The sequence below is a fragment of the Cibotium barometz genome, chromosome 51 (assembly GCF_041138505.1).
Source record: "Cibotium barometz isolate CiBa-2024 chromosome 51, ASM4113850v1, whole genome shotgun sequence".
NCBI classification, from domain to species: domain Eukaryota; kingdom Viridiplantae; phylum Streptophyta; class Polypodiopsida; order Cyatheales; family Cibotiaceae; genus Cibotium; species Cibotium barometz.
In genome coordinates this window covers 6,303,315-6,447,493 of record NC_141096.1, presented here as the reverse complement: position 1 = coordinate 6,447,493, position 144,179 = coordinate 6,303,315, and the positions used below count along the sequence as shown (strand labels likewise).

The 144,179-nt window shown below is 42.6% G+C and overlaps 2 protein-coding genes across 2 annotated transcripts; one reads left to right on the top strand and one right to left on the bottom strand.

The window, feature by feature from the left end:
- The first annotated feature begins 10,307 nt into the window (after positions 1-10,307).
- Positions 10,308-14,835, top strand: LOC147609256 (pentatricopeptide repeat-containing protein At5g27110-like). The gene has a single exon (XM_086787715.1). It carries the CDS (start codon positions 10,578-10,580, stop codon positions 13,524-13,526), a length of 2,949 nt encoding a protein of 982 aa, XP_086643841.1. The 5' UTR covers positions 10,308-10,577; the 3' UTR covers positions 13,527-14,835.
- Positions 14,836-73,641: 58,806 nt separating this feature from the next.
- LOC147609255 (E3 ubiquitin-protein ligase UPL2-like) lies at positions 73,642-135,314 on the bottom strand. The gene is made up of 15 exons (XM_086787714.1): positions 134,805-135,314; positions 133,961-134,056; positions 133,676-133,882; positions 78,244-86,310; positions 77,820-78,161; positions 77,508-77,718; positions 77,130-77,413; positions 76,670-77,019; positions 75,460-76,594; positions 75,222-75,368; positions 75,050-75,130; positions 74,676-74,901; positions 74,456-74,595; positions 74,253-74,359; positions 73,642-74,169 (listed from the first exon to the last, which is right to left on the bottom strand). Exons 1-15 carry the CDS (start codon positions 134,838-134,840, stop codon positions 74,067-74,069), a joined length of 11,532 nt encoding a protein of 3,843 aa, XP_086643840.1. The 5' UTR covers positions 134,841-135,314; the 3' UTR covers positions 73,642-74,066.
- Positions 135,315-144,179: the final 8,865 nt, after the last annotated feature.

Sequence of the window (144,179 nt, the reverse complement as noted above, 5' to 3'; positions counted from 1 at the left end):
CAATTCCATTGTATTGAAACATGCCATAAAGACATGTATAGGCAAGAACCATTGAATTTTTATCCTTCTTGAAATCCTTCCAGGAGACATAGCTTTAAGAATATCATCTTTGATTTTGGATTTGAAGCTTGTTATGGTATTTGAATCAGGAACTTCCCATTCGAGTGACATTAATGTGGGAATAGGTATGTCATATAATTCTCCATGAACACCTTCTCTTGATGGAACCCTGTATTCTGCAAAATACACAAATATATCCACTGATTTGTAAAATGAAGGTGGTTTGTCTGTATACATTACATCTGCAATCCCCTTGTGAATTGCTTTGAATGTGCCACTTAAGCTCTCAACAGGCTGCCACTCCACAGCTGTTGATGGAAAGATAACTGAAATTAAACAAACAACAAATATATCAGAAGGAGAAATATTGTGTTGTATCAAATAGATAAAGTTTTGTTAAATTACAGTAAGAATGGAGAATTGGATGTTCATCCAAGTTCAACACCATGTCTTTGGCCATGTAGACATGTTGAACTTTTACAAGCCAGCCATTGTCGGTCACTTTGAAGGCAAGAATACGACCTTTCCAATGGGATTTCACTTCATTTCGCTTGGTTCTTTCCACCCTGTGGGGTGGGCACCTTTGCAAGAGGGAAGCATTGTTACCCAATCATTCACACAAAAAGACATGGGTTTCCAAACACCATCCTCTCTGGTGTTATGAAAATCACAAGAAGTTATATTATGAGAAGGACGACGTGAGGACGCCATAGAAGCTCACAGATGAGAGAAAAATAGCGAGTCTTTTGAAAATGCAAAGAAAGGAGAATAAGCCATATGCCAAAATGGAGGGAAGGTGGAAAAGGGAATGAGCCATACCAAAATGGAGGAAAGGTGGAAAGTAGACGTTTGAAAAAATTTGGTGATTTGTCATTAATAGCGTTGTTTTCAGAGCGTGAAAAGAGAAGATTTCGTATCTTCCTACTTGATTTTTTGAAATATAAAATGGACCAAGATGTCACTATTTTGGACCCAAACTTTAATGTTAGCCATCGTAAACGTCTAAATTAAGCCGTTTTAGCCGTTCGCCACTAAATTAAGCCGTTTTAGCCGTCTAAATTAAGCCGTTTTAGCCGTTCGCCACTAAAATAGAACCGATAAGAAGACATTTAGAGGAGACAAGAATGCCATACTTTTGTATACGTGTCAATTCACAATTGGACAATTTCTTAATCCTTAGATTAACAAACAACCCTTTTCTAGCCGTTTTTGGCCCTAATGGTATATTAAAAAACATACTAATTGATGTATTCTTTTATTCTCTTGAAGCATATTATATATCATCATACCCCTTGGTTTGCAAAGAAGTATGGTAGTTTATCAATATGATCTTATACCCAGGGAATGGAGAAAACACATTATCAAGCATGCTCCGGGTATTTCAATCATACAAGACATGGTGGAGCAGAAAAAGCTAACAATTTAGAGGAATTACATCAGTGGACATATAGGAAGCTTGTACACAAAGCCAAAAAGAAGCAGCAATTCAAAGCATCCGAAATTAATCAAGCAGTAAAACTTGTGAATAAAGAAAGAAAACAAGATATATGGAGTAGATCTAATGCAAGTATTAAGCATGCAGAATGGCGAGGAACAAAACAAAGAAATGGCAGATTTGGATACCCATAGATCCATGATTAACATTTCAAATTTAGAAATGATCATATGCAAAACTGTCATGACATTACACGAGAGAGAATATTATTACAAGAGATAAGAATATACTACTACTTCTTAACCTACTCACTAACATCCTCGGGTGCATGAAGCCTTGCCCTTTTTGAAGATGGCTCTGCAACATCCTGTAACTGTAAAATTGAAGGAACCCTCGGTTTTGTGAATCTAAAAAGCTCCCTTTTGCCATAATCACTTAGCATATTGGGATCTTTAATCCCACATGCCAATCCATAAGCAGTATAGGCTAAGTAATATTTACTCCTTAGTGCATAGAGTCCAGGGCCCTATCCAAAGATTCATAAAACGTTAACTGCTTCTCCAAAAGCATGACTTTGTCTGCATTCCACCTGATGGGATATGCCCCAAGGTATATAGATAATGTCTTGATTGCAAACAAAGGAAATTCTGCAATTTCTTTCGATAATTTTTTGTGGAATATTGTACCACTTGAAGTGATCTACTGAAATTACTGCCATGATTGTACCACTTAAAGTGATCTGCTGAAATTGCTGCTCTTTCTCCTCAAGATACGAATGAGTAGAAACGATCGTCTTTGATGGAAAAATTGAAATTAAACATGCATGAGATTTGGGGATGGCGGTGATGCTCTCAAACTTTATAAAGGAAGTCGAATAACTTTTCATTTGGGGTTTCTTTTGCCCAGCATCAGACTCAACCTCAATCCCGAAAGGTTCCATCTACAAGCCAGGAAATATGTCAAGACGACGAAAGTTTTGTGTAAGATAATAAAGGATTAGGCAAGATCAGTATAACACGATAAGCGTTGGAGAACTCTCACCGAGATCTCTAGTCACGCTGTAGTGATTTGATGAAATATTAATGAGAAAATGAAATTGCAAAGAAAAATGTGACAAAATCACTACAACACGATATGTGTGGGAGAATTCCCACCGAGCCCTCTCTTCACATTATAGTGATTTGATTCAATATTTCAAAGGCAATGATGATTGTAAGAAAAATCACTACAAGAACGACAGTAGGACAAATCACTATAACGCGATATGGGTGGTTCTCACTAAGTTCCCTCTTCGCGCTGTAGTAATTTGAACAAATATATTTATAAGAAACAAATCACTACAAGAACGACAGTAGGACAAATCACTATAACGCGATATGGGTGGTTCTCACTGAGTTCCCTCTTCGCGCTGTAGTAATTTGAACAAATATGTTTATAAGAAACAAATCAATTTCTTAAAAATCTAAACGCTGAAATCTTTGAAAAAGCAAAAAAAGAACGGCAGTAGGACTAATCACTATAACGCGATATGCTTGAGAGAGTTTGCACCGAGACCTCTTCTCGCGTTGTAGTGATTCCAAGAAATTTATGCAAGCAAATTACCATTGTAGGCAAAATCACTACAATGCAATATGGGTATGGTAGTTCTCACTGAGATCCCTCTTCATGTTGTAGTGATTTGATAAAATATTTGTGAGAAGTAAATTAAATTCTTAAAAATCTAAAAGCAGACATCTCTGATGAATATTTATAAAAAAATTATACAATTTCGGCCAAATTAAAACACGAAAATATTTGAAAACATACCGTGAAATTCACTGGGAGAGCAAGAAGCAACCAATGAAGTTGACTGTAGGAGAGCAAGAAGCAACGTGAAGGTCATGACTGCGAGAAAAATTGCACGAGATCAAGAAGCAACGAATAACTGACGGTCTGTAGTACACGTGGCGGACATGCATGATGGCAGACCACGTGTGCTCTGTGCACGTATGATGACACGTGTCAAAAATGGATTGATTGTAATCATCATGTATTTAATGTACAATCCCACGTTCTCCTTCGCACATGTTGACATGCTTTTTTGTACGTGTTGTACTTGTCCTCGGTACATGTGGTACTTGTCCTCGGTAAATGTCAACTGTCCTTGTCTTTTGCCCCCGTTTCGTTTTGCCTCCTTCAACTACGTGTATTTCTCTGCTGTGCTTCATCTACGCCATCTCTGATTTATCAAGCAAGCGTACATCACTTCAACATTTTTCCTGTGTGCTTCTTTGGTGAGTTATCAAGCAATCACTACTGGTCTTAAATGTTATATTCAATTATATATATCATGTTTTACCTACGTTCATTATATATTGGGTCAAACGAAAGGCAATGTGTGATAAATCACTATGACGTGAAGAATGAATTACAATTTTCTAATGTAACCATATCGCGTTATAGTGTTTTGGACACACTTTCTTGTCCTACACATTGTTCTATGTCGTGTATGTTATCTATGACTTATTTTCATGACTTACTTTGTGAAATGAAACGCTTTGTGCAAGAAATCAATACAACGCAAGAGGAGGGTATGACGATTAGGTTTGATGTGCCTATATCGCGTTGTAGTGATTTGAACATATTTTATCGTCATAGGTATTATTAGGTGTATTGTTCATGTATTATTTTGTCAAATGAAAGGGTATGTTTGAGAAATCACTACAACATGAGGAGTTGATGTAGATTTTTTTTTAATGTATCCATATCGTGTTGTAGTGATTTGAAGCTATTTCGTTATCCAAGTTAACTTTTTCAGTAGTTTTTGTATTATTTTGTGTTTTGAAGTGCTAAGCATGATAAATCACTACAACGCGAGGATTGTGTTGTGATTGTATCTGATATGCCCAAATTGCATTGTAGTGATTTGTTGCTATTTTATTGTCCTATGTATTTATTGAGAGACTTATCATGTAACATTATGACTACTTTCAGATGGTGCGTACGAAGAAGACCACAAGGCTCTCATCTACAGATGATCCTAAATTAGGTAAAGAAGCTAGTTTGGGAAAGAAAATGTATGCACTGTGCTCAATGGTGAGGAGACGCAGATACGACCAACATAGATTCGTCCTTCTTGAACTAAGGAAGGTGGAGAAACATATGCATTGCGCAGTTCCAAAGTTGCCATTCCAGCGCGTAGTCCGATCGACATGCGAAGATTTTGGCATTAATATGCGTTGGGACAGGCCTCTGCCCTAGGATGTTTGCAAGAGGCTAGAGAATACTGGCTTGTTGAGTTTTTCCAGGATAGCTACATCCTTGCTGCCTGCACATGCACACAAAATCACTGTGATGTCGAAAGACATGAACTCGCTTCGTTTGCTCAGGTTCAGATATGACAGTATGCTGGATCCCCTCCTACTTAGTGACAAGTGAATGAAAGGAATTTTGGAAATCCCTCCTTTGACGAAGAAAGTTAAGACCACAGAAGTGACAAAGGCTAGTCATTGTGACACAAGACTCAACGCAAGGCTCAATGCACAAAGGAATGGAGACCAAGCCAGGATGCAGGAGCTCCAAGAATTGTGGTTCAAGAAAGTGGCTATTCAGGAAATGCATAAGTTGAATGTTAGATCTTTGAGTTATTTTGTCCCCTTGTTTTACGTTAGACTTCCGGTGCGAGGCACCGCGTAATTTTTCCCTTTTGATGCGAAGGAGATTGATGTTTTATCTAATGTTTCAAGGGAGGTCAACGATAGAATTATCATAGCAGTTCTAAGGTTTGCTACGTCCTTGTCATCATCTTGATTGTAAAGTGGTTTGCTTGTCCAAAGTAACTAATATAATGTAATTTTCTTATGCAGCTTGATCAAATCTTCCATTCGATGTTCAAAATCATGTATATATTGTAGATTCCCTCCTTTCCTCGGCTTGACCTTAGAGACTCAAGTGTATGTGGATACTTGCATGGAGGAGATTTTTTTCCATTTTATAAAGATATAATAAGAAAAAAACAAGCTAGTACTTTAACTAGTCAACATATCATGATAATGTGGTTATTATGATAGGAAAATAAAATAAACAAAGAGATCTAATTGTGAATAAAAATACTAAAATAAAATATATAAAATAATTGATATATGAAAAACTATTTAATGAAAATATATAAAATAAAATATATAAAAAATATTTAATAGTAAAAATATATACCAAAATACTAAACTATGGAAGTCAAAAGGGAGGGAGACTCTCATTATTTTAGGGTAGATGAGAGAATAAAAGATAAAATAGTCTAAGGGAAAAAGTGATTTAGGTAGTAGGCTTTCTACACGGTGTGGGTAGAAATGTGAGGGCATAGGATTTACTTATGCATGGTGAAGTTGAAGCATATGTACAATGATGGTCCAAAAGTATTATGAAGAAAAATAATAATAATAATAATAAATAAAATATACTTAGGTTTTGTAATACACACACCTAATGAAGTATTTATATAATTAGAGAAAATAGAGACCCCCATATTTAGACTCTTATATGAAATGAAATATTTACACAAAGTGGGCCGTAATAATTTTATTTATTTTTGATAAGTAGCTAGCAAAAACTTTTTTTTAATAATATAAAAATATATAGAAGATATGGGTAAAGTCCCTAACGCACATACGCCCATTTACAGTGAAAAGGTATTTATGACAAAGAGTTTATGTGATTTTCCTTGGCCGAGGTAGCTCCCTGTGGTAATGTGGATAGTCGAAAAAACGGCTATCACTACTTAAGAATAAGGATAGAGACTTAGAGAAGTAAGAGCAAGACTCAACTGCACGATGGGAGAGTGTCCTACATTATGAGGGAAATTGACTTATATATAAGGCCATAAGTGTTTGGTGAGATAAGCACTGGTCAATCAAGCGCCCAAGGATCATAAGTGACCTATTTCTAATACAATGCTTAATCTCATAATACATACATGAAGACATTCTACCACATGCCCTTGGGGTGGGAAAGCACCATAATTATTCCATCAAGTTTTATAGGCACCCATCCAAGTTGTGAATATCTAAAAAAATGCAAAATCCAATATCATATCAATCTACACTCTCCAAAATTGATAGCTTTGATAAAGGGAACTTTGACTGTCTTGCATACTACATAACCAATAAACTAGTTAGAAGTCACAAAAACATCCCCGAGAGAGAGAGAGAGAGAGAGAGAGAGAGAGAGAATATACAATACAAAGACCATGACAGTCTTAAGCCAAATGTCTAGGAACCCAAAAGAAAAACTTCAAAAGTCATAATCTAATAAAGCTGCCCGGCATTTAATACATTCACCTTAGCTCAAGTCGAGTTGTTGGGCTTTGGTTTGGGTTTAGAGAAATCTTCAATGAGGGCATATTTTTGGGAGGGGATGAAACACAAGCATGAGTGAGAAAAGAAGGGAAAAAAGTTTTATTTATTATTACATAAATAGAGAGACATTACAATTTACCTTAGGGAAAAAATAGGTCCATAAAAACAGTGAGAATTGGAAATTCAAAATTAGTCTGACATCTTTCTATATATTATAGGGCTTCATTCTCTCTTTACACGTGGCACATTTTTTTGTGCCTTCAATGCCACTTACAACTTACAACGCCACTTACAACTTGCAGGAAGGGTCACGCTATTTCAAATTCAAACTCCAAGCCTGCTCATTTTCAGAGAGAGCCATTTGCCATCACCCCACGACGTGGACCGGGGCTGGCATTCTTTTAAGCCTTTTTTTTCTTTAATCTCAAAGCTTCTGTTGCCTACTTGATTTTCTCATTGCACAACTGAGCTGGAGATATTGCACCATGCGCTGGATGGTGGTGCAGGTGGGCCGTTTGGTGAGATTGCCATCACCCCACGACGTGGATTGGGGCTGGCATTCTTTTAAGCCTTTTTTTGCTTTAATCTCAGAGCTTCTGTTGCCTACTTGATTTTCTCATTGCGCAAGTTAAGTGGAGATATTGCACCATGCACTGGATGGTGGTGCAGGTGGTGGAGGTGAGGGGGACCGCGCCTGAGGTCTCAGTATATGGAATCAACTAGCGTTGGTTGTTGTCGCCATTGTGGGTCCAATCATCAACATAGCGGTTGAAGGAGGAGGAGCCTGCACACCTACTTCAGCCTTTCGTTGTCCCACGACATCCTCTTCCTCCTACTGCACGCCATCTTCAACGTCGGCACACTCTTCTCTCCAGGAGAGGAGGTAGAGGTCGGGGCGGGTGACGCTGAGTCTTCGACTTACCATTGCTAGATTTTTCAACAGGAGAGGGAAGAAAGTAGTACTATTTTTGTAGTGAGGGGGAGGGAGGGCTCCGACAGCAAACAAAGCAGAAGTAGAATGGGGAAATATATGAGGAAAGACAAGGGCGTCGGAAAGATGGAGATCTCGCAGGGCTCTCTTGGTGTGAGGACAAGAGCCAGAGCGCTTGGCCTGGAGAAGAAGAAGGCAAGCAAGTTCTCTCTTCACCACACCACCACTTCTAGTAGCAGGCAAAAAGCAACTGAAGGCTCCCAGGCCCTCCCTCTTGAAAGCCAGCCTTACTGCATGTAGTTGTGTAGCAGAAGGCTTGAGAAAATTGCTAGATACCAGATGCGAGAAAGAGAAATAAATGACTCAAGAGAAATAAAATGACTCCGCAGGAGATCACGACGTTGCCTAGGCTTCTGCCGCGAGAGATCTCCAATCTGCATGAGAACAAAAGCAGTAGCAAGCCTTCTTCTCCTTCTTCTTCACACATTTGATGAAGAATCATCCAGAATGAGGTGTCATAATAGCAATAGCAGTAGACAAGACTTCTCCCTCCTCACGTATGCTGCCGTTTTGCTACTAGCATCGATGCTTTAAGTCAAACAACATCCAAACTCCCCCCTCAATCTCAATCCTCTGTCAAAGGCTCTACCTTCTCTACACATGTCTCCTGCATGGCTTCTTCAACTCAATCCCTCAGCTATTTTGTAATTATAGTTCTTTTGATTGTGGGCTCTCATAATAGCAAGCACTCCTCCACATAGCTCAGGACGACAACGACCGCATGTAAAATCTCAAGTAATTATAGTTCTTTTGATTATGGGCTCTCATAATAGCGAGCACTCCTCCACATAGCTCAGGACGATAACGACCTCCTCTTGAAGAAAATCAAGAGTTGAATCAACAGGTAGGCCACTGATTGATATACATGCATGTGTCACGTGCCTCTTGCTGTGTATCTTTATTTCTCTTAGAAGGCATTGGTCGTCACTCACCATTGGGGATCAAAGAAAGATCCCATTTTGGAGAGAGTCCAACGATCACTGGACCTTCCAGAAAAGACAAGTGAAGGAGCATGTGAAATCTTAAGTAATTATAGTTCTTTTTATTGTGGATAGCGAGCACTCCTCCACATAGCTCAGGACGACAATAACCGCATGTGAAATCTCAAGTAATTATAGTTCTTTTGATTGTGGGCTCTCATAATAGCGAGCACTCCTCCACATAGCTCAGGACGATAACGACCTCCTCTTAAAGAAAATCAGGAGCTGAATCGACAAGTAGGCCACTGATTGATATACATGTGCAGGTGTAACGTGCCTCTTGATCTGTATCTTTCTTTCTCTTAGAAGGAATTGGTCGTAACCATTGGGGGATCAAAGAAAGATTATTCCAGTATGTGCACGTGAGCACACACGACAGAGAGGTCATGATGGTCATTGTTACACACACACTCTCTCTCTCTCTCTCATGGGCTTTATTTGCATTACGGCACAAGAGAAGGTGCTCTATGGTCATAGGTGGTTATAGTGCTGAAAGAAAAGTAGGGGAGAGAGCGGGTGCTACGCCAGCATAGTAGTAAGGCGCAGGCCATGTGGAAACAGGCTATGCAATTGGGACAGGAAGCTCTATAGAAAAGGAGATAGCCATTGTGGTGGTGGAGGGGCAATGCAAAAACAAAGAAGGGGATGTCATGGAGGTGAGCTCGGCAATAAGAAGAGGAAGGTGTTCGTAGTGATGGCATTGGCCATCATGGTGGAGCAACTCAGGGGGTTCTACAAGAAGGCGGATGACATGCCAGGACAAGGACAACCACCATCGCCCCCCTAGAGCAATGCTCTAACCTCCAAACATATTGTCTAGATCCACTGAGGATCCACGATCGCACGGCATGGTTGAAGCATGATAGAGCTGATAATCACACCAGGGACCCTTCAATTTTTTATTATTTTGTATTAAAAAATGCCCTCCCCAACGTTCAAATTCCCCCACCTCACAAACTTGGCCTGCAAATGCTAGCCCCTTCTTTATTTAATAAATCCATAGATCCTCCTCTTACACATCTATTTAAAACCTACCCATAGATATGTAGAGAGAGAGAGAGAGAGAGAGAGAGAGAGAGAGAGAGAAGACTTGGATGTATTTGTGTGTGTGTGTGTGTGTGTGTGTGTGTGTGACAAAGAGAGGGTAGGAGAGACATAGAGATAAAATGGGGTTACAACATTCATTCATATACTTACATCTATGTGGTGTGCCAATGTGTGTATAAAGCTTTGTGTGTGTGTGTGTGTGTGTATAGGTACAATTATGCTATGTTTGTACTTATGTATGTCTAGGGATAGATAGATATTGTTCATGTGCATAGGTAGTCTATGTGAGTACCATGTACACATGTATGTGCAAATAGAGACTCTTTACCCACTTATATATGCATTTACATAAGGATAAGTTAAATATGCATATACATGTATGTATACTTGATTGCTTTCGAAACATGGGTATATATGGATGTATATGTATATTATTATGTGTGTACATGTACATACATATGACTTACCAAAATGGTCTTCAAATTTAAGGTCTACTCTATGGTATCTAAACCTCTCGTAGTAGTACTCGAGACAGGTTGCAAATAATGTCTCTCGTACTAGTACTCGAGACAGGTTGCAAATAATGCAAGAAATGCAGAACATGACGCCTTTAGGCAGCCGCGACTAGGGAGAGAGGTAGAGAGCGGCGCTGAAGCTTCAGTTCTACTGGAACTCAAGCTTCAGCGCCGCCCAAAGCACATGGATTCTTCTCTCATCATCATCATCTAACCAGCATGCGTTTTCCATTACCTCAATGGAAGCTATGCAAAACACTGCTCAATTTTCCAGGTACATCACACTCTCACCCTCATCTAGGAATACCCCTTTTGCAGCAAAAGCTCTGGCTTTGCCATGCTTTTGCCAACTGTGGTGCACATTTTGAATCCATGGGACACATAAGCAAACTACGCACAGAAGTACAGTTCGACGAGACAATGCAGTCTGTCTGCCTTCATCACCATGGTGGGATGCCCCTGTCAAGTGATGCCATTTTTTACCTTCTACAAGGTTGTGCCAAGAAGAAAGACATAGCAGCTTGCAGGAAAATCCATGCCCTTATCATCAGCATTGGGTCTTTCTCATGGCCGCCTTTAATTGATTATCTTATCCATGTGTTTGCCTTATGTGGTGGTTTGCTAGATGCGAATCTTGTGTTTTCTGATGTTGAGAAGCCTAGTGTTTGTACATGGCATGCAATTATATCGGCCCTTGTCATCCTTGAAGAGAGTGCGATGGCTCTTACTTTGTATAATCAAATGTTAAAAGAGGGTTTGAAGCCCAGTAAATCCTTGTACTTTTGTGCCTTGAAAGCTTGCAGCAGCATTGGAGCTTTAAGACAGGGTAGATTGATACATGGCCAATTCGTTGCAAGTGGAATGGAATCAGGTGTAGTTATTGGAACCAATTTTCTTGATTTCTATGCTAAATGTGGGAGTCTCCAGGATGCACGGGACGTATTTGATAAAATGTCTACTAAGAATGTAGTGTCATGGGGTGCACTTATTGCAGGCTATGCCCAGCATGGGCATGGACTTCTTGCTCTTGAACTTTATGGGGAAATGCAGATCAAGGCCATTGTCCAAGATGATAGTGTGTTTTCATGCACTTTGAAAGCATGTGGCAGCATAAGAGCCATTGGGCATGGTCAGTTGATACATGACAAAGTTATAAGGAATGGCACTGAATCAAATGTAGTGTTGGGGAATACACTTATTGACATGTATGCAAAGTGTGGAAGCCTAGTTGACGCTCGCAAAGTGTTTGACACTTTGCCAAATCGAAGTGCAGTTTCATGGGGTGCAATGTTTACAGGATATGCTGCCCATGTGGATGGTTTTCTTGCCCTTGAACTATACATGCAAATGCAACAGGAAAGTGTAAAACCAACCAAGTTCATCTTTTCAAGCATATTGAAAGCATGTGGAAAGATGGGTTCTTTAAACCATGGAAGGCTTTTACATGATCATGTTATTAGAACTGGACATGAATCAGATTTAGTTGTTGGAAACAGCCTAATTGACATGTACGCTAAATGTGGAAGTCTAGGGGAGGCACATACACTGTTTGATATGTCTATTAACCAAGATGAGGTGTCTTGGGGGTCCATCATCTCAGGTTATGTCCAGGTTGATGGCAGTCTTACTGCTCTTGAACTTTTTGAGAGGATGCAACGAGAGGGGAGGACAACAAACAAAGTCACTTTCTCCTGTGCCTTACAAGCATGTGGGAGTATTGGGGCCTTTAAGGATGGCAGAGTGATACATAATCAGATCATTGTACGTGGACTCGAATCAGATGCCATTGTTGGCAGCACACTTGTTGACATGTATGCCAAATGTGGGAGCCTAGCAGAGGCATATAAGGTGTTTGAGGGTTTGCACCAGAAGACTTTGGCATCATGGGGTGCTCTGATTGATGGCTGCGCTGCTTACGAGATCCACGGACATCTTGCCCTTGAACTTTTTCTAAGGATGCAAGGAGAGTGTGTAAAACCAAACATTATTTTATACTCGTCTGCCTTAAAAGCATGTGTTAGTATGGGTGCCCTGGAGCAAGGCAGGGTTATACATAATGAGATAATTAGTAGTGGATTAGAAGTAGACGTGGTAGCCGGAAACATTCTTGTGGACATGTATACTAAAAGTGGTAGTATAGAGGGTGCACGCAAGGTTTTTGAAGAGTTGTCAAATCGAGATGTGGTGACATGGAATTCTTTGATTTTTGGTTATACCGAGCATGGGCATGATTCATGTGCTCTTGAGCTCTATGACGACATGCAAGAGGATGGCATAAAGCCAGACAGGGTAACATTTTTGTGCACTTTGAAAGCATGTGGTGGCATAGGATCTTTAGGACAGGGAAGATTGTTACATATCAGCAGTCTAAAGGGTGAAATTGAAGTAGACTTGTCCATAGGAAATGCCCTTATTGACATGTATTCTAGATGTGGGAGCATAGAGGATGCTGAGAGAGTGTTTGTAAATATGCCAATTCTAGATGTTGTTTCATGGGGTACAATGATTGCAGGGTATGCTCAGCATGGCAATTGCCATGCGATCGGGCAATACTTGGAAAATATGAGATACCAAGGCATAATGCCAGATGGTGGGATATTTAGCAGTGTTCTCGCTGCATGCCGCCAAGCAGGCCAAGTGGTAGAAGCACATCGGTTTTTCTTGTCCATGAGAGAGGATCATGGAATTATTCCAAGTATGGAGCACTTCAATTGCATGGCAGATCTCATAGCCCGTATGGGACATTTGTATGATGCAGAAAGGTTCCTCGAAAGCATGCCCATCCGAGCAGATGCTACCGGGTGGATGTCATTGCTTACTGCTTGTAGAATGTATGGCAACATTGAATTAGGAAGAAAATGTTTTGAGCGGGCTGTTTGGGTTGAACCTGACTGTGCTGCAGGGTATATGTTGATGTCAAACCTCTATGCTGATGCCCAGCAATGGGATGAGGTGGACAAGATACAAGAGTTGAAGCAAGGGTCCAGTGCATGGAAGAAGCCTGGGAAGGCCTCTCTTGAAGTCTTGAACAAGATGCATGAGTTCATTGTAGGAGACAAAGTCCATGAACAATCTGCTGAGATGGCTGCAAAGTTGGTTAGGCTAAAAAAGCAGATGGGGATTGATGGTTATGTTCCAACTGTGGACTTAATTCTGGAATCAATTTAGAGAGAGTAAAGGTAATGCAGTTAACATAAGCATATATCGCTCATCATTGCTTATATTAAATGTTGGAAGCCACAGCATGCTCTCACTATATACCAGATAATGCGAAAGGATGATTCTAAGTATCCCAATGTGTATACATATGTGGCACGTTCTAAAGGCTTGTGCAAAGCTGAAATATCTAGAAAGAGGCCTTGAAATACATTCTAAGGTTGCCAAAACAGGGTTGCTTGGGAAAAACCTTTTTGGTTGGCAACACCTTGGTTGATATGTATGCTAAATGTTATCTGCTAGCAAAAGCGTAGCAAGTGTTTGAGAGGCTTCCAACTCGAGATGTGGTCGTGGAAGACATGATGAGCATGGGTATTAGTGAGGAGGCAGTCCAGTGTTTTGAACAAATGCAACTTGAGGGTGTCTTTCTTGATGCTGTCACGTTTGTTAATAGACCTAGTTGGCACTACCTTGGTTGATATGTATGCTAAACGTGGCTATCTTGCAAAAGCACAAGTACTATTTTACAGGCTTCTAGTTCAAGATGCAGTCTCGGAGACAGCACGGATTGCAGGATACGTGGAGCATGTGCAGGGCGAGGAAGTGGTCATGCTTTGAGTAGATACAACTTCAGGGTGTCTTTTGGGATGCTATCATGTTTGCTTGCAGATTGAAAGCCTGTGGTAGCATAGGAGCCACAGACAAGGGCCAAGAAATATATATTGAGGTTGAAAGACAAGGGTTGTTGGAAAGAGACCTTGTTGTTGGTACTACCTAGGTTGATATGTATACTGAACATGGCTGGCTTGTGAAAGCAAGTGTTTCAAAGGGTTCTAGTTTGAGATGTAGTCTTGTGGAGGGCGCTAATCACAGAAATGCTGAACATGTGCATGGTGAGAAAGTGGTCAAGTGTTTTGAATAGATGCAACCAAGGGTGTCTCCCCAAATGCCGCCACATTTGTATGCAGCTTAAAAGCTTCTGGCAGAATAGGAGTCAAAAGACATTGGCTGAAAAATACACACTGATTGAAAGATAGGGGTTGTTGGACAGAGACCTTGTTGTAGGCAACACCTTGGTCGATATGTATGCTAAATGTAGCTCTCTTTTGCAAAAGCACAAACAAATTCTTGGCAGGCTTCTGGTTAGACATGTAGTCTCATGGATAATACTAATTGTAGGTATGCTGGTTAAGAGCATGGTGTGAGAAAGCAGTCAAGTTGTTACGCAGGCAGATATGAGGCAAAAAAGAGAATGTTGCCATGTGTCTTGCTAAAAATATTTCTCTAATAAAAAATTAGGGCAACCATTTGCCTCTTTGTCGATTCATGTTTCTCTCAGCGTTCATCTTGTTACGACCCTTACATATGGCAATACATGGGACGTGTACACACTGATGCACAGGATTTACACGCTAGTAATGTGTGGGACATGCGGGTGTTGCATGGGAAAACTAATGGCACCATACTATTGCACATCACCGCTTATAATAATAAGTGTGAACGGGCAACATTCATGGGTGACGGTTGTAGGCCAAACACCCAGTGATGTGTAGCAGCGGGGACACAAGGGGCACGTGAGTATGGTGTGTGACCGGTAAGGTACACACTAGACTCCCGGGGTCACTAGTATATATAATGGTTGGGTGGTTAAACATGGTATGCCAAACTAGGTTTTTTTAAGCTATTCTTGAGTTCTGCTGCTCTCACGTTTTTTACACGAGATTTGAGTCAAAGAGTTGGAGCTTCTTGCATGGAGGTCTGACATTTGGTATCAGAGCTTAGGGTTTTATTCTTGGCTATGGGGGAAGCCTAGCTACAAATTTGAGCTTGCCAGGTGTGTGCAGATTATAACTGCAACTGTCACCAATTGGCCGACCATTTGGTCCATCTTCAGTTTTTGCGTCTCGTTCACTTGAGGCCAGGCCGGTGTCTCATGTGAAGAGGCCAGTATTTTGCTGACATGGACGGGAGCTAGATTGGTGCCACCCGTGTGTTAGCAGGATGGTGTCGTATGGACGGGAGCCAGATTGGTGCCACCCGTATATGACCTGGACTGTGTTCGACCCATGGGATTGTCACGCCATGGAAGAGCCAGTATTCGTGCCGTGTTTTGCCTATGGGATTGTCACACCATAGGGAGACTCGCGCCTCGAACTGTGTCTTACCTATGGGACTGTCACTCCATAGGAAGACCAGGTTTTTATGTTTTACGTCGTGCCAGTTTTGTGCCGACAAATATTTTGTACTTGTTCCATGAACGGTGAAAAGATGCAGGGGGGAAGAGAGCTTGAGCTCTTGCAAGCACACACACACTCACAAAACCCTAATAGAGAACACACAAGGTGAGAGGTTGAATATCTTCTTCTTCTTCACTCAACACTCAACACACCATATACAAGATAAGAGTACTCATAATATGAAAGGTACTCAACCAATACATACACGGGTTCTCTATAGTGTGAACCCAACTAAATGAGCTGGCGCGATAACTATGCCAGTCTCTAGAATGGCTGTCACACAGCCTGTCATCCCACTGGCCGCATATCACCCAAGATCTCACCAACCATGCCAGTGGTGTAAGTGTGGGACCTATCTCCCAGGCGGGTCATCAGTGTCCACCGCCTCACTAGACGAGCTCGATATCTCAACACTCCCCCTCGAGCCCAACTCCATCTCATGTACACCAAACGAAACCCTGAATCTGCGGAGCTTCTCTGTACCCAATGCTTTGGTGCAGATGTCAGCTACTTGATCCTTTGTGCTGACATAAACAAGGTCAAGGTCTCCTGCCAAGACCTTCTCTCTGAGGAAATGGTAGTGGACCTCTATATGCTTCGTGCGAGCATGAAAGACTGGGTTCCTGGCCAACTATATACTGCTAATGTTGTCACAGAAAATGACAACTTGTCTATCCACTGATAGACCCAAATCTGCAAGTAGCTTTCTCAATCAAGCTACCTCACATGCTGCCATAGCAGCTCCTTTGTACTCGGCCTCTATACTGGATAGAGCAACCGTAGGCTGCTTCTTGCTGCTCCAAGTCACAACAGTACTCCCCAAAGAAAACATGAATCCACTGGTAGATCTTCTATCTGAGATACCACCAGCCCAATCAGCATCTGTGTGCCCATGTACACATATCTCTGTCCCAGTCTCATAGAATAGTCCACAATGCAAAGTAGACCTCTAGTATGCGTCTCACTGTATCCAAATGCGGTTTCCGTGGAACCTGCATGAACTGACTCACCAACCCAACAGCATAGCTCAAATCTGGTTTGGTGATTGTCATATAGATCAAGCTTTCTACTATGTGCCTATACATAGTAGGGTCCTCCAAGATCTCTCCTGAATGTGCACTCAACTTGCCATTCTGATCCAATGGCACGGAAATAGGCTTACAGCCTGTCATACCATACTTGGACAACATGTCCAAGCCATACTATCTCTGCAGTAATCCAATACCATGTGGTGACCTAATCACCTCAATGCCCAAGAAATATCTGAGCTCCCCCAGATCCTTCACTCAAATTTCTGTCTAAGCAAGATCTTTACATCAAAAATCTCTGCATCATGGTCTCCCATAATGATCAAGTCATCTACATAGATGACAACAAGCACAACCCCTCTATCACCATGTCTCACATACAGCGAAAAATCTGCATTGGCTACATGAAAGCCAATAGCGACAAGATATTCAGAAATCTTGTCAGACCATGCTCTTGGTGCTTGCTTTAAGCCATACAAGGCTTTCTTCAACCTGCAAACATGCTCGGGGTGACTCACATCCTCATAACCAGGTGGCTGCAACATATACACCTCTTCTTGCAAATCCCCATGCAAGAATGCATTCTTTACATCCATCTGATGTAAAGACCATTGCTTTGACACGCAGCCACTGCTATCACAACTCTCATTGTTGCCATCTTGGCAACTGGGCTGAAAGTTTCCTCATAATCAATGCCATATGTCTGCACATATCCTTTGGCTACCAATCTAGCCTTGTACCTGTTTATGCTTCCATCATTGTTATGTTTTACTTTGTACACCCACTTGCATCCAATGGCTTTCTTGCCTTCAGGCAATTGCACTAAATCTCAAGTCTCATTTCCATATAGTGCATCCATCTCCTCATCCATAGCTTTCTCCCAACACACATTTCCAACAGCCTCATCAATGCATGTGGGCTCTACAACCTGCACAACCTTTGCCATATATGCATAGTGATGTGCCACATAACCATCATATGTAAACCTCTACACAGGGTTTTTCACTCTGCCAAATCTTCGCAGCTTTTCATTCATGGCTTCCATAGCCTTCTTTACACTAGGTGTTCTCATAGCTGGGATCCCAAGCTCCTCATCAGGGCTCATATCTGAGCCACTAGACTCTCCATCAACATGAGAAAGCCCTGCAGAAATGTCAGGCATACCAAGGGGCTCAACCACTTTCTCTTTCCCTTTACGTGATGTACTAATCACATTTGCAGGACTAGTATTATGACGCAGCCTTCCACTCCATGGTCTATCAACAGACCCACTAGATGAGGACTCTCCTGGTCCACTTAAAGACTGTGATTGCTGACCTGCATTCTGTGCAACCACACTTACACTCACATCAACCCCAACAGCTTCTTTTCCAGCAGCATACCAGCTGCTCATCTCATCAAAGACAACATCCCTGCTTACCCTCAACTCACGTGTAGCAGGGTTATAACACCTGTATCCCTTTTTTTTTTTTTCCGAGAACACCTGTATCCCTTTTGCTCAAGAGAATATCCAATAAACACACATTTTTCAGCTTTTGGATCCAGCTTAGTTCTTAGCTCATCTGGCACATGCACATATGCAATGCATCCAAAGACTTTCAGATGAGACAAATCTGGTTTTCTGCCAGTAAACCTCTCCTCTGGAGTTACATCATGTATGGCTGCAGTTGGAGTCCTGTTCATGATGTATACTGCTATAGAAACAGCCTCAGCCCAATAGCTATGTGGCATATTTTTCTCTTCCATCAATGCTCGCGCAATCTCAGCAATGTGCCTATTTTTCCGCTCAGCAACTCCATTTTGCTGCGGAGTGTATCTGCATGTAAACTGTCTCTGAATACCATTCTTCTTCAAAAATTCAGAGAACTCATTAAAGAAATACTCTCCCCCTCCATCTGACCTTAGGCACTTTACATATTTCCCTGTTTGCTTTTCAACCAAAACTCTGAAATTCTGAAAGTGAGTGAACACCTCACTCTTCTCCTTCATGAAATATACCCACACTTTCCTTCTGTGGTCATCAATAAACGTCACATAATACCTGCAGCCTCCCATAGATATGGTCTTCGTAGGACCCCATACATCTGAATGCACAACATCTAGTACATTTCTGCTCACATATCTGTTACGTGGAAACACATGCTTTGTTTGCTTCCCAAATTGGCATGCTTCACATATTTTCTCCATACCTTCCACTTTAAATTTTGACAGCCCTGTCACAATTCCTTTAGTCTGCACATTCACATGTCCAATCCTTTTATGCCAAATGTCTGTGTCTGCAACAATTCCTGATCCATTTGTAAACATCGCAGCACTCATTTCAGGCATGTCTACATTCAATGTAAACATTCTGCCCACTCTGTTGCCTTTTGCAACCAACCTGCACTTGTCTTTAAAGTCTTCAACATAACAACCACCAGGGTTAAACCGAACCTGCAAACCTTGCTCAATCATCTGGCCAACTGAAACCAGATTCTTTGTTATGTTTGGAACGTGAAGTACATCTGCAAGGTACTTCACTTTGCCATCTTGCATAGACAATGGCACATCTCCAACATGGGAAATTGGATGAGCAGTGTCATCCCTTGTTTCCACAAAACCTGGTCTTTCCGAGTTTTTCATCTCCTTGAACCACTCCCCATGACTTGTCATGTGGTTCGAAGCACTTGAATCCACATACCACACATCATCTTTTTGTGCTGCTTCAACATTTTCAGACATGGCATTCACGACATGCTGCATAACAAACAACCTTTCATTATCTTCATTATTTCTGCTTGAGGATGTATAGTTGTTTTGCTGCACTTTCCCATTTTGCATGTCAGCCTGCTTCTTATAACATTCTGCCTGCACATGTCCAAGCTTACCACAATAATAGCATTCACATGCATCATTATACTGCCTTTGCCACTTTGACTCCCCCTGCCTCTGAATTTGCCTCTTCCACCTGTGTGTTGTTGTTGTTGTTGTTGTGAATTCTGGGACTGTTGTTGTTGTTGCTGCTGGCCATAATTTTGATTACCTGTTCGACCACCTCCTTGACCGCGTCCACGGCCTCCTCTACCTCGTCCTCTTCCTGAACTTGTGTAGAAGGCCTGTTGCTCCGAACTGTTTTTGGTTTGTGAAGACTGTTGGTCTTCACCCAAGCTCTTCTCGTCTATAATCAGCATAGACACCAAATCTGTAAAGTTGGGAATGTTTTCCCAAGTCTGAATAGACGTCTTGAACGCCTTGTATTGTGGCCCGAGACCACGTAGACAAACTTCCACCTTATCATCATCATCTACTGACACACCAATAGATGCAAGGGATTCCACAATACCCTTTATCTTCAGCGCATAGTCATTCACAGACATGCTCTTTTTCTCCACAGTATGAAGTTCATTCTTCAACTGTATCTTACGTGCCTTGGTATTTGTTTCATAGAGCTGTACCAAGGTGTCCCACGCCTCCTTGGGGGACTTGGCATCCTGAATGTGCCCAATCATGGTGTCCTGTATACTAATGGAGAGCCAATACATTACTTTCCTGGCTCCTTGGTTCCAGTCTTTAAACTCTTTCACATCTGCAGCAGTCGGGGTATCTCCGGTGCCTCTTCATGCTCACCTTCTATGTAGTCCCAATAGCCTTTTCCCATCAGGAAATTCGTCAACCTGAACCTCCAAGCATGGAAGTTATTCTTATCAAGCTTCTCAACCACAATCTGGGTTATCCCATCATTTGACATCTTGCCAAACACACAATTTTACCTGAAACAGCACTCTGGTTTTTTTTGCACAAACTGCTGTATTTTCTGCAGCGGTATTGTAGTACTCTCAAATGTCACAACCAGTGACTTCAATGTGCATACATACATCCAATGGCAACTGTTGACCTCTTTGCAGCACCCACAGTGACTGCACAGTCAATCTGTCTTCGTGCAGTTCTTAAAACAGAGTTCTGCAGAGAATCGATGACTTACCCGCAGTGCTCGAAATCGCCTGCTTTCTGAAAAACGGAGGTCCAGACGCGCCCGAAACGCGTTTTCGGCCCAGAAAATTTAGTCCGATAGGACAGTATAGTTGCCCTATAGCTTTGCTCCCGCGAAGAAAGCTCCTCAATCAGAGATCGTTTGCCGGTGCCTCCCGTAGAGCTCCCGGCAAGGGTGTAGTCACCAACACAAATAGGGAAGAGTAGTTGAAGCTCTTACCCTCGTACCGCTTCTTGTGGTTCTCTTGCTTGCAGCTCAGCCCTTAGCACGAACCAGGCTCTGATACCATGAAAAGATGCAGGGGGGAAGAGAGCTTGAGCTCTTGCAAGCATACACACACTCACAAAACCCTAATAGAGAACACACAAGGTGAGAGGCTGAATATCTTCTTCTTCTTCACTCAACACTCAACACACCATATACAAGATAAGAGTACTCATAATATGAAAGGTACTCAACCAATACATACACGGGTTCTCTATAGTGTGAACCCAACTAAATGAGCTGGCGCTATAACTATGCCAGTCTCTAGAATGGCTGTCACACAGCCTGTCATCCCACTGGCCGCATATCACCCAAGATCTCACCAACCATGCCAGTGGTGTAAGTATGGAACCTATCCCTCAGGCGGGTCATCAGTGTCCACCGCCTCACTAGACGAGCTCGATATCTCAACAAACGGGAGATATGTCCATGTTACTATTTGCACATGCACACATATTCTGCATGTTTGAAACTGTTTTCGCATGATATGTATTTTTGTGTTTGCCTGCTTGACGTGTTACTTACTGAGCGGGGACGCCTGCCAGTGAGTCGTGAAGTCTGTTCTGTATTCTGACGAGTTTTAGTGCATGTGAACAGGTGGTAAGTATATGGTACATGTTGTTTTAATATTTTCTTTCTAACCTTTTGTTTTATAAGGTTAAAGTGTTCACATTCATTTAAAAGTGGGCACCCCCTTTGGGCACCACAGACTACAGGCGGTTGTATTGGCCTAGACAGCTGCGCCAGCTTGTCATATGGGCGGCTGTTTACTTTGCACTACAGGCAGCTGCACCCGTTCTCTTTCTCAGCAGGCTGCATGAGCTCTCGATCAGGCGGCTGTATACACACAGGCTACACTACCCTGTTCTCTTGCAGGCAGACATGGGCCATCTTCAACAACTATTGCACTTCCTTTCAATAGGCGGTGTTTTCTTTCTCCAAGAGGCTACATCTTGGTATTCCACTCCAGTAGCTACACACACGAATACCTCGGGTATTGGTCTACAATCTGCAACCTTCAAGTAAGTGAATTTCAGATTTAAGTAAAAGTATTTTGTGCTAAATTCGATAAGGGATTCCCGACTCCCTATACGGCCACATCCGTTCGGTGCCGGGTTGTCCAAGCTCTATTGGAGAACCTCGGTCCAAAGGTGCTGAGACCGGGAGAGCCAGGCGTTAGTACGAGAGCGCCTGTTTGTGCGTGGTCTCGGAACATTAGTGAGGCGCTCTCCGCGGAGTCCAGTGAAAGCACAGGACCGTAGAGATTGGACCACGCTAGTGTGGTCGTTCTGCTTCGAGCATCTACATCGAATTTCGACGTCAAGCCTTTTTGTTTGGTACTGTTTTCATATGTACATGGACATCATCTGGTTCTTGGAACCCATGGAGCATTGTATTTATTAAATACTCCCAATAAATATATCATATATTGAGGGGGGGGTCGGCCCGTTCCGACCCAGTGCTGGTGTCCATCTTTCCATTTCATTTCATTTCAATTTCAAGTTGTTTTAAGTTGTCCATTTCAAATTTGTGGTTTTAAAGTTGTGCTATTAAGCGCGTGGGTGTCCAACGGAGTCTTTCCACTTGACGGGATCGGTTTCATTGGTATCAGAGCACGGTTGTTTCCCTCTTCTTAGTGGGGATACGAGCCTGTGTACTGGGCATCCCGCTTTTAGCAAACTTAAAACACAATGGACAGCCAAGGTACCCCTTTGGAAGTGCCTAATTCGAGGGGTCCATCTAGTGCCTCTCGTGGGTCTGATGCCCTGCGAGGAAGACACAAGCCCCTTGAAAGAGTTAATGAGTGAATCAAAGGGTCAACTTTCTCCAGGAAAGACAGTTATGCTTGAACAAGAGTCTGATGCTATGAGGGCTGAAATGGAACATATGAGAAAACTTTTGCAGGCTCAAGAGCAAGAGTTAAAGTTTTTGCATGAAGATCCCCATCTGCAAAGTGCTATGGAAGCCAGGAAGGCTAATGCAATGGTAGATGTAACTTTTGAATCAATGGCTCGAGAAGTGGGCAAGAAACCAAGGGAGTTGGCACTTGCCTACCTTCTCCGCAAAGGTGATATCAAAGAGGGGGATGACGGAGAGCTGAAATTCAGAAATCCACCTCGTTTGAAGCATGGAGATCCCGCATCTCAAAGGCTGAAATCTTTTATGCGAAAGGAAGAGGTGACAGTCACCTCTCGACATGCATCTTCTCCACAAGGCACTAAGCCTAACAGATATATGTATGCCAATGCTCATGGAGGGCATGAAAGTCACCTGCATGCAAGACATGTATCTCATGGTGACAGGTCTGCTTCCAGAAAAATTTTGCCTTCTGAATTGTTTCATGGAGAGACATTGCCATATGCAGGTAAGTCACATGCATCTGAGTTTCGAGTTCGTGGAGCACATGCCACCGTGCCCCATGAAACTTCTATGACGGCCCATGGAGCCCATGCAGATAGGGCTGCCCCGTTGGATAAGGGGAAAAGAAAAAGAGAAGACCATGAGCCTCATGCCAGAAAGCTCAAGGAATTCAAAGCAGGTGACAAATCTGTTAAATTTGATGTCTTTCATGGTGAACATGATGCTTCTAAAGTGTTAGCATTTGTGGCACAGTTCGACATTGCTTTTAGCGATGAGGACTTTACTGAAAAGTCAAAGGTACGCCATGCTAGCATGTTTTTGAAAGGGACTGCTGCTCATTGGTGGATCACTGAAAAGATCACCAAGGATCCCATCTCCACTTGGAAGGAATTCAAAGATAGATTCTATGCTCAGTTTTTGCCACCGAATGCGGAGCAAACTCTCACTCAAAAGTGGGACAGGTTGGAGCAAAGAGATAATGAAAGTGTGCAACAGTATGTTAACAAATTCTGGAAAGTGTTGCTGGAAGTGACTCCCTTTATGCAAATCACTGAGGATGACACTTTGCTCTTTGACGGGCTATGGCAAAACTATGGGCAAAGTAGCCTTCTCTCGCATAAAGCTACGGCATACTATTCTTTTGTTAAAAGAAAACTATGGAGTAGTGGTCTCTTCCTCCGAAAGACCATAGCAATCCAGCCTTCTCTTCTGAGAGATTAGATACGAATGAAGGGATATATACATCTCAAGGTCTAGAATTACCTTGAGGCTACTTGTTGCCTTCTTACAGTTTTCCTATGTAGAGACCCTAACAGAACCAGCAAATTATTTCAGTCATAGATTAAAACTCAGAATATAGTCATAAAGCCAGTCAAAAGAACCGAAAGGCATCGGGTCTACAAGCCATCATAATTAGAATAGGTGAAAACGTTTGTATATAGCCGCAAACACACCATCTTTAGAAACACGTTGCTTTTTCATATTTTTAGTATGCATGGACTCTAAATATGTAAAAGTAATCTAAATATGATCTCCTATCACCTAATTTAGACCGTGCCCCATGAAACTTCTATGACGGCCCATGGAGCCCATGCAGATAGGGCTGCCCCGTTGGATAAGGGGAAAAGAAAAAGAGAAGACCATGAGCCTCATGCCAGAAAGCTCAAGGAATTCAAAGCAGGTGACAAATCTGTTAAATTTGATGTCTTTCATGGTGAACATGATGCTTCTAAAGTGTTAGCATTTGTGGCACAGTTCGACATTGCTTTTAGCGATGAGGACTTTACTGAAAAGTCAAAGGTACGCCATGCTAGCATGTTTTTGAAAGGGACTGCTGCTCATTGGTGGATCACTGAAAAGATCACCAAGGATCCCATCTCCACTTGGAAGGAATTCAAAGATAGATTCTATGCTCAGTTTTTGCCACCGAATGCGGAGCAAACTCTCACTCAAAAGTGGGACAGGTTGGAGCAAAGAGATAATGAAAGTGTGCAATAGTATGTTAACAAATTCTGGAAAGTGTTGCTGGAAGTGACTCCCTTTATGCAAATCACTGAGGATGAAAGAAAGAGGAAGTTTCGTTCTGGACTACAACCAGCATATCAATCGGGCATTGAATTGCACCCAAAACATACGTTGCAACAACTCACAGCTTCTGCTCTTGCTACGGAGCAATTGGTGCTCAAGATTAAACAGGATCAAGGAGGTTCAAAGGGGAAGGACAAGGCTGTCCCAAATCAGCAAAAGGGTGGACAGCCACCTAAAAAGAACTTCCAGGAGTCCTACAAGGGTGATAAAGCTGAAAATAACACATCTAAAGATCAGGGCCCAAGGAAGAATAAATTCAGCTTAACCCCGGAGCAAAGAGAGCAATATGCCAAGGATGGAAAATGCTTTTCTTGTGGTAGTAAAGACCACATGTTTCGACAATGCTCAGATCGCAAACCAAAGCACGAGGACAAGCACACCAAAGCTAATGTACATGCAGTTCCTGATGTGCAAGGAAATACAGGTCATAATGCAAAAGAGCGAATGGTTTGCAAGGCTTGGGGGCAAATCAAGGATCAGCCCGCACTATTCATGTTTGATGACTGTGCAACTGACAACTTCATCTCTATGCAAATGGCAGCTGCATTGGGTATTGAGGTCGAGCATATGGGAACTCAGATTGAAGCCGAAGCTGCATTTATTGGTAAAGAGGTACAGGTTACCCCATTGATAGGGAAGTTGCGCATCCATATCCAGGGCTACCTTGATAATGAGCATTTCCTAGTTGCTCCACTGAATAAATGTGATGTATTGTTGGGCAAGCCGTGGCACCATAGGCTTGAGCCCCGCAAAGACTACAAGTCTAATATGATTTCTTTTATGCATAAAGGCCGCATGCATTTTATTGATGCTGGCAAAGAAGGGGATTCCATCCCACTTGTATCACACATCCAAATTAATAAAGCAATGAAAAAGAGTCTTTCAGCGTACTTGGTTTTTGTTCGTGATAGCCTTGTACCAAATCTTCAAACTATGGATGCTATGTCTAATGATAGGCTGAATTTTCTAAATGCATTCAACGACTATTTTGCTGACTCATTGCCTAGTGAATTACCTCCCCAAAGGCCCGAAGATCATCGCATAGATCTTGTGCCAGGTAGTTCTCCACCCAACAAACCCGCATACCGAGTGAGTGCTGCACAACAAGAAGAAATCATGAAGCAGGTAAACGAGCTTTTAGAGAAAGGTTTGGTTCAGCCCAGTTCCTCACCTTACTTTTGTGTGTGGACTATAGAGCTTTGAACAAGCTTACCATCAAGAACAGATTCCCAATTCCGCGTATTGATGATATCTTGGATAAGCTTGATGGTTCGGCTTGCTTTAGCAGACTTGATTTGAAGAGTGGTTATCACCAGATACGCGTGGTGCCACAAGATGTCCATAAGACTGCATTCAGGACAGCCTTCGGACTATATGAATTTTTGGTAATGCCTTTTGGTCTCACCAATGCTCCTGCTACGTTTAATCGTACGATGGATAGGATATTCCGATCCCATCGCAAGTTCACAGGAGTATTCTTTGATGATATCTTGGTTTTCTCCAAGAATGAGCAGGAACACAGAACTCATTTGCTCACAGTATTCGAAGAGTTGCGGAAGCATAAACTTTTCGTTAATGCCAAGAAAAGTGAGTTCTTCCTTTCAGAGATTCATTATTTGGGACACATTGTATCCAAAGATGGAGTAACAATGGATCCTACAAAGATAGAGACCATTCGCAATTGGCCCGAATTGCAAAACGTACATCAAGTACGTAGTTTTCTGGGATTATGTTCATATTACAGGCGTTTCATAAGGCATTTCCCCATGATTGCCACTCCTCTACATGATCTCACGAAGAAGAAAACTACTTTCAAATGGACTTCAAAGGAACAGGATGCTTTCTTGCAGCTTAAGCATCCTATTATATGTAGTCTAGTATTGATTGTTCCTGACTTGCACAAGTCATTCGTGGTTGAATGTGATGCTTGTGATGATTGCATAGGAGCTGTCCTAAATCAAGAAGGGCATGCAGTTGCATACGAGAGCCGTCGTTTGCATGATGCTGAGCTTCATATGGATATCTATGAGAAAGAGCTCTTGGCTGTAATTCACGTCTTAAAGATATGGAAACATTATCTTCTTGGGGCTGAATTTGTAGTCAAGTAGATCATCAAAGCTTGAGATACTTTTTATCTCAAACAAAGCTTTCAGAGAAGCAGATGAGAATGGCAAATTTTCTTTCCATGTTTCATTTTCAGATTGTGCATACTCCAGGAAAGAAAAATGTGGTGGCCGATGCACTATCCAGGAGGCCTTATGTAGCTGCAGTCTCAGTGGCCTCTCATGGCGACCTATCTGCTATGCGAGATTTGTATCATTTGGATGCTGATTTTTGCCATATATGGACTGATTTGATGGCTGGTCATTCACATGCCTCTTATGTTATCAACGAGGGTTATCTTATGAAGGATAATTGCCTATGTGTGGTGAAGGATTTGCATCCAAAGGTTATGGACGAATGTCACGCTCCACCTTATGCTGGTCATAGAGGTATTATGCCTACTACATGCATGATTCAGAGGTATTTCTTTTGGCCGAGCATGCGTAAAGACATTGAGGCTTATGTGCGTGCATGTATTACTTGCCGAAAGGTGAAATTTGATAGGCAAAAACCTCCAGGTTTGCTTCAGCCATTGCCTATTCCCTCGCAACCTTGGGAAAGTATTACTATGGATTTTATTATGGATTTGCCTAGATCCCAGCATGGAAATGATGCTATTTGGACTATTGTGGACAGGTTTAGCAAGCAAGCTCATTTCTTGCCCGTCAAGAAAACCATTAAAGCTGATCATATGGTAAAGCTTTTTCTTGCTAATATTTTCAAGCATCATGGTATGCCTAAATCCATTGTTGGGGATAGAGATCCCAGGACTACAAGCCTATTTTGGAGAGCTTTATTTGATAATATGGGTACTAAATTTGAGTTTTCATCAGCTTATCATCCCCAAACGGATGGCCAAAGTGAAGCTGCAAATTCAGCCGTCTTGGATTTATTGAAGTGTTATGTGGCAGATCAAAAGACTGCATGGGAGAAGTATCTTCCACTTGTTGAGTTTGCCTACAACAATACGATCCATGCTTCCACGGGAAAGGCTCCCTTTGAGATTATTTATGGCAGAGTGGTATTACCACCCATCCTTCGTACAAAGGATGAGATTTTTGCAGCTGATGAATATGTTCGTGACTTGGATGTTGCCTTTGGTCATGTGCAGACAGCCATTGCAAGATCTCAGGATAAGCATAAAATGGCTGCTGACAAGCATAGAAGGGACATGGAAGTTAAAGAAGGTGATTGGGTATTGCTGAAATTTGAGAAGGCTAGGCTTCGGAAGAGGCCAGGACGAGAAGGATCATATCCTAAGCTTTCTCCTCGCTATTATGGACCCTTCAAGGTGATTCAGAAGATCAATGAAGTGTCCTACAGGCTTGCTCTACCTAGTCATTGGAAGATTCACAATGCTTTTCATGTGAGTCTATTTCGGAAATATGTGGGGCCAGATCCTAGTGAGCCTGTCTCATCACAGAAGATCCGCCAGAGATTGAAGAGCTTGAGGAAATCCTCCAGCCAGAACAGATTGTTTTTCACAAGGAGAGAAAGCTACCTGCAGGAAAGCTTTCCAGGAGATACCTTGTGAAGTTTAGGAATTATTTGCCTATTGATGCCAAGTGGGTAAATGAGGATTATTTTGTTGATTACCCACAGTTGCTTTCTGCAGGCATATCTTGAGGCTTTTCAGTTGAGGTCAACTCTTTAGAAGCCCGGGGGGATGTCACCAATTGGCCGACCATTTGGTCCATCTCCAGTTTTTGCGTCTCGTTCACTTGAGGCCAGGCCGGTGTCTCATGTGAAGAGGCCAGTATTTTGCTGACATGGACGGGAGCCAGATTGGTGCCACCCGTGTGTTAGCAGGATGGTGTCGTATGGACGGGAGCCAGATTGGTGCCACCCGTGTATGACCTGGACTGTGTTCGACCCATGGGATTGTCACGCCATGGAAGAGCCAGTATTCGTGCCGTGTTTTGCCTATGGGACTGTCACACCATAGGGAGACTCGTGCCTGGAACTGTGTCTTACCTATGGGACTGTCACTCCATAGGAAGACCAAGTTTTTATGTTTTACGTCGTGCCAGTTTTGTGCCGACAAATATTTTGTACTTGTTCCATGAATGGGAGATATGTCCATGTTACTATTTGCACATGCACACATATGTTGCATGTTTGAAACTGTTTTCGCATGACATGTATTTTTGTGTTTGCCTGCTTGACGTGTTACTTACTGAGCGGGGATGCCTGCCAGTGAGTCGTGAAGTCTGTTCTGTATTCTGACGAGTTTTAGTGCATGTGAACAGGTGGTAAGTATATGGTACATGTTGTTTTAATATTTTCTTTCTAACCTTTTGTTTTATAAGGTTAAAGTGTTCACATTCATTTAAAAGTGGGCAACCCCTTTGGGCACCCACTTAGGGGCCAAGGTGGTGAGCCCCACTTAAGTGAGTGTGGGGGTGGGCATGGTCACCTACCCACACTACATGCAAGCATAGTGTAACTCAACCTTTAATTTTATAAAAAAAAACCTTCCCTTTCAAGCGTGGGCATGAAACCACTTCCAGCTTCTTTCATAAAAACAAAGACGGCGACCACCTCCTACGTTTGCTTTTCCCTGGCGGCTGGCTGCTCTACCGACTGCACACGCTTCAGGCTGCCCACCATCTACTGGCGGCTGCAAGCTCCTATCTTTTCAGCAAAGCTGCCCACCGTCTACCATTCCCAGGCTGCTGTGTATCAACGTATGCAGGCAGCGACTGTATAAGATTGCTGCGCTGCTGTTCACCCAGTCGCATATATGCTGTCCAGGCTGCGCTTCTGTACCATCTGTGGCGGCTGTACCCTCTACTCGTGGGCTGCCCACTATACAAGACAGCAGAACAGACTACAGGCGGTTGTATTGGCCTAGACAGCTGCGCCAGCTTGTCATATGGGCGGCTGTTTACTTTGCACTACAGGCGGCTGCACCCGTTCTCTTTCTCAGCAGGCTGCATGAGCTCTCTATCAGGTGGCTGCATACACACAGGCTACACTGCCCTGTTCTCTTGCAGGCAGACGTGGGCCATCTTCAACAACTATTGCACTTCCTTTCAATAGGCGGTGTTTTCTTTCTCCAAGAGGTTACATCTTGGTATTCCACTCCAGTAGCTACACACAAAATACCTCGGGTATTGGTCTACAATCTGCAACCTTCAAGTAAGTGAATTTCAGATTTAAGTAAAAGTATTTTGTGCTAAATTTGATAAGGGATTCTCGACTCCCTATACGGCCACACCCGTTCGGTGCCGGGTTGTCCAAGCTCTATTGGAGAACCTCGGTCCAAAGGTGCTGAGATCGGGAGAGCCAGGCGTTAGTACGAGAGCGCCTGTTTGTGCGTGGTCTCGGAACACCAGTGAGGCGCTCTCCGCGGAGTCCAGTGAAAGCATAGGACCGTAGAGATTGGACCACGCTAGTGTGGTCGTTCTGCTTCGAGCATCTACATCGAATTTCGACTTCAAGCCTACTTGTTTGGTACTGTTTTCATATGTACATGGACATCATCTGGTTCTTGAAACCCATGGAGCATTGTATTTATTAAATACTCCCAATAAATATATCATATATTGAGGGGGGAGGTCGGCCCGTTCCGACCCCAGTGCTGGTGTCCATCTTTCCATTTCATTTCATTTCAATTTCAAGTTGTTTTAAGTTGTCCATTTCAAATTTGTGGTTTTAAAGTTGTGCTATTAAGCGTGTGGATGTCCAACGGAGTCTTCCCACTTGACAGGATCGGTTTCAGCAACCATCCATCCGTTCGTCGTTTTTCCATCGACGTCGGGTTTTCGCTGTTGTCATTCCGTTGTGCTGTCGTTGTTCCATCAATGTTCGTTTGCCGTTTCGTTCGTTTTCATCAACGTTGCCGTCATTGCTACTGTTGTTGTTGTCAGTTGTCACATGTGCAGGTGTTGTGGCTAAGACAAGATATGTCAACTTTGTCACAAAGAGGATGAGACAGAGGCCCACTATGTATGTAGATGCCCAATATACTATGAGATTAGGAGGAGGTTCCACTGCCTCTTCCGAGATGGATTTGGGCCACTTTCCAAGATCATGGATTTCCCAAACTAGAGATGCTTGGGAATTTTCCTCCTGGAGATTCGCAGACAAAAGGAGTCCCTTTTGCGGCCTAGACCAGTGGTACCCGTCTCAGAGGACTAGTACAGAGACCTCTCACCGACTTCTTTCAAACCAGAGTGACACATGACCTTCAAGATGATGCAAGAGATCAACCGAGAGGAGTGACACTAGACAGAGCCACTGAGCTATGCAGAGCCCGGCGCCCTCAACCTCGTGGTCCCCACCCATGCCCACATCACTACAAGAGGATCAGAGCCATCACCTCCCACCACCACAGGACTTTCTCCCACCGGCCCAACTTTACTACATTGGGTGCCATATTGCAGTGTCCTTTGCGAGATATTTTAGGGTGATAGACACTTTTTGTTTTGGGATCAAATCTGACATTTCAACTCTTATTACTTTCTTTGATTTTTATTTTTAGTACCCATGATGATGTTGGACATGATGTAACCTTTTGGTCTCATAGGTCGTCATTTTGGCCTTTTGTAGACGTTAATACAACTCTCTCTCTCTCTCTCTCTCTCTCTCTCTCTCTCTCCATTTCTCAATGAATATGCCCCTTGATTCTTTTGGCCTGAGTAGTCACTTACCCAGACCATCTCTGCCATGTTTTCTAGATTGAGTGAAGGGAAAACGTAAGTAACTGGAGTGTTCAATCACAGGAACAAATCTTCATACCAAAAAGTAGAGCAAAACTGATGGATGATCACCATCACCACTTCGTCTAGGACCACCAATTGGTAGTGCCCAAGAAGAAGCGGTGTTACATCTACATGAATGAAGGCACCTCTTAGCTATGAGGTTCTTGTAAGCCTGCATATGAAATGGATGTATATACATCTCTCATCTGTACATTCATATGAGGCTTTTGCATATCTGTACATTCATATGGTTGCTTTCATCTTCATCTTTTAACTATAAGGTTCTCTCATAGACAAACATACATATGAGTAAAGGCATTTCCTAGAATTTATTGGGTTGGATCCCTTGCTAGATAGATGGTCTCTTTTCCTTAATTTCTTGGCAAATTAGTTCGATGCACTTTGGGATTCATCTACCATTCTCCAGCCATGAGAGTGGCTTTCGTGCACATAAAGTTGGATGATGGGTATGATGCAGGCACTCATTACCACATTGGCATCCATCATGATCCCAGCTTAGATATGGTATTTTTCGATCGTGTGCACACAGATTTGTTTTTTGTATTGGTAGTCCATTAGCCCTTTCCTTCATTACTGCTTCAACAAAGGGCCATACACATGAATTAAGGCATCCATGGCTCTTATGTTTTAGGTCATCTTTTCAATCAATGCTTAGGTATTACTTTGTGCCCAATATATCTATGGTGACAGCCAATCCGTGTTGAATATTGCAGTGACAGGTATTCTGACCAGATGAGTCCGGCAAGGAAGGAGCAGGGAATGGATTTTATGGAAAAGGAAGGTAAACCTTTTGAGCAAAGTGATGGAACTTCTCAGTCAGACTTCTTATATGAGAGTACTGACAATCTCTTCAGCAACTAAGACCAAGGGATCAAGCCTCATTGAAAGCAGTGATGAATACGTGGCCGGTCAATTAAGTGGGATTGATTCTGTTCTTGAAATGGTTGGTGCATACATGCACCAAGAGGAAAATTTATGTGGCTACTGGTGAAGTGGTTCCTAAAGTGGAAAGGGGGCTAGTGTTGGATTCAAAACTGGTAATGATGGAGATTCAGAAATAATCATTAGTAGGGAGTCTCAATGAAGTATACACCATAAATCATCCTGAGTTGGCTGATAGTAAATAGATTGATATGTCACATAGCAGCTCTACTGAGTTCAAGGATGAGGAGTCTAGGAACATTGAAAGGTGACAGAAAACTCTTGTGAAGTTGAGATCCAAGAATGAAGCCTGTTGTCACCGCATTGCATGTTTTGCCTCGACGAAACCCTAACCTAAACCTAACCCTATTTTTCAAGATTGTTCGAATGAAGATTTGTTCATGTCATTGTTGCGAAGAGCCGTTGAGAGGGGAACTATGTCTCTTACAGCATCAAATTCAAAGTGGTTTGAGAGATTTTTAGGATCATGACTTTTTCGCATAAAAAGTCAATAAAGTTACTTTTAAGTTGCTTTTTAAAAGTTCTTTTCAAAAGCAAAACTTGCTTTAAAGCAAGGGGGCTTCTAGGCTGGCAAGAGAGCAAGGTGCTATGAAGAGTGCCTTGGCTAGCAACTGGTAGGACATGCATCGTGGAACACATCCAAGGTAGACTTGCAAGAGAGCAAGGGCGCCATGAGAGGTGCCAGCGAGCGATTAAGAAGAGAATCGGTTCCTCTTGGGAAAAAGAAAAGAAAATTCACATGAACCAAATACACATGAAGACGCATAGTGAAGGCCTATGTTAGCATGTGTAGATCAGCCACCATGAGCATTCGAGTGGGTAAAAGTCAAAAAGCAGGGCTGTTTTGACCAAAAAGCTGCGTTTGATAGAGTCAAAAAGCATATCAAAGTGTATGGAAAGGTCGACTACGTCAGGGTAATGGTGTGCATGTGGTTTGGAACAACTTGGGGCATGAGGACATGCAAAGGTAGGCATATTTGACCAAGTCTAGGTTTGATCATGCTTTGCCCAGAGGGTTGACCAACATTTGACTCAATGGAAGGGTGTCCAAGGGTGGACCAATGTTGTGGGAAAGCATGGGTTGATTTTGGCTTGTTTTCAAAAGCAAAAAGTCTGCAAAAGTTGCTTTTTGTGCTTTCTTGGTTAGAAAAGTCGCTTTTTCTAATGAGAAGTGCTTTTGGCAACCTGTTGGAGGGCAAGATCAGAGCCTCTTGGAGGGGCAAATCACTCGCCAAAAAGTAGGATCGGAGAGACAACAAGAGGTGCTAAACAAGTGTGCTTATCAGCGTTTCCAGAGCAAATGAAATAGCCATGTGAGAAGGCAACTTCAGGGAGGCTTTAAAGGTTTGGTAGGTATCACCTTCAATGGGGGTCTGAGATTCGTGAGAAAGCTAAGTGGACAGTACACCAACATGGTCAAGTAGTTGTGGTTTTGACATAAGTGAAAAGTACGAGGTAAAGTTTCACGTCGATATTTCGTGAAGTACAGGAACTATTTACGTATGGTTTCGAAGTGGATGCAAGAGGGTGACTTAGCAAATTCACCTATGGTTTTGGAACTTTATCTTGATGCTTTTGGTTTGGAGACTACCATGGAAAGTGCTCACACAGGTTTAACAGAGTGTGGGTCAAGAGCTTTGCCTGATGCTCAAGAGGGAGTTCCTTTGCTTCCTTGTCACATACGCACTTAGATGGGATCTAGGAGTCGCTTGGTGATCTCTTTATGGTTCACCCGAGGTACTGAGGATTGTCAGTACATCTACTTGCGGGACTTCTATGATATGTGTACTAGTCACATGGTTTACAGTATCTTTTGACTTGGGTATGGTTGGAAAAAGATTGGGATGCTGATCTTTACCATATGGTTTTGGGTGTACTCATATTTGTGTATGGAAATGTTTATACATATGGAGCATCTTGCATGTATATGTGTGTGATGATACTGTTAATCATGGGTCCTGAGAGATGGCCATATTTTGGAGTAGTTGGGACATCACCTGGAGATAAGTATATTGCATGGAGTGGATGCTTGGTTTTTAATTACACTTGTTTTGTGTTTATCTTTCTTTGTGGTGTTCTATTTCAGGTTGGCAGAACTTGGATGCTCCAGTTGCACTATGGAGTGCAATCGAGGACGATTTTGTTCTTTCAAAAAGGGGGGTTAGGTCACCACAACGCATGTTTTGCCTCAGCCGAAATCGTAACCCTAATTTTCAAGATTGTTCGAATGAAGATCTGTTCACGTCATCGCGAAGAGCTCATTGTGAGAGGAGAAACTTTGTCTCTTATAGCATCTTCAAATTCAGAGTGGTTTGAGAGAATTTTAGGAGGATGCCTTTTTGCATAAAAAGTCAATAAAGTTGCTTTTCGGTTGCTTTTTAAAAGAAAAACTTTCTTTAAAGCAAGGGGATTCTAGGCCTATATAAGCAAGGGTATGTGGCATTGTTGGGACAAGCAAGGCTTGTAAGAGAGTAAGGGTGCTATGAAGAGTGCCTTGGCTAGCAAGTGGTAGGACATGGATTGCGGAACACATCCAAGGTAGACTTGCAACAGAGCAAGGATGCCATGAGAGGTGCCGGCTAGTGAGTCTCAATCCTTGAGTGTGTGCAAGGCCCTCAAGCATTTAGGTTGAAGGCTTTTGAAGACAAAGATCAAGGGTTAAGGCTTTAAGAAGGGCTCTTGATGAAGAAGACATGGTGTAAGGCTTGCTAAGCACTCATGTGGAAGACCTGGTGGTAAAACTACAAGGGATCCTATTGGTGGAGGATGCTACAAGTTGTACTTTGTACCCAGATTTAGCCTCTGTAGTGTCTTGTGTAGGAGCGCTCTAACTCCATCCCTTTCTCTCTCTCTTCAAGTTTCAATTATTTAAAGTTCTTATGTGTGGTGAAGTTATTGTTTACCGCCCATTAGTGGTATTGAAGGCTGTTGCACCTATGATGACATAAGGCATGAATTGAGTGAAAAGAATCCCATACAGGTGGTTTTTGATGATAGGTAAGTTGGGAAAGCCATACACTTGCTTACATAGGCCTAGAAGTTCCCTTACTTTAAAGCAAGTTTTGCTTTTAAAAAAGAACTTTTAAAAAGCAACGGAAAAACAACTTTATCGACTTTTTATGCTAAAAGTCGTCCTCCTAAAAATCTCTCAAACCATTTTGAATTTAAAGATGTTGTAAGAGACAAAGTTGCTCCTCTCAACAAGCTCTTGGTGATGAAGTGAACAGATCTTCATTCTGAAAATCTTGAAAATTAGGGTTAGGGTTTCTATCAAGGTAAAACATGCACTGTAGTGATATATGCCCTCTTGAAAGAATGCAATCGTCCTCGATTGTGCTTCATAGTGCAACCGGAATGTCCAAGTTCTACCAACCTAAAACAAAACACCACAAAGAAAGATAAATTCAAAACAAGTGTCATAAAAAACCAAGCATTCACTCCACTACAATATACATGTCTCCTCCAGGTGATGTCCCAATTGCTCCAAAATTTGGCTATCCCCCACAGGACCCATACTTAGCAGTATCATCACAAACAAATACATGCAAGATGCTCCACATGTACAAATATTTCCATACATGAGAATTTGCTGGTTTTTGATTATCCATGCCTACATTAAGCTATCAATTAATTACTCACTAATCACATCTTAATTATCATCTAATCTCTTTTTTAATGATGTTGATTCTAGCATTTGATCCACCATAGCTCATCACATTGCTGCAAATTTAATATGGTATCATAGCCTAGCTTAGAATCCATCAAATTTATGAGCCCATTATCTTGCTAATCACCTAGTTAATCAAGATTAGTAGATAATCAAGTTTTCACCTCTTTTCTTTAAGAGCTTCTGTACCCCCAGCTGGTGGAGGGACTTGATCTCCCTCCAGGCTTAACAATAGGCTTCAAGCCTTTAGCCACACATAGCCATAAGCTTTATGCTCCATCTCATCAACGCAATTCGTCAAACCGCCGAGTGCTGAAGCTGCAAATCGCGAATTTGCCAGCGTTAGTTTTCTGAAGAGAACTGCAGATCTACACTTACACAGAAGACATTGCTCTAATTCCTCTTGGCCCTAGGGGTTTTCAAGGGTGCTCTATAAGCTGGTGAAGATAGTTTTTTATTTCATCAAGTCTACAGTGAGATCCAAGCTCTCTATCAAATCTGTAGCTTAGGTGACTTTTGTAAAATAGAGATTAAGTATTCAATGTTTGGTCAAATCTTGTGTTTCTTGGCTTAATCCTCTACTAGACTAAGTGCTATTAATGGCCTTGAAAGGGGTTGAGCTCATTTGAACTCTAAGGCCCCAGATCTGGACTCCCCGCATACTCTGTTTTTTGCACACAAAACAGAGAATTATTTTGCTAAACACTAATCATTATATTTTGGTACAATTAAGGGTTCAAATTAACCATTGGGTATCTGATACAGATCCCTATAACTTCATATTGCAATTCGGAGATGGGTTGATACTCCAGCCATTCAGTACAAATTTGCTACCCTTGGTTTAATGAAATTTCTGGTGAATTTATGCTGATAAATCTGTTGTAATTATCACCTAAACACCCGATTGAGTTGTAATGATAAATCTGTTGTAATTATCACCTAAACACCCGATTGTTGATAAATCTGTAATTATCACCTAAACACTCGATTGTTGATAAATTTGTCATGATTATCACCTAAACACCCGATTGAGTTGTAAAAGGGTACACTGGACTAACTACCCATTGTGGTCCTATATGATGAGGCGTACTGCTTGCTAAAGGCCTTTGGAATGTGGTCAGTGGTAGTGAAACTCGTTTTGTTTCACAACTACCAGTGCAACCAAGTGTTGCAAGTACATCTGAAGTAGAATCTGATACAGATGTGGCTCCTCCAGATGCCCCACCAGTACCTCCCAATGCTGCTCAAACGAGATGGGATGGAAGAGATGCACAGGCACATGCATTGCTTGCACTTTCTGTGAAGCGAAGCATTATTCCTCATATTCGGTCATGTAAGACTTCAAAACAGGCATGGGATGCACTTGCTGCATTATACCAGGTGTGCAATGAAGCACATGTTGCATATCTACGCAAACAGTTGGAGTCTGAGCACATGAATGAGGGAGACTTAATGGATAGCTTCTTGACCAAGATCAAAGATTTTAAGGAGCAGCTTGCTAGTGTGGATGAGATATATCTTGATAGTACATTGGTGCCCACAGTTCTCAATGCATTGTCATATTCTTATCAGAGTTTTACCTCTACCCTTAGAATCATGATTAAGGGAAATCCAAATGCCCTTATATTTGATGAGCTGGTTTTAGTACTCTTACAAAAAGAGCAGTCTAGGCAAAACAGATCTAATATGTGAGTTGGTGACCAAGCTTTTGTTGCTACCAATCAGAAAGGCAAAGGTAAAGCTTCTTCGCATGGTGGCTATAAGCCAAAATCAGAATCCTCAAGTAACGATGCAGAGAAAGAAGGTGATAAGCCAAAAAAGAAGGCTAAGTGTCACTATTTCAGGAAACCAGGACACTACATACATGAGTGCAAGAAAAGGCTAGAGAAGGAGAAAAATAGCCAAATCTAAGGATTGGAAATTGCAACGGATGAACCAGCTAGGGATGGTTCCAGTGGCAGTGAGGCCTGAAATGAGAAGGGTAGAAGCGGTACCGATGAGAACCGTGTTGGAAAGAGTGCAACTGACAGAAGCTCAGGTGAATAATGCCACACCACAGGGGATAAAGGTAGCACCCACAGCTGTTACAGCTTCTGATGAAAGGCTTCAACAGGTGAGGCAAATGGTGGATTGTATGAAAAATCTGAGCTTGAAGATGATGGAGAACACAGGTGGTGGACGTGGCCGAGGTAGAGGCTATAATCAAGAAGGGGTTGAAGGTCAGACAGGCTATGGAAGTGGCCGTGGTTTTGGCAGGGGTAGACAGTTTATTCCTACATGCTAGAATTGTGGTGAACTTGGACATCTAAGTACAGATTGTGATAAGCCTCAGCGAATGGGGGGTGATATGTATCCCTTACCCTCTCAGATTCCCAATAGGGCAAATGATTATGGAATTGAAATTAAAGGTGAAGCAGGGACCAGTGGGTTGACAAATGAGGAGAAAGGTAAAACTAAGGTGATAGATGTGGTCACCCTTGAGAAGACGAAGGAAACAGAAGCTGATGTGATGCCTTTGGGAAAACGGATGTCGTAGGAAAGGGAAAGCAGGGATGCTGCAGTGCCTAGCAAGAAGAAAGGTAAAGTGAAAGAAGGAGGGGATGTGAAGGTCAAGCAGAAGCGGAAGTCTCGCAGGAAGTTTTAGGTAACTGATTTTCCCCTAGGGGTTGGGCAGGATAGCTACAATCTGTAGGAGGACATGGCTGGAAGGAAGGCTAATATTACTTTTGGGCAATTGATAGAGTTAGCTCCCAAATTGAAACGTCAGTGGAAAAGACTTGTGAATCCGAGAGAGAAGAAGGAGCCTGCCAAAGGGATAGTGACTGTTTTATCTGTTCAGGAGTTGCCTGATATATGTCCTGTGGTGAATGTTTGGTACAAAGGGAAGAATCTGGGAGAGGCATACATAGATGGTGGAGCACAAATTTGTGTAATCACATTGGCAGCTGTGGAGAGGCTTGGTCTTAATTTTACTGAAGCGTCTGGATTCCGTATTTGGCTAGCCAATCACCAGAAGGTCAAATGTTTAGGTATGATTAAAGAGTTAGAATTGCAGGCTTTTGATGTAAAGGTGCTTGTAGACTGTCATGTTATGCCGGCAGGAATGGGTGCATTCCCCATCATTTTGGGAAGACCATGGCTGAGAGCGGTGAAGGCTATTCAAGATTGGAGGAAAGGAGTCATTACTCTGTATGACAGGAGAGGGGATAAAAAGCAGTTTAATATGGATAACCAGAAGCCTGTTCGTGATGAAGAGGAAAGTGAAGCTGATTCGAGTGTTGATGATACGACCAGCAGCACTAGTGAAGGAACAGAAGACACTTCATCCAGTGAGGAGGATGCAGAGATGGGTGCCCTGGTTATTGATGAGGAAGTGCTTGGTGATGAGGTTGCCAAACAAGAAGAGGCCATACAGGAAGAATGCGAGGAGGTACAAGTGAATCATGAGCAAAGGTATGCATGTGATGTGAAAGAGTCTGCTTTAAAGTCTTTGAATGATGAACTTGTGTGGGATGAGTGGGATATAGAAAGTTTGCAGGATGATGAACCTGAGCTGGAGTTGGATGATCAGATGTGCATTAATGTTAAGAAAGCCATGAGTAGAATTGAGGCTATGAAGGAGGAGCAACACCAGCAGACTATGAATGATGTTGGTGCTATGGATGAGACTATGGATGTTGTAATAGATGAATTTCTTATTGGCCTTGATGAAGATGAGCATACAGGAACTGAGGTGGATTCTTTGGCAATGGTGCCTATTGAAGGGGAGTTTGTTTTGCCAGCGGTTGGCTTTGATGGTGATGCTTCTTATGGATGATGGACAAGAAACTGTTATGGCACAGCAGGTCTTTCTTGATGAAGCTTTCATCAGTTATTACCCTCAGCAGGAGTTGCTTCACTGGTTCTCTAATATTGGTGCTGATCATATAAGGGATTTTGGAATTGAGATGAGGCAGGATGGTGTGTATGTTAGAAGCTTTGTTTCCAGAAGTTCTTATGATGTGTGGTGGGATGTGGGATGGCAAACTACGTCTGTGGAAGATGACAGTGTTTCTTTGATCACATGGAATAGAGATGTGTTGGTTACATTGTATGATGCTCAAAGAATTGACGGAGGGAAACATGGTCATATGCTTGCTGCTGATCATAAATGATTCAGCAGGCTAGGGGTTGGGCAAAGTATGTCAAGTAAAAAATCTGAAAAGTGTTTTGGGTCTGTGTACATATGGGATGCGTGGTGTGTGAATAAACTTTGCCCTGAATGCCCTGGCAAATGTATAGAGCGGGTGGTTTTGCAGTAAGTTGGTATATGCACGTGTTTTTTTTGGGAGCATGTATCATCCTTTTGGAATTCTAAAACTATACTCTAATATCTACAAACACTTAGAATCCATGTTAACCAATGTACAGTACAATTTTGATGCCACCCATATTGAATATCCTACCATCAATCCTAAGGATATCCCTGACCTACAAGAGTTTATGAAATCTCACAAGCCTAGCCACCCCCCTAGCACAGGTCAAGGTCAGCTCGTCTTCATCTTCAATCTCCACTTACCACGTATATTCTAATGTCGCTATAGTAAACTGCTTAATCCCTATCCTCATGCCCCACCTACTAACACATCTCAGGCCGATTGCATATTCTCTACTTTCACTCCTCGGTATATAAATTTTCCCACTAACCTTCTCGCCTCCAAGGAGATATTGGTGTGAGGCAGCTCAGGAACACAAGAAGGCCGCTATAGCTCGCCGACTCACCACCTTCGGAACACTCACAAGCACAAGGGGCACCACCAGCTTCTCTAGCTGGAAAGAAAATCAGCAAAACAGACCACACCTTTCCTCATATCCCTACTCCTATACCCTTATCCATTTACCACTATCACACACCACAGGCTCAAATCGGAAAAGCAAGACACTTCTATTGCTTAATCTGCAACTCAATCGGCGGAGTACAGAGGGGAACTTACAATTGTCCAAACACAAACACAGAAAATAGTGACAAAAGCTTGTCGAGCTCCAGCCTGATCACATCAGCACCTCTACTGCCAATACACACAAAAAACCAAGGCTCTCTCTCTGGTCAGCATCCACTCTCTGCCTGCAATCACCGCCCACACAAAACCAGCTACTCCTCACCAGAAGGCGCCCACACCAGCTAACCTTCAACTCAGCAGCTCCCACTCTCTGTGTGTCGTGACCAGCAGCTTCGCTAACCATAGAGCCTCTGCACAATCAACACCAACCCAACTGCTCAACACAGCATCCTCCTCTTACATCCAGCCCAAGCCACATCTTCAGTCCTTGCTAACAGCAGCCCTCTCTTTGCTGCTCCAACACCAGATACCAAGGTTACCAAACCTTCACACCAAGGCTTGCTCTCTCCACATTTGCTGCAGCACCTTCAGCTCCCAAACTGTCTTTTACAGGGCGGCTACTTTGTCCTCGGCGCCTGCAAAACAAACCCAACCGTCTCACCAGGTGGCCCTTCACTCTTGACGTCTGCCTTCGAGGCCTCTCTCAGCTTTTACAAGGCAGTCACCTCTCTGACTCTCTTCACTTACCACCTTCCCTTGCGGCGGCGGCTGCAGTTGTACCTAGCCACACACAAAAAACGGCCACAGCTCTCGCCTGCGCTCTCCAACCTTGCGTGGACTGGCGAATCCCCCCAGCCATCGCCTTCCATCTCACAAAGCGGCTCTCTTACAAGGCCTGTGCCTCTGCTCTAGTCTCTGCAGCGCCAGCAAGGCCGTCGCTCTCCCTCTGAACCCGGCTCCTTTTTTACTCAGCGACCCTCTGCTTCAAGGCGGCCCCTTCACTGCTTATGCGTGCCCACCCAGTCGCCTCCAGCCTTCAGCTGCACTCTTGCTCTCCTCTTTCACCCCTCCAACTGTGCTTCTCCTGTATAGTCACCAGCCCGTCTCCAATACCAGGGCGGCCAACTATTCTGCTCTCTTCACAGATCTAGCTGCGCTCCAGCCCTTCTCTCCACAGCGCCTCCTCTGCTGGCTTCTGCACTCTCTAGGCGTCTTCTTTTTTTCTTGCTTTTTCCAGAGGGCGCCCACGTCTTCTTTTTATTTACGCCTTCGCACTTCTCCACCAGCTTCTAGATAGCGAGAGTTGGCAGCCAACCAAGCCTTCACGTAGCTATTTTTAATTGGTCATGTTATATTATATTTTTTTATTTTTTTAAAAGCCTCAAAGCCGCAAAATAATGGCCACCCACTAATGCTAAAAGAGCCCCTCCTTCTCCACTTCGGATCATCACGCCGCGCCCACAATTTTCCAAAATAAGAGCTGCCACCACTTTTGAATCATCAGCATCATCACTTACCAAACATGACAGTTGCCCATACTCCGCCAACCTCAGCACACGCTTGCTAAAAATGGAGCACCATCTCTGCATCCAGAATCATCACATTGGGGTTCCCATAACACCTTCACGTGCAGGCATCACCATCAGCTCGTAAAAAAAAACATAAAACCACCCACTCTGTACATTTACCAGGGCATTCAGGGCAAAGTTTATTCGCACATCACGCACACCATATGTACACAGATCCAAAACATCTTTCAGATTTTCACCTGACAATTGGCACCTCACCCATCTCCCCAACAGCAACCTCAGGAGGTATGCTATCCTATTCCTTAGGACAATATTGAAGCTTTCACTGATGATACAATTTTGGAATCATTGTCTGGTGTAGAATATGAGGACTTCATTTGCACCGCTGCGGCAATCCTCTATTAAAGCCCAAGTTGATGTTCAAGGTGTTAATGCAAGTAACACCCTTTGAACCAACTTGACGGATTCTTCCAGAAGCCCACTCTGAGGTCATACCAACAAAACAGCATTATGTGCCATACCCTCTACGAGCACCTCACCTGGATTTAGAAGAATTACTTCCCTTGGCTGGAGAAGGCACATTATGGGCTAATGTGGCGTGGCACACAAAATTGGCCAATCCCCAATTGGCTGACCTATTGGAAATCAAGATTGTCACTTTCATGATCAGCTATTGCTTTCGTAGGGCTCACCCCGTACACACAAGGCGGCTATGCCACAATTGTCACAGATGAGGCACAACCCAAAGTAGAGCACTTTAGAATACAGCCAGACTGGCGGAAAGAGTACTTAATAATTCCAGAGTACAGCCAAGTCTATATGTGCACACCACCAACTCAACAGGTTGACCCATTGTACATGCCCCTTATGAGAAGATGGACTCCACTGGAGTTTCAGGAGGCCAAGCGGTGCGACTCCCATGTCTATTACAACTTCCCGATCTTCCTGCGAGCAACCTTTCTAGCATACGGGAGCAAAGGAAACAAATGCTTACATGAATACAAGCATGGTGACGTGTTATATGCACATTATGTGTGTATATACTAGGAGGCTAACCCACATTAGGCTTGTGAGCATGGGAACATGGAAACAAGCTCTAGTGGAGTATGGGAACATGGGAACAAGCTCTAGTGGAGCATGGGTTAGGAGTAACCTTAAGGGTTAAGGTTAGGGTCAAGCATCCACCAAGGGTCACACATGGGAAATGGAGAGTCAAGAGTCACTTGAGGGCCCTCCTATATAATAGGGGCATGGGGCACACTCAAGGGAGGCTTGAGGCTTGGAGGCTTAGGCTATGGTCTCTTGTGTAGAGGATCATATCTACTCACCTACCATTTCACACTATAGCTACTTGCTATTGGATTGAAGTTATACCTCTTGATGGAATGGGACATCAAGGTAAAGGTACGATGTATTTCATTATATTTCATGTGTGCATCCCTTGGGCTCGGGAGTGGTCGGGAGGATCAGTTTATGCCTGATTTATGCATGTTTATGTATAACAATTATCTAGAGAGATATTAGGATTTTAACAGTGGTATCAAAGCAATCTCTAGTTAATTGTTGTTATTTTTTCTTTTTTATTACAATTTTTGGTATTTTTTTAAGTAAATTTTATTATTTACGAATAAAAATATTATTTTATTGATTTGTGTTGATGATTTGCACGTGGATCATCGATATGGCAATTGGAACACGTGTTACTACTATTCAATGGACGAATCGACGTTGTGGGAGAATTTCGTGAGTTTAATGCTATTTTTTCTTATTATTTGTGGTTTAAAATAAGCATTAATGGAAATTTTTACGAAAATACCACATATTTTATTGTTTATATTTTTGGTAGAAAGGATTCCCTAAATTTCTAGAATTTTTAGGAATTTTTTTCTAATTTTTTAAAAAAAATTTGTGCATTTTTATGGTTAAAAATATTTTTTAATACATTTTTGCAGGTTTTTTCGTGGATGTGCGATCAAATTTCTGCCAATTTTTTGCTGAAATTCAAAAGGGGGCAACATGTTGATGCATGGAATGCTCTCCTGTGTGCGTGGGATCCTCTTCGTCTCTCAAATCAGAATTTTCTCTTCTATTTTCCTCTCCCCCGTGAGCACTCCTCTTATTAGGCAAAAATTGATTAAATTTAACCATAATTAAACCTTAATTATGCTTAAGGTAATCTTAATTATGGGTAAATCTCCTCTTAACAGAGAGAAGAGAAGATGGGGTGGAGAAAAAGAGTATGAGAATTGGAGATGGAGAGGAGGAGAGAAGAGAGAGAGAAGCCTCCCTCTCATTTTTCTACACGCAAGGGGGGACTGCGCAGCGAGCCGACCGGCGAAAAAACGACCCCTCCCCTTAAAAAAATTTCCATAAGCTTCTATTAAAGCTTATTAAGCTTTGTTTTTTTTTAATGAGTTTTTTATATTTTTTAAAAAAAAGCTTTTGAAATTTTTTTCAAAAAAAGCTTGGAAAAAAGCCTTAAAATAGAGGAAATTTGACATTTGAGAAAAAAAAATCTCTAGAAATTTTTGAAATTTTTTCTCTTAAAACCTTTTGACTTCTCATCTTCCGGGAAATCTTTTGGCTTTTCGAATTCTAAAAAATCTTTTGACCTTTCGGATTTCGGAAACTTTTGACCTTTCACATTTCGATTTTTTTTTTGTCTTTTCATTTTCCCGAAACTGTTGGCTTTCCGTATTCCAGGAAAACCGTTGGGATTCCAAAATTTTTTGACCGTTCCTATTCTTATGCGTTCAGGATAAATTAAAAAATTTTAAAAATTCTTAAAAATTAGTAGAAAATTAAACAAAGGTTATTTTAAATTTCTAAAAAATGTAGGGTTGGTGATTGGCATGTGGTGTGTTCATTCAGGCGCCTGTGACCATTCAAATTCTTTTAAAAATATATTTTTTAATCCAAAATTTTAGAAAATCCATAAAAATTATAAATTTTTATTGGATTTGAGGATTGCCAGGTGGAATTGAAAATTTCATGAATGATGGGATTCTCAGAAAAAATTAGGAAATTTTTAGAATTTATTTTTAGAAATCCTAGAAATTGGTATTTTTTAAAATATCAATGGTATTTTGGCAAATTTAATTGCTAAAAAGTTTTTGAAAAAATATAGGTTTGGAATACCATAAGATAGGTTTGGTGGAATTCAAAATTATCGTATTTTGAGGCCCTATAAAATTAGGAAAAATTAGGAAAAAATCATGTTAATTCTTTTTCTTGAGAATTTAATATTTTCAAGGATTATTTAATATTGAAGTACTTTTTTTCGTGCTAACATTAGATAGATGCAGGTTATTCGCATATTATTAATATGATTATACCTCGTATCAGTAGATATTTCTGTTTGGATTATTTTTGAATGATGTTTTCATGATTTTACCATTGTTTAGCCTTTTTTTGGACATGTTCCTTAATTTCTTTTGATGGCTATAATCTGCGTTCAAAGTGTGTTTCACCTTTGACACTTTTTCATGATAATTTATTTTGCACTTATTTAAGTGTGGTCTATGCTTAATTTCTTAAGCCTAAGATAAATTCTATCATAGGTCAGTTGATCGGTTTCTTTTGGTGGATTTTATTGGATGTTTTCTAAGTTTTATATGGACTCATCAAGTTTTGCCTAGATCACTTGTGTCTAGGGGTTTTTTATTGTGCTACACACATGTGTTTCACTTGCTTACTTTGGAGTTTTGTTTGAACGACACTACGTTCATATACTCTGGATTGATGAGTTGGCCACCAAATTTAATGCTTCTTTTGGCATGATTAATGACCATTAGATAGCATGTATTGATTTTTATGATCAACTATAGTTTTCATGGATTCGAGGAGCTTCTATGCTTTTATCCATGGTTTTATAAGGATCTTTTGATCTTTTGGATAATTTCATGTGCTTCGAGGGTAGCATTTGCCTTCGTTTTTTGCACATAATTTTGGACTATGTTCCTTGTACTTTTGTACATATTCCAACTTGGATACCTAGTTATTTATATATCTAGGTGAGTTATTTTTCTACCCCAACTTTATTGTGTTTATTGGGTAGTTATCATTAGAAAGGCGCCATTAATTCAAATTCTTTTATAATGATGTACTTAGAAAGAGTTATTCCTTGATGTAGTCTCAGATATATAGAGATAGGTTTTAGTATGTGAAAGTCTGGGATAAGGCCATTTTATTCCTTTTATATAGGATTTTATTCATATTTCTTAGACGGCATACTAGGGAGTTTTCAAATTGTTATGGTATGTATGGGTGGTATCATGGTGGTATGGGACGCTAGTGATCCCTCACATATATTATCTTATGGGATAATTTGGGCTCAAGATTGTTGCTTTGCTTACATCACTTAGCATGTTGACCTCAACATTCAAAGACAATCTCATTTTCTAAATTCACTAGAAGTTATAGTGTGGGCATTCTCTAGATAAACTTCTTTTATCTATAGCCTACATGTATTGATGAGTGTAATCTCGTCGACATTTTCACTTGTTGAAATCTATTTCTTTAGAGTTCAACGAGTTTATCTTGTTGTGTTTAGATTAAGGAAATTTGGATTTTTCCTTTGTTGGCATTTCTTTCTCTAGTTCCGTAATTTAGGTGATTTATACAATCAACCTGATGGTTTACGGATGGACATATGTGACTCATCGAGACAATGATGACTTTCTATGTTGATATGGGTAACTCGAGACGTCGATTATTCCATGTGTAGATGCGGGTACGTCGAGGCACCGATGAATCCCTGGTTTCTGCTGTTATAATGCCATGTTTTCCTACTTTATTTTGAATGGTTTACAACGAGGAAATTACTTTGAGTATGAATTCCTATGATCATCCGCAGTCTGATGGGCAAACAAAGCGTATGAATCAGATTGTAGAGGATATGCTTCGTGCATGTCTCTGAAAAAGCATCAAATTGGAAAAAATATATTTCAATGATGGAATTTGCCTATAACAGTTTTAAATATACGGCTATTGGTTTTAGTCCGTTCATGCTTATGTATGGGTATCAACCCAGAGCACCTATTGATGTCGGTCTTAAGGACATCGAGCTTGATGCACCGAGGGATTTCTTGCGTGATATGTAGGAAATACTGACCGAAGCTCAGGATTCTATCATGATGAGTGCTCAGGATAGGGCACGGTTCTATGCTAATAGAGAACACTCAACTGGGTCTTTTGAACTAGGAGCGTTGGTTTATTTAAAAGTTCTTAAATATTTTCAGAATTTGTCAAAAGAAAAATGCTTGAATTTATCTCCTAGATATTGTGGTCCATTTCAATTTTTACATCGGATTGGCACGGTTGCGTATGAACTTAAACTACCTCCACATGTTAGAGTTCGTCTAGTCTTTCATATCAATAGATTGAAAGGGAAACTGGGAGGTGAGGATAACATAGTTATTCCTCAAGAACTTGTTGAAGTCGAAGAATTATCCTATGTTCCACATGAACCTGATAAGGTACTTGAATTGAGGGAAAGAAAACTTTGTAGTTGACTAATCCCTGAGGTTAAAATTAGGTGGAAAGATAGGGAAATAGAGGATTCAACTTGGGAGTTGGTTGAGATTGTTCAGTGTAGTTCTCCTTCTTTTCATTACAAGAGTGCAATGTTTTGAGAGAGGGGAAGTATGTTATATGCACATTATGTGTGCATATACTAGGAGGCTAACCCACATTAGGCTTGTGAGCATGGTAGCATGGGAACAAGCTCTAGTGGAGCATGCGTTAGAACTAACCTTAAGGGTTAAGGTTAGGGTCAGGCATCCAAGGGTCACACATGGGAAATGGAGAGTCAAGAGTCACTTGAGGGCCCTCCTATATAATAGGAGTCAGGCATCCAAGGGTCACACATGGGAAATGGAGAGTCAAGAGTCACTTGAGGACCCTCCTATATAATAGGGACATGGGGCACACTCAAGGGAGGCTTGAGGCTTGGAGGCTTAGGCTATGGTCTCTTGTGTAGAGGATCATATCTACTCACCTACCATTTCACACTATAGCTACTTGCTATTGGATTGAAGTTATACCTCTTGATGGAATGGGACATCAAGGTAAAGGTATGATGTATTTCATTATATTTCATGTGTGCATCCCTTGGGCTCGGGGGTGGTCGGGTGGATGAGTTTATGCATGTTTATGCATAACAATTATCTAGAGAGATCTTAGGGTTTTAACACCACGTATCTCGGACCCAATAATTGTGGCAAGTGTTAGATTTTTAAAATTTTTGGTGGTCCTGATTGATCAACCTAAAGAGCCCTATGATGGCCATGATGCTGAGTACCTACAGTTTGACATGAATCAACACCCATCTGATCGAGGCATGATGTTGTATTACCATCATCTAAGGTGTCTTCCAGCTTACATGCATGTCACGTTCGAGGAGATGGTGGACACAGGGTTCTAGCGCTCACACTTAGCCTTCATACGCACACTCAGGAAGCTTCAATCATGAAGGAATTTCTACTGACATGAGTTTGGTGACCATGTCTTTAGACCTCGATAATAAGTTTTGAGGACAGAACCTACTTCAGGAAAAAGGGAGGGGATGTTAATCCCATTTTGGATTAACAACTATGCTCCTCCAATTGAGGACATTAATAAATGTCATGAAACGGCACTATAAAAGTTGTACAATATGACATATTGGCCACCTTAGGCCTAGTTAAGTAAGTTTTGGGCACCCAAGTGTGAATAAGGGCCAAATGTGTATAAGGCATTTTCTCATAAATGAAAAGATACAATCCCCCTTTGTGCTATAGTAGAGATCTCTTCCTTGTGTCTTGATGAGTTGTGTCTTGATGAGAGAGATTGGGAGAGAGAGCATTCTAGCATTGTGCCTCTTCTATGCTTGTATGATTCATGCTTGTGTGGGAGAGTGAGAGAGAGTGATTGCCTTATGCGACGGTGTGAGCGACTCTACGGTGACAGCATGGAGGTGGAGCTTGGAGGTTTGGAGCTTAACAAGTGAGCTTGGAGGCCTCAAGGGACTAAAGTTTGAAGCATTGGTAAGTACCCTATGATGGTTGTGATGTATTTCTCATTCTTTAGGTGAATGCATTGAGTTCCCTCTTGGAGGTGTGGTAGCCCATAACAAACTCTAGTAACACCCGTCCCCCCCGAGCCACATGTTCGCCATTGTTGGCAGCTACTCATGAACCCAATACTTGTATAATACTTTGTAATCATCGATCAATTGTTGGTAGCTACCCATGAACCCATTGCTTTTATAATACTTTGTAGTTATCAATCAATTAGGATCTTGAATGTAACTGACAGGCAATGTATAAGTGACACATACAGGCTTAGACATAGTTGAGTTGAGTGAGTAGATAGTGAATGAGTAGAGAATATTGAATAGCAAGTATTCCACTAATAGAGAGAAGTAGACATGCACTCACTCACTCCATAGTAGTATATTGTATTCTGATATAATAATGTATCAGAAATTCTCTTGTAATGGTGTATCTACTTTAATTGTGCAATCTTCTTTTGCTACATCTACTTAGTCTCTCCCAATAATACTTCAATGTACTTCTCTATGTGAGAGTGTGCATGTGACGATACTACACATTAGGCATTCAACCATTTTCGCTCTTTCTCCTTCCCTTGCGAGCTTGCTAGGTTGCCATTGTTGGTTCCATAATCAGCGAATGTGCTTAAAACTACTGTGCTACTATCGCTCCTTCTTCTTCCCTTGTGAGCTTGCTAGGTTGCCTTGCTCCATGATTTTTTGCAAAGCATTTTGAGCCTTTTTGTGCTCTTTGCTAAGTCTTGATAGCATGGCATCCATTGAGGAGAACATGAACACTGCAAGAGAGCACTTCTAGAACATCTTCAACACCCTTCTAGCCAAAAATGAGGAGAAAGATAGGGCATATAAAAAAATTATAGAATGTAGACAGAAAACTATCCCCGGCTCTTTAGCAGTAACTCTTGAAGCTGATGTTTCTGAAGGAGAAATTGCAGATGCAATAGATTGTCTACAGAATGGGAAAAGCCCTAGTGTATAGATGGTCTTCTAGCAGAATTTTTCAAACAGTTTAAGGATATGTTGATTCCACCTCTTCTTCTTGTGTGGAAAGAAAGCTTAGATTATGGAGCCCTTCCAATCTTTCTAAATGAAGGGATTATCAAGCCGATTCACAAAAGGGATGCTAAGGATGATCTCTCCAACTGGTAGCCCATCTCCATGCTACCTTCAGCATATTAAATATATGCTAAGGTGCTAGCAAGGAGGCTCAGTAACAATCTTAAAAAGTGGGTAAGAGAGGAACAAAAAGGATTCATAAAGGGTCGCTACATTCTTGACGCCATTATTGCCTTGTGGGAAGGAGTACAACATGCCCAAGACACTAAACAGGACTTTATATTCTTTAAGATTGACTTTAACAAAGCTTATGATAGATTAGAGTGGGATTTCGTCCTTCAATCTTTAAAAGATATGGGTTTAGGACCTCTTTTTATCAGAAAAGTAGCAACATTGTTTGGTAATGCCAAAGCCAAAGTAGTGATCAATGGCAAATTATCCAAACCCTTCAAACTTAAGAGATCTATCAGCCAAGGGTGCCCTCTTTCCCCCTTACTCTTCGCTATAAAAAATGTACTCGGATGGTTAGTACAAGATGCCTTGCAAAAAGGTGAAATGAAAGGCGTTGAATTGCCTAACAATAAGGGGCAAATGTGTTTGCAGCTTTTTGTAGATGACACAGATGGACTAATGCATAATGACGAGAACTCTAAAAGAACTTTCTAGGACTGCCTCAAGATATTTTGCAATTCCTCAGGATCCCTCATTAATCACATCAAAAAACAAGAATTAAAACATTGATCAATGACCCTCCAAAGTGGATAACTGAACAAGGTTGCCAAGTCATCAAAGAGGGACAAGTTTTCAGGTTACTGGGCATTCCAATGGGTGTGTGTCCATGAAACAGAGATGGCAGTGGGTAATGGAGAAAGTGAAAGAAAAGTTTTATGATGGAAAGGGTACCAAACAGAATCTAGTAGGAAGATGCCTGGTGCTTAAACACTTGCTCATTCCCACAACCATTTACTTTCTCTCATGCTGGACACCCTCCTCTAAGAGGAATATTAAAGAGTTGCAATCATTCTGCCAAAACTTCCTCTGGTTATAGGAGATGCGGATATGTATAAAATACCTAAGATTGCCTGGACATACTGTACTCAACCTAAACAGAAGGGAGGACTGGGGATCCCAAATGTAGAGAACCTTGCCAGTAGAATGGCAGCCAAATGAATCATAGGAAGTTTGTACCCCGACTTGTCGATTTTAATGTATAGAAATTAGAGTGCACACAGACTCTTGACTAGACCTCAATGGAAAAACTTGAGGCCGATTGGTCGATTTTAATGCATAGAAATCAGAGTGCACACAAACTGTCGACTAAACCTAAATGGAAAAACCTCCCTTTACTCCCTCTATTTCTCAGTAGAATCCAGATAAAACCCTCCAGATTCGATCTAGTTTTAGAAGTATCTGGTCTTCATGGAACAGAGTCAGGGAATCTATATGCCTGTCAAAGAACACCAAAAAATATGCATGTATCTTTCATAAGGTTTCCATCTGGTTCTCTCTTTGCCTAGATGAATGTGTGGATGCTCATAATTTGAAGAGAGCCCATAAATTATCTAAGAAGGGGATTCAATGCTGGGAAGATACCTGGGATTTCACTACTTAGACATGGTTCGAGTCTGATCAGTTAAGGTAGATGTATAGAATCAATAGAGAAGATTTGCTCTTCATATTGTCCAGAATATCCAAATGGGACCTAGACAAGGGCATGCTTATTCAATGCAGGAGTGCCTTTACGTTGGATGCTTTTAACTGGTCTCAGTCCAATACTATGTTGCCCATCCCTCCCCTGTCGTTTAATGATATGCTGGTTCATGTTAGACTCAATACCAAATGGAACATCCTGTGTGGGACATGAAATAGTGGGAATTTCGATTCTCCAAAATTTGGTTTAATGGGATTCCTCCAAAAAAATCTATTCTATTATGGCTCATAATGCATAAAGGGATATGTACTAACTCTAGAGCGAAAAAAATTGGATTTGGAGATGAAATGTGCCCCCGATGTAGACAGGAAGAAGAGACCATACCCCATCTGTTTATTACATGCAAATATAATAAAAGCCTCTTAGAATTGGTTCAACAATGTCTTTCCCCGATCAAGGAATCTCAGTTAACATGGAAAAAAATCCTACTTAGGGACTTCTCGGGTTGTTCATCAAACCTATGGAATGCATAAATGTCTTCTTGGTAGCTTCTTTGAGGATGTTAACTCCAAAAATCTTGATATGGCAAAAATGTTCACTTGCTTACTCCATGGATAGCTTCAAGAAAGCTCCAATCCTTCCACTGAACCATTGAATAAGGCAATCTCATAAATAATATCTCCCTAAGGTAATGAGTGTTTTTAGAATCAAGGAACAAAATGCATAAAATCCTAATTAAATAAACAAGTGTGCAAATATACTCTAAACTCTCTACTAAATCTTGAGAACCTAAGATACCATGTTGAGAATCTAAAGTGCTAGGGATAAGCTTCATAGAGTGATGCATATAATGAGAGAGATTACATTAGGGAGGGTAAAAATAATCAAAATAATCCATGATTAAGAAATAATAAAGATAATTCAAATTAAGGAAGGTTTAAATAATCAAGATAATCCATGATTAAGAAATGTGGACACCAATGAGCACAGTCAACCAAACATAATACAACATGTTATCAACCATACAATAAGAGGCTTCTAATATAGATGGTCTCTAGACAAGACTCTTTGCCATGTGGCATCCTTATCTATGAGATGTCATCTTTCCAAGCTAGCACCTACCCATGTGCTTATCCTTACAACATTGCACAATTGATATTACCCAAGTTATACTTCTAACAGTCCCCTTCAATCACATAAATATGTGACACCATATTTTCAAACAAAGGACCCCCCCCCCAAAAAAAAAAGAAACGAGGCCCAAGAAAGCACCTACCCATGTGCTTATCCTTCCAACATTTCACAATTAATATTAACCAAGTTATACTTCTTACACTCCCCTTCAAGTCCATAAATATGTGACACCATATTTTCTAACAAAGGACCCCCCATTAAGTCCAAGAAATCACACAAAAAACTTTAAAAAAACTAGGCCCAAATATCTCCTCTTGAGTAAAAATGAGATGTGATACGAAACTAATGAGACGTGATACGAAACTAGCCACACGTGGTGTGAAACCAAGAAGATATGATGTGAGACCAACTAGACGTGATGTGAAACTTGCAAGATGTGAAACCACCAAGATGTGATGTGAAACTAGCCACACGTGTCATGAAACCTACAAGATGTGATGTGAAACTAGCTAGACGTGATGTGAAACCAACAAGATGTGATGTGAGACCAACTCGACCTTATGATGAGAATTTTTGTGATGCATGCAAATGGGACCTAAGCAAGCCCAGAGGAGGAGAAACCATGAGAGCTTCTGATGGTGTGACTTGGGCAAGTCGTGGATTTTGTGAGCACGTCAACTGGAGAAATCCTCGCATGACGTGTCACAAGTTGAACAACTGCTCGTGGAGCTTTTGGATGGTGCATTGAAATGGGCCAAAGAATGAAGTTGAAATAGTCGATGAAGTACATAAGTAAATGCCAATAGTCCATGAGCTGAATACTCCTACTTGTGCCTTGACGAGAATTGATGTGGTTATGTTGCCCGATGTAAATGCCTTATATCTGAGGCCATAGCCTTTGAATATACACAATCATGGTGAGTTTGTTTGGAGCCTCATTATTATGGGCATGTGAACCTTTAGATAATGGAAGCCATGATTTCGTCAAAGGCTTGTTAAAACAAGTGCAAAGGTGGCAATGAAAGAGAATTGCACGCCCAAGGTTGTGAGCCAAATTCGCAGCGCCACTAGGAAAATTGCCGCTAGATGCCATAGGAAAGGTGATAAAAGAGATGATGGGAGAACCTGCTGGGACACATGCGAGTATGCACATGGGGTTTTCAAGTGCTCGCTATGTCCGGTGAGGTACAGAACCCATCCTTGCCCGCAAGGATGGAAGGAACTATGGGGGGAGAATTTTAAAAGTTTTTTAAAGGAGGAGTGAGTAGAGAGATTACAAAGGAAGGGTTATCTACAGGCTGAAGGCTTTACAGATTAAAAAGGTGGCAAAGAGTAGATCAGTACAACGTGAGTAGATTTGTTTGAGTCAAAGCAGAGGGTGTGCTGAGAGGACCAGAGAATCAGCTAGGATATGGTTGCCCTAGGATCTTTATGTGGCATCTCTATTAGAGACTTGTCTCGGTCTAATACTTGCTCAACTGTAGCTGTTGTCTTTAACATGAAAGTTGGTTAGTTTGTGTGTGAGAAAGACATGATGTTTGTGGTTGTGCATTCACTGATGTTTGAGGTCATGGGTGTGAAGATGGTTTAATGAAGAATTGTTGCTGAGGTCTACCTGTGGAGGATCCCAAAGTTTTTTGGTTTTTCTTTTATTCTCGAATGTTTGAGCCCACGTCTTAGGATTTTGAGACACTATGTTTTTATCTATTTGATGAGGTAAGAGAGTTTGGATTGAATCTGTTATGAATGCATGCAAGGTTCTTTTATTTGATGTTTTAGTTGTGGGTGAATGTTGCTTTGATTGTGTTCATGGAAATGGATTTGGGGAGTTGATGCTGAGTCAAAGCTGACTCAGTCAACGTCAGATGAGAAGATACAGAATCAGATAAGGTTGACTGAGCATCAAATGTAATCAGCTAAAGGTGTAGAGGACTAGGATTGGTTTATCTGGGTTGAAGGGAAGTGGTTTTCAGTCAGGTCTGATAGTCAAGGGATGGAATGGTGATTCAGAGTCAGTTGTAATCAATTGAGAGTCCATAGTGTTGGATCCTTGCAAGGTTTGAGTGTTTTGAGGTTTGTTTTAGATAGCTGAGTTAGTTTCAGTCAAATTCAATCTGACAGGTGTCATCAGGTGTCATCAGAAGGTCAGCAAAGTGTGCAATAAGATTCTGGTGTTGTAGGTTTAAAGCTAGCTGATTCTAGAGGATAATAAAAGAGCCAGGAGGACTCATATTGGACTGGGGTTAGCGTCAGCTTTCTGAATCAGTTTACAGTCAGCCATTTGTCTTATAGGAAGGATTCTGGTCAGTTGATTGTTAGAGAAAGTCAGCTAGGGTACATAAGTTAAAAATCAAAGGTGTTAGAAGTTAGATCTGACTTGAGAGGACAACTAGAGGAATCAATTCATTTAGATTGGGGTGTGTATAGGTGTCCAAAGGTGTTAGTTAAAGGGATGAGGATAGGTGCAGATTTGATTGGTGCCCTTGGAGTTGGGATTTTAGGGTCCCGTAGTTTTAATCCCTTTACATATTCTTCCTATGTGTGAGCTGGTGGTGTTATAGAGGCCATCACCTAGCATCCTCACATGCTTTCATGCCCCCAGTGAGGATTGGAGAGCTATTGTTTAAGGCTTTGATTTGCAGGTTGGGAACCCACTTTTGTGTATCAACCCAAAACCAATGGTTTGATTTGGATATGATGAGTTCAGAGGTGAGAAGGGAGAGGATATCACTCTGTTCCTGAGGAGAGTTAAGTTGGCAGCTTTGAGGAATAACAAGGATGAGGAATGGTGAGTCTCTTGTTAGAAGATGCAGCCAAGGAGTGGTTTGAGGATGAGGCCACAAATGATGCTGAGAGAGGAGCTGGGATGAATTGAGAGAAGCCCTAAGGAAAAGATATGGGAAAGCAGATACTCCATAGAACTTATGGAGAGAGCTGGGTAGGTTGAACCAAGGAGAAAATGAGGAAGTTTCAAATTTTGTGGGTAGGTTTGCAGTTGCATGGAGGAAGACACTCAAGACTTTTGTGGGTAGGTTTACAACTGCATGGAGGAAGATACTCAAGACTTTGGGAGAGAGAACTAGGTTTCTCCTAACTTTCTAAAGAAGGACAAGTTTATTGAAGTGTTGCATGAGAAGATCAAGGAGAAGGCGGAGGTGAAAGACCCACACACATTTGCAGAAGTTGTGAAGATTGCCATGTACCAAGAGAGGAAGATAAGATGGAGAGCTGGTTTGTGTATGCCACCCACTATGCCAGGTAGAGTTCATACATTTGATTTGCTTGATGTGTGTCATGCTAGTAGCAGTGTGCATGTTGTGGATCACTGTGTGAGTTATGTGTCAGTGGATGCAAAGGCATTGGATCAGTGTGTTTGTGAAGTTACAGAAAGTGCAAGTTGTATGGCTATGGACCCAGAGTTGGAGGTAGAAGATGTTGGGCAGAGTGATGGAGGATTACTTAGAGGTTGGTGAGTCTACTATAGAGGGGTAGGTGGTCCCTAGTGTGTTGGAGATGTCACAGGTGCCTGAGTTGAGGATTGCTTCATTGGAGGATGCCAGTGTGGAGTCTATAGGTTTGTTTTGTTATGTGTTAGAGTGTGAAGTAGAGAGTTTTTCAGAGTTGCCTTTGTATAATGACACAGTTGATGATGATGATGCTAGCATAAATCACCAGTCATATGTGTATGAATATATGGATAATGGTGTGGATAATGATATGGATGCTTTGTTGGATGACACCTTGGAGGGTGTCTTTGCTTTGTTGGATGACACCTTGGAGAGTGTCTTTGCTTTGTTTGAAGAATCTGTGAATCTAGATGATGTTGCAAGTTGATGTCCATGTGGATACTGGAGTGTGTGTTAGGGATGATGAGCTTTTGGCTGCTGTGAGCAAATTGTGGAATGAGGAAGTTGAGGATCTTTACCAAGGGGTGCAGCAGCAAGTTGTTGATATGGATTGTTTCAATGACAGTGTTATGGATGTTGTTAATGGAATTTGGCATTAAGGCCAAAAATGTTAAAAAAGGGCCGCATTTTAATCACTTGTATTGAATTTGGATTAATCTTTAGACCAATAGAAATGTGACATTCAACCACAAATATGACATTGGGTGTCATATCCACTTTTTACTAACTTCACTAGTTTTGGCTATTTTAGTGGATTATCACCACTTTAATGTGATACGGCGCCGCTATTTCAACATCACTTTAGTGGGTTCCAAGTTCAAGGGCCTATCCCCACGTACCAAATGTCAGTACTTCAAAAAATTAAAATTTGAAATTTAGGTTCCCCCCAAATTTAGTAAATGCATTTGAAATTCCCTAATCTACCGTGATCACACCTCCTTCTAGTCATCTTTTTGCATCGTCCTCTCCTCTATTCATCATTTAACAATGTCGATACAACTATCTAACTTGGGGTGCACTCCTAATGCCATTTTATCATGCATCCTTCATAATGTTAAAGATGATCAAGGTGTGTGGAAAGGTATAAACTTCAAATTAAACAATTGGGTGACTATGCAACCATCGTGCAAAGGTCCTCATAGGATAAAAAAGCAAAGAAACGGCTTAGTAAAATACCATTGGAAGGGACGTATCTTGGAATTCAAGATAGCAAAAGATGGGTGGAAGGCAAAGGTGCAACATGTGTACACGATAAGAGACATGAATATGCATCCTTCTACTCGAGCATCTACATTGCAAGATCATTGTACGATATTTTTTATAATTTTATGTATGTTCTTTATGATTCTATGGTTTATTTACATGTGATGTATATGTGATAGATGTTTATCCATAGCATTGAGTGGCAACCTATGGAGTCATTCACTAGTACTTTCAAAGCTATGCATGTTGATCTTGAGAAAGTATTATTTTTCGATCAACCATCTATTTTTTTCATTAATAAACATATATTTTTATACAACGCTAAGTATATTGTCCCTACAATACTAAAATCTTATGGAATACTGGAGAGTTTAGCTATACCAAGCCTAAATTCATTAGATTGGGAATTTCCAGACAAAGGTACTCTATTAGCATTTAAATCCAAGATTATCTCGGATAAGAAATCTATGAAAGTAGGAAGAATTTCTAAGAGGATTAGGCTATCATGGTTTATACCTCTCCATGTATTTGTGGCATGTTTTCGAGAAGCAAACATGAAGAGGACAAAAGCAATGTGGATGTCTACACATATATCTGAGTCTGACTTGGATAATGCAATCAGAGGATAATGGAAAGTGAATGAAGTCATCCATAGGGGTGATATTATAAAATGTAAGGCTTGTATTGAATCTGTGGTGATGGCATACAACATCTCTCAACAAACCTTATACATCAACTTAGAGTACGGACAATGGGAAAAGAGTAAAGGGATGCCATTGGATTCAGAGGAAAAATTTGTGCAGTATGACCTAACAATCAACTTGAGTGATGATGACAACATAGTTGTCCCTATAAATGCAAAATGGACATTGAGGGATGTGCGCACGTCCTTGGAATTTCTATTGGATGCCATAACATTGGACTTCAAATTTAAGAAGGTAAATGGTGTTACGGTGGGAAGAAGATCCGATAATACTTTTAGTTGCATGAAATGTCTCTCACATGTAATCTTGAAGTTTTCTTGATACAATTTAATTTTGCACCCATCCATCAACATTTTGTAAAATAGAGATTCAACATTATTAAGACAAGATGACCAATGTTAAACGAGAAACTGAACTCAATATTGATTTCATATATATAATTGTTGTTACAATGGTATCTATACAAATTGTTTGGTTTTAAAGCATGAGAACTTTCTACTCTTGCTTTGGCTAGTTGTGGTGTCCATAAAAGCTTTGGCATCTTGTGATTCCTTGGTCCGCTAGGACTCTGACTGCTTGGACTTAGTTTTCTTTGACTGTTTTTGTTTTTGAGAAGCCTTTTCCTTATTCTTCATGTTTGTCATTTTCTTTGACCAGAATTTCAATGGAAATACTGTGGAAAGTCCTTTCTTTTTCAATAGCTTCTTTCTAGCATTAGGTGGGATTGATGGTGGTGGTGAATCTGGATCTGCAGGAAGATCTGCACAATTTTCAAGCATTAATCTAATTGCCTTTGCTCTCACCCACCATATGTATGTGTCTGTGTAACATGAAGTTGTAAATTGAAAAAAAAATATGATATAATGCTTAGTAAACATTAGTATGATATGAAAGTTTAAGATAAATTAATAAGTTTTTTACTACTTTCTTTGATGTATGTTGAAAATACTTACAGCTACTCTTTTTGATGTGTCTACTGGAAATTTTGATTGCATGTATCTCCATGTATTTGCAGACCACTCTCCATGTATTTTGATTGCATGTATCTCCATGTATTTGCAGACCACTCTCCATCCACATGAGCTTCCATCAGTTTGTAATGGAACCTAAAGCAATGATAGTTATTGTTAAAACTCTCAACAAAATCTCTATTAGAAACTTTAAAGTTATCATTGATACTCTGATAACATATAGGTAAAACGACAAATTGATGTGGAGTTTTATTGTCAAGGAGTGGAGGATGAATGGTTTCTAATGTGCTTATTATACGCTTAAATGCCCTGCAAAATAACAAATCAAATAGATTATTCAATTTGATAAAATATGAATGAATACAATATGATATGAATAATTAAACACAATGACCATTTAAATTAAAGACTTACATTTTTTCTTCTTCATTCATACCAAGCATGGAATTTAAGAAACATGTCTTTCTTTTCTTGAGATTGATTATAAATACACTCCAATGGCTCCTACACAACAGGAAAAGAAGCAAATGATCATTTCTAGAGAAGCATAAAAAGAAGTAGCTAAAACTAAACAAGACATATATTAAAAAGAGAATACTTACTATCAAGATCACTACATCATTTATTTCTCGATTTCTCTCTTCCAGCATATACATATCTGAAGGTAATATAGCAACATACTCTAAACCATCAACAAAATTTTCACCTCAACAACAAGGTGTCTAGGTACCTTCTTTAAATATTGAAGATTTTTTTCATCAAGATCCATTAGCTCATCCTCCATTATTCTTTCTTCCTCAATTCTCCTTTCTTCCTCAAAAGAAATCTTTTCTTTGCTCTTCTCATCCTTTGCTTGATGTGCAGTTCTAGTATCCCTTTCATGCGTAATGTCTTCATTCTTAATTCCTGCATCCTTGGGTTTCCTAGCTGGAGGCACATTCAAGATATTAAATGCCCTAGAGTCACTCAATGGTATATGATGCAATAGCTTTTCAAATCTGTATCTTATAAGCCTGCAAGTGTGCATATCCTTGTCCATAAGACTGACCCTATGAGCATGGGCAGAACATATGTACCTGGCTGTGTCAACAGAAAAATCTATAATAAAATCTTCAGTAGCCTCTTGAAGGGCACATAATGCATTGTCGGCCCATCTCATCCCAAGCTTCCAATTGTCACAAATCTGTCTCACAACTCTCTCATGAATGTAAGCTTGGGTATGAGAAGCTCAATATGCTTTTGGGCCCTCCTTATATCTCTAAGGGAATTCACATACTAGTTTGTCCTTTTCTTCAGCTTTTGCCCTACTATTTTGCTTTTCTTTATTACTTTCTTTGCCAAACTTGGACCTGGGCCAACCATTCTTGTTGTTTTCTGTTTCCTAGCCATCTATGGCCTGTCAATTAAGAAATAAAGAAAACATATCACATTTTCAAAATATCATATCTTCCAATTACAAAGCAAGAACAAGAAAAACTATATACCAATAAATAAGGAATCCATCATTCAAAAAGTGAAAAATGGAGCAATTCTGACCAAATGGAATGATGGAGCACAGAGGACAATCCACTCTCGACCGATTGTTCTCAACCATGCCATCTTTCCATCTAGTTAGATTTAATCCATTTTTCACATTCCAATTACAAAGCAAGAACAAGAAAGAATATATACCAATAAATAAGGAATCCATCATTGAAAAGTGAAAAATGGAGCAATTCTGACCCGATGGAAAGATGGAGCGTAGAAAGACAATCCAATCTCGACCGATTATTCTCAACTACACCGTCTTTCCATCTAGTCAGATTTAATCCATTTTTCACATTCCAATTACAAAGCAAGAACAAGAAAGAATACATATTAATAAATAAGGAATCCAAGTGAAAAATGGAGCAATTCTGACCTGATGGAAAGACGGAGTACAGAAGGACAATCCACTCTCGACCAATTGTTCTCAATCATGCCATCTTCCCATCTAGTCGGATTTGATCCATTTTTCACATTCCAATTACAAAGCAAGAACAAGAAAAAATAAATACCAATAAATACGAAATCCATCATGGAAAAGGTAAAAAATGGAGCAATTCTGACATGATGAAAAGACGGAGCGCAAAAGGACAATCCACTCTCGACCGATTGTTCTTATGCGTTCCATCTTTCCATCTAGTCAGATTTGATCCATTTTTCACATTCCAATTACAAAGCAAGAACAAGAAAGAATATATACCAATAAAAAAGAAATCCATCATTGAAAAATGGAGAAATTCTGACCTAATGGAAAGACGCAGCACAGAAGGACAATCCACTCTCGACCAATTGTTCTCAACCGCACCGTCTTTCCATCTAGTCAGATTTGATCCATTCTTCACATTCCAATTACAAAGCAAGAACAAGAAAGAATATATACCAATAAAATAATGAATCCATAATTGAAAAAGTGAAAAATAGAGCAATTCCAACATGATGGAAAGATGAAGCGTAGAAGGACAATCCACTCTCGACCGATTGTTCTTCTGCACTCCGTCTTTCCATCGAGTCAGATTTGATCCATTTTTCACTTTTTCAATGATGGATTCCTTATTTAATAGTATATATTCCATTTTTCATATTCCAATTACAAAGCAAGAACAAGAAAGAATATACAGCAATAAATAAGGAATCCAGCATTGAAAAAGTGTAAAATGAAACAATTCTGACCTGATGGAAAGACGGAGCGTAAAAGGACAATCCACTCTCTAATTATTCTCAACTGTGCTCGCCATCTTTCCATCTAGTCATATTTGATCCATTTTTCACATTCCAATTACAAAGCAAAAACAAGAAATAATATATACCAATAAATAAGGAATCCATTATTGAAAAAGTGAAAAATTGAGCAATTCTGACATGATGGAAAGACGGAGCGCAGAAGGACAATCCACTCTCGACCGATTGTTCTTTTGTGCTCCGTCTCTCCATCTAGTCAGATTTGATCCATTTTTCATATTCCGATTACAAAGTAAGAACAAGGAAAAATATATACCAATAAATAAGTAATCCATCATTGAAAAAGTGGAAAATGGAGCAATTCTAACATGATGGAAAGACGGAGCGCAGAAGGACAATCCACTCTCAACCAATTGTTCTCAACCATGCCATCTTTCCATCTAGTAATATTTAATCCATTTTTCACATTTTCAATGACGGGTTACATATTTGTATTGATGTGGATAAAAGTCTTTATTTTTATGTAAATATTGTGATGGACATTGATAGAATAGAGTGCTCTTACCAAATGGAATGATGGCGCGCAAAGGAAAATCCAAACACGATGGCTGCCTCAGATTTTTTAGATATCTAGATGAAGTGGATGAATTTTCAGTGCTTGATACAAAAGCATCAGGAATCAATTTCATTAATGCACCCAGAGCTATAGAGATGTGCTGTAAAAAGACTAAAGAATAAGATAACACTCTTCCCACAGAAGAAGAGTTTTTGGCTATTCAACAAAGCATGAAAATTTCCAATATGGGAAGAGAGCAACCAAAGATTGCATGCTCAGAAGAAGAGATTCCTCCACAAGGTTCAATTGACTTGTGGGAGGATAAGAGACTTGTTGAAGATGAGAACAAAAAGATAATTATAAGAACAAATTTAGGATCTATTTTTTCCAAGATTTAATTTTCTGAAGGTAATTATATTTTTTCTCTTTGTAGCTTGAGATAGCAGACGAAGATGGATTCCTTGGCCAAGGTGGAGGTACACATACTTTTGTTGGTAGAGATTCAGTCCTCAGCCACTATATCTCAAGGATACCTCCTTGGAAACATGTTGATCATTTACCATTCAAAATATTCAAATGATCCACGCATTCCATTAATGGCCTTAAAAGTTTTGTCAACATACTTACGATATTCAAAGATATAGCATAACACAGAAAAGATCATGTTGATGGGAGAAGATATAAGCTTGTATGTTTGGATATGGACCAGGCTTGTGGGCATCGAGGGCACGATATTTTTGAGTTATGTAGCTTATTATTAAAACCCTAAAGATCTCTCTAACTAATTACTATGCATAAACACACATAATCCAAGCATATACTCATCCACCCGACCACCCCCGAGCCCAAGGATACACACATCAACATAATGAAGAACCACATACCTAACCTTGGTGTCCCATACCACCAAGAAGTATGTCATCAACCCAGCAGCACATAGTTGTAGCATGAAATGGCAAGAGAGTAGATACAATGCTCTACACAAGAAAACATCCCTTGAGAGTGCCCCATGCCTCTATTATATAGGAGAGCTCTCAAGTGACTCTTGACTCTCCATCTCCATGTGTGACCCTTGGTTGCTTGACCCTAACCTCAACCCAGGGTTAGGTCTAACCCTTGCTCCACTAAAGCATGCTCCCATGCTCACATGCCTAGCCTCCTAGTATACGCACATATGATGTGCACATAACACTTATGCTAAGGCAATTCCTGATTTGAATACCCGTTCCCTTTGAGGTTATCAACGACAAAAGTTACTAAGGTATAGAGGCAAACTACCCAAAGAAGACGAGGTTAAACAAGTATACGAAGAGGACTACCCTGAAAAGGAGGGTGAGCAACCTCCCAAATAAAACCTAAAAAAGGAGGGCAATCTCGTTTGAGGGGAAGAGAAAAGGAAGAAGAATTAAAAAAGAAGACTTTCTCTACTTATATTGAATTGTTTTTTGTTACATAGTATTTGTCTTAAAGCAAATCAATTCTTGGTATATAGTGTTTGCTGCTTATTGAACACTTTTTTTAAAATTTTGCAAGCATTGCATCACCATAACTTTATCCATCTCAATCTCCATCCTGTATAGAGATACGATTTATTAAGCATGATAAATGTTTATAATATATTGATGTTAATAATAGCAGCTATATTTTTATGTGGTATAAACTAACTTGGCTTTTAAGAATTACGTTGTATCATTGCATTCTTCGATAGAATGTGTTGAAGAGATCTTGTAATGCATTTGTTTTTGTTTTCCCACCACTGTGTCAAGTTGTACGAAAATAGTTGATCCGTGCGGCATAGTGTGATTTTTCCATGCCTTGAGTACTCCATGTAGCAACAAGAGGCCCTTGGTTCTTCACAAAGTACGGGCCATGTGCAAACAAAATAAAATATACTTCACATATAAAAAAGAATATATTAATAAAATCGATTTATGTCATATTAAATTATCAATGCACGAATTACATGAAGCCAAAACTCTTACTAAGTAGAATATATGACTCATTAAGCTTGATAACAAAAATAAGATTACCCTCACAGTCCTCTATTGTGCACCGCTAAAACTTCACCATGGCTAATTGGACCCTTCTAATGTCTATAAATATGTTATTATACATGTCATACTTGAATGTTCATTTCTTTTTCTTTGGCTACTCTACAGTCATTAAACCGTCAATGTGTTTATATTCACCTATAAACCCTGGAATAGCCAAATTTTGTTGGTGTTGTTCCATCGCCTACGGTATGTGGTCAAGGTAGGCCAAACACACGAAGATGACAAGCTTCATACCTTGGATGAGTAGCTGTGATATGGCTTTGTATCCCTTCATGCTTATTGAAACCTTGTCGCAAGTCTCCACCACCTCATCAGGCTTCACCAAGTCATTGCCAACTTTCTTCACTACCCTCCTTCAAAGCCCTGCACACTCCAAGAGCTTGAGCATTTCAATCACGTCACTCTTTTTAATAACAGACTTGATTATAGCAATTCTATTTAGATGATTATCCAAGCAAAAAATCTCGCACACTATTCACATAGCTTCGAGCAAGCTTCATCCATTACTTTCTTTACAACCCCATGTGTTGCTAGGCATGTAACACGCTTAAACTGTCTAGATCTCGCTCTTAATCCAAAAAGAGTGCTTTTTAGTTGGGTTTTTTGGAGTGCATGTTCCTCTAAATTCTTGTTAGCTTGTCTTATCTCTGTAACCTCTTCTTGAGAGCATAGTTACCGCTATGTGTGTGTTGATAATGGAAAATGGCAGCTTGATTATTCAATCTTGAGCAATATCCAAATAAACCTTCTCTACCATCTCCAATGAATCAAATAAGATCATGTAAAGTGCTAAATGATGGAGGCTTACTAGTTGATGGGTCAAGAGGGTATAGACCTCCTTGAACCCACAAATCTACATGCTTCTTCCCTTCTGCACGTAGTCTTTGAGCTTCGGCCTCATCATGTAGAGCTTTATATGATAAATGCTTCTCCATGTGCAATAGTCTTTATCAAGTACAAACTTGATATGGTGTCTTTTCTTTGAGTGTGGATCAACCTTTAGAGTTGCCATAGTAGTAAAAATGATTCAAAGAAGAGATGGCGATGAGAGGAAAAAAGACAATATAAAGAAAAGAGCAGAAAAACTCGTGTCATGCCCTATGTGAAAGAGAGAAGTATGATATGGATTCAAATATTTAAAATAAGCTTATTTTAAAAAACGTGTACTAAAGTAGGTAAGACCGCCACCGCCAAGAATAGGTGAATTAAAGACACTATAGATACGTGTGATGGATGGAATATTAAAGACACTCTCCTCTAAATATAGGTAAAAGAGATGCATTTAATATAGCTATTTGTCTCTACTATTTTAGTTAAATCACTTTGATTAAGAAATTTAATCCAATCCTTACATGACCCTTTTTTTCATTTTTGGCCCTAATGTTTGATGATGTGGAGGATAGAGATGTGTGTGCAGGCATGAAAGTTTTTTGGAAACATGCAAGTATAACCTTTGGCCTATATGCAGGGGTGCAACAACAGTATATGGTTTTTGATTGAGGGGGTGGGCTACAGGTGTCCTTGGGCATCATGTTTAGAGTGCCCTCTTTTCCTTTTGATCCAGGTAGAAGGGTCAGTTGTTCATAGTACACAAGAGTGTTGTGAAAAACTTGAAAGTGTTCCACCAGGGGGGTTGTGCTATATGTGAGGAGAATTTTTGTGATGCATGCAGATGGGACCTGAGCAAGACAAGAGGAGGAGAAGCCATGAGAGCTTCTGATGGTGTGACTTGGACAAGTCATGGATTTCGTGTGAGCAAGTCAATCTGGAGCAATCCTTGCATGAGTCACAAGTTCATGAACAGTTGTTGGAGATTTTGGATGATGCATTGGAATGGGCCAAAGAATGAAGTTGAAATAGTGGATGAAGTACATAAAGAAATGCCAATAGTCCTTGAGTTGAATACTCCTACCCGTGCCCGATGTGGTTATGTTGCCCGATGTGAATCCCTTATATGTGAGGCCATAGCATTTGAATATACACACTCATGGTGATTTTGTTTGAAGCCTTATTATTATGGGCATGTGAACCGTTAGATAATGGAAGCCATGATTTGGTCAAAGGCTTGTTAAAGCAAGTGCAAAGGTGGCAATGAAAGAGAATTGCACGCCCAAGGTGGTAAGCCAAATTCACAGCACCACTAGGAATATCGCTGCTCAAAGCCACAGGAAAGGTGATAACAGAGATGACAATTGAGCCTGTTGGGTTTTTGAGTGCTGACTACGTCTGGTAAGGTACAAAACCCATCCTTGCAAAGATGGAAAGAATTGTCGGGGAGAATTTTATAGGTTTTTTAAAGGAGGAGTGAGTAGAGAGACTACAGAGGAAGGGTTATTTGCATGTTGAAGGTCTTACAGATTAAAAAGGTGGAAGATAGTAGATTAATACAGCGTGAGTAGATTTTTTTGAGTCAAAGGAGAGGGTGTGCTGAGGACCAGAGAATCACGTACGATGTGGTTGCCCTAGGATCTCTGTGTGGCATCTCTGTTGTGTTAGAGACTTGGCTCAGGCTAATACTTGCTGTTGTCTATCAGATGAACGCTGGTCGGTTGGAGTGTGAGAAAGACATGTTGTTCGTGGTTGTGGATTCAATGATGTTTGGGGTCGTGGGTGTGAAGATGGTTTAATGAAGAATTTTTGCTGAGGTCTACCTGTGTGGAGGATCCCAAAGTTTTTTGGTTTTTTTTTTCTCGAATGTTTGAGCCCACGTCTCAGGGATATTGAGACACTGATATGTTTTTATCTATTTGATGAAGTTAGAGAGTTTGGATTGAATCTGTTATGAATGGATGCAAGGTTTTTTTGATTTGATGTTTTGGTTGTGTGGTGAATGTGTTGCTTCGATTGAGTTCATGGAAATGGATCTAGAGAGCTGATGCTAAGTCAGAGTTGACTCAGTCAACGTTAGATGAGAAGATACAGAGTTAGATAAGGTCGACTAAGCATCAAATGTTGTAGGACTAGGATTGGTTTATCTGGGTTGAAGGGAAGTGGTTTTGAGTCAGGTCTGATAGTCAAGGAACTGTCAATAGTCAAATAGACTAGTTAGTGGGTTGAATGGTGATTCAAAGTCAGCTCTATGAGCCAGTTGTAATCAATTGAGAGTCCACAGTGCTAGATCCTTTTGCGAGGTTTGAGTGTTTTGAGGGTCTAAAAGTAACAGAAGATGTAGAGGAGAGGAAGTCTGATTTAGCTGAATCGATTGAGATAATTCAGTCAGATTTGAGTCTACTGCAATCATTTGAGAGTCTATAATATTATATCTATATGAAGTTAGAGTAGCCTGCGAGTCAAGGAGTGCCAAAGGATACATAAGTGAAAATTTCTGATTCAGTTGAGGCAGTTGAAATCGATTGGGTCTTCTTCAGACAGCTGAGTAAGTTTAGGTCAAATTCGTGTCAGCAGGTGTCAACAAAAGGTCAACAAAGTGTTCAGTAAGATTCTGGTGTTGTAGATTTAACATTAGCTGATGCTAGAGGATGATAAAAGATCCAGGAGGACTCATATTGGATTGGGGTCAGCGTTAGCCTTCTAAATCAATTTACAATCAGTCGTTTATCAGAGCTGGAAAGGATTCAGGTCAGCTGATTGTTAGAGAAAGTCAGTTGGGGTCTATAGGTTAAAAATCAGTGGTGTTAAAAGTTAGATCTGACTTGGGAGAACAGCTCGAGAAATAAGTTGATTCAGATTGGGGTGTGTATAGGTGTCCGAAGGTGAAGGGCTGAGGATAGTTGCAAAGTTGATTGGTGCCCTTGGGTCTTATAGATCTAATCCCTTTACATATTCTTCATGTGTGTGAGCTGGTGGTGTTATAGAAGCCATCACCCAACATCCTCATAACGTGATGTGAAACCTACAAGACGTGAAACCAGCAAGATGACATTTGAGACCAACTAGACATGATTTGAAACCTGCAAGACGTGAAACCAACAAGATGTGATGTGAAACTAGCCAGACGTGACGTGAAACCAACAAGATGTGATGTGAGACCAACTAGACATGATGTGAAACCTACAAGATGTAAAACCAAGAAGATGTGATGTGAGACCAACTAGACGTGAAGTGAAATCTGCAAGAAGTGAAACTAGCAAGATATGACGTCATACCAACTAGACATATGTGAAACCTATAGAACGTAACATGAGGCACATACCCAATCCTCGCGAATTAGAGATGTGAGCATACACAATTACACAAAAATGAGATGTGATATGAAACTAACAAGACATGATGTGAAACTAGCCAGACATGATGTTAAACCAACAAGATTTGATGTGAGACCAACTAGACGTGATGTGAAACTTCCAAGACGTAACATGACCCACCTACCCATGTGTCTTGGGAAGATTTTCCTGTCATAAAACTTATACGAGCAAAGAAGCTCATTGACTACGCTAACCTCCCTAATAAATTCAGAAAGTTCCTGCTGCTAAACTCTAAGCATATAAGAGTAAACATCTTGATGAATGTGGGAGAGCACAATAGACAAGGAAAAGTGATGATCTTTATTATCCCAATTGAGTGTTGGAGATGAAGAAAGTGAAACAAGCCCAAGATCTTGTAGCAAGGTGAAGGTAGAACTAGAATCTATCCTTGAGCAAGTGGTTGACCTCACTTGAGCAAGTGGTCAAGTACAATTGAGCAAATCTCTGAACCCATTCTAGAGCTAATCTCCCGAAATGAGTAAGGGAACCTCAAAGCTTGCCGAAGGCTTTAACCACACCCATGACTATTATTTAAAGGAATGTTAGCCACTAAGTCTTCGGTTAACATGGTTTACCCTCTTGTCCTCTTCAACTTCTTACCTGCATGTAATGGAAGCCCATTCCTTATTACAAGAGGGTGTTCGAACCTATGAAGCAACATTACCCTAAGCTTAATGCCGAATAGGGAAGTCAAAAACTTTTTGTACATACTCCCTTTAGGCCTAGAACTAGTGGCTATAAGTTTGGACTAGCCTAGTGTGAAAGCTTATCATTTTTATATAAGTCCATTTTGATATTAAGCAATACACGTTCATTCCCTTATGCTATCCCTCTTCTCTCTACTCTTTTGCTTGCTCGTGTTTTATTAAATCTTTGCATAGCTTGATGGTTTTCTTGCTTAGATAGGGTTGGGCTTCTCCTTGCTTGAACTTCTTCTACCACCTCTTGTGAGATAGAACCATCTCACGAAGACTCTTGTGAGATAGAACCATCACGAAGGCTATTCTCTTTTGGCCTCTCCTTGCTTGAACTTCTTCTACCACCCCTTGTGAGATAGAACCATCACGAAGGCTATTCTCTTTTGGCCTCCATCTAGATTTTTACCTTCACACCCATATTAAAGCAAGTCAAACCAACAAAATTAATCACTTGATAAATACACATTTAGAAATTTAATCACCCCCGTACAAGTCCAAGAAACCTTGAAAAATCACAAAAACCAAGCCAAATCGCCTCTCGGGTGTTACAAGATGTGAGTCCACAGTCCCATGAAAATCTAATGTAAGTCAAGCAAACGTGAGTCTATAAAGACATGACATGAGCCTACATAGAGACATGACTTAAGTCTACATAGACATGACGTGAATCTTCACTGTCGAGATGTGGGCTAAGTATAAGAAGACATGACGTAAGCCTAGGGGTAGTTGAACTTTATGGTAACCAAATAAAATTGCCGTGAAGACTTCTATAAGAACACACCTACCTATGTCCTAAAAAGATTTTCCTATCATACAATCTATACCCCAGCATCAAATTCTAAGGAAAATACTTATCTTTCGCAATTATCAAAGTACAGTACAACTATTTCTCAATAGTTTCTCACCAACCGTGTCATACGCACAAAGCCCCATGTACCACTTGGAATCCATACCCAGGTGTGTCTTTCATAAAAACTAAAATCCATGAGCCTATTTCATAAAAAATATTCCTACACAATCAAAGAGGATCGAGATGATGTGTCATACCATGGACCAACAAGCTTTCACCCACCACCCCCCATCCATAGATGTACATGGATGGCTGTTGAGGATGAGGTTTGGTGCTACCTATTTGAGTGCCTATGTAGGCAAGATGTGCTTGTGAATTGCAAAGCCCTTGTGAGTAATGGGCATGCATGGGCTATGAGGGTTGAAGGTGTTTCCATGTGTGTGGTCTTCCATGTGATAACTTTAATTCTCTGACTCTTATTTTTTCTTTCTTTGCCTTTTACATGGTTTTAGGGAATCAAGGTCACGAAGCTTATGTGGTATCCCTCTTTAATTCATGGTTTTAGGGAATCAAGGTCATAAAGCTTATGTACCCTTGTTTGAGTTGACGAGGGTTTGAATCGGCTATGGGCCCATATAGAAAATAGAAATGATAGATGGTGGCCAGTCCTACTTACCATCCAACATTGGTGCCAAAGATGTTGATTTTGTAGAAGGAAGTGACAAAGGGTTTATTGAAAACCAAGGGTTTCCAAAACCGAGTATGTCCTCGAGAGTGACCAGCCTTGGAAGTATTTGACCACGCCATGAGGTCAATCTAATGGTTAAAGTCTGAGCCTTCACTGAGGTCCATTTTGCTCCAATACCACCTCCTCCAGGATTGAGGATAATGAGCTTGAAGAATCGACGTGGCTACTATTTATGTAGTAGAGATCATAGAAAATTTTCATGCAGAGCCGCATCTTCACGGTGATGAGTGGTTTGGGACCATGAATGCAAGGAAAGATTTAAATGGAATGAGCTTGAAGAATCGACGTGGCCACTATTTATGTAGTAGAGATCATTGAAATTTTTCATGCGGATCCACATCTCCGTGCCTTCCAATCGCAACAAGAACTTTCCCATCACAACCCCTTCGTGTGGCCATGTACTCTCCATATCTGATCATCTTTTCGGAGTTGGGGCTTGCCCCACTCGGTTTGTACTCCCAAATGACCCATATAGCAAGGTAGTCTCTTGGATTAATAGACTGTGTGGGGTGGACGATCTTCCATTGGGTATGCTGGTTTTCCATTTGCTAGTTGTTGACAATGTGTCAAGGGTGGCGACGATGCCTTTTATCTAGAGTTGCAGGGCTGGTATAAAATCCATGGGGTGAGCCATGACGGAACAGCCCTAGGGGGGCTGTGTGACGGCACGGTCCCAACATGTTGCACATAACGGCTCTAAGTCGCCCACCATTCGGCCGGCCACCACCTTGTAGCCCTAGCACGACATTGCAACGGCCTTGTGCACGCCAGTCGGCTACAGTTCTCCCGCAGCTTCCTCCTCCTTGCATGCGGGTCTGTCGGCTCGCTACCGATTTCTCCACGTAGCTTACCACGCTTTGGTAGTGCGAGAAGCTTTTTTGCAAGATGATATTCCACACATTGTTCCCACTCACGGATAGGACACTCCTTGACCCTTCCGGGATGGTGGAGGTGGCTCATTCAGATCAGTGGCTGGGGGATTCAATGATATCGATGATTACGGCAAGGGGGAGGACCACGAACCGTGGTGTCAACTATGCCTACCCCCTCTGCCAATATCACTACGGAGGGTGAGGCATAAAGGTGACGGATGCTGAAGGAGAGGTATGAGGCAATTGTATTGTTACTACCCGATGCCAGCGCTTAGGATCATCCCCTTGGACTCCATTTTTCATGCTTGGGGATCGATGATGTACAAGTCTTCTTTTTTTATTTTGGGTCTTCATCCCTTCTAGGCTTGTTTTGAGCATTCTCGTTATCTAAGTCATCAAGCTCTTCACCTTCGGGCCCATGGCTCAACAAGAAGCCATAAGCCTCCATACCCTTGACCTTGGAAATGACCGTCTTTAAGTAAAGAAAAAATTTAGGCTGGCTTAGGAGTGGAAAAGGGCTTTCAATTTCAGATCCACCTCCTTGACCCTCGGAATTCTTAGCAATGTCCTCATCTTACTGTGAATGGGCTTAATAACTTCTTGGTCTCGACGAAGAGGTGTGGAATATTTATGCCTGCGCACATGCATACAAAAAATGGTAAAAAAAGTTCAACCTCCAAACTTTTAGCCCGAGTGTTTGATTTCCAATAAGCGTTTAGCTGGCAACATTTCAAAGGGTTCTGGTTAGGTCTTGAGTATCTCTTTCTTTGACAGAACTTTTAGTAGAGCTTCCTTTAATTACATAAACGAGAGTTCAATGTTTGATTACTGAAGGTAAAATTGGAAATGTACCTCATTTTATTTTTCTTGCAGTAGGTGGGTTGGGACCTAGTAGCGATGACAAACTAGAGTAAATTATGAAAATCATGCTGATAAAAAGGACCCAAGGAATAGATGAAAACTCAATATCCAGATTATTTCCAAACTAAGCATTTTAGGTCCATGTTATGTCCTTGAAAGGCCGACTTGCCTTTACGATAAAATTACCAGATTTCACGTTATAACTCAATGTAGCACTTCCGGCAAGAGTACATGAATAGCACTTCAATTTATAAATACTCGGGCTTCCTCACAAGAGGGGTAATACAAGATTGAGCTTTTGCTGTGGTTTACACACTTCAGTAATGATTGTGTCAGCTGTATCTTCCAAGTTCTGACGTGAACCTGTTATTACTTGTTCAGATGAGTTCCAAGGCCACATTTCTTACCAAGATGGGAACTCTTCAAATATACAAACTTACATTCACTGACCAAAGACATAAGAATGATTGTGATCCCAACTTGTTAACAAAAAACAGTCCACTTTAGAATGCCGTTTCTTACGAGCTGGTCCAAGTGACAGATAATAACCTTGCAGTGGAAACCCCTCAACATGGAGACTGGTAAGGAAGGCACCCACTTCGGGAACCTGCAGAGTCCAATGATATGATGCGCCAAAGTTTGCAGCACTGTCGTCAACCAAAACCGAAGCCTTCACTGCCTTCATGGATGGCCAAAAGCAGCCGCTCCTGCAGCTGGTCCTTTGAGGAATACTCGGGAAGGTCAAGCTGATTGAAACTGCAAATAGCATTGACAACATGAGATCTCTAATAAAAATCAGCTTAAGCTTAAAAAAGAGAGAAAATAGGACAAGACCATACCATGTGTGAGCTGATGGAAGTCTCTCAGGAGCTCCATAAGCCTTATGAATTTGAAATCTTTGTGGCCCTGAAATGCCTTGCAATGCTTGAAAACCCTCAAGAGGAACCTGCAAACAAAATATCACCAGTCATTCCCCGGTAAGAACTATGATTCTTGAGCCTCAGCACAAGGGAGCACATTCCAGGAGCTTTGCTTTCATTACCTTAGACGTGCCAGTTATAAACTGCAGAAGGCGTGCCATATCTTCCTTGCTGAAAACACGCACAACCTCCCAGAACCATTGCACAACAGGAGAAGCTGCGGTGTAGCCAGTGTACTCTGTATTTGCCCTCAGATCTTCCACTGCAGTAAATAAATGGTAAATAAACAGGCTAAATAAACCCGAGTAAAGCAACAACCTCCAATGACGTGGAGTTACTCACAGTCTATTTCAGGAAGGCCACTGATAAGAAGCTCAAGCTCCTTATCATTGAAGATTGAGATGAGATCCCTAGACACGAGTTCATTAAATCCCTCTAAAAATGCATTGATCTGTGGCCTTATAGCAGTCGTTAGCCGGTGTTCAGCAACCAGATCTACATATTCGTGCTTGTTCTCTTCAGTTACTCTAATATTTCTGCCTCCTGGAATGAGCTCATGATCCATGACCTACAAAACATTTATTCCAGTATAAATTTAAAAAATTGTAGCAATAACATATATGCACACGTGCAGGCGCACGTACGCACACACGGGCACACATGCACATGCAGGTCTTAAAACAAAGCAAAGCTACAGAGTTAAGTGCCAGATATACCTCTGTTCTTTCATAAAGGATGTGCTTCTCCTCATCAGCATCAATGCTAAAGGTAAGACCAAGACCATCACTTACAATGTTCTGTCAGTCACAAGGTTACAAAAAGTTATTATTCAACTATCCATATCAGAAGCTGGACAGAAAAAAGCATGAAATTAATGGACCTCGTTACCTCAAGAACCCACTTCAAGTTCTTATAGAAGTCTGGATCTACAGCCTCAATATCATGGTAAGTCACTTTCACTCCTAAAATGTGCTTGTAAAACGATCGAGTAAAGTAAACATCAAGAAGCTGGCCATCAAACAAAGCCTTGGCAACCTACATGATAGCCACCAGAAATACATCAATTTTTTGATAGAATCAAAAGGATTTCTTCTGATCTCAAAGCGATGAATAGAGAGACACATACCACACGACCCACGAACTTAAAATATGAAAGATGCTCAGTCTGATAGACCGAGTTGGAGTTGGGCTGAAAGGAAGATTCGTTTCCAACAGTGGTAAAGAGCAGTGCACCCTTGTCAAAAATTACTCTTGACAGCAGCTGATACCACTCTCTCGTAAGCCCACCAGCATCGATGCCCTCTTCTCCTTGAAACTGCACAGTCAAGCGTCCCTTAAGTTCATCTGGAGTTCGCATCCTCAGTTGGTTATACGAGTCTTCTAGCACATATGCCCTCCGCACTGTTATCCGAAGAGGAGCATAATGCTGTTGCTCATGCTGCTGCCTGATTCGTGACCTGAAATATGCCCTCTTATTATCAAAGTCTATCAACCTTGGAGTTTTGAGAAGAAGAGACAGAGACTTCTCCAGCAACCCAGGATTTTGTCGCACAAACGCATTAAGCAAGCGCCTGTGCCTGTCAGCAAACCTGACAAATGTCACTCCTTTCTCATCAGACTTTCGCAGCTGCATGGATGCTGACTCAGACAAAGATGCACAGCTTGCTGTCTCCTTAATCTCACAAGCTGTTGCACTGCCAAGCTCCTGATTTCCTGGAAATGCTGGAGTTGATCTCAGCTTGTCACACAAGACAAAAAAACCTTCAATGAATGGTAACACTCTTTGTGCTCCAGGAGAAAGCGGTGGCATGACTGCAGTGTTGCCAGCAACTATTGAGAGGTTACTTGACGAGGAAGAAGAGGAAGGAGGTGTTGCCAATTTACCCTCGAACTTTACAGCACAAGTGCTAAGAGCCTGCCATAAAGGTTCAATGGATGTATTCAAATCCCTCACAACAGGCAGGCATTCATCTTCGTCTTTATCCAAGCTACTGTCTTGACCCCTCCCTTTCACCCCACCTGATGCCTTAAGAGAACTGAGGGCCAGTAACACTCTCAAAATAGCTGCTCCGACCATTGAAGCTGTGCTAAACTGTACAGTATCTGCATCACCAAGGGCTTGCAGTTCACTAATAGCAGACCCACTCAGCTTTTTGGCAGCATTTGCTAGTTCTGTGATAAATAAATGCCGATGGGGAGGTGCTAAATCAGCAATTTTATTGAGCACCTCAGATACTCGTGAATAGGCTAAGTCTGAGAGGCTGCAACAAGGACAACCTGAGTTAATTGCACTGCCCCCCAAAAAAAACACGGAGCATGAAAGGATGAAAACATACCCTTCACGAGCAAGAAGCAAGCACAGCTGACAAAGCTCCTCACTTGGTAGACTTAGAAGAATTTTGGAAGGATCTATCCTTCCTTCTGAGCCAGAAGTTGATGCTTCTAAATGTTCATCACTTGGTGAGCCCTCACTTGGCCTGATTTGCAAATCTAGGCGGCTACCAGGCTCCGTCGTTGCATTGCCAGCATCCCCATTGGTTGAAGGTGCGGCACCTTCTCCAGAGTCCTGCCCGTCCTCAAGGCTATTTTTCACAGCTGGGGTATCCATTGCAGGGGCACTTGACTGGATACGTGACTCTACAATTTCTCCAGCCTTGCTTGTAACAACATCAATCAGGCCCAACACCTGAGAGGAACAGACAAAACATGTCGCTAATTTTACATGACAAAAAATTCACAGAGAAGCTCACCAATAAGTAGACCTTTCAGCCATACTCCACAGAAATAAAGGCATACCTGCTCCAAATGGGCACTACTCCTAGAATACAATGGTTGGTTGAGCAATTTCAGAAGAAGAACAAGGGGTATTTGTCCTTTTGAATTCACATCAAGCGAAGCTCCTACCATCTCATCATCCACCTTCCTTTTTCCCTTCTCATTCAGTTGTTCCCGATTCTCTGACTTCCCTTCAAGGCTCGTCATCGGTTCAAAGTAAAGTAACAAAATTGCAACTAAAGACTGGTGTTTTGCCAAGTAAGTCAGAATCTCCAATACACGTCGGGAGACAAGAGGTGGAACCCCTTCAAAAGATGGAAAACCAGTAATATAATATCTTCTCTGAAAGTCAAACTTAGAGAACCAAAAAATAGAAACGGTTTCCTAAAATGTCTTTACCATTTGAAGGCTGAGGTCGTGCATAGACAACATTCCATTGGCATCCATACAAGCGATGTGCAGGTGCCCCATCAGCAGACAAGCCATTATTAGAGTATTCCTCAGCATCTGGCCTAAGCATGTCCAACAAAAGTTGTACGAGGGTGGCACATGTAAAACTGTGGGAACACAAGTTATAAAGCAGTCGCTGCAGAAGTCCTTTCCCTAAAGGCTGGAAAATGAAAGAAATGACAAATACTGTGTCAGGGACACCCATTTAGAACAGCAAGCAATTCCATTTTTCCAAAAAAAAAATGCCAACATCAATTAAACCTGAGCTAGTCGGAGGAGCCTTAGCATAGCTTTAAGAGCAGGAGTGTCAACGAGAGGCTTGCCTTCTGCCCCCTCCTTCCCTTTGCTCCCACCATTCAAAATGACAGATGATGGTCTCCGCCCCGTATCAAAGCTGAGGCCACCCCCAACGCCTCGATCTATGGTTGCAGAAATCCCTCTACCAACATCCATGCTATTACGTCTACTTCCAAGTCTGTGGGGTGCACCAAAAATGCTACGAGCTTGCAGTTGGCTCATAGCCCTTTCCCGCAGTAGTCGAGCCTCAGCCAGGAGTGCAGGAGGGAGAGCAGCGAGGACTGAATCTGAAGAAGTTAGAAGCACCTGTAAACACAAAACCAGACAGACAACTCAATAAACTATTCAGGTACTTTAAGTCGAGGGAATACCTAGGTGATTCCCATACCTCTTCTCGGAGCTCAGCAGGAAATGTTGCGATAATTGACGCACTGTCCATGTCTACAGGTTGACCTTCCACCTGCTGAGCTTGCAGCAGTCGTTGAGCCTGCTGCTGTGCAAGAACTTCAGCTTGAATTTCTGGAGGAAGTGCTGCAAGGAACTCTGGATCAATATCTTCCATTGCAGAAGGCTGCTGATTTTCTGTTCTTGCTGCCTGTGTTTGTTGAGAAGCTAAAACTTCAGCTCTCAAATCCTCTGGAAGAGCCTCCAAAAATGCTGGATCAATTGAACTCATGGTCGCATCTCCACTCACTCTTTGTAGGGCATCCCCTCTCTCATCTGGATGTTCTGCCGCACCAGTGTCTGCTCTCATAGAATCCTGCACAACAGGCGACTGCACTGTGCCTCCAGTATCACCCTCTACAGGAGGAACACCTACCACCGGTCCATCCATATTTTCATCAGTATCAACTTGTCTGATCCTTTCCTCCACCCCTAAACTTCTTGTCAGAGTGTCCCTTGCTGGGGGGCACATATCAAGTCTGTCTGAACCGGAAGGCCTATCACTTTCGTCATGACCATCAGCACTTCCAATCTCCACCTCCAAGCTGCGCAAACTCTCCCCAACAGTAGCTCCACTACCACTACTATCCTGACTAGCAGCCTCTGCATCCCTCATAGCAGGCGCACTTCTTTCATCATGCATGTGAACATCAAGGTCTGTATTGCAAGCTCGTTCATTTTGGCCTTCATTGGCATTCAATGTACTGTTACGTGAGCCTTCAATCTGCTGCTCTTGTTGAGGTCCATTGACTTGTCCACCAGCAACATTCTCCTGAGGATGCCCTCTGCCAGCAGGTTCCAAACTGGCCTCTTCACTATCAGTCACTGGTTCTGAACCTCTCACAATTGTGTCAACTGGGTCTGATGTATTGCCATTAGTGGCAGGTTCACTGGAGGGTTGACCTGCTGAACCTAGAGTAGAGAACTGTGATATAAATTGTTCTTCAAAGGCATGTGCAAGGGCAACATCAATAGCCCCTCCCTGCAGTTGACTATCATCTGTCCAATTATTAAAACGGCTATCAGCTCTGGTATTTCTCCTTCCCATTCGAGGCACAGGATACATGGGGAAGTCTAAAAAGGTGCCATCATGTCCTCCCACTCCTCGATCTCCAAATAGACTATCTCCTACAGGATCAAGCATCGTGCCATCATGTATAAATAGACGGGTAACATCCAAACCTCCTCCTAAAATTGGTTCAGTCTCTCGACTACTAACATTCCCTGCAGGTGCCCAAGGGGAACTTCCTAAAAACCCACTTGATGCTGACAGATTTGGCCGATTCAAGAGAGGGTGGCGAGAACTCCGGTTACTTTCACTTCCAGTTCTCTCAAATGTTCCATAGGTAGATCCTCGACGCCGTTCAATTCCTCCAGTACGCCGGAATGCACCAAAAAGGTAGTCAATGTTCATGCCCTGAAAAGGATCCATAAGAAAGTCTGGATTATTTCCAGCATCCGCATGCCCCAATACTTGGACGTGGTTGAATCCATTTGTTCCATCCCTCCAGCGCACTTCTATTATGCGGTTTTCACGCCATTCATCCTCCTCTTCCTCATCCTCCTCTGCCATGTCTTCATCATATTCTTCCTCAAGCTCGTGATCTTCATGATCTTCAACATCTGTGTCAGGAGGTGACAGGGCAACCTCATCATCCTCTAACTCATCCTCATCTTGCTCATCTTCCTCGTCTTCGTCATCCTCTTCACCGGCATCTCCATCCATGTCCTCCTCGTCATCCTCATCCTCTCCCAAATCATCTTCCCCACCATGCTCCATCCTGAAACTCATGGCAGCAGCAGCCACATCTTCAAGGTCCCCTACAGCTTCTGCAGCATCATGCATAAACTCTTCATCTTCAGCTTCCAAGTGGACATCATCATCATCTTCATCATCATCATCCTCATCATCATCGTCATCGTCATCATTAGCATCACGATCCAAGCTCATATCATGATCCAATTGTCCATCACTACCAATATCATCACCCACAAGCGCCTGCATGGCTCTTATGGCTGCTTGCAGATCTACTCGCATTGCTTCTCCCTCTACTGCATGAGTGATATTTTCATTATGCTGAACACCATCAGACGACTGCCTGTTGGAAGCAAGTAGCCTCTGGTCACCATCCCTGCTGACATTCTCCATGCTTTTCTTTTGATCATTCCCATACATATGATCACTTGAACTAGCAGCTCGTGTCAATGCTTCAAGTGCTTTTGCAATACCACCCACAAGTTTGGGAGAATCGGGATGATCCAAATCAATCACCTGGAGCAATGATGTCAAAGCCTGCACCATCCCTGTATCCAGCATTGCCTTTGCCATCTCTGTTGATATCCCAGGTGCCTGACTGCCACCAGTCGACGTATGCGATGAGAGAACTGTGTTCAAAAGATCGATAAAAGCACGCATTTTTCTGTTTGGAGATTGAGAACCCTCTTGAAGGCTTGTTCCTGGACAGTTTGAAGTTACTACAAGAGCCTTGGCAATCTCTGAGAACAATCGTCTCCTGCCTTCTGCTGATCGCATACAAACTGCAACAAGAAAGTGAGCTGCTTTACTTGAAAGCTTCTCTTTCAGTTCATAGTCTGAAGTTTTCTCTGCTGTAACAGGGAGAGAGTTTGGTACAAGCCTATGAAGGACGCCATGCAAAAGACCCCCATGACCCACAACCTCAGCACCACCATAATCAAAACTCTTTCCTTGCATGCTCTCAGTATCTCGCCTTAAAACGACACTCACAGATGCAGAATACATCAGAATAATTTCTGTGGTCAGCTTCAAAATAAATATCACTTTGGCGAGGGCAGCTGAACTTTCTGACATAGAAAATTTCTCTGATTTTGCATTTTCATCCACTTTTGCTTTTCCCTTGTCTTTAGTTACCACATCATCGACCTCCATTTCTGTGGCTAAACTTGGGCTGCTGACCTTCAACTGCATACTGGTTTCTGTGTCTGGTGGCACAAAATTGACAATAACATCAAGTAGCTGCTCCATCACATGGGAAAAACTCTGCGGTACTTTCTTGTGACCCTTTGACAGCTTTGCTCCTCCTTCCATTATCTTTGGACCGCCGGCAGTATTTGCTTCATCATGGGCACTTGGAACTCCTTTAGATTTTTCTCTTTCTTTCTCACAGCTTTTCTCCTTGTCTCTCTCTTTTTCTTTTTCCTTTTCCTTCTCCTTTGCAAGAACCACGTGTCGTCTTCCACCTGTTTCTTCAATTTGGCAAACTGCTGCAGCAGCTTGCATGAAAATGACAGGGTCCCTGGCCACAACCCGGGCCACTGTAGTCAGAAACATTCGAGGAGAAAGACGATTATTATGTCGGTTCAGAGATGCTGTCAATGAGTGACGAATCTCAGATTCCATTGCCTGTTGGAGAGTTTGAGGATCTTCAAGCAGATGACGAATGATTGCTGCAGCCACATTGTCGAAGCCAGGGAAAAGACAACTTCTTGGCAAACCAAGCAAAGCTGACAGACCACCTGCATCAAGGAACTGCATGGCAATGGAATGGACTTTAGTGAGCCTTGCACATAGTTGTAATATCGCTTGAACAGTTGTTGCAGGCAATGTCATCAAAAGAAATTTGCAGGCAACTGACAAAGTCCTCTTCTGTTCATCTTCTGTCATGTAGCCTGTGGGCTTTCCCAAAATTGCCTCCCAGGAGTTCCTTTGTGTTTTCTCAAGATCAGCTTTTTGATCTACTAGACTTGACACTGAGGCATCAGTTGTAATGTCATCAGCGCTAGTAGTAGAACTTTGTGCATTGGAATCAAACTTGGGCCTATGTTGCAGCATATAGTCAAGTACAAGAAGAAGTGCAGTAACCCATTTGGGCACAATCGATTTGTTCCCTGCATCTGACATCTGCCTGAAAGAACTGAGAAAATCGAGTGTGGTGCTTACAATCCCATTTTCAGCAGCAACTTCTCTAGAAATTGTGTCTTCTGACAGTATCAAAGCCAGCAAATGAGAAAATGTTGACAAGGGGGTATCATCATTTACTGATTCTTCTGCTTTGCAAAGCTTAAGCTGCTCAATAAGATATGAAATAACCCTTGCCCGATCTTCACCTTTGCTACGTGTGCACATGGTGACCATTAAGTCTGCTAGAGGAAATGTAACTGCATGAGAGCTCTTAAGCAAGTTCATGCAAGTTGAAAGCATGCCCTCAACTGGAGGAGGTTGTGGTCCTGCTTCCTCTGCATCGGGATCTCTTCCCTTAACAGTAGGGTCTTCATTGCTTGTATCACTACCATTTCCTAATGATAAAGCTAAAGCCCGAGCAAGCTCATCTTCTTCTTGGGACGTCTCCTCGGGATGACCAAACAACCATTCCATTGCTGATTCAACACTGTTGTTTCCAACCCTCCTTAGTGCTTCCTCAGCCCTGGACCTTGAAAATCCCATTTCAACAATCAGTGAAATTGCAGACTCATCAGGAGGAGATAAATTCAGCCGATTTCCTGCACTACCTGCACCTGAGGCTCCCTGCACCTTTAATTCCGTCACACCAGAGTAAATGTGTTTTACTATAGAGCAAAATGATTCAATCAAGTTTGGGCTACATTGTGGAAACAGAGGATGGTTCCACAGAGGAAGAACCACCTCCAGAACCTGTGCTTGAAGGGTCAAAACAAAATTTTCTGGATCCTTTGGAATAGAAACAGTTCTGCCACTGACAGGCAAAACCAAAAGTTGTGCCATGGCAGAAGGTACCAACAGTGAGGAAGAAGTGACCAAATATTCCATTAGCCTTGTGTAATTGCGTAATGTGTCTAAAAGCCAAGACTGACCACCTGCTTTATCCTCTGTCTTCTCAACTTCCATCTTGCCAGTCTCTGTTTCCATTGGCAAAGATGTCCAAAGAAGCTGACTTGTTGCCTCGAAAGTTGTCAAAAACTGCTTGAATGTCCCATGGACATACAAACTATTAACCATTATTGTATTACAGGTTTTCTTCCTACTGTCCATTACCACTGCTGTTATATCCTCCACAACTTTGCCCAGATACCTGCACTTCACTGGCACTGCTGCCTCAGATGATGGACCTGCAAATCCATCAAACTCCAAATTTTTAAGAAAGAGGGTGGCTAAGGAAGCGGCAATAGCCTTCGCTACTGGACTCACTGTAATGGCATCATCGCGGTGGCGGGAAGGAACTGCCATGGCCTTCCCTAGTGCGGCATATAATCCTCGAGCTGCAGTGGCCAGCCTTGTCATCATTTCATAACACATAGTATCTGCGGATTTGCGTTTTGGAGATTCTTGTTGTGACAGAGCTTCGATTGGGCTTCCAGTGGCCTCCATGTCACCACGGACAGTACGAACTGCAGCATTACGTGCCAAACGCCCCAACCGTGCGACATGATTCAGAAGCTCAGTTGTCACGCTCTCTCTTCGAGAGCGCCGATCATTTTGATCTGTAGGTAGCAAAGGAATCAAATCTGACTCGAATCCCCAGCGACTTCGTGAGCCAGGATTGACATAACGAAGGAGAGGTAATGCTTCAGGTTCATCTTCATTATCTCTGGCTTCCCCATTGGTTTCTGTACTTCCACCAGAACTGCTTGCAGATTCCTCTTCTCTCTTTGATTCAACTCTGTTCTCATCTGCAAGAGAAATTTGCCATAGCACCCACCTCTGAACACTTCCTATATCATCAAAAAGCTCATTGCCCCCACTATTTATTTCTGCCATCATGGGAGCTAAACTTCGCACAAGGAATGTTGCCAATGAAAGGAAGCACTCAGCTGCAGAAAGATGGCGAACAACTTTGTCACTCGATTCAGCCTCTAAATCTGAGAGTTTTGTACAGCCTAAAGAGCCAGCAGTTGTCTTCAAATGCTCCTTCATGGCATTGCAAACAGCTTTTGTAAGAGTACTAGCATGCTGTGAGGAGAAGGCTCTAAAAGTCAAAAATATGTTGTAAGCAGTTGAAGATCCCCCAAAAGACACCGGCAGGCGAGGAAGAGTGAAAAGTCTAAGAAGCTCTTCAATGCCTTTCTTTTCAATGAACACTCTACAGGTGTCTGCATTTTGGAATATTGTCTCCAACATCTGAACAGTGTTGTTTATGCATTCCGGGAGAAAAGCTTCAGCGGCTAACTGAGAGCTGTCAGTACCTGAATCAGAGGCCCGCACCCCTTTGAGCTCTTCCTCTTTCAGACTAGAATCTGGCAGCTGCTGTACAGAATCCGTCTCCATGGGAGTAGGAACATCAGAACTTTCTACATCTGGGAAATGCACTCTAGATTCTTCCACAGCACCTCCAATGCCTGCAATTGTCTTGAGTATATCAATGCAGGCATCCACTCCTGGACCTCGTAGAGATGGTGCATGGCGCATAAGTTCATCTAAACCTGAAGCTATAGCTGCTGGTGTGTCACCACTCAGAGCCTTCAAATAAGATTTTGAAGTAAAAATCTTCACAAAGCACTCCAATGCCTTACAGTCATTTACAGCCTGCAAGCCAGCATGGTTAAGACAAAGTGCATCTAATGCATGGGGGATGCATCCAACAGCATCTGAAGAAGGCAGAACACCAGCAGTTATGGAGTCCAGAAAGGCGGCTGGCAAACCAGCAGCATGAAGGGTTGGAAAACAAGTAGGATCTTTGTTTATCAAATCACTCATCACCGAGGCAGCTAGAGAGAATACTCCCCCTCCAAATTCTTTAGCTTGCTTAAAAATAGAGCACAAACACGCAGGAAGAGCACTTTCCTCTGATCCATGTAATCTTGTGGTGTTACCTGATGCATAAGTTCCAAGTGCAATGGCACGCAGCAGTGCCTTCAGCAGAAGTCGTAGACGGTAAGGAATGAGTGCCTCAGCCTGCAAACCATTCTCAATGATCTGCATATCACTACTTTCAGATATGCATGCCTTGCCTTTGTCTAATACCTGTATCACTTCCTGCTCACCCTTTGCACCATATTCAACATGGGACACTTCATATTGCAACCTCATGATCGTATCATCTAGTCCACCCAAATCCCTGAATAAAGTACCTGCTGGGTTACTGTAATCCATAAAGGCCTCAAGTATATGGACAGCTGATGTAACAAGATCAACATGTTGTGGATTAGTGTCCTTCAGGAGAGGAAGTAGAGTTGGTATCAGACCTGCTTCTCGTAGTGCTGCACAACCGGCAGATGATGAAACTAGAACAGTTACCAGAAACAGAAGCGCCTCTGCAAATGCAACAGAACAAGCCTCTGACTCGGTTGTCAAAGAAGCCACAGCCTTCTGCACAAGGCTTGGCAAGACTCCCTTGTGTCCACCTGCACTGACAACAGTCAACACATTTGATTGCCGAGGACGATCTTGTGCTTGCGCAGCCAAGGCCCGTACAGCTAGGATCCTAATATCCTCTGGCACTGCATTCTCTGACTGCAGAAGTGCCACTAACTCATTCACAAATTCAGGCTCATTCACAAAAAAGGCTGCCAAATCTTCATGGTCTGGGTTAGACTGCAAGAGAGCAGTGAAAGCCAAAAGGCGAACACAAATGAACTGCCTACGAGTGGGTAGTGAATGGAATGCCCTTGCAAACCTTAAACGGGTAAACAAAGAGAATCTTAGTTTCATAGGCACCTGGTACTGATTCAACAGCTTCTTGAAAAGCTGGAGATCACTTTCTGGCTGCAGATGAACATCAGGAATGTGTATCACTTGCAATCCTGACGCAGCTGACCCTTCCCCAAACTGGGATTCCTCCGTAGACAAGCCATCCGCATAGAATTCATAATGAAGAGTTGAAGCTAACTGAGAAGCATCAGCATCACAACCATCTTCCACAGCACAAGATAACAGCCCAAGCCCTTCTTCTTTACCTCCCCATCCTTGAGATAAAGAGAACAAGTGACTGTTAACAATGGAGTCGCCATGCCATCGTACTGATCTAGTTGATGCAGGCTTTTTTACCAGTGCAGCCAACGTTTGTAATGCAGCTATGACGATGACTGGATCCGTTGAGGCTAGTAAAGATATGAGGTGCTGCAAAACAAGAGAGCCATGATTAGAAGCACTTGTTGGAAACTCTCAAATAAAAGGTAGACCACTGCTGCATTTGTTGACAGGGTAAACTCTCTTCCAAATGTTTAGTACAAAACATTTGAAAATTGCAAATAATTTTCCAAATGATTAGAAGCACTTGTTGGAAACTCTCAAATAAAAGGTAGACCACTGCTGCATTTGTTGACAGGGTAAACTCTCTTCCAAATGTTTAGTACAAAACATTTGAAAATTGCAAATAATTTTTCATTCAATTTAGCTTTTAAATCGCAAGTAATTTCAAAGTCAATCCTATATAATTAGCTCAAGTTTATTACATTTACCTTGTATAGATTACTTTACAAGCTTTAAAATCCCAAGTAGTTTCAGCGTAAGTCCCTCAAGTATCTTACATTTAGATTACTTTTCAAGCTTTTAAATCCGTAGTAGTTTCAAAGTGATTCCAATACAATTAGCTCAAGTATCTCACATTTACTATTTTTTCTACACATAAAAAGGTCGAAATTTCTAATATATTTACCTATCATAAAATAACATGTCACAAAAGTCAAAAGTGTGTGGACTTCGAAAAATCTACAAACTAAGACACGAATAGCATTTTCTTCACAGAGACGGAAAACTGCACGTGCAAACTAGGCATGGAAAATTGATCCCTTGGAAGTTGGCTCACGAGAATGCATGGGGGAGTAATGGAGATGGGTTGGCCACTCCTGGTCCGCCAGATCTGATCAGTCAATTGGGCCCCTCAGAAAAGGTTACAAATGCGGGACTACCTTTAAGGCTGGATGGCTTCACTTGGCTATTCAAGTTAGTCTCACCATAAATTTGTCCTGGCTGAATCTGACACTGCTCAGGTTCTATTGCTCTTACCTAACCAGGCCTTATCCCTCAATGACTTAAGAGGAACAAGCCCACCAAAGCCTTATGATGGTCGATCATTTGTAAATAAACTGCTTGGAGTCTATATGCAACGTAACTGCAGGCATGAGGCACACTGCAGCACAGGTGCTATAAGGCGGAATGGACGTAATTTGTAAACATCATTTTCATTAATACAGGATTACAATAGTTGCTAGGGTATGAACATGTCTTTCATTGTTTATATCTCTGTTAACAGGGTATGAATTGTGTTTGTGCAAGTCTTCCATTCGTTTGTATCAAAGCTTCGGACAAGCAATAGTTTCTTTCCCAACATTCCATCGATGTTGGTTTCTTCGCACCCTCCGCGGTCAATGGGGGAAGCTACAAGGAGGTTCTGACTGCATGCGGAAGCGGCGGGAAGCTTTCTTAAGGCTTTGCAGGCATAGTCACCAGAAATGTTTCAGGGTTTTTGAGGTTTTTGAGGTTTCGGGACAAAACGTTTCGTCTTTCAGCTAAGAAACGCGGAGGTTTCATAGTTTTTTCTATATAAATACAATAAAATGGTTTAGAACTTGTAGTTTGTAGAATTATTTGTAGGCCTACCTAGTGCTAGCTAGGCACTTAAATTATGGTAAAATCTTAGGCAATTGTAGTCACAATTGAGCAATTGGGGAGTTGTGGAATTGTGACTCGTGAGAAATTGGGCAATTGTGAGAAATTGGGGATTTATGAGAAATTGGGCAATTGAGAATTTAGGGAATTAGGAATATTGGAAAATTTGTGAGAAATTGGGGGAGAGAGGAGGAGGAGGAGGAGGAGGAGGAGGAGGAGGAGAGGTGACTGCAGATCGCGTGAGAGAGAGATAGAGAGAGAGAGAGAGAGAGAGAGCTGTATTAACGTCTACTAGAGGCCGAACTCAACCTATGAGACAAATCAATGTACAACTGTCAATGTCTTCTGGATGTCCAGAAAAAAAAGGACAAAATGAACATGAAATAAACTATGAAAGTACTGAGCTAGTGGGGGGGGGTGATGGATGGAGCACTCCTGCTAGAGGCTCAGTATGCAACCTATATGCGTAGGGTATACACCCGGTTCGCGCACCGCCGCCAAAGTTCGATTCGGTTCGATACGATACGGTTCAATTCGATCCGGATCTCAAGCAAGCGACCGTTTTTTTTTTGCCCGTTTTTTCTGCCCGTTTTTGAACCACTTTGTTCGCCGTTTATGACCGTTTGGAGAGCCATTTGTTGGGAGTTTTTTGGGGCTGTTCATTCCTTAGCTCTTGCTTGCTTGCCTTGAGGCTTGGCAAGTTGGCCCTTTGGTTGCCAACCTGCCTTTGCTCGAGGCTTGAGGCTTGAGCCTTTAGCATGTCCCTATTATCTATATAATAGGCCCTCCCCCAACCCCATCCTCACAAGTTCTCATTGCTCAACCCTCCCCTCACAAGTTCTCATTGCTCAACCCTCCCCTCACAAGTGCTCATTGCTCAAGTCTATCCTCTAGGCTCTCACTTGAGTCCCCTCTAGGCTCTCTCCCTCTTCCTCAAGGCTCAAGCCTCTCCCTCTTCCTCAACTTTCAAGCCTCTCCCTCTTGAGTCTTCCTCAAGCCTCCCCCTCTTCATCAAGCCTCTCCCTCCCTCTCCCTTTCCTTCTCGCGGGACCCTTCTCTCCTCTTTCACCATGAGAGAAAAGCATGAAGCCTTTACTTTGCATCCCATTACCCATAAGAAGAACGAGGGGACGCCGGGGGCATGGAAGTGGACTTGCAAGAGTATTGTGGCAAGGCCTACATTAGTAGTGCCACTAGGCTTCTTGCACATCTCTCCAAGATGGGGGAGCAAATTGCACCTTGCAAGATGATCCCTCAAGACATTTCCAATGGCATTGTGAAGAAGTACTCCTTGCTTGGCAAAGCAAGTGATAGTGGAAGAGTCCCCTCCGCCGTTGCTGCCACTCAAGACGAAGTCATCCTGCCGACAAGGGATACATCCTCTTCATCTTCTCTCCCTTCACCAACTCCAACCCCTCATCATCAAAGAGACCAAGTGAGTTTGAGGTTCCACACAAGAGGCAAGCCACTCTTGGAGGCTCCATTGGAGTAAATGTGGCCTCTCTCTCTTGGGTCCGAGCAAAGCAACAAGACGCAAATGTGTAGATTGCATGCACGGTCATTGAGTGCCATCTCGCATTTCGTGTCCTTGAAACTACTCAATGGCAAAGAATGGTGAGGGCCATTGCCGAAGTAGGACCATGCCATGGCTCTTTGCATGGTATTGAAGGCACTTGATGAAGAAAAGGAGAGAATCAACAAGACCCTCGAGCCCGTCCGGGCAAGATGGGTGAAGTATGGATGTTCCATCCTCTCCGATGGATGGACCGATAGAAAGAAGAGGGACATCCTCAACATTCTTATATCTTGCCCTCTTGGCACGTACTTCTTGCGAGCCATGGATGCCGAAAAGGCGGGGAAGAAAACCTCAGGCGAGTTCATCTATCGCCACATTCGACAAGCCATAATCGAGGTGAGATACAATTTTAATTTTTGAATTTGAAGCTTGAAAGTTTAGCCTTTACCTTTTACTCAACTTTCAAGTCTTATTTATTTTCCTTTTTCATGCATCCATCGTCCTTGTAGGTTGGCTCCAAAAATGTGGTTCAAGTGGTTACGGATAATGCGTCCAATTGCCGCGAGATGGGCCGCTTGCTTGAGAAGGAGTTTAAGTCCATAATATGGACTCCTTGTTCCTCTCACTGCCTTGACTTGCTTATGAGGCAAGTTAGAGTGGGTGAAGAGTGTTGTGACACAAGCCACTTGAATTGTCACTTTTTTCAGTCAAAAAGTCAAGGCCCTTGCTATCTTCTGACATCACAATGACTTGGAGATGAAGAAGCCATCCTCAACGCACTTTGCCTACATGTGGCTTCTTCTAGAGCGCCTTTATAATGTCATACCTAAGCTCCAAGTAACAGTGGTTTCACCGGATTGACACGAATGGTTACAAGGTGAGATACCTTCGCGTGTCGATGAGGCAAGTGCCATTCAACAGCTATGCTTGCGAGAGGAGTTCTAGCGCCAAGTCCACGCCCTAGTCATTGCGGTTACTCCCTTGTAAGGGTTTTATGCATGACAGACATGAAGGGGACTACTATGGGGCTCCTCAATCACTTTATGAGAGACGCCATTGTCGAGATTACCCGCACCACAGTCCTCGATGAGCTTGATCCAGAGTATATGCTAACAAGGTAACTAAGATCCAAGATTAAGTAATAAACTAAAATAGTGTGTTGAATCTAAACACTTGTTCTTTCGTTTTTCTCATATAAGATATTCTTTCTTTATTTTAAAATTCACACTGATCCCCTTGAGGCTATTGTTACGTCCCAGGGCTAACCAAGGTTAAGACCCTCGGGTTGGGTTAACCATTGTCACGTGCATTCCGCACTTGGATGCCATGTAGACATCTGTACAGAAGGTGCAAGACCTCGGATGGTAAACTGGTCCCATGTGAGCCCAGTCCGGGACGAGTCAGCCAGGGTTCCATCGTGGTCGTCCGAGGTCAGGTGTGCATTGTCCTGCACATGAGTCCAAGGTCAGGTGTGCACTGTCCTGCACATGAAACAGTGCCAGTCCGTGCTGTGAGTCTCCCTTTGGAATGAAGTCAGTGATTCTGTGTATCTGGTATGGTACTGGATGCCAGATCATTGTGTAGATAGTTAGGGTTTGCATATGGCCAGCCCATAGGGCTACCCCAAGTACTTGTGTGGGCATGGGGACAATGTAAAACCACCCCCATGAGGGCCAGGAAGGTCCTGGCTGTACCCACCAGCCATGGGTAGGCCATGGAAGGCTGTAGGACAGCCCTAGGGGCAGGCCAGGGGTAGCCGACGGGTTATCCAGCCCTAGGAGGGGTGTAGGGCAAGTATGGGGGCAGCCCATACAGGCTGCCCAGCCTCCAGAACAGCAGGTGCCTAAGTGCCCAGCCCCTATTTCCCATGCGCATCAGTGCCCAACAATGGACTAAAGCATGCACAGATTTTATTTAGCATTTAATACTGAATTAACAGTCGTGGGCTGATTTATTGGACAGCCGACTGCAGTAAGGCAGCCAACTGGTCTTCTAGAGTACTATAAATACTTGAGCCCACAATCTATTCCTTTATCTCATAATTTGCCAAGTGCTGAAGCTGAAGCAAGGGCCAAGACAAGCTAACGCAGAAGGGGTAAAGGATTGCAGGTCAAGGGCAGAGATTACTCTCAGCCAAGAAAGGTTCATTCAGTCTTTTATTTTCAGTATTTCACATCATTCTAGTAAAAGCAAATACACCATTCGTGGCGGGGGCCCTACAGAGGGTATTCGAGACCCGATACTGTGTCCACTTCTCCCTCTCTCTCCCTCTATTTTTCTCCACATCTATATTCAGTTTTGTGCGTTATTTTCGTCACGACAAGTGTGCTGATTTTCTGAGCATTGAAGTTACCGATCTCCCCCGAAGCTTCCGCATGTTACAGTGGTATCAGAACCTACTTTAAGTGCAAAGATTCAACAAAGAAACCAGAATTTTTTCTCGCTCGTGTGGTTGGTTTTCAGACGCCGGTGGACTACCCCTTTCGGAGTGACTCCTGTCCCTCGAAGGACGGTTGGTTTTCAGCCTCCGGAAGTCTCCCACACACATAGTGGATGGTAAGATTGCGTTCCGGAAAGGAAGTGCGTTTTCTTGCTATGGCGAGCTTCGACGACGACAGAGACCAAGAACCTTGGGACCAGAGTGCACCAAGCAGCCCAGCTAGGGCACCAGGCTTGAGTGTTACAGAGATGTTCCAGCAAATGATGCGAGCGATCACAGACCAGACGACCAAGTTGGCAAAGCAGAAGGCGCAGATCTTGGCTCTGGAAGAGCGTACTCACTCTCCAGCGTCGCGTTTTCCTTCTCCTCCTCCCTCTTCTTCCGTATCCCAGATTCCAGATCTCAACATAGGGACCCTCTCGCGGGGTCACGACCGCAACCGAGCTCTTTGCTTGAGTTGCAGATGCGTGCATTGGAGATCCAACAACGTGAAGATGAAGCCATAAGACGCGTGAAACACGAGCGTTACCTTGCAGCTTTGGACGCCAGATTGACACCAGCGGTGCCCTCGAATCATTTTCCCGAGAAAATGAACTTCAGTAAGTATAATAGTAAACTCCACCCCACAACTCTTTATTCATGGCTGCATCAGTATGAAGCTTACTTTACTGCAGTAAGAAAGACAAACAATGATAGAGTGATCTTAGCCAATTGGCACTTGGAAGGTGAGGCCATTCCTTGGTGGACTCAGTGCACTCATGCCCACACCACATTAGGTATGGCAGCTTATGTGTGGGACGAGTTTGTCCATGACCTTAAGCAGCGGTTTCTACCGCCCCACTACCTTGAGCGACTCGAAGACGAGTTCAGGGGAACACGTCAAAACGCATAACCAGTGCTATAGAATTTCGACTTTATGTTTGAAATTAGGCTTATCTGATTCAGACAAGAAAGGGCAATTTTTGTATGGCCTTGACATGCAAATCCAATGGGAGGTGCGTATATTTAGGCCAGCCACCTTAGAAGACGCACTCTCGCTTGCGCGGAGTGCAGAAATGCCCAAGACTTCCCAACCGGCTACTCCCAAGGCTACCGCCTCGAGAGAGAAAAGGCCAGAACCAGCCGAGGTCTTTCCCAAGAAAGAGCACAGAAGCCTCTAACTCGAACAATGCGTCTAAGCTTACTCCAGACCAGAAAGTGGAGGCAGGCAAGACAAGTGGCAAGTTGAATGCTGAGGAGCTTTCTCAATACAAGGAGGAGGGTAGGTGTTTCTTTTGTCATACAAGAGGACTACTAGGGCACTTTTTACTTCAGTTAGTGGAGGTTTTTTCTCCCAGTTTAGCTTAGTTTCACTTATAAGCATTTTATAAGTGTTTTGGTCCACCCGGCACATTTTATGGCAGGACATGTGAACACATCTCTTTAGGTCACTTATTATGTGGCTATTGTACTTCACATTTTATCATCTGAATACAAGCAGTCGTGTTCTCTCACTGTTGTTCTCCACGCCTATGTTTGTACCATCTCCAAACTGAAGGCTATGAAGGGTTAGGGTTAGGGTTTACAGAAGCTCAAGCAGGCGTGGAAAACCAAGAGAGAGAGGACACGACTTCAGTATATGCTTGAATGATCAAAAGTGAAGTACAATAGCCACATAATAGTGACCCTAAAGGTAAAGTGTTCACATGTCCGGCCATAAAATGTCCCGAGTGGACCAAAACACTTATAAACTGCATATAAGTGAAACTGAACTAAACTGGGGGAAAAAACCTCCACTAACTGAAGTAAAAAGTGCCCCAATAATCTACTGATGATTACTAGCACTCCTCTGGGTGCATACACAGCATAAAACCCAACAAACCCCCCTGGAGTGATATGTGATCACTGTACATCATCCACCAAAAGGAAACAAATTCAACGCATTGCGGAATGCTTCAAATTTCGGACGTGGTAATGCCTTGGTGAAGATGTCTGCCACATTCTGATCTGTAGGACAGTAGATCAGACTGATATCTCCTGCCTGGAGTCTCTCCCGAACAAAATGATAGTGAATCTCAATGTGTTTTGTGCGAGCATGAAACACAGGATTCCTGGCCACAGCAATGGCACTCTGACTATCAGTATAGATAGGTGTAGGCTCCTCCACTGAAATATCCATATCAGTCATGAGACGACGCAGCCAAACACACTCAACAGTAGTAGTGTAGGCTGCTCTGTACTCTGCCTCACAAGATGAAGTGGCCACTGTGGTCTGTTTCTTGCTTAGCCAAGAAATGCATGAAGAGCCAAGAAAGAAACAATTTCCACTAGTGGAATGTCTGGTATCAAAATCACCAGCCCAATCTGAATCACTGTAAGCGTATAACTGCATGTCATCCCCCTCAGGATAAAGCAATCCAAGAGACAAGGTACCCTGCAAATAACGGAATACACGCTTCACAGCTTGCCAATGTGACAACCGCGGGCTGTGCATGAATCTGCTCAACTGAGAGACTGCATACTGAATATCTGGCCTTGTATTACACAAGTAAATGAGGCACCCAACAGCCTGAGCATATGTAGTGGCATCAAAGGAAACACTGTCATCTTGTAGTGACAGTTTCATCCCAGGCTCCATAGGAGTACTAATAGGCTTGCAATCCTGAAATTTAAACTTCTCCAGAAGTTTAGCAACATAGCGTGATTGCAACAACCCAATGCCTCTGTTATCCTGCACAAACTGTATGCCCAAATAGTAATGTACAAGGCCCAAGTCACACATGTCAAATGTCTGTTGCAGTATCTCCTTAAAAGCTGCAATTTTGTCATCATTTGATCCCATGAGCAAGAGATCATCTACATAAAGACTGATGACCAGCAGATCTGTCTCTTCTTTCTTTACATACAGAGTGGCCTCTGATGGACTGTTCACAAATCCCTGAGTGAGTAGAAAAGCATCTATTTTTGCATACCAAGCTCGTGAAGCTTGTTTCAAACCATACAAGGCCTTTTTCAGCCTGCAAACTTTCCCCTCATGACCATGTTCTGCAAATCCCATGGGCTGAAATACATAAACTTCCTCCTCGAGGTCCCCATGTAGGAATGCAGTCTTTATGTCCAATTGGTGAACAACCCAACCACGATGTGCAGCCAATGCAATGACACACCTAAGTGTCGACATACGGGATGTAGGAGCAAATGTCTCCTCATAATCAATGCCCTTTTTCTGTGCATAGCCCTTTGCAACTAGACAGGCTTTGTACCTGTCAATGGATCCATCTGCATGTCTTTTCAACTTATAGACCCATTTAGTACCAATTGCTTTCTTGCCTTTGGGCAGATCAACCAAATCCCATGTTTGATTCTTTTTAATAGAATCAAGCTCATCCTGCATGGCTTTGTTCCAATGCACATTATCTCGTGCATCCACAAATGAATCAGGCTCATCATCATCCTGTAAACTGGCTACCATAACCAGATTCAAATCCATGATGTGTGCATGCTCATTGGTCCTTGTCTCCCTACGAGTACGACCAGCAAGAGGACCCTCTAAATGGCTGTCCTGCAATGTCCTCAAATACCATCTAGGTATATGTCTGACCTGTGGTGCCTGCTGCCCCATATTTGGTTCAGCTTCTGGCTCATTTGGCTGCTGAATTTCTGCACCACCTACATCATTTGCTGGCTGTCCCGTACCCTCATGAGTTGGATCACCAACTGTGGAATGAAACTCCATGGGTAGTAGACCTTCAAACACATCATTTTCAGCCTGATTTGCCTCATAACCAGCCATGGATATTTCTGATTTTTCATCAAAAATCACATCCCAACTAGTGAATATCTTCCTGGATAGTGGGTCATAGAACCTGTAGCCCTTGCTCTCACGGCTATACCCAACAAAAATGCATTTTGTGGCTTTATCATCCAGCTTCCTCCTCAACTCTTTGGGTATGTGTGCATATGCAAGACACCCAAAGATACGAAAATGCGATAGAGAAGGCTTGCGGCCATGCCAAGCCTCAAAAGGAGTAATAGAAACCAATGCCTTTGTGGGACATCGATTCAAAATATGACAAGCACACATGACTGCTTCCACCCAAAAGATATGTGGTAGCCTTTTTGCCTTTAGCATACATCTGGCCATCTCCATGAGTGACGATTCTTCCTTTCTGCAACCCCATTCTGCTGTGGAGTGTACGGAGTAGTATACTGATGTTTTATACCTCTACTCCCAAGAAAGGAATTCAGCATATGTGACATATATTCCCCCCCTCGGTCAGAACGGAGAGTCTTCACCTTGCATCCTGACTCTGTCTCAGCAAGTGCTACAAAGGCCAAAAATGCATCATATACCTGTGATTTTTGTGTCAAAGGATAGACCCAGCATATACGAGAGAAGTCATCAATAAATGTTGCAAAATAGAAGCAACCACCTAATGACTTCGTCTGCATGGGACCACAAAGATCACTGTGTATAAGTTGCAACTTTGCAGTTGCTCTTAGAGCCTGATCATGTGGGAAGGAAAACCTGTGCATTTTTCCCAAAATACATCCTTCACAAATGTGATCTGGAGGCTTCTCCATGAGAGGTAGATCTGTAAACATGTTATGTCACTGCATAAGCATAAGACTACCAAAATTTACATGTCCCATGCGAGCATGCCATAACTCCGCATCAACCATAGCTGAAGTAAGAGTGAATGCATGATAAGCAGACTGATCCACTAGCTGAAATGCATCCAACTGATAAAGTCCATGACATAATGTACCAGTAAGCATCAAGGTCGAGGCATTAGCTTTGTCTCTGACCATACATTTATCATCATCAAAGTGGACTTGCATACCACAATGTGCTAAAGAAGAAATGGACAACAAACTCTTCTTTATCCCTGGTACATATGAGGCATCTGTAAGGCAGAGAATGGAGCCATCAATGGCTGTGAGCTGAATCTCCCCAATATGCCACGAACTGGATATGAAGCATTGTTGGCACACTGAACAGTTTTGCCAACAGGGGCAAGGCCAACATGACAAAACAAATCCCTGCGAGATGTGATATGCTTTGAGGCACCACTATCAAAATACCAAGTACATGCATGCTCTGTCAAACTGAGTGCCTGTGAAGACCAAGAGGCATCATAGCTGCATGTATAAAAACAGTAATCCCTGTCCTCAACAAAAGAAGCAGTCTCTGGAGGAGCTTTAGAAGCATCATTAACAGACATCCCAGCTTCCTTTGCCTTCTCTTTGGCAATCCTCTTCCTACATTCCGTGATGTAGTGACCTGGCTTCTTACAGTAATGACATTTGCCCTTCTTCTTGGGCTGTCCATCACTTTTCTTGGTATCCTGTGAAGAACCACCATCACCTGAATTCTGATTTGCACTCTTTGGCTGAGTTTTTCCTTTCCCCTTTTGACCTGTAGTAAATGCTTGTTCAGCATTTGTGTTCATATTCATATTCTTCCTCATTTGCTCCTCTTGTAGTAAGAGAGCAACAAGTTCCTGATACTTGAGGGGTTCAACAGCATTCCTCATGCTGAGGTTCAAAGAGGTATGAAAAGCCAAGTAAGATCTTGGCAAAGAGTGCAAGATGGTGGACACAGCTGTGTCTCAGGAATAATCTCATCCACATTGATGAGTTGCTCTCTTAAATCCTGCAGCTTGTTTAAGTGGCTAGACATATCATCTCCTTCATTCATTTTCTGATTTTCCAGCTCTCTTTTCAAAAATGAGATCCTAGCCTCATTACGAGCAGCATACATCTGCTCCAAAGTCACCCATGCAATCTGTGAAGAGCCAGCTGAACGAATATGAGGTATAATGGACCTCTGTACTGACAATGCAATGAGTGATAAAGCTTGTGCATCCCTGGCATCCCATGTCTTTTGAGCATTTGTTCTTTGAACAGGCAATGGCTGTCCTGGAGCCTGTACCTATTGTCCTCGTCCACGAGCACCCCCTTGGGGAGGAGTCTCTGGAGCCAATGGACCTAGACGTGGTTCATCACCACTAACAAAATCCCAAAGACCTTTTGCCACAAGCACATTTTTCAGCATAAAACTCCACAAGGAGTAGTTCGTGCCATCCAATTTGTCTTCCTTAGACAAATATGTGAATACATCACTTTGCTGTTGATTTGCCATTATGCTTACGCACAATGTTGTACCTGTTTACCAAAAAACCCAATAGCAGAAACCCTGATAATAATTGTACTCCACTGAATACAGTTCACCCAAATATGCCTGCACTCTCAATCCTCTGAATGTGCAGCTCAATGCACCAATGACTGAGTAGAGCAGCAAATGGCGTACACAATGCCAAAATGCCCCAAAAATGCCCAAATTTGCTGCACCCAAACTGTGCAAAAAACCTGTATAGTTCCTTGCTAGAAAATCTGCCTGTTGTGCCTGTATATTTTCACAGAGAAAATAAAAATGCCCAAAAACTGAATTTTAATGCTTACCACTGAATGACTGATTAGCTTGTGTTATTCCTGCAGGTACAGTCCACCAAAAGAGCAAGTACATTTGACTGTACTGTGCAGGTACAGTCGAGTTGTACTTTTTAGTGCTGAGGGCGACTACTGGGATATTCTTTGCAGGTACTGTGAAGGTACACTGTAGACAGGTACAGTCGGGTTATGCAGGTACACTGCAGGCAGGTACCACGGGTACAGTTACAGTCGACCACTGCAGTTCAAATTGGTACACGTGCGCTGCAGGTTCAGATGTACGTATCAGGTGCAGGCGCTGACAGGCGCAGTCATTCGAAGCAGGTACAGTATACACGTGCGCTGCAGGTACAGTACGGGTACTGAAGGCGGCGCTGTCTTGTACGGAAGCACAGATGTACGGAGCAGTGCTGCCCTGCGCAGGTGTGTACGGACTGGTGCAGGTACACTGTACGGAGCTATGCGACTGTACCTTCAGTTGATGGAAACAGGCGATAACATGTACGGAGCAGTGCAGTATGAAAGGTAACGGGCAGAGCTTCAATGCTCTGATACCAAATGAAGGCTATGAAGGGTTAGGGTTCGGGTTTACAGAAGCTCAAGCAGGCGTGGAAAATCGAGAGAGAGGACATGACTTCAGTATATGCTTGAATGATCAAAAGTGAAGTACAATAGCCACATAATAGTGACCCTAAAGATAAGTGTTCACATGTCCGGCCATAAAATGTGCCGGGTGGACCAAAACACTTATAAACTGCATATAAGTGAAACTGAACTAAACTGGGGGGAAAAAACCTCCACTAACTGAAGTAAAAAGTGCCCCAGTAATCTACTGATGATCACTAGCACTCCTCTGGGTGCATACACAGCATAAAACCCAACACAAACCCTAACCCTAACACTCCATAGGCCTTCATTTGGTATCAAAGGAAAGTAGGCCTGCCTTTGCCCAGCATGTACACAGCCGACTACAGGTTCTGTCCGTACTGCACTAACCGTATAGCCACGCCAGCAACAGCTTCGCTTGAAGCTTCGGTACCCGTCAGCAGGTGTACTGCAGCTTTCCGTACCAGGTACCTGTTCGCCGACAGTACCTGCTGCTCCGTACATCTGTGCCTGCTCCGTACTTGTCAGCGCCGACTGCACCTGCCAGCGCCCGTTACTACTCCGTACATCTGTACCTGCTCCGTACCTGTCAACGCCGACTGCACCTGTCAGCGCACGTCAACTGGCCTCGTACTGTACCTGCCTTCCTGCATACAGTAAACTGCACCAGCTGTACTTGGTCGACCTGCTCCGTACTGTGCTCAGTACAGTAAATGTACCTGCACAGTACCTGCTATGAATATTTGTCTGCAGTCGCCTTCTGTTCAGTACAGTACCTGCTTCAGCACCACTTCCATACAGCATCAGTCGACTGTACCTGCACTTGTTCATTTGGTGGACTGTACTTGCACAGTACAGTCAACTGTACTTGCACAGTACAGTCAACTGTACTTTGCACTACAACTACCTACAACTACCACAACCTACTCAGAACATTACAACTGTGGTAAGCATTACAAGTTTTGAATACTGGGTATTTTTATATCCTCTGTGAAAATCTACATGCACTATAGGCAGACTTTCTTGCAAAGAAGTCTACAGGCTTTTTGCACAGTTTTGGGTGCAGTAATTTTGGGCATTTTTGGGGCATTTTGGCATTGTGTACGCCATTTTTGCTGCTCTACTCAATCATTGGTGCATTGGGCTGCACATTCAGAGGATTGAGAGTGCAGGCATATTTGCGTGAACTGTATTCAGTAGAGTACAGTTGTTTTCAGGGTTCTTGCTATTGGGTTTTTTGATACACAGGTACAACATTGTGCATAGGCATAATGGCAAATCAACAGCAGAGTGATGTATTCATGCATTTGTCAAAGGAAAACAAATTGGACGGCACGAACTACTCCTTGTGGAGTTTTATGCTGAAAAATGTGCTTGTGGCAAAAGGTCTTTGGGATTTTGTTAGTGGTGATGAACCACGTCCACGTCCATTGGCTCCAGAGACTCCTCCCCAAGGGGATGCTCGTGGACGAGGACAACAGGTACAGGCTCCAGGGGAGCCATTGCCTGTTCAAAGAACAAATGCTCAAAAGACATGGGATGCCAGGGATGCACAAGCTTTGTCACTCATTGCATTGTCAGTACAGAGGTCTATTATACCTCATATTCGTTCAGCTGGCTCTTCACAGAATGCATGGGTGACTTTGGAGCAGATGTATGCTACTCGTAATGAGGCTAGGACCTCATTTTTGAAAAGAGAGCTGGAAAATCAGAAAATGAATGAAGGAGATGATATGTCTAGCCACTTAAACAAGCTGCAGGATTTAAGAGAGCAACTCATCAATGTGGATGAGATTATTCCTGAGACACAGCTGTGTCCACCATCTTGCACTCTTTGCCAAGATCTTACTTGGCTTTTCATACCTCTTTGAACCTCAGCATGAGGAATGCTGTTGAACCCCTTAAGTATCAGGAACTTGTTGCTCTCTTGCTACAAGAAGAGCAAATGAGGAAGAATATGAATATGAACACAAGTGCTGAACAAGCATTTACTACAAGTCAAAAGGGGAAAGGAAAAACTCAGCCACAGAGTTCAAATCAGAATTCAGGTGATGGTGGTTCATCTCAAGATACCAAGAAAGGTGATGGACAGCCCAAGAAGAAGGGCAAATGTCATTACTGTAAGAAGCCAGGTCACTACATCACTGAATGTAGGAAGAGGATTGCCTAAGAGAAGGCAAAGGAAGCTGGGATGTCTATTAATGATGCTTCTAAAGCTCCTCCAGAGACTGCTTCTTTTGTTGAGGACAGGGATTACTGTTTTTATACATGCAACTATGATGCCTCTTGGTTTTCACTGGCACTCAGTATGACAGAGCCTGCATGTACTTGGTATTTTGATAGTGGTGCCTCAAAGCATATCACAGCTCGCAGGGATTTGTTTTGTCATGTTGGCCCTGCCCCTGTTGGCAAAACTGTTCAGTGTGCCAACAATGCTTCATATCCAGTTCGTGGCATTGGGGAGATTCAGCTCACAGCCATTGATGGCTCCATTCTCCGCCTTACAGATGCCTTATATGTACCAGGGATAAAGAAGAATTTGTTGTCCATTTCTTCTTTAGCACATTGTGGTATGCAAGTCCACTTTGATGATGATAAATGCATGGTCAGAGACAAAGCTAATGCTTTGACCTTGATGCTTACTGGTACATTATGTCATGGACTTTATTAGTTGGATGCATTTCAGCCAGTGGATCAATCTGCTTATAATGCATTCACTCTTACTCCAGCTATGGTTGAAGCGGAGTTATGGCATGCTCGCATGGGGCATTTAAATTTTGGTAGTCTTATGCTTATGCAGCGACATAACATGTTTACAGATTTACCTCTCATGGAGAAGCCTCCAAATCACATTTGTGAAGGATGTATTTTGGGCAAAATGCATAGGTTTTCCTTCCCACGTGATCAGGCTCTACGAGCAACTGCAAAGTTGCAGCTTATACACAGTGATCTTTGTGGTCCCATGCAGACGAAGTCATTAGGTGGTTGCTTCTATTTTGCAACATTTATTGATGCCTTCTCTCGTATATGCTGGGTCTATCCTTTGACACAGAAATCACAGGTATATGATGCATTTTGGGCCTTTGTAGCACTTGCTGAGACAGAGTCAGGATGCAAGGTTAAGACTCTCCGTTCTAACCGAGGGGAGGAATATATGTCACACATGTTGAATTCCTTTCTTGGGAGTAAAGGTATAAAACATCAGTATACTACTCCTTATACTCCACAGCAGAATGGGGTTGCAGAAAGGAAGAATCGGTCACTCATGGAGATGGCCAGATGTATGCTAAAGGCAAAGAGGCTACCACATATCTTTCGGGTGGAAGCTGTCATGTGTGCTTGTCATATTTTGAATCGATGTCCCACAAAGGCATTGGTTTCCGTTACTCCTTTTGAGGCTTGGCATGGCCGCAAGCCTTCGGTATCACATTTTCGTATCTTTGGGTGTCTTGCATATGCACACATACCCAAAGAGTTGAGGAGGAAGTTGGATGATAAAGCCACAAAATGCATTTTTGTTGGGTATAGCCGTGAGAGCAAGGGCTACCGGTTATATGACCCACTATCCAGGAAGATATTCACTAGTCGGGATGTGATTTTTGATGAAAAATCAGAAATATCCATGGCTGGTTATGATGCAAATCAAGCTGAAAATGATGTGTTTGAAGGTCTACTACCTATGGAGTTTCATTCCACAGTTGGTGATCCAACTCATGAGGGTACAAGACAGCCAGCAAATGATGAAGGTGGTGCAAAAATTCAGCAGCAAATTGAGCCAGAAGCTGAACCAAATATGGAGCAGCAAGCACCACAGGTCAAACACATACCTAGATGGTATTTGAGGACATTACAGGACAGCCATTTAGCGGGTCCTCTTGCTGGTCGTACTCGTAGGGAGACACGGACCAATGAGCATGCACACATCATGGATTTGAATTTGGTTATGGCAGCCAGTTTACAGGATGATGATGAGCCTGATTCATTTGTGGATGCACGAGATAATGTGCATTGGAATAAAGCCATGCAGGATGAGCTTGATTCTATTAAAAGGAATCAAACATGGGATTTGGTTGATCTGCCCAAAGGCAAGAAAGCAATTGGTACTAAGTGGGTCTATAAGTTGAAAAGACATGCAGATGGATCCATTGACAGGTACAAAGCCCGTCTAGTTGCGAAGGGCTATGCACAAAAAAAGGGCATTGATTATGAGGAGACATTTGCTCCTACATCCCATATGTCGACACTTACGTGTGTCATTACATTGGCTGCACATCGTGGTTGGGTTGTTCACCAGTTGGACATAAAGATTGCATTCCTACATGGGGACCTCGAGGAGGAAGTTTATGTATATCAGCCCATGGGTTTTGCAGAACATGGTCATGAGGGGAAAGTATGCAAGCTGAAAAAGGCCTTGTATGGTTTGAAACAAGCTCCACGAGCTTGGTATGCAAAAATAGATGCTTTCCTACTCACTCAGGGATTTGTGAACAGTCCATCAAAAGCCACTCTGTATGTAAAGAAAGAAGAGACAGATCTGCTGGTCATCAGTCTTTATGTAGATGATATCTTGCTCATGGGATCAAATGATGACAAAATTGCAGCTTTTAAAGAGATAGTGCAACAGACATTTGACATGTCTGATTTGGGGCTCGTACACTACTATTTGGGCATACAGTTTGTGCAGGATAACAGAGACATTGGGTTGTTGCAATCTCGGTATGTTGCTAAACTTCTGGAGAAGTTTAAATTTCAGGATTGCAAGCCTATTAGCACTACTATGGAGCCTGGGATGAAACTGTCACTACAAGATGATAGTATTCCTTTTGATGCCACTACATATGCTCAGGCTATTGGGTGCCTTATTTACTTGTGTAATACAAGGCTAGATGCTCAGTATGCAGTCCCTCAGTTGAGCAGATTCATGCACAGCCCGCGGTTGTCACATTGGCAAGCTGTGAAGCGTGTATTCCGTTATTTGCAGGGTACCTTGTCTCTTGGATTGCTTTATCCTGAGGGGGGTGACATGCAGTTATATGCTTACAGTGATTCAGATTGGGCTGGTGATTTTGATACCAGACATTCCACTAGTGGAAATTGTTTCTTTCTTGGCTCTTCATGCATTTCTTGGCTAAGCAAGAAAGAGACCATAGTGGCCACTTCGTCTTGTGAGGCAGAGTACAGAGCAGCCTACACTACTACTGTTGAGTGTGTTTGGTTGCGTCGTCTCATGACTGATATGGATATTTCAGTGGAGGAGCCTACACCTATCTATACTGATAGTCAGAGTGCCATTGCTGTGGCCAGGAATCCTGTGTTTCATGCTCGCACGAAACACATTGAGATTCACTATCACTTTGTTCGGGAGAGACTCCAGGCAGGAGATATCAGTCTGATCTACTGTCCTAGAGATCAGAATGTGGCAGACATCTTCACCACGACATTACCATGTCCGAAATTCGAAGCATTCCACACTGCTTTGAATTTGTTTCCTTTTGGTGGATGATGTGCAGTGATCACATATCACTCCAGGGGGATTTGTTGGGTTTTATGCTGTGTATGCACCCAGAGGAGTGCTAGTGATCATCAGTAGATTATTGGGACACTTTTTACTTCAGTTAGTGGAGGTTTTTTTCCCAGTTTAGCTTAGTTTCACTTATAAGCATTTTATAAGTGTTTTGGTCCACCCGCATAAAATGTGCCGGACATGTGAACACATCTCTTTAGGTCACTTATTATGTGGCTATTGTACTTCACATTTTATCATCTGAATACAAGCAGTCGTGTTCTCTCACTGTTGTTCTCCACGCCTGTGTTTGTACCATCTCCAAACCCTAACCCTAACACTCCATAGGCCTTCATAGTGGCTGCCCTAGTTCTTCAAATCCCAATGCTTCACTTGGAGTAATTATTAGCCGGGAGCTCGAAGATAAGCAGAAGGGCGCCCATGACCAAGAGTATGAGAGCAACAAATTGCACTAAGTCCTTTGGCTACATAGGTGGCCAGAGAGTCATTGTCTTGTTTGACAGCGGCAGCACGAAGGACGTGATCACGGAACAGGCCGCTCGACGTGCCCGTTTCGCCCAACTTCGGTGAACAAACAAGTTGAGGGTTCTAGCACAGGCATGACAACGAGCGTCAAGTATGAAGCTCTAGGTGCTAAATTAGTTATTCAGGGCATAGAATTTGTGAGTGATTTATGGTTTCCCCTCTTGTAGGAGATGCAGACATAATTTTGAACATTCAATGGTTTCACAAGTTTCTTCCTGATGTCAAGTGAGACAAGCACACGTTCCAAATTAATCGAAATGTGTCAAACGCCCTAGTGACCATTAAGTGTGAGCCAAGAATTCCGAACTTTCCGCTCATAAGTCACTTGCAGGCTAAGTGCGCAGTCAAGAAAGGCGCACGTTGTGCGATGATATACATCCAGAGAGCCCAGACGGTGGCCAGTGCTTCCAAGAAGTACTTAGCTCTCCATGAAAAGTTCCAGAAGATTTTTCTTCGAGACAATCTCCCTCCCCAGCTCCCCCATCCAGACCGGAGGACCACAAGATTGACCTCCTCCCACGCTCGGAACCCCCGAGCAAGTTTCGTATCGCCTTTCCAAGGCAATGGAATCGGAGTTGGACCGCCAACTCCAAGAATTGTTGCAATCTGGCTTCATTCGCCCCAGCATGTCACCATTTGCAACACCAATCTTATTTGTCAAGAAGAAAGATGGGTCTTCTCGGTTGTGTGTCGATTATCGTGCACTCAATAAGCTAACTATCAAGAGTAGATTCCCGATGCCTCGAATAGATTATATTCTTGAGAGGCTGAATGGAGCTAAGGTATTCTCGAAACTTGATTTAAAGAGTGGATACCACCAGGTGAGGATTGGGGAGGGGGACATCCCCAAGACAACCTTCTGTATAGAACAGACCCACTATGAATTTGTGGTCATGCCATTTGGCTTGACGAACACCCCAGCTACATTCAACCGCATGATGATGCGTGTTTTCCAAGATTTGATTGAAAAGTGTGTTCATATTTCGAGACGACATACTGGTATTTTCAGCTACGATTGAGCGGCATGACATTCATGTGGAGAAAGTCCTTAAGATGCTGGAAAGCAACGAGCTCTACGTCAATGAGAAGAAGCCAGAATTTTATTTATTCCAGGTGCATTATCTGGGATACATAATTAGTGCATAAGGCATTCGACTGGATCCGGCTAAAGTGGCCAAGATTGTCAATTGGAAAGTACCTCAGACAGCATATGACACCAGATCCTTTGTGGGTATATGCCAAGCATACTCCATCCACATAGACAACTTTTCTGACCTCTCGACGGATCTCACCGATCTGCTAAAGGGTGTGAAGACCAAAAGACAACGGATTCGAATGACTCCACGAGCGTTGAAGGCACTCAAGAACCTCAAGGTGGCTTTATCAAAAGCGCCTTGTTTAGCACTTGCCTCGTAGGACGAGCCATTTCAAGTGATCACCGATGTGAGTAACATCACAATTGGCGGTGCGTTACAACAAAATGGTCATCCACTAGCTTACATGTCTCGTAAGTTACTGCCCACAAAGAAAAATTACTCAATTTACAATCGTGAACTCCTTGCAGTTATACAGGCCTTGAAACATCAGAAACATTTTCTTTATGGCGAGGTTCGCAATGACCATAAAGGCATTACGCTGGATTCAAACAATGCCAAGTGCACAGTAGAGTGACCGACAACACCGCTGGAGCCAGATATTCCAGCAATTCGATGGTATGTGTCACCAGCCTGGACATTTCCCAGTATTATGAAAGGAGTCTGGTGGACTCCAGGATGTCTAAATATTTGGAAAGTATAAGCTTTGGGAATGGGAGATTATCCTAGAATACAAAGGACCACACTCCTAAAATTTAGGAGAGTTGCTATTTTTGGCCCGACTCTGATGTAAATTCTGTTCACGTCATTACATCTGGAATTGAGCAGATACCAAGAGTTGGCAAAGTGCCTATGACAGAATGTCTACCAGTTGGGATATTTTTAGAGATAAAGTTTATGGAAGGACACATCTCTTAGATTGGAACATGTGGCAAGAAAATGGACCAAAGTGAGACAAGTGGCCTGACACTTGTTAGAAAGTGGATCAAAGTGAGACAAGGGGCCTCACACTTGTCACTTTAGCTATTGTGTGGCTCTCCACTTGTCATTGTAGCCTTCTCTTGCCATTTTAGCTCATGGGAGGTCCAAATCTATAAATTGGAGCCCTCTCTCTTCATTAATAGAGGCTCTCTTGCTGCACACTAGCCTCTACCACCGTTGAAGGCTTCCCTAATGATGGCTACTCTCTTTCTCTCTCTCTTGAAGGCTGCCCATGAAGAATACCAACTGTTGGGGACTGTTTTGGAGGCTTCCATCGCGAAGAAATACTGAAGGCAAGGGATTTAATCATTTATTATGATTTCTAGCCATTGTACTTGTTGTACCAACCTTTGTACCTGTTGTACCAACCATTATACCGATTGTACCAATCCTTGTACTTGTTGTACTTGTACTTGCTGTACCACCCATTGTAACGACTGTACCAACTTCTGTACTTGTTGTACCAGCCACTGTACCTGCTGTACTAGTCACGATACATGCTATACCACCATTTGTACTTGCTGTACCTACTATACCAACCACCGTACCGACTGTACCAACCATCGTACCGACTGTACCAACCATTGTACCTACTGTACCTGTAAAGCTTTCATAGCTTTATTAACATGATTAAGACTTAATTAACAAACATAAGACAAATGCTGATAGAAAGATTGAGTTGAGTTATTTGCATTGAGACAAGGGCCTTTCTTAAATAGCGGCCGAAAGGGTACAAGTGAAGAGACACATCCCTAGGAAGGGATGTGGCTCTTGAGTCAACGGTTATGTCCTTTGGACTTAGGGGTGTGTCTTTTAATGAATAGACATGTCCTTTGATAGTGACCCATGTGTAAGGGTGCGACCCTTCACAGGTGTCCTTTCAGTTAATAAGGAATTAAGGAGTAATTAAGAAGAGTTTAAGAGAGTTAGTCACAATCGTGACATTCCCTCCCACTTAAAATAAGACTCCGGCTAAGAAGAGATGGTTGTCTTTGAAAGAATTCCCGAAGAAGTTCTGGATATTCTTGTGTAAGTCTTCATCACTTTGCCAAGTAGAGTCGGAATCATCAAGATCTCTCCATTTAACCAAAAATTCTGTAGTGAGTTTATGTCGTGTTTCTTTCTGTCTGACATCAAGAATTATCTCTAGAATTAAGAGTATGTGTTCATCTTCGATTTCTGGAACATAATCCAAATGATCTAAAACTGGAAAATCACCATCCACAAACTTCTTGAGCCAAGAAATGTGGAAAGTTGGATGAATTCTACCCCAAGAAGGTGGTAACTCCAACTTATAACTGAGAGATGTGTTCTTCTTAATAATACGAAAGGGTCCATAATATCTTGGACGAAGCTTTGGAAAAACTGATTTCACCATCTTATATCGATGAGAGGCAATATATAATAATACCAAGTCTCCTTCTTGAAATTCAATGTGACGATGACGCTTATTAATTGTGCGTTGATATTGCTCTTGGACGCTGATCATCTTATCCTTAATCTGTAATAGAATATCTTGCATTTCCTGAATGAGGTGGTCTGCTAAAGCCACTTTATGTTGAAGAACAAAGTTGGCAGGAATAAGGGGAGTATGGCCATAAGGTGCTTGAAAAGGTGTCATTCCAATAGCTGAATGATAAGAATTATTATAAGCAAATTCCACCAAAGGTAAATATTCTTCCCATGAAGCTAATCGAGACTGAACACGCAACATTTCTTCCACAATCTGATTAACACTTGAAGAGCTAAAAGGATTGGTGTAGAAGGTTGGTCTCTGATTCCTTCGAGAGCCACAAGCATACCATTTTGAGCAAATTGTATAGAATGGTTCCAAAAACTGATCAGGGGATCATATTGATACAGCCATTCTTGACCAAGGATCATATCATAATGTGCCAAATTCATGACTTGGAAATCCAATTTGTCACGATAGTGCTGAATTCGAAATGAGAGGTGTTTGGCAATGGTGTTACACGAGGATGTGGAACCATCGACAAGCTCTACTTCATAAACAATAGTACTTGGAGAAGTCCGAATCTTCAATCTCTGAGTCAAGGTGGTTCCCACAAAATTATAAGAACACCCACTGTCAATGAGCACCTGATTAGGGTGACTAGAAATAGAACCTTGAAGAACCAAAACCTGAGTAGACCGCTAAGGCAACGGTGAAGAGGCAGGTTGTGCTGCTGTAGCAGTAGCGGTAATTACTGAAGCATGTGCAATAGCATGGTGATTAACTACACGCTTTCCTTTGTCAACAATTAGGGGTTTCTCCGCAGAAATGGGAGGTTCAGCATTAGAATTCTGTCGATGAGTTGGTCTTTTGGGACACTCAAACCAACGATGAGGTCCATTACAAATTGTGCACAATCCTGTCTTTTGTTGATCCCGCCCAGAAGGAACGGTAGAAGGACGAGGATTGTGAGATTGGTCACGTCTTTGGTCCCGTCCACGATCCGAACTGCGTGGTTGGAAGGAGTTAGAACGTCGGAACCGAAAAGAGGACGATCCTTCTGATCGGCGAGGGTGTTGAGAATTATTTCATTGGGGATTAGGCCGGGAGGTAGAAGAACCAGATGACTCTCTGCAACTATCTCGACTCATACGAGATCCATTGGCTTTCTAAAAGTCATTAGCTCGACCGGAAGAGGTCGAATTGCGAGAATTAATGTCTGCAATACGCTTGGCATATCGTATGGCATCGGCAAGATCGACAGGGTTATATTTCTGAACATCGACACACAGTGTGGGATTAAGCCCTTCAACGAAGGCATGAAGTTCGTCCGCTGGGAACAAAGAATCGATCTCCAATATCAAGTTGGTGAACTGGGAGATATAAGAGACCAAGGAACCAGTTTGGTCCAAATGGTGTAAGCGAGTACGGGCTTGGAAATCCGCATTGGCAAGTATGAACTGCTTACGGAGGACCCGCTCGAATTTTTCCCACGTTGTAACCGTTTTTCGAGAGTGCTGTCGTCGTTGCCACCATAATAAAGCGGTGTCTTTGAGGAGGGATACCGCAAAAGTCACCTTTTTGGAGTCAGAAAGGGTCATGGATTCAAAGTATAGCTGCCAGGGGGTTTAATTTCCAATTTCTTTGTTTTATTGGCTTGTAAAAGACGATAAAGAGTTTTAAGGTCGTCGCCTTCTACCTCGGAAGGAATGACGTCTTCGTCTGCTGGTACTGTTGCTGAAACATCTGCTGCTCGTACGGAACTTGTGTAGGAGTAGCGATCCGTGTGGAGCTGCTGAATCTGAGAGGCCAAGGATGCCATAGACTCCTGGAGTTGCTGTTGGAACTGCTGTTGGAGTTGCTGCAAAGTTGACTGCCATTCCGAAGGGGCTGGTATGTCAACAGGTTCTGCCATGAGAGGAGATGTTGATGTAGAGGCTTCAGGTTGATGAGGCTCTGGGGGGTTTTTGCTGCTGATGACGCCACTAAGAACCATCGGCTGGAGGGTGCGGCATCTGGAAATCCCGAGAGGAGAGGCTACGTACTGGTGAAGCAGCTATAGACCATCCAGTATAGTAAGGGCGATCCTCTGGGACTGGGCTCGCACGAGAGTCTGCTACTGGAGAAGAAGGTACAAGAGTCGGGACAGCTACTGGTGTCAAGGGTGTATACTCCAGTGTAGAGGGGTACACCGTGAATGAAGATGGGTGAATGTCCTCAGAATAAGTGCAATATTCATGAAAGATGATGCTACACTCGGAGAGGATAGCGCCCAGATAAGGATGACGCCTGAGTATAAAACAATAATGATCCAGATCCTGTGCAGAAGTACGAACACGGATCACCCACACGTCGAATTCTCGGAGGTGAGAAGTCGGTGTGGCCATCTGTATGCGGTAATGAGTGGGCTGAAAAAAGGGCGGCACACTCACTGGAACAGAGACTGGGGCTGGTGGAGAAACACGAGTAGGAGAGGGTACTATGGACTGAGAGGGTGAATCCTGTAAATAACTGAAGTTATAGGTTTCCTCTGCCATAAGCCGTCGGAGAAGAGGGTAGTGTGTGTCCACGTGATCGGAGAGGTGCTTTTGATCTCGTGAAAAGGAGTATTGGCCCCGGAGGAGTGGAGAGCTCACAAAGGAGTGAAATGGCGGGTTACTGATATGTTAATACTCGACTTTATGTGAAATGTGTATACTCAAGAAAATGGAAAGATCACACCTGAAGGAGGTTGCCATAATAAATAGTATTGCTGGAGAAGAAGCACCAAGGTAGTAGCCATCAAGCCGCGGAGAACACCAACATAGACCGCAGGAGCCTAGCAATGAAGAAGGCTGCTGTCGAGGAAGGGAGGCGACAGCAAGTTGGCGCGCAGAAAACCAAGGCAGGCGCCATTTCGTAGGAACTCGTAAGGTAAAGTATATGGTTTTTTTTTTTACTACGCTGGTTGGTTGGCCGTTGGGTTCTCCTTTTTTTTTTTTAATGCGCTGGTCAGGGGCTAGCCGTTGGGTTCTCCTTTTTTTTTTTAAATGCGCTGGTCGGAGGGGTTCTCTTTTTTTTTTAAGGATTGACCTTCACTGCTCATTGCCGTTGGGTAGTTGCCGAATTGCTCACGTGGCTTGTTGAGGCCACGTGTATGAAAGGCTTACGTATAAGCCTTAAGTTATAAGGCTTTTTTTTGTGTGAAACGTCATGTTTTTAATAAAAAAAACGTGAAGAGTCATGGCTTTAGAAAACGAAGGGTGACGCCCCTTGCTTGGAGAGGTATTCAGCCCGAAAGGAGTGCGATCCTGACCTCCAGTAGAGTAGAGGCAACCTACAAGCACTTAGATGGAACCCTGATGTGAGTCTCTGCTTCCCACCATTTTTTTTGTTTGAGAAAATTGGAAAAAAATGCTTAATCAAGCACAATTGGAAAATTCGGGTAAAATTAGATGGGGCATTCTCTCCTACTCTTCCATTCAACACTTGCTACACCCAATTTTAGGGTTTGGTTTAGGATTAGGGTTAGGACTGATTTTAGGGCTAGGGTTAGGGTTTGGACATCTCACATGGCGGAAAAAAGTTTGCTCTGATACCACTGTAAAGCTTTTATAGCTTTATTAACATGATTAAGACTTAATTAACAAACATAAGACAAATGCTGATAGAAAGATTGAGTTGAGTTATTTGCATTGAGACAGGGGCCTTTCTTAAATAGAGGCCGAAAGGGTACAAGTGAAGAGACATCCCTGGGAAGGGGTGTGGCTCTTGAGTCAACGGTTATGTCCTTTGGACTTAGGGATGTGTCTTTTAATGAATAGACATGTCCTTTGATAGTGACCCATGTGTAAGGGTGTGACCATTCACAGGTGTCCTTTCAATTAATAAGGGATTAAGGAGTAATTAAGGAGAGTTTAAGAGAGTTAGTCACAATCGTGACAGTACCAACCACTGTACCGACTGTACCAACCATTGTACCTGCTGTACCAGCTGAATGGAGAGTTATACTTGCTATACCAACTCTATTGCATAAAGACCCGTGGTTTTTGGGGAAGAATCAGTACCCACACGGAGGTATATGGATTATATTGTTGGCTCGGCATTTCTACAGCCTATGTTCCGGCTTGGTTGCCTCGTGTTGGGTTGTGTTATGGCATTTGTATATGGATAATCCAGCATCTCCCGTGGGGAGAGTAAGGCCCTCAAAGCTTGTACATGATATTATTCTCCTTGGGTAATAAAATACTCCAAGGGGGGAGGGGGGGTCGGCCGATTCCGGCCTCTATGTGGTCACATGTGCAAGATCCATTTTCAACATTTGTGGATGTTTGGTCAAGCTTTTATGTTTTATGCAAAGTGATGATGGATATGTGTTAAGGTTGTGGCCATGTTTAAGTGTTTTAACATGCATTGATGGTATCAACAAGTGTGTCAAAGACCCTAGTCCCCCGGGCACCGCCGCAAGTTACATTGGTATCAGAGCATAGGCTTTCTTGGAAGCGGAGGCTTCCTTCTATCAATAAGGAAGAGAAAAGATCTCAAGTGGAGACCACACTTACCATCATTGTTGTTAAGCATGGCCAGCCACTTCAGAGCCTATGAAGCAAGAGCATGAGCAATAGACCACTTGGTCTAAGGATTTATGAATTCACAAAATTTATCTTGGAAGTATGGAGTTGGCTTTCTGTGCACACGTTTAGCACTCTTTCCATATGGATATTGTGGATTATATTATCAAGCTTACAAGCAAGCTATATGGAGATATATCTCAGGATATCTTAAGAATATGGTGACGAGATATTTCTTTTGGCTTCATGACCAACCTGGCAAAGAAAAGCTAAGTATACTTTGAGTTTGCAAAGTTGGTGCTTTTGCTATTTACTATGCCGTGATTCTAAGATGTTCTGTTGCATCTCCGCCCGTTTTGTTGCTTAAATCTTTGCAAACCCTTCCCAGGGTTTCCTTCATAGTATCGCTAGAGCCATTAGAAGAAGACATTAGAGAAAGGATTGCCACAACTATGAAGAACCAACTTTTCTGTCATCATGGTTTGTGCTCTTGAATGTCACCAGTTTGTGCTCTTGAATGGCACCAGTTTGTGTGCATAGCACATGTTTCTGTGCGAGGCACTAGTTTCTTGTGCATGGCACTTATTTAAGTGTCTTAGCACCTGGTTCGTGATTTTCATAGGCATATGATTATCTCATTGATATTGGTGATCAAGACACAATTGGCTCTTGTGCCTATGTCTAATATATCTTCCATGGAATTCTCGCCCATTTAATTTGGGACATGATTTTGATATTGGTATTATGGAGACTTATTTAGTCTCACCCATTTCTTTGGGACATGGATTCTCCAGTTATATTGGATTTTTGAGACTCTCGTCTCGCCCACTTAATGGGACATGATTATATCTTGAATATATGGCTTGAAGCTTAAAGTTGCGGACAACTTTTAAGAAGTTGGGGAGGATGTCAGCAGCTTGGACATTTCTCAGTATGATGGGAGTCTAGTGGACTCCAGGATGTCTAAATATTTGGAAAGCACAAGCTTTGGGCACGGGGGATTATCCTAGAATACAAAGGACCACACTCCTAAAATTTAGGAGAGTTGCTATTTTTGGCCCAACTCTGATGGAAATTCTATTCGCGTCATTACATCTGGAATTGAGCAGATACCAAGAGTTGGCAAAGTGCCTATGACAGAATGTCTACCAGTTGGGATATTTTCAGAGATAAAGTTTATGAAAGGACCCATCTCTTAGATTGGGACATGTGGCAAGAAAGTGGACCAAAGTGAGACAAGTGGCCTGACACTTGTTAGAAAGTGGATCAAAGTGAGACAAGTGGCCTCACACTTGTCACTTCAGCTATTGTGTGGCTCTCCACTTGTCATTGTAGCCTTCTCTTGCCATTTTAGATCATGGGAGGCCCAAATCTATAAATTGGAGCCCTCTCTCTTCATTAATAGAGGCTCTCTTGCTGCACACTAGCCTCTACCACCGTTGAAGGGTTCCCTAATGATGGCTACTCTCTTTCTCTCTCTCTTGAAGGCTGCCCATGAAGAATACCAGCTGTTGGGGACTGTTTTGGAGGCTTCCAGTGCGAAGAAATACTGAAGGCAAGGGTATTTAATCATTTATTATGATTTCTAGCCATTGTACTTGTTATACCAGCCTTTGTACCTGCCATACTAGCCATTGTACCGATTGTACCAATCCTTGTACTTGTGTACCATCCATTGTACCGATTGTACCAGCTTTTGTACTTGCTGTACCAACCATACCAACTATTGTACCTACTGTACCAACCATTGTACATGCTGTACCGGCTAAATGGAGAGTTGTACTTGATGTACCAGCTCTATTGCATGAAGACCCGTGGTTTTCCGAGAAGAATCAGTACCCACACAGAGGTATATGGATTATATTGTTGGCTCCGTATTTCTACGGCCTATGTTCCGGCTTGGTTCCCTCGTGTTGGGCTGTGTTATGGCATTTGTATATGGATAATCCGGCATCTCCCGTGGGGAGAGTAAGGCCCTCAAAGCTTATACATGATATTACTCCTTGGGTAATAAAATACTCCAAGAGAGGGGGGGGAGGGGGGTCGGCCCATTCCAGCCTCTATGCGGTGTCACATGTGCAAGATCCATTTTCAGCATTTGTGGATGTTTTGTCCAGCTTTTATGTTTTATGCAAAGTGATGATGGATATGTGTTAAGGTTGTGGCCATGTTCAAGTGTTTTAATATGCATTGATGGTATCAACAAGTGTGTCAAAGGCCGTAGTCCCCCGAGCACCGCCGCGAGTTACAGTATGATTGAGTACCTTCCAGGAAAGGCCAATCCAGTGGCCGATGCTTTGAGCAGGAAGAGACAAGTGACTTCGATTCAGACCACTAGACTCAACCTTGTTGGAACGAGACTAGATGACATGAAGCACACGTACGCGGATTCCAAGAAATTCGATACACAATGGGAATAGGCATTGGATGCAACAGGACCATGCCACTTTCTGATACGCGATGGTTGGCTTTTCTACAAAGGCCAATTGTGTGTCATGAAGTCGTTTGTTGGGGTAAAGGCATTATGCCCACCCTTATAGTGTGTACAAGCCCATAAGTTATAGTACATAGTACACTTAGTACTTTTAATGTACTAAGTGCACTATGTGTACTAGTGCAATATACATGTGATAGGGGAGTCACACACTCATCTTGGTGAGTTGACTTATCCCCACAACTCTCTCTCTCTCTCTCCCTTCTTCTCTCTGTGTGTATGTCTCCCACATGAACTCTAACCCTAATTATCTCTCCCATTCAACTGGTATCCGAGCGACAGGAGAGTCGCGGTGTGCGTGCCTCGTGTGCGCGCTTGCGGTGTGCAGTGGAGCTTTTGGCCTAGAGTACGGAGCTCGGCCATGGAAGCTTGAGAGAGCTTCGGGGACAGAGAAAGCTTGAGGGCCATCCCTAAGCTTGAAAGATCGATTAGTAGGTGTGTATGCATTTGTAAGTGCTAATTTGAGAGGAGGATTGCAGAAACAGATTTCCGCAGGTGCATTTTTTGGCCCGAAAATCACTTTTTTGGCCATAAATCCCTCATACGAACTCAGATCTGCCCAACCCAAGAGTCTTTTTTGGGGTTTTGGCACGTTCCGAACGCAATGGTGGTGTTCATTCGACCTTATTCTGATCACAGAATTTTCTGCAGCAGCTGTGTGCATTTCAGATCTCCAATTTTGACGTTTTTCACAAGTTCCTGGTACTTGTTTTGCAGCTTTGGGGCTGATTTGCTCCAGTGCTCATGTACGTGAAATGTGGTGAGCTTTGGATTCCGCTCATGCATGAGCGATGATGCTCTTCGCACAGGATATGTATGCTTAGAGCAATGATTTGCAGGACATGTATGCCGATTGCGTGAGACAGGTTTTGTGTGCTCTTTTATGAGCATTGACAGGTTGCAGGTATCTCGCTAGGTCTTGTCTTTGAGCTACAGGTTGTGTAGCGTGGCCGTATTGCGCATTTTCTGGCAGGTTGACAGGACACGATTACTGGTAGAGATGTATGCCTATTGTGGGTCTCGCTTTTGAGCGTGTTGCAAGCTTGCAAGTGGAGTTATTTGTGGTCTTTATGCATGCTCCTCTTACAGCGAGTTGAGTTTTTCTCGTGCATGACCATAGCTTTGTTGTCTCCTACGAGAACAGGTGCCGTTGTTGGAGTTTTCTCCAGTCCACAGGTTGCAGTTTTGGCAGCGTGTATGCTCTTGGTGCCCAGTGTGTTGGCTTAGAGCAGTGGATGCCCTGTTGAGCTCCGAGACACAGTGTATGCATTGTTGACAGTGACAGACTTTGGGTCAGAGTTGCCGTGTTTGGCATTCTATGCTCAGTGGGACATATGCTTAGTTATATGCCTTGACAGCTCATGCCTTGGTACACTTGACGTTAGCAGTGTTTGCCTCTTTGGTTGCTTGTTGCCGTGCTTGGCATTGTGTGTGCTGACAGTTTTGGGCTTTGCCATACGCATTTGTGAGCTGTGATAGCTCTTTAGCATTGTGGATAGCCCTATGTATGGTCATTGAGGACACGTACTATTTAGTCAGCTGATTGGATTGCAGCCATTGTTGAGGGTCGAGTGAGGTTTTCATTGAGCTGGGGGATACCCATGTCCGGGATCCTTTCGGTGATACAGGTACTGGAGCGATCCCGCGAGCACCATAGGACCCATGCATAGTGTCTGGTCACCTATGTCAGATGCTGTGTGATTCTCCGCAGTGATACTTTGCGTTGAGACTTGGTTGTGAGCTTTACACCTTTCGTTTTGGGCTATTTTTGCCTTGCCTGGTTATTTTGGTTTTTTGGCCATTTACTGCCGTTATGCTGCCGAAATTTTGTCAAAATTTGCAGCTATGTGATGCCTCTTTGTGCCATTGATTGGTAGCGTGTATTTCGTTACGCTTGCTCTCGAGTGGGAGATTGTGGTATTCTCGAGCATTCGTTGCTCGCAGAGGTTTTGGCAGTGTATACAGCTAGCTTGTTTTGATGCCTTGATATTGCCATTGGACTTGCAGTGTTGAGCACAGTTTGGTGCGAGTAGCACAGTGGTTTGCTGTGAGGTTTGCAGGTTATTCTTGTTGGCAGGCATCTTGTGGTTTGGATTGCGTCGAGGATTCCGCATCCGCCACATACAGTTGTGCGCATTGGTTGCTTGTCTTGTTGTTCAGTGTTTCCTTGCACACACATGGCTCTGGATTCCGTCGAGCATGTTGTTGTCCGTGTTCCTGATACAGATGAGCAATCATTGTTGCCAAAGGTTGAGACGTTGAGGTCTCGTACACATCATTCTCGTTCTTCCCATCATATGCGCTGTTGGCATTGTGGCCACACAGGGCACATTAGGCGTCGTTGCTTCAGGCGTATGAGGCAACAGAGACGGAGATGTATGCATGATGCACAGACTCCTTTGACACAGGTGAGAGGGGCAGCTACAGTGACTGAGTATGCCAGTGACGGTGATGTCACCTTTGCCTCTAGTGTTCCTCCTGCATACTTTGATGGATGCTCACTTTCTCCACGTTGGTTGCTAGATGCAGATGCTATGTTTCACGTCACGTCTCATCGTGAGTGGTTTAGCACATTTTCTAGTGGGAGACTTGGTTGTATGCATCTACATGGCTCAGTGTATGAGATCGCAGGTGCAGGAGACATATGCTTGTCATTGCCTAGTGGTGTTCTGTACACACTTAGTCATGTGCGCTATGTTCCAAATTTGGGAGGACAGAGTCTCATTTCAGTGAGACAGTTGAGAGACACTGGTTGTCAGGTACTGCTTAGAGAGCGGTCTTTCCAAATGCATTTGGGTTCGCTGGTTATTGCGAGAGGTGCCATGAGTGGCGTGGTATACCCTTTGCATGTTTCTCATTTTGGAGACGGTGTAGTCTCTGTGATATTGCAGCCATGTGGAAAGCGAGAGACGAGACGTGTCTCTTTTGCAGATGCGCTGCAGGATGCTCAGACATTGATTGAGCAGGATGCTCACACGTTAGTCGAGCAGGGAGATCTAGCTGTGCAGGACATGTTTGTGTGCGGACATGTAGAGCGGGAGTGCTCTAGTGAGGCACAGCAGATTATTCCTCCTAGGACGGAGATGCCTCCTTTGACGGAGATGAGTGACTTAGAGTTCTTTGACATGCTTATGTCAGACGAGTCACAGGACGCTCAGACATTGGTCGAGCAGGTAGAGTCAGCTGTGCATGATACGTCTATGCATAGATAGGTAGAGCGTCTTTGCGCTAGTGAGTCACAGCAGAGTATCGGAGAGGCCATACAGTGGCCGAATGATTGCAGTGGTGCTGATTCTTCGGTTTTGCAGTCATTCTCGTCTTATATGCCTTTGCCAGATGATGCTGCCATTGTGATGCATGGACAGGTAGATCTTGAGGATGCATATGGCACTGAGGTTGCTGACAATGATAGGTTGGCTGAGATAGTGCAAGTTTCGTCACCTTTTTTTTTTTCTCTTCGCACGTAGGCGACAAGCAGTGCGAGCTTCTAGTGGCGACAGCTTCCATGTCGCACACGTGTATTCTTCGCGGTGACACACTCGGCTGCACATGGTGGGTGGCATAGCGGGCTTTTGGGCAGCGCTCGTAGAAGGCCCTAGGATAGGCCGTTTTGTCGTGAATGGGCGGCCAAGCAAGAGCGTTCGCTCCCACAACGCCTCGGTTCTCGTGTGCTGGGCGCAAACTGTGCGCCTAGTGACCATCGCTGCCTGGTAGGGTGAGAGAGGCCGCCTACACGCTGCCCTGCAATACTGGATGCAGCCGTGGGGCAGCGTCAACAGCAAACGTGAGTAGGCATCAACACACGCTTCAGCAACAGCAACTCCCGATTCAGCAACATCAGCAAGAAGCGCCCCCCCCCTTTCTGCAACAGCATCAACACAAAGAAATTCAGCCTGCAAATCAGAGAAAAATCAGAAAATTACCTGAGGTATTTGCTTCAATTTTTTGGAATTTGCATGTCCAATTTGCAATTGAGCAAGTACAATCATCAATTGAGCAGGTCAGGTGCCAAATTGCTCAAATTTTGAGCAAAATTGGCAAAATTGGGTGACATTGGTCACAATCAGGATCAATTTGCAAGAAATTGATTGCCGGGAAATCTCAGAAGGAGATGGATGCCTTGAAGCAGAGGCTGCATCAAACCTTTGATATGAAGGATTTGGGTGATGCAAATCACATTTTGGGTATGCGGATACTTCGGGACAGAAATCAGCATGTGTTGTATTTGTCTCAGAAGGAATACATTGGCAAAGTTTTGCAGAGGTTCAATATGGACGGGGGGAAGAAGACTAGTACTCCTTTGCCTCCATATGTGAAACTCAGTGCTATGGACAGCCCATAGTCAGATAGTGGCAGGGCTGATATGCCCAAGATTCCGTATGCTTCAGCTTGTGGCAGTCTCATGTATGCCATGGTTGCTACTAGGCCGGACATTGCATTTGTAGTGGGAGTGGTTTCTAGATACATGGCCAACCCTGGCAAGAAGCATTGGGAAGCAGTGAAAGGTGTCATGAGATACCTGAAGGGCGCACAGGATATGTGCATCTGTTTTGGCAAACAGGATGCATTAGTGCATGGTTACACGGATTCAGATTATGCCAGTCATCCAAATAACCGGAAGTCTACTACCGGTTATGTGTTTACATTCACAGGAGGTGCTGTGTCATGGATATCCAGGATGCACAAGTGCACAGCCTTATCTACTACAAAGGCCGAGTATATTGCAGCCACAAAGGCTTGCAAGGAGGCATTATGGCTATCTCGGTTAGTGGTTGATTTGGGTTATAGAGGGGATATTCCATTGTTGCATTGTGACAGTCAGAGTGCCATCCAGTTGGCAAAGAACCCTGTCTTTCATGCAAAGACGAAGCATGTGGATGTGAAGTATCACTTCATCAGAGAGGTGATAGAGAACAAGCAAATTCAGCTTGTTAAGATTCACATGGATGACAACCCGGCTGATCTGTTGACAAAGAGTTTGCCTCCGGAGCGGTTTGCTCATTGCAGACACTTGATGGGCATTGGATGAGGCCAGTTTCAGCCTTGATATGGCCTTGTATATTATCATGTACATGCTGATTTTTCTTTTCCTTTACTTAAGGGCACTTTGCCTTTAAGTGGGAGGTTGTTGGGGTAAAGGCATTATGCCCACCCTTATAGTGTGTACAAGCCCATAAGTTATAGTACATAGTACACTTAGTACTTTTAATGTACTAAGTGCACTATGTGTACTAGTGCAATATACATGTGTGATAGGAGAGTCACACACTCATCTTGGTGAGTTGACTTATCCCCACAACTCTCTCTCTCTCTCTCTCCCTTATTCTCTCTGTGTGTATGTCTCCCACATGAACTCTAACCCTAATTATCTCTCCCATTCATCGTTCAAGGCAACTCTTCTCCATGATGCCCATGACGCCATTACTGGGGGCCAGTCCATAGGGCTACCCCAAGTACTTGTGTGGGCATGGGGACAGTGTAAAACCACCCCCATGAGGGCCAGGAAGCTCCTGGTTGTACCCACCAGCCATGGGTAGGCCATGGAGGGCTGTAGGACAGCCCTAGGGGCAGGCCAAGGGTAGCAGACAGGTTATCCAGCCCTAGGAGGGGTGTGGGCAAGTATGGGGGCAGCCCATACAGGCTACCCAGCCTCCAAAACAGTGAGTAATCAGTGCCCAGCCTCTAGAGCAGCAGGCCCCTAAGTGCCCAGCCCCTATTTCCCATGCGCATCAGTGCCCAGCCATGGATTAAAGCATACGCAGATTTTATTTAGCATTTAATGCGGAATTAACAGTCGTGGGCTGATTTATTGGAAGCCGACTGCAGTAAGGCAGCCGACTGGTCTTCTAGAGTACTATAAATTCTTGAGCCCACAATCTATTCCTTTATCTCATAATTTGCCAAGTGCTGAAGCTGAAGCAAGTGCCCAGATCAAGCTAACACAGAAGGGGTAAAGGATTGCAGGTCAAGGGCAGAGATTACTCTCAGCCAAGAAAGGTTCGTTTAGTTTTTTATTTTTAGTATTTCACATCATTCTAATAAAATAAAATACACACTTTGTGGTGGGGCCCTACAGAGGGTATTCGGGACCCAATACTTGTTGGGTAGGAAGGAAGCTAGCTTGCACACACACACACACACACACACAACCTCAAGCACATAGAAACGTGAAAGTGCTGGAAAAGATGTACTCAATAATAATATGAAATGAAAGTACAAGTGAGTACTAAAAGGCCTAGGGCAAAGAGCCCAACACACATAAGCGTGTTCACACGGGGAAAAAGTGCCCGTGAGTAAGCTGGGTTCACACCTGAACTAGGCGGGAGTGGACATGGATATGACCAACAAACCACCCCAAAGTGAATGGTGTGAACGGGTAGCAGCAGGGTGATAAAGCTGTGAACGCTGACCTGCACTATGCTCGACAGTAAGAGTGAACTGCAGTGCCAATGGCAAAAGCAAGCACTATATGATGGGGAAAAGGAGAATCCCCAATGTCATAGTGCTAATGCTAGAGCACAGTAGTACATAAATGCATAAATGCATCACCAGAAATGCATGGCAAAGATCATGTGGACATCAACTCCATCAAATCAAGAGGCATCGCATAATACCCCCTTGAAGGCAAGTACCAAATGCCAAGCTGAACCACATGTAATCCACATCAATGCTCTGTAACTGCACCAGTGATAAGCATAAGAAGAGGTAGCAGATACACGCATGTGTAAAGGCAACAGGATCCAAAAGTCATGCCAACGAGAGATGCAATGTAAGCTGCAAAAGTGAAACTCATCAATGGAGGATCCGATGAGGAAAAATCAGCAATGGTAGGGCTGATAAAAGTAAAAATTCAGCAATGGGAAAAGCTAAAAATGGGGAGAAAAAGTGGAGGCGCGAGGCGGGCATCAGCCAATGCTATGAGAGGATAGGTAAACTCTCAGCGATGCCATGATCAGTGGCATGTATAGCAAGTGTAAAGATGCATAATCCCACAATGAATAATATACATGTGACATGTCAACACTGGCCAAGTGTGTAAAAGGCACTCCCAGTAAACATCACGTGAGAAAGTGACAATGTCAACACTGTAGAAAAAATCCCGTTGCAAGGGAAAATAGCATAAAAGGCATCTCCAGTAGACATCACATGAGAGAGAGCATCTAGCATAGACCAGCATAAGGGTCAACAAGCGTAAGTGACCATGAGGCATCACCAACTGCATGTGGGCAAGTAAAATCTCCCCTTGAATGCATCTGCCAGACAATGCATACCATGGAGTACAGACTATAGAGCATAGTCATCAAAAGCAACGGCATCAGAAGACATCTCTGCAGGCGATGAAGATGTAAGGATCAAGGCTAACACATGTGTAGCCAAATTGGTCTGATCTGCACCTGCGGAAGAAGATGCCAGCTTCTTCTTTTTTTCACTCTCAATACGCTTCTTGCATTCCACAATGGTGTGCCTTGTTTTCCTGCAATAGTTACAACGCTTTTTCTTTTCAGGCTTGTCCTCTGTCTTGGGAGGATCCGATGGGCTAGGTTTAGGCCCAGATCTATTCCCACAAAAGGGAGCAGCCACTGCTGACTCAGCAGACATCATGTTGTTCATGTTGGAACGAGATTGCTCTTCACTCAGCAAGAGAGTCACAAGGTTGTCAAAAGTGACCGCATTAGGTGCATTGCCAGCCAACAACCGCAAAGTGGTACCAAATGTCTGATAAGAGTCATGCAAATTATGCAAACCTGTCTGAACAAGATAGCTATCTGTCAAGACCTCATCAATGTTAATGAGCCGCTCTCGTAGGTCTTTCACATGCGTAAGGTACTGATCGATAGAGTCACCTTCAAGCATGCGGTCAATTGCCCTGAAGGTAAGCTACACGAGCCTCATTGTGACTTGAATACAACGCCGCCAAGGTATCCCAAGCACCTTTTGCAGTGGTGCAAGAACGAATGTGCGGAATGATATGCATGCCGCACGAGAGAGCAATCAATGCATGGGCCTGAGCATCCCTCGCATCCCAAGTACGTTGTTGCTGAGGAGGACGACGACGAGGAGGTGGACCTACATGAGGGTGAGCAAGAATCACTTCACCTTCCGTTGGAGCAAGTGCAAGAGGACGCTCCTCAATGCCATCCACATACAGCCATACATTTTTGGCAACCAAAACATGACGCATCATATAAGCTGTGCTATATTTGGCTCCTGGTTTATAGGAAGCCTATATAAGTCACTTTATGGGTCAGTTTTGAGAGAGAGCTCCTCAAACCTGGACTCGAGGCCTTGAGACTACTCCGTGCTTACATCCGATGGGTGTGTACTGGTGGTGTGGGATGCCAGGGACTTTGCACATGTAGCCATGTCTCGGATGCTACTGTCCCCCTTTTCGGGGGTGAGCCTGAATGGCTCTATGGTTGGGCGGTGAGCTTGATGCTATGTCCTTTTGTTTCCATGTTTATGCTTAATCATAGGGTTTATCCGGTTGGGGCTTTACATTGGTATCAGAGCCAGACCTACTTGGATTAAGTGTGGAAATCTCCGAAAGGAGAGGAGAAAATCCATCGTCTAGATCTTCCGGAGCTTAAGTCATTGGGTTGCTTTTTTGCTCCAAGGTCTGGGTGGTATGGGACGCTTGGATGGAAGGCGGGGAGTAACCGGGCTCAAGGGAGAAGATCGGTGTGGTTGGATGTGTGGGAGTTTTGCAAAGAACTCCATATCCATGTGAAAGGGTAGAGAGAAAAGCATCATGCTTTTGGTGCTTTTTTGAGTCTTATGCGGGGGAATTCTTTGCCCTAAAACCTTCTGTTTGTACCTGCGCTTTTGCGTCTCTAGGCTTCATCCCATAGTTTTTTTTCTTCATGGCTTGTGTGTGGGCTGGTCAACCTGTCTACAAGTGGCATCTGTAGATTTGAGGTTGATCTAGAGCTGCTGTGAACATCCCTGCTGGTCGCCATGATACAGGAGGAAAGAGAGGTGTGAAGAGATGATCATGCGTGGAGGTTTTGACGTGTAGGGAAGGTTGTACGGGCACTGCCCAGAGCACAGAGAGGGGAAAAGCACTGCTGTGAGCCGATTCAGGCTGTCCTGTGTGACTGCCCATGTGTGGCCATGGTACCCATGAGTGGGCATGCCCGGGTGTGAAGGGGGATGCCCCATAACTGGGCTGGATGCCCAGAATGTGGGCGCATATCAGCAAGGGCCGAGTACTCTATATATGGCTGGTAGGTGCGTGGTGTGTAAAAAAGCACACATGGTACTTTTTGCCAAAAAAACAGGTCGATTTGGAACTTTTTTGGTGGGCGCATATCTGAGATGCTTTTTCGGGTGTTTGGTCACTTATGCACACAAAATTCTGAAGTCGACCAGAATTTGTGCCTTTTAACACCCTGAGCTGCTTGCTTTTGATCTTTTTTTTGTGCATCACCTCTGCTCTCGCCTGTTTAGACAAGTTTACACCTCCACCTCAAGCTTTTACTTTCTTTATAAGTACTCTTTCTGGACAGATTCATGGCTGAATACATGGATACCTTGGTTTCATCTGTGGAGGTGTCTAGACCTTTATCAGCCTCTCCTGCAACAACTCGACTTGGGGTAGCTACAGTATCTATTGCTCCTACGCAGGATGGTGATACAGTTCAACCTAGTATACCACAAGTGTTCCCTCAGTATGTGGGACAACCTATACCCGCTTTACAAACAGGAGTGGATCCCAATTTTTTACATGCTTTTTCGGAGTTTGCTACAGTATACAGGTTATGTACAACCTCCTCTACCTTCGACACAACCATCTCCTATTCCTCAACCTCCTACATCTCCACAAGTGGATACTTTGTATGCCACTGTGCTTGATCTACAACGACAACTCACGGAGCTACGTTCCCAATCGCCCCAAGCTTCAGCTAGTAATCCTCCTCCTCTCCAAGTGCCTTTTCATCCGGAATCGTTTTCCGGTGAGAAGAAAGAGTGTGAGGAGCTTTACTTGGATAGCTGGCTTGCGAAGTGGACCGCCTTTTTTGATCTATACAGATACACTGATGCTCAGCGTATTAGTCAGATTCAAATTATGCTTCAACAGAAGGCGTTTGCCTGGTGGAAGGACCTTCGTGAAAAGCCGACAACATGGGCTGATTTTCAGCAAGTGTTTAAGCAACAGTTTGTCTCAATCAACAAATTTGAAAACTTTCGTAAGTTGGAGATGGGAAAGAAGAGCCTGGACAACTATTCCCAAGAGTTCAAAGACTTGGTGAATCGTTGTAAGGCCCTTGAGGAGCATCATGTGTTGGTGTATATGCTTTATTTATTCGGACTACCTCCAGATTATTAGAATGAGGTTCTGCAGAACCATATTCATTCTTTGGACGACATCTACTACTATGCCAAGAATTTTGATGACACCCTTGCTCTCAGAAGAGGTGGTGAGCCTGTGGGTGAGTCTACACGCAAGAACCAAAAATCCTCTAAAGACAAGAAACGAGGTAGTGTTGCAGCGTCCCAAGATGGTCAATCCTCACAGCACAATCCCAAAAAGCGCTCGAGAGGCAAGAAAAGATCCGCTTCGCAAACCGAAGAACAGTTAGCGAAGGCGTAGAAAGAGAACTTGTGCTTCGAGTGCAACCAGCCCGGTCATCACTATCGGGATTGTCTGAAGAGGCAGTCATCCAGGGGTAAGGCCTCGGTACATATTACGGAACTACAAGGTAACTCTTTGATGTCTTCTGTTGAAACTCATCATTTGGCCTCGAGTAGTTGCCGTGGATGTCAGATAAGTGAATCTGCTTTCGGTCCGCATGATCTCCTCCGAGTTGAGGAATCTATAGGCGGCCAAAGGGTGCGGATTCTATTTGACAACGGTTCTACTAACAATTTTATTTCTTCACGTTTGGTACAGACACTCCGGCAACCCACGGAGGCAAGTGATCATCGGTATGTGGTCAACCTTGCTCGGGGTGCAGACGTGGAAGTTTGGGATCGAACGGTGCCTAGACTGGAGATCCAGATTTAGGACTACCGGGAAGCTTTGGACTTCCATATCATAAACCTTGACAGGGTGGATATGATTTTGGGAATGTCTCGGTTCTTTGACAAGAGTGAGACGATAATGTTAGATTATCAGACTCATAACCTCTCGTTTGTTCCTGATGGTGAACTCTATGTAATCCGGGGTGATGTCCCCCGTGGATTTTTTTTATGTAAACTCGACTCGGGCTTTGGCCGAGGATATATATGAATCACTTTTTGATCATCATCAGATAAGGATTAAACCTGAGGACATGCCTAAGACTACGTTTCGGACGCGCTATGGCCACTATGAGTTTTTAGTCTTACCTTTCGGGTTGACTAATGCTCCTGCTACTTTCCAACAAATGATGAACAATTTATTTCGTCCATATCTAGGAAAGTGTATTGTTGTCTTCCTCAATGACAAATTGATTTATAGTAGGTCATTGGAAGAACACATACATCTCAAAGTCATCTTAGAGATTCTCAGACGAGAGAAGCTATATGCAAAGGAGTCAAAATGTGATTTCTTTAGGCAAGAGCTCTTGTATCTCAGCCATGTCATTATCGTTGATGGTGTGAAGATTAATCCGGACAAGGTTCATAAGGTCCTTGAATGGTCTATTTCAAGGACAATTACGCAAGTGAAATCTTTTTTGGGATTCACTGGCTTTTTCAGGAAGTTCATCGAGGCTTATGCCAAGATTACTGCCCCTTTGACTGAACTCTTAAAGGGGATGAGAAGCAAGAAATGCAAGTTAAGTCCTCTGGTGGTTTGGAGTGACAAGTTGAACAAGTGTTTTAGAGCACTGAAGAAGCTTGTTACCTCGGCGCCTATGTTGCTGATTGTGGATCCCAGTAAACCTTTTGTGGTTGTAACGGATGCCAGTGATTATGCAATAGGTGCTGCCCTATTCTAGGATGGGAGACCCATAGCATTTGAAAGTAAAAATCTTTCAGATGCACAGATGAGGTACCCTACCCAGGAAAAGGAGCTTCTGGTAATTGTCCATGCGTTGAAGATCTGGAGACACTATTTGTATGGATCTCAATTTGTAGTCTGGACAGATCACCATTCGTTGAAGTATATTTGTGATCAACCTGACCTGAGGGGTCGGAAGCATAGTAGCAACGGAACGGGAACGGGAATGGAACGAAAGCACTACCAGGGGAACGGGAACGAAAAAAAGGGGAACGATCTAGATAATTCCTAGAAATGACAATAAATCTTAACATACAATGCTCATTTATATAACCAAATTAGTGCACCACACAATTTGCATGGCTAGATACTAACACTGAACAGATCTCACAAGTCAAAATAAATTAGCCCACATGTGACATCATACATGACATAAGTGACAAAAAGCACAAAATGTGGCCCACGGCCTAGATAAAAGAAACAAACCACGTCCAGAGTCCAAGCCTCAAGGTGACATGCAAATAGTAAGGAGATATCATGCATGGATACTGCCAGTGATGCCATCAAGGAGACTATCATCTATGTCATCCAAGAAAGCCATATCATCAAGACCAACATCTGCAACATCCAAATCTTCAACCCCATCTTGACCAAGATCTGCAATTTGTCTCCTCATCATCCGAGGACTCCTCATCAAGCAATATAAACTTCTCTGGTTTGGAAGAAGCCATATCCCCAAGCAAGAGCAAATTAGTACTTACAAAAATCAAGTCATTGACTTGTTTTGTCCCAAATTTGTTCCTCTTCTTGGATGCAACATGGTTGAACACACTCCATAGTTGCTCAATCAGAGACGAGCTTGCACCTTGAGACAAGATCCTTACTACCAATGATTGAAGCTGTGGTGTACGAGCCCCATAATCCTCCCACCATAAAGCAACCCCTATCTTAAACCTATCTCTCTGTGCATCAGCCGATCCAAACCTTCCTAACTTGCTGCGATAAAATCCAAGTTGGTCTTTCACCAACCTTCGTTTATCTGCATCACTAACCTGCCTAGAAAGCAGTGTCTCCCAACCATCCATCACCTCATCATCGGCCTCTTGTCCACATCCTTGGAACTCGGGATCCAAGACATACGCAACAGCATGCATAGGAGTGATAACCATTCCATCGTGCTTCACATAATTCTCGAACCTCAACATATTTCTCATCAAACAAGCCCATTTCCCCTATTTTCTCAATCATTCGATCAACCCCCTCATAAACCTTGCCAATGCATGGCTCCCGCCTATCTGCAATCCGCATCAAGCACATGATTGGCTTCATCATAGCATTGATAGTGTTGACTTCATCCCAAAATGTGAAGTCTTGTATGGTTCTTGCAACCTCTATGCCGGCTCTTGTCCGAGAAAGAGCCCATCCGATCTACTCATTGCATACAACCAACTGTTTCAAAGGCAAGTGCACTTTGGCTAACCTCTTCATCATGAGAAAGTTATAACCAAAGCGTGTCTCTGAGTACTTCAAGAGATCCTTTTTGGGCGATCTCTTGTGAAATTCATTCAAAATAAACTGATGGTTTTGAATGAAGCTTATTATCTCATTGCCTTTTTGAATGTGTGGATCAACCCATGGCAAGCTGCCAACATCCTTCAATAAGTTGCTCAAACAATGAGCAAAGCATGGACTAAATGTGATATGCGGATACCTATCTTCAAGCTTAAGACCAGCTGCTCTATTTGTTGCCTCACCATCAGCTAAGAACTGAATAACATTCTCTCGTCCAACCTTCTCAATACCTTCGACCCACTCTTCCACAAGCTGATCTGCAGTTTTTCCAATCCCAGAAGCATCATGTGAGGAAATGAATTGCATTCTTCCTCAAGAATAAGCAACCATGCCATGAATGGATCTTTTTCAAGTGTGTCTCCAACCATCTGCAATAAGTGACACACCATTCTTTGCCAAACTTTCATGCACAGACTCTAAAGCACATTCAATTACAGCTTTCTCCTTTTGCAACAAGGTGGTGCGTAGTGTCTCAATCGAAGGAGGCTTGTATGTTGAGCCATCCCGTGCAATCTCCTGGACCATTTCGATGAAATACGGAGACCTGGCAACATTGAATGCCTCATGATCATGATAAAAGAACCTTGCACCAGCTCCATCTACCCTCTCTTTCTTGCGAGGATTCCAAGCTGCTCCCAAGGTTTGCTGCTTGCCGGAGCTTGCACCCATAGGCTGCGAATCTTGGGAAAATGCAAAGCTCCCAAGTCCTCCATACTGCTGTCCATCTCCCAAGTGTACATCTTCCCCATGTCTACTGAAGTAAGATGCATCAATTGCCGGTTTCTTTCGTGCACATGCTTTCTCCTCTTCACTTGGGTACTTTGCCAAAAGCTCTCTACGCATTTCATCGGTTGTCCCTAGGCATTTGTTCACTTGTGCTTTTTCATTGTTTACATGGCATAGATGTGCTCTCACACGGTTTGCTCCTCCTGACTTCTCTTTGTTACATTGCTTGCATTTCTATCGTGTTGCACCTCCCTTTGATGAATACCTTTCTAGCCTTTCAACTTCGTCCCACCAAGTAGCATTCAAAGCTGATCGCTTTGAACTCGAGTAAGCCATGATTTCTGCAAATTCAAGCACAAAGTTGAATAGACTTTCAAAGTCCTTTTTCTATCTATTGTTTAATGGGGAGAGACTGTGCTGTCCAGACTGAAGTTTGAACAGTGACATAGGTAATTTTTAAAAGACCAAAAGTTCAAACTTCAAACAGAGAAAGAGGGAGAGAAGAAAGAGAAAAGCTTGCTGCCTTGCCTTGTAAAGATGTAAACTTGAGTCTTGATCACTCTGTTGCACAGGGCCCAGGCAGGTTGCAGTGTGCACTATTGCTGCTTGCACTGTGCAGGCTGGTACTAGGCACAGTGCTTCTTAAGCCTGAGTGTCGTATGTTTGTAGATTGTAGTGTCCAGTCACCACACAACAACTTGCAAGGGTTGAGGACCTAGAGGCTAGGGCAACTCAAAGTCACGACTGGCTACAGTTGCACTATAGATGTATTGCTTGGAGGCTAGTACACAGCAGTACATAGTACGGGCACTGGGCGGCGACAGTACCTAGTACGAGCACAGGCAGTCGACAACAGTACGCAGGTCACGGGCGGCAAAACTTGAAAGTACTACGAGCGGCCTGCAAGTACGGGCGAAGCAGTACGGGCAGTTCTTTTTTTTTTTTAAAGCCATGTCATCGTTCTCACGTGGGGGAACGGCAACCTAACGTTTCGCCCGACATTCCACAATCGTTCCCTAGCGTTCCAGGGCCGTTCCATTACCTGCACGTTCTTGAGTGTCGTTTCCACCGTTCCCTTCTTGTTGGCCAAGGGGAAACACGTTCCACCATTCCCCAAGGGGGGAAACAAGGTTCCCCTACTACTATGGTCGAAAGGCCAGATGGATTTACCTCATGCAAGAGTTTGACTTTGAGATCCGTTACCCGTAGGGGAACAACCAATCAAGTTGCTAATGCCCTTAGTAGGATCCCCGAGGTTAATGCTCTCTCTTTTGCTGAGATAACGACTGACTTCTATCTATCTCTCAAAGGGCGTTGCCGACAAGATTCCCATTTTGGTCGAATCTGGCAATTGGTCGAGGTGCGAGACCCGAGTTTTCTAGACACTCCGGTGAGTGCTGCTGAGAGAAAGATATTGGAAAAGTATTCCATTAGAGGTGGATTACTGTTTAAGGATGGCAAGGTTTGTGTGTCCAGTGATCTGGACGTCCAAACTTTGATATTGCATGAGTGCCATGATGCACCTAGTGCAGGGCACCCGGGCATACATAGAACCTTAGCCTTGGTTGGCCGGCATTGTATTGGCCACGCATGAAGTCCTTTGTCGAGGATTATGTGCGGAAGTGTTCCAAGTGGCAACTTAACAAAGCTGAAAGGCTTAGAGCTGGTGGATTGTTACATCTTTTGCAAATTCCTGAGAACAAATGGTAAAGTATCTCGATGGATTTTGTAGTTGGATTACCTCAGACTAATAGGGGCCATGACTCAATCTAGGTTGTTGTAGACCGATTGACGAAGATGGCAAGATTTGTCCCTACTAAGTCGACGGTGAAGAGTCACCAGTTGGCTCAGCTCTTTGTGGAGCAGTTGTACAAGCTTTATGGACTACCTGAGGAGATTGTGAGTGACAGGGATCCCAAATTCACTGCCAAATTCACTGCACAGTTTTAGCAATCCGTATTTTCCCAATTGGAAACACGCTTGACTTTGTCATCCTCGGATCATCCTGAGTCGGATGGTCAGACAGAGAGGACTAACCAAACCATGGAGGATATGTTGAGGGCGTATGTCTCCAAGAGACAGTCTAAGTGGAAAAGGTACCTCCCACAAATTGAGTTTGCTATAATAGCAATAAGCATGCGGCTACTGGTTATAGCCCATTCATGCTTATGAATGGTTATCAACCAAAGTCACCTATAGTCGTTGGGTTAAGGGGAGTCAACTTGGAATCCGCAGTGGACTTCTTGCAAGATATGCAAGACATGCTGAAAATTGCAAGGGAAAGCATAAAGAGTGCTCAAGATCACGCTCAATTTTACGCCAACCGACGACGAACTCCTAGAGCCTTACCAGAGGGGATGTGGGTGTATCTTAAGAGTCCCAAAGGACCCTAAAACAATGATAATTGGTAAGGTTTACAAGCTATCTTCTCGATGTTGTGGTCCTTATCACATCACAAAGAAGATTACTGAGGTAGCTTATCGGTTAGCACTTCCGTCTGGAATCAAGATTCACCCTGTTTTTCACATCAGTCGTTTAAAGGAACATCTGGGTGAAGGTGATGAGATTGTCCCAGTGGAGGAGATCCCTAACCTCGAAGATATGACTAGGTAATGCTGAATATAGTTCTAAGGCTTCTGCAATGGTTTACATGCACATGGGATTAATGCTATGCAATGCAGAATGCTTTCTAATGCAAATCCTAAAGCTTCTATTGACTTCTACATGCATGAATGGTTCTCTTCAAGTGCGTTAAGGGACTTGACTGGCTATCTGACACTCTTACGGCTGAGGAATGGCATACGTAGCTCGTGACTGACATATCTTGGACTGAGGATTATAATGGGGCCACGGCATACGACATTTTCATATCCTAAAGGCTCCTACTGCTAAACAATGATGCCCTGATAGCCATCTCATCACCATGCACTACACTGCAGAGTGCATGTGATAGAAGGATAGACTAGAGGAAGCCTCAACATGGAACCAACTAAGAACGTTTACCAAATCTTTTCCCCGATCTGTTTTTGCGGACAAAAACTATTCTTAAGGGAGGGGTAATGTCATGAAGCCTGTAACAGTCACCAGTGCGTGGGGAGCTTGACTAGATGCGGAACCCGAACACTAGAATGCGAACGCCAAGGTACATCCAGGGTCTAGGGCCCAAGTCGGAGTACTTGGGCAACCGGGCAGGCTTATAGGCGGGCAAGCCCCTATAAGTGCCCGAGAGTGTGGAGTTATACACACTCCCCTCTATGGTGACTAAAGCTCCATGCTCTTCTCAGCTGCGGCAGAGGCTATGGCAACATAACAAGGTCTTGAAACTACATGTATGCATATCACGCCAACGACAGATGCATCTCGTTGAAGTAAAGATTCAGTGACATTGTCACCTTATATGATGAGCTTTCTGCACTGTTTTAGAGAACTAATCTGATAATAAAAGGTGACCATTCGAGAAAAGCATGTAAGTGGGGGACAGGGGACACACAAACAAACAAAGACTGATCAGAAATAATTTGCAAAAACTAGTGCTTGAACGCCTTGGATACTGTAACCATGCAGGCTCCAGCTGCCACATGCTCTTTGAATTCTTTATAGCAAAAATTTGCAAAGCCAAACAAATACTGAAAGTACAAACTAGCCATTTTCTCATCCTTCATCACCATTATTTAACCTCTTTTTATACTTACCTTCATCACAGAAGGATTCAGCGAAAAAAAAGCATCTAAGCTTTTTTGGTAAGAAAATACTAGAGCATCTTTCTAACCTTCAAGATCAGCACACTAGATAAAAAGAGAATGAATCAATAACCGTCTTTGGGACCTTAAGAACATTGTAGTAGTCAAGAAAAGAGAGGTGAAGGGAGGGAGGGAGGGAAGAAGGATATTAGCAGCAAGAACAATCCCATTAATCTATACATATGTACTGCTATATCAAAACCCTAAACATCCGATTCTCTTCACCTTTCAGATAACTTTTGACACACAAAGTTTAAAGCATTGACTCAAAAACCCATGAAACACCATTGATCCATACCTCATGAGACCTATAGAGATACTTATTTGCACAGTTTTCAAAGATGACCCGGGACACTCTGAGGATCTGTAAAAGAGCCCCTACAGGAAGTTCCTCATGATATTCAAGAAAATCTCCATCCAGCTGCAAATCTTTCCTCAGCTTCACAAACTTATCAAAGAAGGAATCGAAATGGTGGAAGAGATCTGACCAGTGGTGGAAGTCTCCCTGCAGGAAAAGTTGAAGTCACCTTCAGACACCTACTATTGACGCCATGCCATGGCTAAACAAAAAAGCATACAGTACCTTTTCATAATCCCAAAAGAAGCGGGAGAGAGGAGTTTGTATGTTCTCCAAAGGGACGCTTGTAACACTAATAATAAAGCTCTTAATCTTGGGAGGCTGCAAAAAAGAAGTTAACACACTGATAAGAATTGAAACAAGATGCCTATCAAGGTCAGCATTAATACATGCAATAAATGGACTGATGAGCTTGAAAGTGAGTCAAGATTATTTCACAAGCGCAATTGAAGTTACCTGTTGGATTTATCACCCAACTCAGAACCCCATCACCCCTATTCCCTCCCCGCCTAAAACCTGGAGCAGTCATCCCTGTCCAATCGCCCCCCCGCCCCCCCAAAAAAAACAGAGCCGACCCCATAGGCCCCGGATGTTGGAAACCATACACAGTAGTAAAAGTAGAACACTAATGGTTTCTTTTCAGGGGCCAGCTTGTGGAGGATACACGAGGTTTCGGGAGGGGACTCAACATCAACGCTCTAAGGCATTGGCTAGGAGGCGAGCCAGTGGTTTTCCAATTAGCCCTAACTACCTGGAGGGCCCGGTGTTTCAGGGCCTTTGAGGGGAGACTAGGGTTTTCGAGTAGCTGGGGAGAGTTTTCCAGTTCACTAAAGTTCCTGACTAGAGTTTTCAAGTAGCTAGGCTTAGTTTTCTCGTTAACTAGGGTTTTCCTACAATCATCATTTCCGATACTAACAAATAGTATTCAAGCAGAAAGCCAACCATAGGGTTTCCCCGAATTCTCTCTCGTTAGCAAATGCTCGAAAGACTCGCACACAGCTAGGTTTAGCCTTTCGATCGGAGCTCTGCAAGTAGCAACAGTAGAGTAGAGAGAAAACTAATAACATACCACATCTGCGCCTCGTTTCTTCCGAGACTTCATCATAGAGTCGCGCTCTCTCAAGTTCCGCAGGTCACTGGCATAACGGCCGCTTACTCCACCTATTGTAGCAGATTCTCATGCGCCGGGGGCGGGGGTGTCTCTGGAAGATGGAGTCAGAAGATTCTTCTGCAAGGGTTAGCGTTAGACGCGCAGGTGAAGGTGCAGGGGGGGACGATCGGAGCTGCAGACCAACAGCTGAAGGAAGGCCTACAGAGGGGCAAGGATAACAGGGCAGAAACCCTAAACGCACGGTTTTTGCTATTAGGGAAAGGCGATGGCAGGAGAAGGGTCAAGAAAGCAGAGCTGAGGTGGAGGACGATGGACAGGAGCAGGAGCAGACGGCGAAAAACAAGATCGCGAGGGCAGGTGTGTTGAGGGGAAGATGGAAAGGGAGGAGCGGTGAGGTAGGGGTAATCAAAGCTTGCTTCTCCAGAAATCCTTTAACCCCTTGTAAATTTAGGCTTTGACAAATTAGGCATCGTGCTTTGTAAAGTGCTTTGTAAAAGAGGTGCGAGGAGGTGGGTGCTACTTTCCCACCAAGCAAGGGCTGGTTACTTACACACCAGTTTTTCCTTAGGGTCTACTCTGATGACTATGACTACTCTTTGAAAAAAATCATCTCGAAGACAAAAATACAACCATACATATTTTTAACTTTTGTTGACAAAAATAAAAGCATACATATTTTTAATTTGTGTTGACAAAAGTTTCATGGATTCAAAATTGAGAGAAACATATTAAACATGGCTCGGTGGTGTGTGAGGAATCGCATGAACTTTAAGGCGACAGAGGGCATGAAAGATGAGTCTTGCGGGGCAAGGTGGAAGACAACACTACAAGTGGGACAAGGGTCAAATAGGTCAAGTACGTGAGAGAGGAGCCTTTCACTCTATTACCAAGATTCTTACTAGGGATGGTAATGCAGGAGACGAAGAAGCTGATAGTGCCTTGGTAGCACAAGGATGAGGATGGACGTTGGACTTGAGCGACAAAGTGCTACCACGTGTCGGTGAGACAGTGAGACAGAGGGTTTGCTAGTGGATGGGTCAAGTGAGTGGGTGATTTCTTCAAATGGGAGGACAGCGAGCCCCACGATCGTATCATCAAGAAGGATGATGCTAATGGTGTAGATTCATAGGAGGATGTAGGCGGTCTTGAGATCAAAGAGGTCCAAGCCTATAGGAAGAGTTAGTGTCTCTTCCCATACAAGGTTCCAATCACCCTTTTTATGCAATGTCATCATCTCCTTCTCTACCCGTTTGTTGCCACTGTATGACATTTCCAGGTTCTATGTCCATGCCACCATACACGCATGCCTAGTGCTTATCTTCTTCGAGTCCTTCAAGTCCTCTACCGAGTGGATCTTTATCTCCAAATCCCCCATGAATGCTCACTTGCTTTTGTGTGTGTGTGTGTGTGTGTGTACATATATATATACACACACACACACAATCTCTCTCTCTCTCTCTCTCTCTCTCTCTCTCTCTCTCTCTCTCTCTCTCTCAAGAGAGATCAAAGAGGTCCGAGCCTATAGGAAGAGTTAGTGTCTCTTCCCATACAAGGTTCCAATCACCCTTTTTATGCAATGTCATCATCTCCTTCTCTACCCATTTGTTGCCACTGTATGACATTTCCAGGTTCTATGTCCATGCCACCATACACGCATGCCTAGTGCTTATCTTCTTCGAGTCCTTCAAGTCCTCTACCGAGTGGATCTTTATCTCCAAATCCCCCATGAATGCTCACTTGCCTTTGTGTGTGTGTGTGTGTGTGTGTGTGTGTGTGTGTGTGTACATATATATATATACACACACACACACAATCTCTCTCTCTCTCTCTCTCTCTCTCTCTCTCTCTTTCGAGAGATTGTGTGTGTGTGTGTGTGTGTGTGTGTGTGTGTGTGTGTGTGTGTGTGTGTGTGTGTGTGTGTGTGTATATATATATATATATATATATATATAGAGAGAGAGAGAGAGAGAGAGAGAGATTGTGTGTGTGTGTGTGTGTGTGTGTGTGTGTGTATATATATATATATATATATATAGAGAGAGAGAGAGAGAGAGAGAGAGAGAGAGATTGTGTGTGTGTGTGTGTGTGTGTGTGTGTGTGTGTGTGAGAGAGAGAGAGAGAGAAAGAGAGAGAACAAGAGAGAAGGATCACATCCTTTCCCAACTCCCTCTAACCCCTACATTAGGGCTTAACCCTTTCCCATGTCCTTTCCCGACGCTAACCTTAGTCGGACCAATTTAATAGTCTCCCTCTTCCTCTCATTAATTAATTGATTTTCTTTTTTTACTTATTGGCTCCTTTTGTTACCTTAATTTTTAGATATTCATCAAGAGAAGCTCTCATTTTGATCAAACCAGTTTGAATGGAAAGAGAAGCTCTCATTTTGATCAAACCAGTTTGAATGGAAAGAGAAAAAACAAAGAAAATTTCTTATGGTTTTGAATTAGTTATTGATGAGGAGGAGGTTGTTGTTTGAGAAGAGGAAGATAACAAGGGGAGAGAGAGAGAGAGAGAGAGAGAGAGAGAGAGAGAGAGAGAGAGAGAGAGAGAGAGAGAGAGAGAGATTGTGTGTGTGTGTGTGTGTGTGTGTGTGTGTGTGTGAGAGAGAGAGAGAGAGAGAGAGAGAGAGAGAGAGAGAGAACACGAGAGAAGGATCACATCCTTTCCCAACTCCTACATTAGGGCTTAACCCTGTCCCATGTCCTTTCCCAACGCTAACCTTAGTCGGACCAATTTAATAGTCTCCCTCTTCCTCTCATTAATTAATTGATTTTCTTTTTTTACTTATTGGCTCCTTTTGTTACCTTAATTTTTTGCTATTCAAGAGAAGCTCTCATTTTGATCAAACCAGTTTGAATGGAAAGAGGAAAAACAAAGAAAATTTCATATGGTTTTGAATTAGTTATTGATGAGGAGGAGGTTGTTGTTTGAGAAGAGGAAGATAACAAGGGGGGGGAGAGAGAGAGAGAGAGAGAGAGAGAGAGAGAGAGAGAGAGAAGGATCACATCCTTTCCCAACTCCCTCTAACCCCTACATTAGGGCTTAACCCTTTCCCATGTCCTTTCCCATGGAATGCGAGAGAGAGAGAGATGCTTCTTGTTGTGTGAGACATGGAATGCGAGAGAGGGAGGGAAAGACAAAATATGAGAGATGGGATAGATAAACATTGTGTGTGTGTGTGTGTGTGTGTGTGTGTGTGTGTGTTTTAGATTAACCATCCCATGCATGGACATTTCCTTTGGATTTGAACGACAAATTCAATTACTTGTTTTAGATCTTCTACAAAAAGATCACAAATAACTTGTTTACAAGGCCACTTGAACTTTGTGGAAATTAACTCAATGAGAATAAGTTCCAAAGTTAAACAAATATAAAGAAGCCTACATCACCAATCCAATATTATATATGGCTATATTCAGTGTGATGTACAGCTTAAGATATATTGCTTCAAACATGGCTAGCACTAGCTTAGGGGTAGCATATCTTAGAGGGGGCCTAGAATATTATGATTATCTTAATGCCCTTGAATGCATGTGTGCATAAAGCGCAATGTTGAGTTGAAATTACACCAAGTTTGGCTAGGTTGGCAAACATGAAAGGTGAGGGAGGAGAGAAGGCAATAGATTAAGCAACCCAAACACCAATTGTCCCCCATCAATGGATTAGGGGTTGAGGGAGGTTGAGCTATATTAACACATCAATGCCTATAGTAAGAAATCAAGGCAAAATTATTGAAGATCCCCAATCTAGGGGGAGATAAACAAGAAACAAGTTTGTAGTTGTGACGGTGATGAGCAAACAGTTGACCAATATGAGTAGAAGTCGTGGTGTAAAGTGTGTGTGTGTGTGTGTGTGTGTGTGTGTGTGTGTGTGTGTGTGTGAGAGAGAGAGAGAGAGAGAGAGAGAGAGAGAGAGAGAGAGTAAAAAAGATAGAAAAGGTGAAAAAAAAACAAGGGAAAAAACAAAATGCTATGATAACAATTACAAAAAAATTAAATAATATAAACTAATTGTAAGTAAAGAAACCATAGATAAATAATAAGAAAGATTGAGAAAATGAAAATATGGAGAAAAATATATATACAAGAGAGTGAAAAGAAGAAAACAACAAAGCAAAGAGGGAACAAAAAATCAAAGAAAGTAAATGTAAGGGTAAGTGTGGCATGAGCCAATAGGTTGTTTACAAGATTGGAGTTCGACCATCCCGTTTGCATAGACATTCCCTTTGGATTTGAATGGTGAATTAAATTAATTTACCTTCTACAAAAGATCTCAAAACAACCTAATTAAAAGGCCACTTATGCTTTGTGGAAATTAACTCGATGAGAAGAAACAACAAGGTAAAACAAATACAAATAAACTTTTATTGAATCTTTCACCAATCCAACATTGTAGGGTTAAAGGGTAGAAGTTATACCTCTCACCATCCACAAGAGACACAAGCTAGCACTAAAGTCAATCATGTGAGAAGGCAGGTGTTATCGCCTCATCCCCACGTGTGATTGACGTCACAACTTAACAAGCATAGATAAGGCTACTCAAACTTAAGATGATGTTAGATATCAAAAAGTATAGCCAACCATATGCATTGGTACTTAAAAAATGTGTACATTTCCCAATGTTTTCTATCCCACATATTGAAAGCATTATGAAGTACATTCTCAGTCTATAGCCATTTATATGGTAATGATGTGTGGATCTAGGCTAATAATGGGTTGAGGCACTTTTAGAAGTATTTTTCCCCCAAGTGTGTGTACACACTCTTATAAGTGATTGTATTAAGTGATCTTCTTATCACGTCGCTTCACTTGTACTCCACTCATTCTCATCAATCTACTTTGAGTGTTGTGCTTCTCTCTATCTTTGCATGTGTGTGTGTGTGTTGCTACCTTTGTCTCCACTCCAACAATTGGTATCAAAGCAAGTTCTCTTGGCCCTTGCCTCCTCGTCATCACCTCCTCAAGTTACTCTTCTAATAGTCTCACACTGAGCTATCATCTTATAGCTAGAGAAGGTATACCCCTATGGGACAATAACTCTCTCAAAAGTCTTGTTTTTGTGCTAGGCATTAAAAAGAACTTGTTATCAGTCTATGCCATTGCTAGGGAAGGTCTAGTGGTCAGATTTTTTGATTGGTAGGTGTATAGTTCATGACCGACGTGATGGATACATCACTATGGTATCTGCCCCGATACTCTAATTATAGAGGTTGCACAGGCACATACTATGAGAGTTTAGCACATAATGCAAGCGAGAGATGGTGCCAAAGTGTTGGCAGATAATTCTCCATGTACATAAAATATGAAAGTTTGGATATAAATAGGTCTCTACCTAAGGTTCAATGACTATATAAATGTGAGTAATATCCATATTAGTTTCCTAAGCTAATGGGTATATATGCATCCATTAACACCTGGCACACCTGATGGTCGGATGCCAATATGACCCACTGGTGGCAGACCTGCTGGTGGGTCGGATGCCAATCCGAACTGCAAACCCACATACACGTCAAGGTATGCCAGAATGAAATCCCATACGACACATGCAATACCATGCTATATCATAGAATATGAACATATGGAACCATGAATCAATAATAAGATCCGCACTCCACGAGCAAGGAGTGTAATGTAAGAATTTGCATGAAGCACCAACATCTGCATCATTGGCCAAGAATAGCCTATCTCCACCTAGACATGTCGATGTAGATCCTCCAACATCATAAAATCATGCCAAATAGGATCTCAGCAATTGCATCAAGAAAGCATGGATGGTCGGATCATCCTCCAAAGAGAACACCATCGTATCGAAATGATCCATCATAGGTACTAGAGCAAGAGTATGCTCCTTCACTATAACACCATCATATCAAAATGATCCATCATAGGTACTAGAGCAAGAGTATGCTCCTCCACTAGACATTATCGAGGACCATCATGCTCTAACTCGAACATAGCATCATAAAAGATATCATCATCATCATCAAGAACTTATGTGTCACCAATCAAAGTAATAAGATAAATCTGCTCCTTCCTCCCTTTGCACTGCCAAGCACAAGGTGGGCTTTCAAGAATTATATCTTCCATGTTAGCATCAAAGAATATAAACAACACATAGAACCATAAACGTAGAGCACGTAGAACATCCACATAGGAAAATCCATGCTTTTCCACTGCAATATATAATCCATAAGCATAGAAGGAGGGCTTTCAAGAATTATATCTTCCATGTTAGCATCAAAGAATATAAACAACACATAGAACCATAAACGTAGAGCACGTAGAACATCCACATAGGAAAATCCATGCTTTTCCACTGCAATATATAATCCATAAGCATAGAAACCATAGCACGTATAGGTAAATAAGCCCCATCATGCCACATAAAAACATCATGAAAATCGATAGGGACCACAATGGCATCATCAAGAATAATATCATGAAAATCAGAATCATCATCACGTGTCACCACCACGAACATCAGCATCCTCAAGCATAGACTTCATCAAAAGAAGCCTCTTGATCCACATCACAAGTTGAAATATCCGAGTCATTCGGATTTCTATACACACCAAGAACATCCGAATCATGAGTGTGATTTTTGAGGGAGCTTGGTGGAGGGAGATTTTCTTCGTTATCCTCTCCTCTACTTGAACAATCTCTCTCTAACTATTGCCACCACCACCATCTCTGCCCAGCCCCCCCTCCACCACCAACCTTGCTCCTTCATTTCTCTCTCTATATATTACCATTGTCCCTTCCTCTCCTCTCCTCTCCTCTCTCCAACCAACATTCAAGTCTTTTTGTTGCTCTTCTCTCTCTATATATGCCTCTGTGCTCACTCTTACAATCTACCATCCCTCTCTCTATCCTTCTCTTACCTCTTATCCTCCTTCTCTCTATCACTCTCCCTATCTACCATCCCTCTCTCTATCCTCCTCTTTATCACTCTCTATTTCCTCCTCTCTCTCTCTCTCTCTCTCTCTCTCTCTCTCTCTATCCATCTCTTTGCTCACTCTCTATCCTCCCTACCCCACTCTCTCTCTGCTTCTCTTTACTCGCTCTCTTTATCCTCCCTCTCTCACTCTCTCTATCCTTCTCTCTCTTTGCTAACTCTCTCTATCGTCCCCCTCTCACTCTCTCTATCTCACACTCTTTATCCTCCCTATCTCACTCTCTCTATCCTTCTCTTTACTCGCTCTCTCTATCCTCCCAATCTCACTCTCTTTGCTAACTCTCTCTGTCCTCCTTATCTCACTCTCTCTATCCTTCTATTTGCTCACTCTCTCCATCCTCCCCTTCTCTCTCTCTATCCTTCTCTCGGCTCTCTCTCTCTCTCTCTCTCTCTCTCTCTCTCTCTCTCTCTCCTTCTCTTTGCTCACTTTCTCTATCCTTCTCTCTCTTTGGTAGCTCTCTCTATCAGTCTCTTTACTCACTTTCTCTATCCTTCTCTCTCTTTGGTAGCTCTCTCTATCATTCTCTTTACTCACTCTCTCTATCCTCCCCCTGTCTCTCTCTACCCTTCTCTTTGCTCTCTCTCTCTCTCTCTCTCTCTCTCTCTCTGCTCACTCTCTCTATCCTCCCTCTCGTTGTTGTTAAGCCCAGCAGGAAGCTTCTGTGTGAGCTTGCTTATCATTTGGAAAAATGTAAAAGTCCCAATAAATACTTATATTAATCATTATTTATTGAAATTGAGCCATAATGATACTAAAAGGAATAATTGCCAGTCTGAGAGCATGCAACAATAAGCTAGGATGAATTCCCTAATAATGGATGTATTATAAATTAAATTAATGTGATTAAGAATTATGCAATCAATAGGCTACATGGAGACTTAGCTAACCACACTTTAATTGTGCGTGAACATTTAATGCCTTACTTGACAACATTTTTAATGCATATCTTGTTTTTAGACAAGCATGTGTTGGGAGTGTTCTTTGTCATTGTGTGATTAGAGTGATAAGAGAATAAGCCTCTTACGTGAGTATCACCACACGAGCATCCATATTTTATTGGTTGGTACAACTTCGAAACAATGTTTAATCTAACTTTTCAATACTTTGAGATAAACGATAGTAGCATAGCATGTATAGTCCACATTGCGCTATCCTATAGTGTTTATATTGTAAGATTTGTTTTTTGAAAATCAATGCATCCACTTGTATAGTAGAACAAAGTGGTTTTGTCATCACATTTTAATATTATATTTTTTTGTAAAGATGAAAATAAAATTAAATAAAAATAACAAGAAAATATGTGTCGAATGGCTCAAGCATGAGAGCCCCCAATGTGAAGTCAAACTAAACACTTACATAAATGTCCACATTGCACTATACGATAGTGCTTATACTATAGTGTAAGGTTCGTTTTAAAAATCAATGCATGAGAGTGTTAGGTTTGTTTCAAAAATCAATGAATCCATCATCACATTTTATTATCTATTACATATTAACCATGGACAACCAAGGCACAAGGAGAGGAGAGAAAAGAGAAATACCAAATTTCTAAAAAATAAGAGAAAAAAATCCCTTCGATTGACCCTTTATATTCTGGCTTCCATTCCTGCGTTTCGCTTCTTAATGTCTTTTACATCTACAGAGAGCAATGCACGGGTTGAGTACTAGCTTCCACACCACCCTACATGTTATCATCAAAACACACCATAAAACTCAGTTAGGATCCTAATTACGGCTGTCCCATACTCAAAATCTTAAAACAATACAAGTTACCTTAATCTCAATTCTATCTCTTGATTTCTTAATCACTCACTTCAAATCATAATTTTCCTTGCTCATATATATTATAAATTGCCCCACTTAAGCTCAAAATTAGCTTTTTGATTATTGATCATTTTCTACACGTAGTTAGTTCTCATGTGCTTATCGTTACTAAATTTATACTTTTACTTTTAAATGAAACTCGCTCAAGCTCACAAGAAGCTGAATGTTCTTTCTTATTTTTTAACTCATAAAAAAACACAATATTAAAATAACATATTTAAACCGAACAACCAAAAGGGTTGATGAGTACTTAAAATCTTAAATATAATTTGTATAAATCATAATTATCCATTCTCATTATTATAAATTACCCCACTAAAGCTCCAATAATGTTATGAATTCATTGCTCTAATTCTAGTTTATATTATATTCACATATCATTGTGACATTGTAGCTACGGATTAAATATTTAGATATTTAGACATCCACGGACAAAATAAAAATTAAAGACGTACTTGGATGGCCTGGCGAACTCGAAGATCTTTCTGAGGGCCAGAGAAGATGGCCTGGCGAACTCGAAGATCTTTCTGAGGGCCAGAGAAGATGATGAGGGC

Bases quoted from the DNA above. Each gene is read 5' to 3' on its own strand.
- LOC147609256 (XM_086787715.1), top strand. From the start codon at position 10,578: ATGCGTTTTCCATTACCTCAATGGAAGCTATGCAAAACACTGCTCAAT.
- LOC147609255 (XM_086787714.1), bottom strand. From the start codon at position 134,840: ATGATGAAGTCTCGGAAGAAACGAGGCGCAGATGTG. The intron at 76,595-76,669 runs GTATGTTTTCAT...TCCTTGTTGCAG, and splicing joins TTGCTTCTTGCTCGTGAAGG to CCTCTCAGACTTAGCCTATT. The intron at 75,369-75,459 runs GTATGTGTCTCT...GCTATCATGTAG, and splicing joins TTAAGTTCGTGGGTCGTGTG to GTTGCCAAGGCTTTGTTTGA.